The sequence below is a fragment of the Crinia signifera genome, chromosome 4, assembly GCF_055691185.1.
Source record: "Crinia signifera chromosome 4, ASM5569118v1, whole genome shotgun sequence".
Lineage (NCBI taxonomy): Eukaryota > Metazoa > Chordata > Amphibia > Anura > Myobatrachidae > Crinia > Crinia signifera.
The window spans coordinates 162,374,686-162,518,864 of NC_139220.1; the positions used below are offsets into that span (position 1 = coordinate 162,374,686).

At 45.1% G+C, this 144,179-nt stretch overlaps 2 protein-coding genes across 3 annotated transcripts; one reads left to right on the forward strand and one right to left on the reverse strand.

Moving 5' to 3' along the window:
* Positions 1-57,261: 57,261 nt before the first annotated feature.
* On the reverse strand, positions 57,262-86,107 carry CRELD2 (CRELD disulfide isomerase 2). 2 transcript variants are annotated; one of them, XM_083182903.1, is made up of 10 exons: positions 84,968-86,106; positions 81,713-81,795; positions 81,219-81,329; positions 77,299-77,387; positions 72,667-72,843; positions 70,814-70,909; positions 70,345-70,428; positions 69,777-69,872; positions 68,883-69,023; positions 57,262-57,567 (listed from the first exon to the last, which is right to left on the reverse strand). In XM_083182903.1, exons 1-10 carry the CDS (start codon positions 85,109-85,111, stop codon positions 57,500-57,502), a joined length of 1,089 nt encoding a protein of 362 aa, XP_083039029.1. In that variant the 5' UTR covers positions 85,112-86,106; the 3' UTR covers positions 57,262-57,499. The 2 variants fall into 2 exon arrangements, with proteins under 2 accessions (XP_083039029.1, XP_083039030.1); XM_083182904.1 differs by lacking the exon at positions 70,814-70,909 and having other exon boundaries at positions 84,968-86,107.
* On the forward strand, positions 85,360-108,920 carry ALG12 (ALG12 alpha-1,6-mannosyltransferase). Its single transcript, XM_083182902.1, has 9 exons — positions 85,360-85,929; positions 86,018-86,150; positions 88,315-88,488; positions 90,405-90,599; positions 93,635-93,738; positions 104,492-104,715; positions 106,209-106,378; positions 106,477-106,552; positions 108,597-108,920. The coding sequence occupies exons 1-9, from the start codon at positions 85,762-85,764 to the stop codon at positions 108,823-108,825; spliced, it is 1,473 nt and encodes a 490-aa protein (XP_083039028.1). The 5' UTR covers positions 85,360-85,761; the 3' UTR covers positions 108,826-108,920.
* Positions 108,921-144,179: the final 35,259 nt, after the last annotated feature.

The following is a 144,179-nucleotide window of genomic DNA, read 5'->3' on the forward strand; positions in this document are numbered from 1 at the left end:
GGTGGTGTGGCCATCCCCCGTGCAGAAGCATGGCCCATGACAATCGATGTCAAGGGAGAGTGCACCGCACTATCTACACACACACAGAGTTCTTAAAGAATGACCTTTCTTTACCGCCATAGCTAGGCCCTAAGCCGCAGCACCGCCACCACATACAAAAACGTTCAGTACTGTGAACCCAACCAGGAAAACAGAGCCACGCCCTCCAGGCTCAGATGAACACCATCGCTCCTATACAGCTCAGGTCGCTGAAAGCCGATGGCGTCATGGTGAATAACGCCCCCGCCGTTGGCCAGCAGGTACTTCTCAACTGCAGCATTCACTTTCTTTTGCGAACGCTCCAGACGGGGGCAAGATCTAGCGGTCCTCCATACTCTCCTAGAGATCATGGAGGACCAAACCAACCTACAGGTCGGCAAAAACTGGGCGATGATGTGTAAGTCCCGGATAATCACGGAGCGTAGCTCCAGAGCGGATCCCCGCCCTAGGTCATTTCGGATTCAGTATTAAATCCTGGCGGTCGGGATCCCGGCGTTCAAAATCCCGACCCCGGAATCCCGACCGCCGAAATCCCGACAAGGGGGGGATGTGGATCGCCCCCCCCCCCAGCGGGTCCGGTGCCTTGCTACGCTCGGCACACTAATTTATTCTCCCTCTGGGGGACACCCCTGGAGGGAGAAAGTGTCGGGATTTCGGCGGTCGGGATTACGGCATCGGGATTTTGAACATCGGTATCCTGACCGCCGGGATTTCATTTCCACCTAAGTGGAATACAATAACTTCCGGGACCCCAAACCTCCACAAGGCTTGAAGCAGCTGAGCCTGCAGCACACTCCACATCATGCCCCGCACACCTAGCCACCTAACCTCGCTAGCCTGTGGAAACACACACACATCAGAGGCGGGACTCGCCTACGAGGCCCAATATACAAAAGAATGGCCCATCATCCCCCACTGTAAGTTTGCGAGCGCTTATGCATCCAGTCGGCCATGGTGAAAAGTGACAGATAAGGTCGGCCAAATGTACCTACAGAATGCTGCCGAGCGCCATCGACCCACAGACTGAATCTGCAGCTGCCGAGGTAGCAGCCCTAATCCGAAAGGAATGCGACCCAAATTCCCTCGGATCAAGACCTGTGGCCTCCAGCGCCCGCCCCAAAACATGGCAAAACTGATACTTGGTGAGCGGTGACCCATCCTCATGCATCAACCATGCACCAGGTAGATCTAGGCCCACCTGTGCGAAGGCCGTAGCCAATGCCACAGGGCACAACCCGTCCAGCGCACACAGGAGCAACAACAGCCACCGCCCCCTACCAGCCTGGTCCGTCCTGGAGCGCCACAGGTGACATAGCACCAAATCCACTTGGACCACCAGGTCATCCACGGCCAGTGGTGAGGGCATCCGTTTCAACGGCGCCACCAGTTCTCCGATCCTGAAGGCACTGTGATAAGCCATCGCATACGCCGTCCAGAACAAAAGGACCTCATAGGAAAGCCAGCAAATGTCCCTCAGGGCGCCCAGCAGGGCTGGTAGCAATGTCAAATCAATCGGGCACCTGCAGTCTGGGAGCGCCGGCGAGGCCCGCCACCATCTACGCAACGCCTTGGACACCAGAAATGACTGGGGCGGGTCTGCCCTACCCTGCAAGGTGGAAAAGAAAGGCACCCCTGCAAGCGTCCTGCGCACGGAGGCGACAGAATGACCCAAGGAGTACAAACTCCTGACAAAGGCCACCAGGAGGGTGGGACAAGTGTTGGATAAGCCTAAACTTGCCCGTCACCTTCTTGGGGACCACCCCTACTGGTGAAAGCACCATATCCCCGATAGGCGGGGACGGAAAAGGACCAGCCATCCTGCCCAGGCTCACCTCCTTGGAGACCTTTTCCAACACAACCCCGGGCAACTGAAGGTCAGATTTTAAATTACGGGGGGCCACTGCCGATACCTCCCCATGTATGGGGAGGCGAAAATCCCATGCGAAAGCCTGACTCCAAAAACTCTGCCTCCCCCTACTCGGGTACCTGCTCAGCCAATCTGCCTTACTGAGGGGTCCCTCCGACTGCTTGCGCCTGAGGGGAACCTCCCTGCTTTCCTTTTTGGCCTGTGCAGTCATAGTGAAGAAGTTGACGTACTTCTCTTCATTTATCCTGTCCTGAACGCTACGCCTCAAACCCCTAAGGACCGCCGTATACTCGCAGTGCACCACCTCTCCCCTAGGGAACAGTGGGGACCCTGAACTACCGCTGGAGCTGGAATGTCGATGGCATTGTCTATGCCGACGCCGTCTACGAGATCTTCACCACCTCCTCCCGAGATGTCCTAGAGTTGGACCCGCTGGAAGAGGAGGAAGTATGCGCAGCCCTACGCTTGTGCCGCTTACGCTTTGCCAACGACCCACCTAGGGTTACCAACTCATCCCTTTACTCCGGGACACATATTAATTACACAGGTTCTGTGGCAGTTTAAAACCAGGTGAAATGGAGTTTTGAGGTGTGGCAGTTTAAAACCAGGTGAAAGCCAGCCACAGAACCTGTGTAATTAATATGTGTCCCGGATTAAAGGGATGAGTTGGTCACCCTAGACCCACCCGAAGTGCCTTCCACTGGCACGAGGCTCATCTCCGCAGGATCGTCCACAGTCTCCACAGGAGGAGTTCCAGATGCGACGACAGTCAACGAGGTGAGAGGAGCAGGACCACTGGGCGATGCGGAAGCATTGGCCAGCCCGAGGCATGGCTCGGCCGCCACCGCACTTGCCTGGAGCACACCAGGGAACGCCGCCTGGGAAGGGGCTGACGTCCCGGGTGGGGCAGAGGGAGCTTGAATGGAGGCGCTAGCTGGAGAAGCCTCGCTGGGGGCTGACGTGGGGACCTGGCTCATGAATGAAGACAGCAAGGCCATGAACTGCTGTACTCCCTCCCCGCCTACAACTTGAGGGGCCGGAGCGGCTGGCGCTACCTGTGGGTGACCTAACGTAGTAGCCCCCATGGCCCCACCACTAATGCTGCGCTGTGGCACAATCCTAGATCTCCTGAGCCACTGGCACCTGGCCTGGCGCAAAGGGGACATAGCAATTGAGGACTGTGGGCAAATTGGGGTGACCGTGGGCCCAGCAAAACCTGGGTTCCCTCCTGTGGCCTGCAGACCCCTTGGCCCCGCCCTCCTTCCCCGCAAATGACCGCTGGCCACCCTGGAAATGTTAGAGGGGGGCCCCAGTGAGGTGTCCCCCCAGCCCATCACACCTCCCTTGAGGCAGCCTACTGGCCAGAATGGGCCCGCCCTCTGGCCCTGACCACAACGCTATATAATAGGGGGGTGGCCAGCATTGGTGAAACAACAGGATCAGGTCTAGCAGGTCGCAATCCTGGCCTACCTAAGGGGGTCGCGGCACCCTGTTGGCTACCGCCAATCGCCTGGGGGCCTAGCCTGCTCCCACAAGTGAGTGCGCCACAGGCTCTACCCCTGCCCGTGGCTTACAGCATGTCCGCCACGGTCTCCTCTCGCCTGCCGCGCGGTCCTGCCGTGCTCCTCTCATCTGCCGCGCCACCCGTGAGCCATGAGCCATCAAACCACGCCGCCCAGGGGGACCTGCAGCGGGAGCAGCACTAGGCCCGGCAGCCATCCCAGCCGGGAAAGGCACATCCAGCAACCGGGCAGGCGGGCGGGCACGATATTCTGGCTGAGCGAGGCATAAAAGCAAAGACAGAGGGACAACAAGAAAGAGAATGAAGCTAGAGGAGGGGAGAGAGAAGTAGTTTAGAGGAAAGAAGAAGGAATATAGTACACAATATGTAAAATCACCACGTTGCTGCACAGCAGCACTTGCCTGATCAGAGGCTTCGCAGGACAGAGGGAGATCACTCTAGCACGTAATCCTTCCTAACCTGCCTAATCCCTCCCCCCTGCACTGATAGGCCTTATGCCCACCTTCATTAACATAACACCTGACTAGCTACTAAAGTGCAGCCTGCAGGAACCCATCAGTGGTTTATGTTCACCTCATTGCTTAATAAGCATTCTGTTTCTTTGTAACCAGTGCGATCTGTGCATGGTTCTGTCCCAAAAAAATGTCCCCAGATCCCCTGTATTTTGACAACCAGCCCAAACAGCCAACAGGGTAATGCCACAGCCGGGGTTACAATTTTTATGCAAGTTCCCCCGGCCAAAGCATTGATCCCCGTGGCTGGTCAGCCCAGGCAGGGACCCTGGAGGATTGGGGACACCCCCCCCCCAATAAAAGGGTCCTCCCTCCAGAGTTACCCCTGCACAGGCTGAAGTCTGCGGCTGTCCCTGGCGCCCCTGGGCTTTGGGCACCAGGCTGATGTTATTGTAAATGAAACATAAACCTATTGGGTTCTGCTGTGGAACTATGAGTCCCAGCAAGCCTGTGCCGCATACTGGGACTTGGTGAACCACAAGTCCCAGCATGTGGCTGATTAATGGGATTGCTGGGACTCTTAGTTCCACAGCACAACCAAGGCAAAAAAAGACACTGAAAAGAAGAATGTGCCAGCGCTGGCTGAAATAGCATCAATGCTGTGGCCAGCCCCTCCCCTGGGACCAGCCACCAATGAGCTGTTCTGCCATACAGGCTGGTCCCTCCCCTCCTGTAATGCGACCACATCCACTTCTCTCCTCACGGGCAGCTAAGCAGCTTCCATCCTGATCCCTTCCTTCTGCACCCATTACAGGAGCTGGGCTGGGTGAGTGTTTTGGAGGGAAGAAGGGGGTGGGGATATCTGCTATACGTTGTGTGATAAAAAGAAGAAAAATACGTGTCAGTGTAATTTACATGTGTATGGGGGGGTTCCTCTTTGTGTGTGATGCTTTCATCTCCCAGCGCCTTCCTGACCAGTGGCGATAGGGGTGGGGGCCCCCACACCCGCCACCCCACTGCTTCGGTGTCAGGCAGTGGGGTCTGGCAGCGCAGGGTGGGTAGTGTAATACCCAGGGGCATTACTGCAGGCTGGACCCTGATGGACAGGTCCACAGCAAGAGGCGGGACAAGAAGACCTGAGTGGAGGAGCAGAAGAGGACGTGATGCGGGACCCAAAGGGAAAAAGGAGAAGGGCTGCGGAGAGGACTGAGGCGTGCGTGCCCTGGACTGGGAAAGAGAGCGGTACCCCAGCAGCTTGAGACGACGGCAGACGGAGCGGGGACGGGGGGTGCATGTGCCAGGCCACTGCAAGGGAAGAGGGACAGAGAAGCAGCTGCCCAGCGACAGGACTGGGAGAGAGCACGTGCCGGACAGCCTGGGGAAGGGGGAGGGAGATGACACCTCCGTCCGGCGGAGGTGTGTGGGGAGGGGCAGACCTTTTTGTCCAGGGCCCCCACACACCTTAATCCGGCCCTGTCCCCGACCCCACCTCCCGAAGAAGTCACCCACCCGGCATTATGCCGGGTGGGGACTCTAGTGGGAATGGGTTTGCAAGACGGGTTGCACCCAGGTTTAGCTAGGTACAAAATCCTGGGTGCGACCCGGCTTGCAGATAGAAAAGGGGTATCTATATAATAAGTTGAAGAGTCTGTGTGCGTGTGTGTGTGTGTGTGTGTGTGTGCGTGTCCGACGCATTGCGGACACACCATGGCACTCAGAGACACCAAATTCAGCAACAAGATACCTCTGAACCCGGTGGTGTGCACCTCGAAGCCGTTTTTGGGAAATTTCACTTAGAAATTTAAAAAACACCAAGTTGTAATTTTCCTTCATTGATGTTCTGGGGAAAAGATCGATGATCTGGAAAACCGTTTGCGAAGGAACAACTCCACACCTGATTTCATTGCTGCCATTGAGTATGAATGACACATTCTAACATTATGGTGAAGGCTTTAAACAATTAGGAAATAATTGAGGATATACATAGACCACACAACACACACACACACACACATTGTACACGCACACACACACACACACAGTACACCACATACGCACACATAGCACACAACACACACATTTATACGTAGAGCACCTCACACACTTACACATTGGACAGATACACACACACACAACACACCACATGCAGTACAATACAAATCTATACACACACCCAAAAACAGTACAACAAACACACAGAACACACACACTTAAACATTGCCAGGATACGCAAAGCACACATCACAAACTTACACATTCGGCAGATACATACAACACAACACTCACAGTACAACACACACCCACATTCACTACAACACACACCCAAAAACAGTACAATACACAAAACACACACTTAAACTTTGCACAGATACACACAGCACACTACACAGATTTATACATAGCACACCTTACGCACTTACACATAGGGCAGATACACACAATCCACACACATAACATACCTCTAACAGCACAACACACACCCACATTCACCACACACACCCAAAAAACAGTACGACACACACTTAAACATTGCACAGATACACAAAGACACAACACACACATACTGTATATACGTAGCACACCTCACACACTTACGCATTGGACAGATACATACAATACAACACACACAACCACATACACTACAACACACACACAAAAACAGTACAACACACACAAACACACAGAACACATAAAAAATAATTTGCCGTTTATTTAACCGTCTGTACCGGCAAATAAACATTGTACCTAATGTACCGTTTCTACTTTGTTCCCCATATCCGTCTCTCCAGTCCTCCAGCCTGTCACTGCGCTCCCCGTCCAGTTGCACTGAGAAATCTTTGTCCTGGCCAATGCACCCATTGATCAATACAAAGTGGGTACACTGCACTCACCCTGTTAGTCAGTTGGATATCAGGCACTGCTCTGCCTTAAGGGTTTCCCAGACTCTTTTGGTTCATAGATAATGTTTGGTCGATGGGCATGAGCGCTGCATGCATTTGTTTGAATGTTATGAGTGTAAGAAGTTGAAGAATAAGACTGAGATGAAGATTTGTCACGTTATAGTGTACAATTTACTCAATAAATCGTGAAAAAAAATGTGTACATAGAAGTACAGTACAATCAAGAAATGAAAGTAGGATTAAAAAATAAATTCTGATTCAAACTGATAATTTTTTGGATGGCGGTGGGTTGCGAAACAAATCTATAGGTGGAGGGGGTATGAATATTGTGGGCATAATTGGTGTTTGGTACACCTACAGGGGGTCCCCAGTTGATGAGAAATTCTCACTACAGTGTCACCGTAGGGGGATTTCCAATTGGGGTTCAGGTGGTCTTTTAGGGACCCCTTTACAATCCCGTTGGTCTCTTCTCCTGGAGCCTACGGTCTCCCTCAGTGATTGACTATCATTAAGGGAGACTGTAAGCTCAAGGAGAAGAGACCTACAGGATTGTAAAGGGTCCCTAAAAGACCACCTGGACCCAACTGTAGTGAAAATCCCATCAATTGAGGGCCCCCTGTAGGTGTAACAAACACCAATTATGCCCACAATATCCATACCCCCACCTATAGATTTGTTTCACAACCCACCCCATCCAAACCATTATCAGTTTGAATCAGAACTTATTTTTTAATCCTACTTTCATTTCTTGATTGTACTTCTATGTACACTTACATTTTTTTCACGATTTATTGAGTAAATTGTACACTTTGTAACATGGCAATTCTTTTTCTCAGTCTTATTCTTCAACTTCTTAAACTCCAAACCTTATCAATGCATCCATTGATGATTGTGATGGCTGGATCAGTGGATTGGCCCGGCGGGTGTAGGGAAGAATTTGGCCCATTGCACCCATTCCCAGTGGTGCATTACAGTGATGCGGATAGTGTGCGTTGCGTCATGATATCATGTGGCCAGGCCCGTGGACCTGCTCCCACACTCAGGGGCTGCTCCACTGTTTGGTAGAGATGCTCGGTGCATGTGCTTTACAGATCCCCAGACCTCAGAGACTGCTGCAGGCAGGTTCGGTGAGGGGAGTGGCAGTGGCAGGGAGCAGTGAATTTTTAATTAATTATGGCACGGTAAGTAACGCCCACCCCGGACCCCACGCACTCAGCGCCTGTAATTACACACCCTAGAAACTGTACCATTGAAAGTATAGAAATTGAGGTGTGGACATGTCCCTTTCTGATTTTGTACCGATTTCTGACCCTCAGATGTTGGAGGATATGTCATACAGTAGGTGCTAAATCTCAGGAGTGGATATGGAATTCATCAACACATACAAGTTTTCAACTCAGGAGCGTTGTGTTTCAAACAACAACACCACACCTGATTTCATTGCCATCATTGAGTATCAATGCAAACACATTCTAACATTATGGTGGAATCTATAACAAATTACAATCTTAGGTCTTTGTCACAGCATACTGTAAGATGACATTTTTCAGCAATTTTGGAAATAAAGAAACCCCAAGGTTTTCCCGGGCAACGCCGGGCGGGTCAGCTAGTTATTTAATGTGTGTGTGTTTGACTCAAAGCAGTGGCGTAAGTTCATACCAGGTGCCCGGAGGCGACAAAGATGGTAGTGCCCCCCCCCCCCTCACACACAAATACACATACGTAGCATAAGTGACCCCTAGATCTACAGACAGCACCTGCAACCCATAGATAGCATTGGTTTCCCCCCACATACACTACAGATAGTATCGGAGGCTCCCAGATCCTACAGACAGCATCTTTGACCCCATATACCACAGACAGCACCTTTGACCCCCAGATGCCACAGATAATATTGGTTTTGCACACCATAATGCCCCTTAGACGTACACACACACACCGCAATGCCCATTACACGTTTTGACACACACCGCAATAAATATTACACATTTTTGCCACACACCACGATACTCATTAAACACTTTGTCACACACCGTGATGCCCATTACATGTTTGGCTATACACCACGATGCCCATTACACGTTACACCACACACAGTGATGCCCATTACACGTAACACCGCACACCGTGATGCCCATTACATGTTATGCCAGGGCTTGCCAATATTTTTTTTAAATGTAGGCGTCAGGATGAAATTGTAGGAGCCAGACAAATTTAAAATAGGGATAGTGCACACCAAAGGCACGCGCAAATAATTTACACCATAATATAACATATTATACCCATACCATAATGCCCATTACACATTATGCCACACACCGTAATGCCCACTACACATGCCACACAACATAATATCTATCACATATTACACCAAACACCGTAAATGCCCATTGCACGTTATTCCAAACACCGTAATGCCCTTTACACATTATGCCACACACTGTAATGCCCATTATATATAATACTACACACCGTAATGCCTATTACATATAACTGCTGCTTACCTACATGCTCATTGCTACTGGTTTAATTGTTGATGCCAAGGGTTTCAATGTTGCATGCTGCCTGCCAAGGGGGTGCATGCTCTATGCCAGGGGTTGTATTCTCTGCCAAGGGTTACATGCTCTCTGCTAGGGGATACATGCCTCTCTGCCAGGGGGGTACATGCTCTCTGCCAGGGGGTACATGCTCTATGCCAGGGGGTACATGCTCTATGCCAGGGGGTACGTGCTCTATGCCAGGGGATATGTTCTCTCTGCCCGGTGTGTACATGCTCTCTGCCAGGGGGTAAATGCTCTCTGCCCGGTGTGTACATGCCTCTCTGTCAGGGGGTACATGCTCTCTGTCAGGGGGTACATGCTCTCTGCCAGGGGGTACATGCTCTCTGCCTGGTGTGTACATGCCTGTCTGCCAGGGGATACATGCCTCTCTGCCAGGGGTAAATGCTCTCTGCCCGGTGTGTACATGCCTCTCTGTCAGGGGGTACATGCTCTCTGTCAGGGGGTACATGCTCTCTGCCAGGGGGTACATGCTCTCTGCCTGGTGTGTACATGCCTGTCTGCCAGGGGATACATGCCTCTCTGCCAGGGGTAAATGCTCTCTGCCCGGTGTGTACATGCCTCTCTGCCAGGGGGTACATGCTCTCTGTCAGGGGGTACATGCTCTCTGTCAGGGGGTACATGCTCTCTGCCCAGTGGGTACATGCTCTCTGTCAGGGGATACACGCTCTCTGACACATGCTCTCTGACACATGCTCTCTGCCAGGGGGTACATGCTCTCTGCCCAGTGGGTACATGCTCTCTGTCAGGGGATACACGCTCTCTGGCACATGCTCTCTGCCAGGGGGTACATGCTCTCTGCCTGGTGTGTACATGCCTCTCTGCCAGGGGATACATGCCTCTCTGCCAGGGGGTACATGCTCTCTGCCCAGTGGGTACATGCTCTCTGTCAGGGGATACACGCTCTCTGGCACATGCTCTCTGCCAGGGGGTACATGCTCTCTGCCTGGTGTGTACATGCCTCTCTGCCAGGGGATACATGCCTCTCTGCCAGGGGGTACATGCTCTCTGCCCAGTGGGTACATGCTCTCTGTCAGGGGATACACGCTCTCTGGCACATGCTCTCTGCCAGGGGGTACATGCTCTCTGTAAGGGGATACACGCTCTCTGACACATGGTTTCTGACAGGGGGTACGTGCTCTCTTCCCAGTGGGTACATGCTCTCTGTAAGGGGATACACGCTCTCTGACACATGGTTTCTGACAGGGGGTACGTGCTCTCTGGCTGGGGCCTGGGCACTCTGTCCCCCCTTTTCAGTTTTGTACTCACCTAAGTCAGCTGAGCTGCTGCTGGCCTGGCTACCTTGATCGCTGTCCACGGCCTGGCTGGGGCCCACCTATACATAGTCAAACACCTGCAGTCACACACTTATTCAGTCACACTCATGCACACATTTACACAGTATAATAGTTACACACACACACACACATAGAGAGAGAGCGATAAATACATACAGTGCACCTTCCAGTCACACTCACCATGCCGATGAAGGGCCTGCCGTTTAGCCCCGCCCCCTTTTCGGAGAGCTCTGTGGAGCCTGCTGCAGTGCTGGGCTGTTTCATGGAAACTCTTGGGAGGCTGGTGAGGGGGTTGAGCTGAGATCAGCAGCTGCCTCTTTATCAGGCAGACCTGCCAGAGGAACTGAATTACAGTGAAGAAACTAAAAGTAAACTAGCTTCCAGCAGCCCTGAGCTTCCGACAGAGAGGGCTGCTAGGACCTGTATTCGTTTACTTTCAGTTTCATCCCTGCACGTAGCTGCAGCAGTGGGAGCTGTGCTTAAGTTGCCCCAATAGTTGTTGCACTGACTGGCTCCTTCTCTGACAACTGCAGCAGCAGGTACGTTACTGCTCACTGCAGAAGTCACAGGCTCCTGCTGCCGGCTCCTCTGTGCCCCCCCCAGAGGCGTAGCGAGGGCGGTGCCGGCGGAGCACACGCTCCGGGCGCAGGATGATTGCATGGCGCCGGAGCTGTGCTGTGGCACCGCCAGCTCGCTCGCCAGCCAGCCAGCTCCCCCGCCCGCCAGCCAGCTAGCTAGCTTTCCTTCCCTGCCCGCCCACTCGCCCGCTAGGTAGCTTCCCTCCCCGCCCGCTTCCCCACTCCGTCCGGTGACAGAGATATCTCCCGCTGGACCGCTAGCCAATGGGCGCTTGCGGTCCAGCAGCCAATCAACTGATGGCTGCTGGACCGCGAGCGCCTATTGGCTAGTGGTCCAGCGGGAGATATGAATTTTAAGTAGCCGCATATTTCTCCCCGACAAAGCGCAGAGAGACGTGAGCGGGCGGCAGTGTGCGCACTGGCAGGGGGGAGGAGAGGGGAGGGGTGCACACACACACTGTCTCTTTCAGCACAGGCAGGGGGGCGCCTGGCTGTAACTATAGTGTACTCCCACCCTCCACCCACCCTGCTGCACTCACCCTCCTAACCACATAACCCACCCACCCTGCTGCACCCACAAGACCCACCCTACTGCAGCCACCCACCCACCCACCCACCCTGCTGCATCCTACTGCAGCCACCCACCCACCCACCCTGCTGCATCCTACTGCAGCCACCCACCCACCCACCATGCTGCATCCTACTGCAGCCACCCACCCACCCACCCTGCTGCATCCTACTGCAGCCACCCACCCACCCTGCTGCATCCTACTGCAGCCACCCACCCACCCTGCTGCATCCTACTGCAGCCACCCACCCACCCACCCTGCTGCATCCTACTGCAGCCACCCACCCACCCACCCTGCTGCATCCTACTGCAGCCACCCACCCACCCTGCTGCATCCTACTGCAGCCACCCACCCACCCACCATGCTGCATCCTACTGCAGCCACCCACCCACCCACCCTGCTACATCCTACTGCAGCCACCCACCCACCCACCCTGCTACATCCTACTGCAGCCACCCACCCACCCACCCTGCTACATCCTACTGCAGCCACCCACCCACCCTGCTACATCCTACTGCAGCCACCCACCCACCCTGCTACATCCTACTGCAGCCACCCACCCACCCTGCTGCACCCACAAACCCACCCTACTGCAGACACCCACCCACCCTGCTGCATCCTACTGCACTCACCCACCCACCCTGCTGCATCCTACTGCACTCACCCACCCACCCTGCTGCATCCTACTGCACCCGCCCACCCTGCTGCACCCTACTGCCCCCTTGGCATCGAGCATGAAGCCCCTTGGCATCGAGCATGAAGCCCCTTGGCATTGAGCATGAAGCCCCTGGCATTGAGGTAAGTGGCACTTATGTGTCAAATGTGTAATCGGCATTATGGTGTGTTGTATGTAATGGGCATTGCGGAGTGTTTTATAGTATGTAATGGGCATTGCCGAGTGTTATATAGTATGTAATGGGCATTACGGTATGTTATATAGTATGTAATGGGCATTACGGTGTGTTATATAGTATGTAATGGGCATTACGGTGTGTTATATAGTATGTAATGGACATTACGGTGTGTTATATAGTATGTAATGGGCATTACGGTGTGTTATATAGTATGTAATGGGCATTACGGTGTGTTATATAGTATGTAATGGGCATTACGGTGTGTTATATAGTATGTAATGGGCATTACGGTGTGTTATATAGTATGTAATGGGCATTACGGTGTGTTATATAGTATGTAATGGACATTACGGTGTGTTATATAGTATGTAATGGGCATTACGGTGTGTTATATAGTATGTAATGGGCATTACGGTGTGTTATATAGTATGTAATGGGCATTACGGTGTGTTATATAGTATGTAATGGGCATTACGGTGTGTTATATAGTATGTAATGGGCATTACGGTGTGTTATATAGTATGTAATGGGCATTACGGTGTGTTATATAGTATGTAATGGGCATTACAGTGTGTTATATAGTATGTTATGGGGATTACGGTGTTATATAGTATGTCATGGGCATTGCGGTGTGTTATATAGTATGTAATGGGCATCATGTGTGGGCTTATGTGTAATTGGAATTACAGAGTTCACTAAAATGTCCAATGGGCATTACGGTGTGTGGTATAATGTTGGTCCATGCCCACTTTTCACTGTGCAGGAGCCTCACCTACTACAAATTGGGGGGGAGGGCGCGAAACATGCCTTTGCTCCGGGCGCCGTGGCACCTAGCTACACCACTGGCCCCCCCTAGTGGCTAACGCCCGGCGGCCAATGTCTCCATTGCCTCCGGGAGTTACGCCACTGACTCAAAGGAAACATCCATGTGTCAGTGTTTCATACATGTGTGTGTGGGGGGGGGGGGGGGGGGGAGGCTGCAGTTTTCTTCTTTACTGTGTGTTTGTGTTTGTTTAAGTCTGTCTGCATGTCAGTGTGTGTGTGTGTGTGTGTGTGTGTGTGTGTGTGTGTGTGTGTGTGTGTGTGTGTGTGTGTGTGTGTGTGTGTGTGTGTGTGTGTGTGTGTGTGTGTGTGTGGAAAATTACAACAGTGCAGCATACATGTCTGCATGTGTGTGTGTGGGGGGGGCTGTTTTATATTATAAAATATTAAACAATAAATTATATTATAAAATATACAAGTCACCTGACTATTCAATAATATCAAACTATTGCTGCTGGATAAGGGGGTTTGTCTAGAAAGTAAAAGTTTTCCAACTGGATGTATGGTGAAATTTACAGTATATTACCATTCCCATGATGAGCAAAGAACAATTCTCTTGAAGTGCAAGAAAAAGAAAGAATGTCACTTTGGGGTTTATTCTAGTTCATTCTTTCTGACAAAATCCTTCTTAGATGGACAAAACCATGTGCACTGCAGGGGGGGCAGATGTAACATGTGCAGAGAGAATTAGATTTGGGTGAGTTATTTTGTTTCTGTGCAGGGAAAATACCGACTGCTTTATTTTTACACTGCAAAATAGATCTCACTTTGAAGTAAAACCCCACCCAAATCTAATTCTCTCTGCACAAGTTACATCTGCCCCACCCGCAGTGCACATGGAGGTTTATTCTAGTTCATTCTTTCTGACAAAATCCTTCTTAAATGGACAAAACCATGCGCACTGCAGGGGGGCAGATGTAACATGTGCAGATAGAATTAGATTTGGGTGAGTTATTTTATTTCTGTGAAGGGAAAATACTGGCTGCTTTATTTTTACACTGCAATATAGATCTCACTTTGAAGTAAAACCCCACCCAAATCTAATTATATCTGCACAAGTTACATCTGCCCCACCTGCAGTGCACATGGTTTTGTCCATCTAAGAAGGATTTTGTCAGAAAGAATGGACTAGAATAACCCCCTTTGTGATGCACCAGGGAGAAGGAGATTTTTAAAATATAACCTTTAATTATTATATCTTTAAGAACTTTAGCAAAATATTTTAAAAAAGACACAATACAAACATGTAACATAAACATAAAAAAGGAAAAAGATATCCCTCAGTCCGTGGGGTCCAACTTCCTACTATTTCCACAATAAATTTGTGTTTTTCACAATGCTAGTGTTTTTGTGAGTTTTTAATCTGTAAGTCACACTGGTTACTGCAAATAGTACCAGATAGTCGTGAGTGGGTGTATATACTTTTTAGCGGTAATGCTAAATGTGCCCAATAATTTCTAAACAGCCGTCTAGATATAGCATGTGGGTATAGCCGTTTATTTCTGGGCCCACATATCATAGCGTTTAGGGGAATACAGATACTCCCTATTACTGGGGTATAATGCCCGATGATGTTACAGCCCTGGTTAGGGCTAAATTGTATAGATCACTGTCAATGTAGATGGGCAAAACACATGGGCGGTGAGCTGGATATTGAAAGCCCGGTCCGTCAGACGGGACAGCGGGACTCGCAGTCTACTATCTGATGTGCTGCGCCCGCTGGTCGCGTCTGCCTATAATGACGTGACCGGCTTACTGTGTAGCGTGCGGCTAGGGCAGATTAGCCTGTGGGGCTGTCAGCTAGTGTAAAAGCAATCCTGTTGTCCAACGCGTTTCGAGTCTTCAAGAGAGTACATTGTATGTCCAAAAGTTAAAGGGAAATCTGGACACAATCATGTTTGTAATCAGGTATTTCTGATGTATGTCAACTTTACTCTCTCAGCACATGTACCATCTGCCCCACCTGCGACACAGCAAGCTTTTGTCCATCTGCAAAAATTGCAGCCTTGCTAACAGGAATGGATCAGGCCCATAGTCAAAATTAACCGGCCTGCACATTCTTTTTTTTCACGATAGATGCATTGGCATCTAAAGCTGTACACACACGGTGCAATTTGTGATAAGATTTCCACTAATTTTGACAACATACTGTAGTCAAAATCTGTAGCTAATGTATGTACCTTTAGCCTTAATGCATTATACCGAACAGAGCTATACATATGCTGTATCAAAACAGCACCAAGAGGTAGAGAGAAGGTAGTGGACAGCGCTCGGTTTCACTAAATGATACAATGTTCTCAGTTTGATAATATTTTTATTTTATTTTAAACATTTATAATAATATATAAAATATATGAAAAGTAAATAAAAAAATGCAGTCTCAATAGGGGCTCAACGCGTTTCAATGTAGCATACAACTTCTTCAGGAGCTGGTGTAGCATTGTTTTTCTTTGACCTAAAAATATGATGCAGTATGAACTGAATTTCACATTCAAAAGCAACTTGCCACTATCATGAGCTAACCATACCATCCTCAGCCCGGCCTGTTAAGAAGCATATGGATCAAACAACCGTTCCCACTGGATCTCACGACTCCCCAGAGCACTTTTTATCCCATAAGGTAGGGTTATCTTATGATAGCGGCAAGTTGCCTTTGAATGTGAAATCAGTTCATACTGTACCATGAGAGCGTCTCTTTACTGCACTATGTGCTGCACAGGAATGTTCTGGGCTTGTGTGTGCAGGTGCAATGCACATTCAGCACCCATAATAGACATGCCACTGATGTTATTAGAATTGTCAAGATACTGTATGTTCACTACTGTGCATGTGCCATTTGCATCCATATATTGAGCTACATATTACTGTAAATCTATAAACCTATAGTCTCTGTCTATAAATGTACCTAAATGCTAAAGCTACAGCCACAAAATGCTGTATAGGGATAGAATGGAGCCGCTGTGGATGCCTAGTGACAGCAGATTCTCCAGCTAAATCTGCTGTGTGCTAGAATCTGAGTACTCTGTTAATCAGACCAGAGAGCCCAGCTGCAAGCAAGAAGAGACTGGCATCCTGACATGAGGTTTGCGAATATATGCTTAGAAAACTATGTTCTCTCCTACTGGTTATAGAATGCATGCATATTTATTCACTGTTGTTTAACCTTTTACATTTGATACAGACATTCCATTTTTTAGACTCTCTCACCCTACTGTATTAATACTGTATTTGATGCAATATACAGTGTTTAAGGAGACCATTGCTAGGTTCTTCTGCTACTCACCAAGATTTGCTCCAATGTTCCTCAAAGTAAGGGTATATGGATTGTAGAATGGTGACGTCCTCCTGAAAAATACCCATATCATACACTCCCACTCTTTTGGAACTGCTGGGAAACATAATATTGGGTGGCATCACCCAGCTCCCAGAAAATGGAGCCATACCTCATGCATCCTATGTGCACCACCCCTCCCGCCATGCCCCTGACTTGGGCAAGACAAGGTGCAATTATGATGTGTCTATCCAAGAACCCCATAAAATGTTAAGAATCGTCAAAGTTGGCAAGGATGGATGGATATATATATATACACTATATTTGTGTGAAGGCACCCAGCCAGCTGCATACACAGGAGGAGTGCCGGGCCAGACAGTCTTTGTATATATATATATATATATATCTCATACAAACTGGCCCTACTGCTGCCCCCTAAGGATTACTGTGATCTGCGGCACCTTATATGTAAATATTACATGCACTATACTTTCTATGAGGCAGACTGTAGCTTGTCAAATGCTGTTATGCCCACTCCATGCTCTGATCACTCACACTTCTGCAATCAAACATTTGGGGGACCCCTGTAGAATCCTGCACTTGCCCCTGTAAGTATAGAACAGTAGCAAAGCCTCATGTTTGCTGAAAGCTGTCTTGCTGAGTTCTCACATAAGTGATGGTATAAAGAAAACCTCCACCCCTCCAGAATTGAAACAGTTAAGTGAGACATTTATTTGAACATGTTTCCCCTCTCTGCCACTGTGCCTCCCTTGTGTGACTAATATGTAAAAGCTTCAGGATTTTACATTTTAGTGCGTAAAACGATAAAATGTAAGAAAATGCTCTCTTTAGCGATAGACTGTGTGTTACATGTTACACCTAAATAAAAAGTTTCACCAAAGCAGTAATAAATGTATTCTCACTGGATGTTGGGTATTTATGCAGTAATGTAGATACAATAAACATCCTTAACCTCTGCACTTTTAGCTGACTCTGCTTTCCTTTACTATAAAGGCTTTAACAGTTGATTCATCACATTACTTTCAGCCTTAGGATCAAGTCTAATCCTCTTGTGACATCACCCTCAATACTGGCAATGTACAAATTGGGCATTGTGAGTCTTAGAAACTGATTTTAGAAGTCAGAATATCTTCATAATGTAATATATCAAATTATACCCATCCTGAAGCAAATGTGTTGTTATTACTATTACCACTTTTTTGGTGTTATATTTGTAAGATAAATTTCAGATTTGCTAAATATGTTACAAATCTACACATCTAAATCAGGGTTGCCGACCCTCCCGGAATTTGCGGGAGTCTCCCGAAAATCGGGTCCTTCCTCCCGGCCCCCGGAAGGGTGGGCAGCCCTCCCGGAATCAGGGGGACCCCCACTGAGCCCCCCCGATCGCGGCATTTATATGCCGCAATCCGCGGGTCTCAGGGGAGGGGGCGGAGCTAAAACGGCACAATCGTGTCCCCTCCATGGATATCAGTTATTTTGGCTATTTGTCTAAAGGGGGCGGGGCTTAATGACATCACTGTTAAGCCCTGCCCCCAAAACTCGTAACGCAAGATTCCTCTCCGGGCTTCTCCCAGAGAGGATTTTTTGAAAGTCACCCTTTTATCCTACACATTGTAGTGGAAGCTTACTGGATTCAGGGCCGTCGCAACATCAGCGAGGGCCCCAGGGCAAAATAATTCACTGGGCCCTAATTAATGTTGAGATGGCCCTGCACTGCAAGCAGCAGGGAAGTGCATAGGAAGTTCTGGGTGCGGGGGGGGGGGGGGTGGGAGGATATGGGAAACCTGTCGGTTGTGCATGGTCTTCACGATGTCCCGGTTGTCACAATGTTCCCGACCTGGATGAGCCTGATGAGGACGTTGAATTTCATCATGTTGCAGATTGGGACGAACGGGTCGATCACCCCACCCAGCAGCACCCACAGGTGAGGTGAGTTCCCGGGGTATGGACCCTGGCGGGGAGCCGACCCCTCCATCACCCTCAGTGAACCTCCTGCCTTGTGCAGCAGCGGGGAGCAGCAGCCGACAGCTTCTAGCACTTTTTCCAGTGCGGGAAGCGCTGCTGAATTTGAAAAGACTGTCCAGATGCTGATTGGCTGAATTCTCTCCAATCAGCGTCTGCCCAGTGTTTTCATATTCAGCAGCGCTTCCCGCCCTGCCTGCCAGCAAATAGCGATACGGTACAAGCTGTCGGCCGCCACTCCCCGCTACCTAGATCCCTGCCCCCCACTGTCCAGATCCCTGCCCCCCCCCCCCCACCACCACCACCACTGTCCAGATCCCTGCACCCCCACTGTCCGGATCCCTGCACCCCCACTGTCCGGATCCCTGCACCCCCGCTGCCCAGATCCCTGCTCCCCACTGCCTGCCGCCGTGCCGTCTTTCCCATTGGGTTGGGCCCCTAGAATTATTGGGCCCCTGGGCAGCTGCCCATCGTGCCCAATGGGAAAGACGGCCCTGACTGGATTGCTTCAATAAAGTGGTTTGTGAAGAATTCAAAAAAATCATTATAAAAGGTAGTAATAATTAATATAAAAAGTGTCAGCCTCAACCCAAAAGACTTTCAAACTCTTAAATCCTTACAGGAAGATAAAACCATTATATTTAACCCCTTCAGTGGTAAATTCTCAGGATTGCCACTGTTTAGAGCCGGGCAGCGCTGCTGAGTTCAATCGCTGAACTCAGGCAGCTTCAGTGCTGCTCCCTCTCCTACGCCGCGCCTCCTCCTCCTCCCCCTCCCCTCCAGCTTTTCTATTGATGTCTCTTGCGCCGTCTCCTGACACGCGCGTCTCCGGGTGCAGGGCTGTGACGCAGGGCCAGGCAGCGGCTGGCATAGTGTTCAGCGGTGCTTCCCGGCCCAGGGGGACATAGTGGTGGTTTTTTTTTTAGGTAGCACTCCCCCTAAAAAAACTCGCCCAGTGGGGAGTGCTACCTTTAAAAAAAACACCACTGAAGGGGTAAAACCATTATAATTAAATTATACAATTATTTTGGGGTAGGATAGATGGCAAAACTAAAGCTTATTTAAAATACACAGGTGGCATTCTCAGAAAACTTTTAAATTACATTTGTCAAAAAGGCGATATTATACATAGTGCCACATACATTATACAAGTAAGCACATTGTATATAATTATAAGCATGCGTTTTTCATGCGATTTGCGTGCGATGGGATCAGAAGGCAGTACAAAAAGTACGTGCAGCACATACTTTTTGTACTGTGCGATGAGATGCCCTTGGCAGCGCACATCGCATAGTGCACATGCACCGTGTATGGGCACCTTAACCTTACTAGCAGGAAGTTGGAGGTATCTTTCCAGAACCTCACCATTTATATTCAAGAGGGCACAATGAATACAAACACATAGAAAAATAATAGACTGTAATAGTTTTATAAATATGTCTAGTTCCCATAACCGTAATTAGTTTTATGGCATCCATTAAGGCCAATTTATACAAGTCAAAAGAAATTGTATCGACTACGAAACTTGCTTACAACAATTGCATGGTGATGTCTTTTACAATTTTTCACTTTTGGTACTAATTAATTTAGGAACACCAGGAGCGTGGGACACGTTCTTTATATGTTTTGTATTTAATGTGTGTGAGTATATGTGGGATATCATCAGTGGTTAAAGTGGTCCTGGTGAGGTGGTGGAACTACCCCCCCCCCCCTATATGTCACAGCCAGGGTGGGTGCTAGGGTCAGGGCCGGCAACAGAAATCTTGGGGCCCGGTACACTGATATCTCTGGGGCCCCTTAACCACGCCCCCTTGAGCAGAACATTTTTAGTATACCGCTTATTGAATGTGTTTTTTTATTATTACAAAAGACACAATTAATATTCACTAATACTGGAGGGGTGTCTGGGTAAGTACCCTTACAGGAATCCAGGTGGGTGCCTTTATAAAAATTTCTAGGCACTGCACTGCCGCAGCTATGCTTATAGCCCGTCAGAAATTTGGGGCCCCTCACAAGCTTGGGGCCCAGTAGAGGGATTCAGTATTAAATCCCGGCGGTCGGGATCCCGGCGTTCAGAATCCCGACGCCGGAATCCCGACAGCTGGAATGCCGACAAGGGGGGGGGACGTGGATCACCCCCCCTTGCGGGCTCGCTGCGTTTGCCACGCAGCAGGCATGGTGCCTCACTACGCTCGGCACACTAATTTATTCTCGGTGCACAGTGCAGCCTGCAGAGCGCCGAGCCCCTCTGTATCCTAGGCTCAGCGCTCTGCAGGCTGCACTGTGTATTGTGCATGCCTGTCTGGGGGCTGCCAGGTGGGGGAGGCATTGTGCGGGTGCGAGGGGGTGGCGCCATGCTACTGTGGGCAGCTGCCGGGCCCCTCCAGAAGCCGGGGCCCGGGACAGCTGTACCCACAGCAGCCCCCTGTCGGCAGCCCCCTGGTGTGGGCAAAATAATGCCACCGTTAATGCAAATTATGCCCCACAGTGCAAAACAACTCCACATTCAAAAAAATGGGACTGTGCGCACCAAAGGTGCGGCGCAAAAATTTAGGGCATGGCTTTGTGGGACAGGGGATTATGTACACCATAATACTCATTACAGATGTTAGGCCAGATGCACTAAGCTTCAAAAGTGATAAAATGGAGAGTGATAAACAGACAGCCAATCAGCCCCTACATGCCATGTCACAGGCCATGTTTGAAGAATGTCAGATAGGACCTGATTGGTTGGTGGTTTAACACTCTCCATTTTATCACTTTTGAAGCTTAGAGAATCTGGCCCTATGCCACACACTGTAATGCCCATTACACAATATGCCACACACGGTAATGCCGCTTACATATTATGCCACATAAATGCCACTTACCTACATGCTCATTGCTAAGGTTTTCTTGCTCAATGCCAGGGATTACATGCTCAGTGCCAGGGGTTTCATGCACACCTCCCGTGACCAAGCGCCAGAGAAACGTACGTAGGGAACCCCTGGGACACGTGGTGAACCACATGACCGGGCAGTCCAGGCAAGGAGAGATGCTAGCGGTGACACCAGCACGCCAGCACATTTACACAGGAACCCGGCATCTGAAGCCAACTGTGAGGTAACCGCTGGACTTGTCCAGTAGATACATTCATATTTCTATCAGCAACATTGTCTCCTGTCTCCTGCTAGCAAGTGCAGTATCACACACTGTCATAGATTCATGTTTATGCCAAACTGACACCTAGCCGTGGCAGCAGCATAAACAGACACAGTGATTGCTACATTGCCTGCAGCTTCATCTAAGTGTATTATAACACCAATTTACCTGCTATTAAGATCAAGGGCGCTCCTGTTTATAAAGCATCTCAAAGACACTTGTCTGCATCAGATTTTACACTAAATACGTGACCCATGATTATTTCCCACTGTTATTTCTACTGTGACACTGGTATAAATTGGGTTGTATGAGGATCACACTCTGACAAGTTGTCTTTCCTTGCCTGCATATATAAGGCAATACCAGCCTATCAATACTATTATATTTCTAAAGCGCTTACATAATTTATTTAAAGGAACATACACACCATTATTTTTTAGAGTATACCAATAAAAAGTGTAATTTTTAAATACTGCATATCTAGCAAATATTGGTCCTTGATTTAAGGGTGCCCCCACCCAGAGTTCTTTCTCTCTCTCCTCCTCTCTTGGAAAACCATAAAAGTTTCATGCACAGTACCAGCTGTTATATGCACAGTGCCAGTGGTAACATGCACAGTGCCAGGGGTAACATGTTGGGTGCCAGGCATAGCATAGTGCCAGGGGTAACATGCACAGTGCCAGGGGTTAAATGCACGGTGCCAGGGGTTAAATGCATGGTGCCAGGGCTTACATGCACAGTTTGTGCACTGTATGGTAAAGGAGACAGCCAGGCAGAGCGATGGAAACCCAGCTGTCTCTCTTAGGGCAGTATTCAATGAGAAAAGTTCTTCGTGTTTTGTGGAGAATTTGTGCTTTGTTCGCCTTGGACGGAGCATTTTGCTCTCCAAAAGCGAGCAACCCTATTCAATGTGAAATATTCTCCGTCTTTTTAAGTGATTTTCTCCGTCTCTCTCCGTGTAGCAATTCTCCATCTTTTGATGGAGAGCTGGAATGTGAACTTTTAAACGTAAAGGTTTTTTTTTTAATTTTGGTGTCAAAAAATCAGGTTTTTTTTCCTGTGAAGGGGCATGTTATTTTTATTCATGTGCTTATAGCACATGAATATATATTTAATTTTAAAAAAAATATTTTTTTTTTTCATTTTTATTTTTTTACACAGTGCAGCCAGCAGGGGGCCCGAGCGCTCGAGCCGCTCATTAGATATTCATATATTCACTGCACCCGATCGTTAATATGCACGTTCGGGTGCAGTGAATACTGGGTGCCCCGCTGGCTATAGGGGGGGGGCAGCCTGTGCTGCCTGGGTCCAGGGGAGCCCACCACCCCTATACATTCCTCTGGAGCAGCCAGAGTACCCCACATTATTTAGAAGTATAGCTTTTTGTAATGAAAACCTACATGTAGAATTCTGCTGGTTGTCAAAACCCCACCCAAATCTATTTCTCTCCGCATCTAACACCCCCCCCCCGCCGCTGTGGGCCTTATTCTGGTTGAGTCGGATGGCTCCGAATGTTTATGGATGGCTGATGGTTGGTGTTTGCGCATGTGCAGAGGCGTATCTGCGCATGTGCGAATGCCGCGCACATCCGAATACGGCGTGAATTCTGTACAATCCGAACAGGGGGTGGAGAGGGGCGTGAAGGGCTGTTTGGGCTCATTGGGCTCATTACCATATGCGTACGCCCCGCATTTCATGGGCGTTCTCATGAAAATGCTGGGCGTACGTATGGTAATGCCGGTAATGCCGCCATGACGCACGTGTGGGGGGCGGACATATGACATAGCCAGCTGCCCGCCCATATCCCTGTTTTTGCACGGAGAAATGCCCGAGTGGTCTGGAGGACTCGATGCTGCCTGACCACTCGGTCCAGCATTCGATGGTCGGCGACCATCTAATGATGGGGGAGGTTCCCACAGATGGAGGAGGTTTTCACATGGAAAATACACTCGCAGTCCGTTCGGTCGGCGTCTTACAGCCTTCGGACGGTGTGAGCGATCCATACGGAAGGCGGGGCTAAGAACACTCGGTTCCAGTCCGCAAATACGCATCCGTCCGAACCAATCAGAATAAGGCCCATGGTTTGTCCATCTAAGAAGTAACTTGTCAAAAAGAGTGAACCAAAATAACCCCCAATGTGAGAATATAGCAAGGTGTAATTTGTGTGGTTTTAGCATAAATAAATTCTCGGTATTGATGTTGGAACAAGCACTCACATGGAAAATGACATTGGGTCGTAAAAACCACTCAGCAAAAAAGGACATTAACATTCATAAAAGTATACTAATTTACAATCATTAAAACACAGCAAACAATAATAAAATTGAAAGAAATGTAAATTACTATTATTATTGTTATGTTAATATCGCTACAAGGCTAATTCAATGCCTTACAAAGCATGTAAGCAGAAACACAAAAAAGAAGAAAAGAAACAATGCAAAAGACTTAAGGTGTGTACACACGGCAGATCCTGCTGTGAGATGCGAGTCCTGATGCGATCAGATCGCATCGAGACTCGCATCTCACGGCATGCTAGAGGGGCACAATTTACACTATATAGTTCAGATCTGCACTATATAGTCTTGCCTGCCCTCTCTATTTCACTGCTTTGCGCTCACACGGAAGTGCGCATCGGGCTCGCAAGCCCAAAAAAAGCATGCGATTTGGCTTCCGATGTTCCCTATATCGGGAACATCGGAAGCCAAATCTTACCGTGTTTACACACTATTACAGTACAAAACATTGCAGAACATGGAAAACAGCAACCACAGTTTCCCCACTATGGGTAGTGGGGAAAGGATGGATGATAAATTGTTATTTATTGGACAAGGGTGACACAGTTGCTCTTGTCCAGCAGTCCTTAAAGCCTCCTGGGTGCTAAAGCTTCACCTATAGCAGCCACCTTTGCTGGGTGAATAAGGTCCATGAACATGGTTTGGCACAATATTTCAATTTACAAATAGACAAAATGGGAGAAATGTACTAAAAAAAATCGTGGAAAAAAAAATCGTATTTTCATACGAAAAAAAGGTGTACACGTATTTTTGGCATTTACTATATTTTCGTATTCTTAATGATGGGACATTCGTATTTGTATTTACAAATACGAATGAATACACCATCGAAAGAATACGGCAGAAATCACCATTCAAAAGAATGGTGGTTCCTGATTTACTAATTGGCGTGAAACGGCCGCGAATATACGGCAGGAAAATACACTTTATTTTCCTTTCGTATTTGGCAGAAGCCTACACGGATCAGTCAGATCTAAATAGAGAAATAAATAACCAGCACCAGGCTGAAAGAGCCGGGGCCGGTAATAAAAATTCAGGAAACCCGACAAATAGGGGTTCCCCGGTTTTTTTAAAACCATCCAAAGGCTCCAAGTCCAGGGCTGGTTCCCAAAATACGGGGGACAAAATGACTAGGGGTCCCCCGTATTTTAAGAACCAGCCCCAGGCTAAACCAGCCAGCAGGGTAATGTCACAGCCGGGGGACACTTATTAGATAAGGTCCCGCAGCCAAAACATCACCATACTGACCAGTCAGCCTGGCTAGGGGCCCTGGGGGAGTGGGGACCCCCCCCCAATAAAGGCCCCCACCCCCTCCAGGACTTACCTGACCAGGCTGAAGCCTGGTGCTGTCCCCGGTGACCCTGTGCGGTGGTCACCGGGCTGATTGAAGTGTCAAAAAAATAGAATAAAAATATTGGGGTTTATTCTAGTTCATTCTTTCTGACAAAATCCTTCTTAGATGGACAAAACCATGTGCACTGCAGGGGGGCAGATGTAACATGTGCAGAGAGAATTAGATTTGTCCTCCTGTGAAGATCTGTCGTCTTGATATGCCGTAGTCCTGGTCTTCTGGCATCTTCTGGCACCTGCCGGCGATTCCTGCCGCTCCCCGCATCGGACTGAGATCTTTCATCTTCCGCGCCTCTCCACTGAATGATTCTATTGGCCGCTAGGCGGCCAATCAGGAGCCGACTTTCTTGCCTCCTGATCGGAAAAAGGTGTGTGACTCCCCCCCCCCACACACACACACACACACACCCACCCACAACACACACACACACCTTATGGCTCAGGCAAGAAGGCACAGGCAAGAAGGGAATAGCCGAGTCAGTGGCTCTAGCAAGGACCAGGAGGGTTACAGGTCATTGTGAAGTCTTTAGGGCCCTACATACGCAGAGATTTGTGCCAGAGATTCATAACGGGAGATTCAGCATGAGAGATTTCACTCTCTCAGATAATGAGCCACATACAGAGAGATTTGTGTCAGAAATTCATAATGGGAGATTCAACATGAGAGATTTCAAACAGTAGTTGGTGGGACAGTAGGAGCAAAAAAAATATATATCCTTACTCCCGCAGCGTCTTCTGAGTGAAGAAAGCGGGCGCGTTGCGGCGGTCCAGGAGGCAGCATCAGTGGGACTGCAGGTAGGCATCTGCGGGGCTCCTGGGCAGCGTGCGGCGGGCTTGATGGTGGCGTTCTGCGGCGTCTTCAGTCGCTCAGAAGGCCCTGCTCATCTGCCCACGGCCACACATATGGGAGAGGAGCAGGAGCTTTTGAGCCCCAGTGTGTGGGGCCTATAATTCACAGCCTGGAACAGCAGATCTGCAGCCTAACAAAGGATGATTACAAGGAAGGATCCCCATGTCAGTCATGTAACATTTAGCACATACATACAGGTCCGTCTACGTGTCACTATTATCAGGTGCCCACTAACCCACAGGCACACAATCATTTTATGATTTAAGCTTTCGTGGGATTTCATTCAGGCGAAGGTTGTGGGGGTGCTACTGGTAATATGGACAAAGTGATATGCTGCCAATGATACCAGGTGGTGTAATACTCCCAGTGACACGCTGACAATGGTACCAGGCGGTGTAATACTTCCAGTACTGCAGATGTTCCCAATACACTGTGGCGCCCTTCATCACCCCCCCCCCCCCCCCAAAAAAAACAAAAAAACAAAAGGAAAACATCCAAAGCATTAATGCACACCTCCCCATGGAAGTGCCAGCCCTAGCTCTCACCGACAGCAAACACACACACTGACAGCACACACATACTGTATACCCACACACAATGACAGCACTTACACCCACACACGCACACAGTGTACCCCCCCCCCCCCCCAAAAAAAAAAAAAGTTTAAGCATTGGTGGTACAGTGTACACCCCCCCCCCCCCCCCGCAGCAACCATCCGTGGTGGCACAGTGTTAAAAAAAAAAATACTTACCAGCTCTGGAGTCTGTTTGCAGAGGGGGTCCAAAAGCAAGCAGCTTCCTCTCCACCAGCCGGGAGGTCTCCTCTCGGGACATCTAGGCCCACAGTTCTTATCCTGCAGGCGGGGGAGGTGGTTACCGTGCGGGCGGGGATCTGTGTTTGGGGCCCTGGTGGCAGCTGCTCCCGTCCTGTGCAGAGTCCTGAGCTGCGCCGACGGGAGCCGGGACAACTGTGGCGTGGCGTGTGGCATCTGATGTCATGACGCACGACGCAGCGTATCAGTGTGACAGGATCCGAGGCAAGGCTCCTCTGTCCTGCTTGCAGCCGCCGGGATAATGCTATTGTCTATTGTGGCAGCTGGGGGTGGAGGGGGGAAAGAGAGATAACCCCGCCCCCTAAACAAGTGGGCGGGGTCCGAAATCACCAGGGCCAGTCCGAGCCTGAACAAGGATGATATGAGAAGACAGTTTTATCTGAAATATGGTTGACAAGGGACTGGTACACACATCATTAAGGGCAGGGGCTGATTGGGAACTGAAAGTAGCTCTGAGAATTGGCCTCAAGTGGGCGGCACCAAATCAAATGTAGACGGAAGCAACACCATAATAGGAATGATTACTACATTCCTATACCTGTGTGGAAGCCATTCATTTTAATTTGCGTGGCAGCCTGGTGGCCCCCAGACCTTTAAACTGCTGTGGCAAACCACAAACCTCCACATTTCAAATAATATCCCACCTCCCCCCACTAAGACTGAACACACACCCCAAAACTACTATAAAGCAGATAATTCATTAGCATAATCGGCCAAATATCACAGAAATCCCCACCGCACCCCTACTGAAGCACAGAAACACCCCAATCATTGTTATACCCCACATAGCACCCGTCCATTTAACAGATGTCACAAGGGATATAGATGGGTTCCTGCCTTATATGAATATTTACAGCATTGGGCACTCTGCTCTGTGAACTGGCAAATGTGGGAGACAAGCCTCCACCTGGGCCACATCTTAAAAAAGTCACTGGCTGACAGGTGATCCACAGGTGCAATGGCCAATCGGGAATATGTTGCAGTATCAGGAGTTTTTATTTCAAGTGTAAGAAGAATAATTCAGAATAAAACTACAAAATTGATCATTCAGGATTTGGATCTTCAGAAAAGCATAAACTATCTGAAGAAGCAGACAATGGTCCTAGGAAAACAAAAATGACAGAATATAATTATACGTTAAGTGATAGATACTAAGCTTTATCTGTAAAGCACTGCGGAATATGTATGCGCTATATAAGAAACTGATAATAAATAAGTTGGGAGTTCTATTGAAGATGGGATGTTGCCCATAGCAACCAATCAGACTCTACTTATTTATTTAGCACCCTCGAGAAGATAATAAATAGAATCTGATTGGTTGCTATAGGCAATATCCCATTCTTCAATAGAACTCCCATTTTAGTAAATAAACCCATAAGAGTACAGATGGACCTGTTATTGAACATAATGGGAAATAAAATGAGCAATGAATTAATTAGACTACATACAGTATTCAATGCTGCCCAGCCGTGCTTTAAGAGAGGAGGAGGCCCGTGTGCAGCCTTCTCCAGCCAGGTCCCCTCCTCTCTGCCAGGAGGAGTGTCCCGCTGCCCAGTGTAATAGTTTCCCGAGCAATCAGTCTCTACTGCGCATACACAGACCTCCAGTAAAATGGTGTGAGACATTTCTCTGCCGATTCCGTCAGCGCCAATCCCTTCATCATTGGCAGGGCCGGCGCTACCCACTCAGCAGCTCCTGCAAAGCAGGGAGGCGCCATGCTGAAAAGGCGCTGTCTCCCTCCCTGCTCTGCTAAAGCTGCCTCAGCTCTCACTGTCACTGCACGCCGCCCGCAGCGCCTGTCTGACAGCGGGCGGCAGTATGGAGAGGCTGAGCAGCTCCCTGCACCGCACACACACTGTCCTCCTCCTGCGACCTGCCCCCTCTTCCGCACGGACACTTGAGCTGAGGCATGTAGCACTCTCTGTGAATGCCTGGATGACATGTCCGGAATCGCACCCTACCCATTGCTCCCTGCTCCTGTCAGCTGTCAATCAAATGACGAACAGGCAGCAGAGCCGCCTCCCCTTCCTTCCCTCTTCTCGGTGTGCTGTGCCAGTGCCACTGCCAGTCCGCAACACTCCGCCCCCTCTATCTCCTCCCCTCTTCTTCCACCTCCTCCTTCTCTCCCCTCCTTTCCCCCTCAGTCACGAGTGCTGCATATACTTTTTGTACTGCTTTCATATCGCACCGCACACATTGCATGCATGCTGTGTGATGCGATCTAGCCCATAACGTATGCGATTCTTGCAGCATGTATGGGCACCTTTAGTGCCTGCAAGATTTTGCGGACACAGCACTGAGATGGTGTATGCATATATGTACTTGCACCTGAGATTCTCCGTAGGATCACATGTTGCATACACTCCCACAATCGGGCTGCAGCTTGTTGCATTGGCAATGTGAAAGGGCACAAAATGTATGGTTTGCAGGAGGGCGCCGGACACCCTAGCACCGGCCCTGATCATTGGACTCCAAAAGGGTAAGTATTAAAAATATGGGTGCAGTGTGTGTGGTGTGGGCCCCCGTGGAACTCCAGAGCCCGTGTGCACCATGCACATTGCACCCATTATAAATACACCACTGATGCTGCCCTAATAAACATAAAATATTTTTACAAGATTGTATTACAGGTATAGATACAGTGTATCTATAAGAGGTAAATTTCCTCAAATTGTCTAATCTGTATTTTCAGTTTATAATTATACACACAATGATGCAGGACAGGAAGGGCATCTGCTGCTTTATATTTCTTATAACTAGCTTTTAACATTTCAACTGTTCTAATAATCAGTTTTGAAACGGTAAATGCCATCTAAGACAAATGATCAAGGTGACAGTGACATTCTCAGTGCAGGTCATTTCATGCTGGCTGCAGACTGATTTTAGAAATTAAAACACATAAAGCCTATTTGCAGAAAGATAAAACAGCAAACAGAAAAGCACTCTGACCTGTTGTACTACTCTTGGCAAATTCACAGATTTTGTTTCTCTTCAATCTGAAACAGTAATTACTTGTCTGTGGATTTAGCGGAGATATGCTGTGTGTGAGTGACATCTACTGGAGGAATTTAAACTTGCACCTTAGTGAAAACACCTGATTTGCCATATCAAAAATGTGTGAATAGGTGGAATGGCCTACACACGGGAAGATGAACGTTCTGGTGATGCTAACTTGCTCAGCACTGCATAGTGATATGCCACTGAACGATCTGTCTGGTCCAGTGTTTTCCGTGAGAACACTGGCCTTGGCCCTGCCGATTAACTTCATTTATCAAGCATGCTGGATATTAATCGCTGGGGTGATAGTGACACGTGGGGCTATGCATCGCTATCACTATGAAGTAGGTCATAGGGTGGGATTTAATAACCCATCACATTGCCGGCACTCGCATTGTTAATTATCGCATATGCAGTAACATATGCGATTATAGACTCAAAGGCAATGGCCAGCGATGTGCAGCGGGTCCCTCCTCCCTCCCGGCACCCTTACCCAGTTGTGAAGGCTCAGTTTCCTCCTCCCTGCACCCGGAAGCTGTGCAGGGAGGAGGAGGTCACTGGTCCGGACAGCACAGCAGGAGGCTGCCCGGATGGGGTTACGCCATATAGAACTGACGTAACCCCCGCAGCGAAGCCCCAGCGGTGGGGCTTTGCTGCATATGAAAATGCAGTAAGAATCCCAAAAACTGGGTTTTTACAGTATTTTTAGTTTGGAGAATCTCTCCCATAATATGAGAAAGATAAGTGAAGATATTAATTTCCCAGAATTGGTGCAGGATTAATATCTGTGTTTTTTACACAGTGAGGAAGAGTCTGATTTTGGAAATATTTCCGAAATGTCAAGATTATGATATATGTATGAATAGACGGCAGAATCTATTCATGGATATAGCGATTTGGGGCATGTCAAGCACCTACCAGAGTGCTGACCATGCCCCCACAGTAACAAAACATAGGGGTAGAGGCCATGCCTCTTAGCCGCACAAACACCTTAATATTGGGCAGCAGTCTCCGGCGCATGTGGATGTTCCTCTTCTATGTTGGATGTTATGCTACCCCCACTAAAACGCAATTGTCCCAATCCTTACTGTGAAACACACTGCACCCTCTTCCAATAGAGCAGTGGTTCCCAAACTTTTTTGCATCACGGCACACTAGATTATCAGAATATTTGTTAAGGCACCCATAGGTGCAAAGTTCTCTACCGAGAAGTTCAGAAAACAATATTAAATTAAATAAGTTGGGCTTATATGTCATCCTTAGGTCCAGTTATGTGGTGAGGGACAGAATTCACTTCTGTTTATCCACACATTTAAAAACTGGAAGCCACCATCACTGATTTTGCTTATTACATTGACCATAAATAATTTGAATCTGTTCTGGACAACCAAACCGAGGCACCCCTGCAAGTGCTCCGAGGCACCCCAGGGAGCCTAGGCGCACAGTTTGGGAACCACTGCAATAGAGTATAATCTCTCTTTGAAGAAGTCTATTACTCTTTGGTTTCAGGCCTGCATTTATTTTTTCTACTTTTTATGTCCATGTTTTACTGGATGCAGGTACTGTTTACTCTTCGTATTATTACTAGTAAGCCCACTCAAAGCAAAAGCTTTGAAAGGTAATCTGCTACCTTGTGCCTCTGTGTTTGTGCATAAGTGAGAGAAAGAGATGTAGTTTCACTCACTGCCAACAGATGGCAGTGTTTTAGTTACGCACGGACACTAGACATATATATATATATATATATATATATATATATATATATATATATATAAAAAGATGATTATTATTATTATTATTGATTCAATATAATACAGGTGATAATTTCACCAATCATAAATAAACCGGGACAGTTACTGACATACGTGAAACTAAAAAGAAAAAGATGAGGGAAATTTGCGAAAATATATAAAAACATAGAAAAATCAAATGTTGTACAATTAAAGTGCATACAATATGAAAGTACTAATCTATTTACAAAATCAGTGGAATCAATGTGACATTAGAGGCGAGCTGGGAAATGATATATTTTGCTAACTGGGGGGTGAATTTATGAAGCTTGGAGAAGTGTTATCTATCCCCATAAAGAACGTTATGAGCAAGGTGATAATGGTTCAGCCAATCAGCTACAATATGTAAATTGACAGGTAAGAGCTGATTGGCTGAACCATTATCACCTTGCTCATAACATTCTTTATGGGGCTAGATAACACTTCTCCAAGCTTCATAAATTCACCCCTGAGAGAGAAGCTAGTGTGAGCCAGTAGATGAGATCACTGCACTATTTGGGTCTCTCTCCAAGACCCCTGCATACAGTATGCCACCAAGCACCTCACAGGATTATTCAAAGTACTTTGTGTTCTGTCTTATTATACCCAGTTGCTGAATAATTGAATGTGCTTTTAGATTGTATCCAGAACAAAAGAAGTGACTGAATAAATCATTTATACAGCAATGCATCTAAAGGTTCTGGTCAGTTGAGGGTTATTGATAATTTTAAAGACCATGTAACCCAACTAAATAATTGAGTCCAAAAGGGAGAGGCAGAGCCAATAAATGAGATCCTGTATCTGGGGAGCCCGAGTGGCATTTTCTATGTCGCGACAACCGCCCCCCCCCCCCCCCCCCCCTTCCTACTGCACAACATTCACGCATCACGAATTGAGAACATATGTGCACCATCTGGATGTTTTCATCTTGCTCTCTTTGATCTAAAACACTGCTACATAAGACACGCACAAAGAGTTAAGGTTTTGCAACAGTAACAGCTCACCTGAGATTCCTTGTAAAGCAGCTGATTGACCTCTAAAGCTGTACAAAAGATATTAAACCAACAGCGGCAGCCAACATCAGAGCTGGAGTACTGTTCATACAGACTCAGAGGGGACGTAGCAGCTACAGTAGAGATTTGACCCTATAGCGAGTGCCAAATTCAGGCTGAAAAAGGATCTGATTAAATCTAGCTTCTATATATTTACACAGCTTTCGTCTGCAAAGAGGACAATCACATGCATGGAAGGTTCAGTTCTATGTGGTGAGATAAAGGGAAATAGGCCCTTATTCTAGTTCATTCGGTCCCCGGCATGTTTGCACCGGGGACCAATGTTTCTGTCCTGTGCATGCTCATAATCGCTTATGCGCATGGCATCTGTGGAGGCGCCTTTGCTGACTGGCATATTCAGTGTGGCGCTCGCACAGGGGGGACGGGATGGTGGCGGGCGTATCCACGAAAATGCTGGGTGCCCCCAGAAAAAGGCTGGGCTTCCCCATGCGAACACAGGTGAGCACCTGCCCTCCTGGTGCGGGTGGCTGATGTCACAGAACGTCAGCCACCCGCCCAGCTCTCGGACTAGGACGCCGCAAGTCTAAGTCAGCAGAGACTAACTTAGATTTGCGAGCACTAGAGAAATCAGTTGATGTTCAGCAATCATCGAATGATTTGAGGCCTGCACGATACCGTGAATGGATGTTGTGCAAAACATAAATTCCCAGTGCGGCAGGTACAGTATATTCGCTGGGCGGCAGGGAACAGGCATTCGCACGGTGGGCAAGTGGTGTTTAAAGGCTCGCTAAGCTGCAAACTACCGCTGCTTAGTGAGCCAACCAGAATGACCCCCATAATCTCTTATTAGTATGTAGTCATTTCAAGACATATACAGTAGATACCGTCTACATATGTAGTTTAAGGACTTAATTGCTCATTTGTTGCAGTTTTGTCAAGTGATCTTTACATGACTGTATATAAATCCTAGATAAGGAAACTGGTGCTTTAAAATTGTATTTATTGTGATCATTATGAGCACTGAACTTGTCTAATAAGATTTCAGTTTACACCAGCTACCTTTAATTAGTGCAGGCTGCTTACTGCATGGAGCATGGCGGGCGAAACCAACCAATAAAGTACCTTCTGGTTATACAGAATGGAACGCACCAGGGTCCAGTGGTGTCACTGCAGGGTTGTGGGCCACCCCAGGTGTCACCTGCCAAGGGAAGACACCTAAAATGCCAGCTCCTCTTCAGTGACAAGAGCCAGGTGCAGCGCTCAGCCTCTGTTACAGTTTCAATGCATGAAACTTAATGTCATGCATTTATTATATCCTATATTGATTATAGCATAGAAACATAGATTTAGTGAATTTACCGTTTTTTACAAATTGCAAATTTGTCCTAAATCGCCCTATATCGCACTTTATCGCTCCACCCCCAGACCGGGACTTAGGCCCACCCACCAGCCAATCATGGACTGGGACATCCCCCATGCCGGACCATCATTGGCTGGTGGGCGGGCCTAAGTCCCAGATGTAAACAGAACACCGGACCGTGATTACAGTGCTGCTGGGCTCCCGGACAAGCGCTGAAGACGGCTAGTGAGTATGTTTTATCTCCACAGGTACCCCAGTGGATTCTACAGGACAAGGGGACAATCCTTCGTGGTAACATAGGTATGTATGGATGAATGGGCTCCGTGTGTAATAAAGTTGTACTGTATGTGTGTGTGTGTGTGTGTGTGTGTATTTATTTAACTATTTGTGCTACTGTGGGACTACAAGTCCCAGCAGGCCCTTTATTGCCCCACATGCAGGGACTTGTGGTTCTCCAAGTCCCTGCATGTGGTGCAGGCTTGCTGGGACTCATAGTTCCACAGCAGTATACAATAGTTTTTCTATCTTTTTATTTTTGGAAAAGACTGACCTAGGTCAATCTGTTAGAGGGCCTCTATATGAGTATGATGCCTTAAAGAGCAGCCGATTCAGGGGATGGTCAATTCCCCAAATGAAAAATAAGAAACAACAAGACAAGGAGAATCGGCACTCAGAAGAAATACTAATTCAAGTGCTTGCATCAATTTAGTAAATATTTAATGAAATAATTTCATACATATACAAACATATTATATAAAGATAAAAATAACAATAAAAACTAGTCTGAATAGGTTAATACAGTGGACCTGTTGGGAGAGGTTAGTATAGTCACCAATATTGTGTTGATAGGACCTGCACTGATCCAAGGGCTTATGTCCATAGATTGTCTAGAGAACGTCCATGTGGATGTAGCCGTTTGTTGGTATATCCTACTTGATGCCTTGGAGGTTCGCCCGTTGGCAAAAGAGATGTTATAATAGCCAGCCCGGGGTGTCCTTTTAGTTGGAATGGCAATCAGGATTTATAGGCTTCTCACGGTCTCAATGGAGCAGGTATTAGGACAGGATCAGAAGAGGTTGGAGCAGGTGGTCAACAATTTCCTTGGTGAGATTTTAATTGTATCTCTCTCCAAATGGGGTCCAGTCAAACACAGTTTGAGACCTGGTGACTATCTGATTGCATGGCTCTGCAATTTCATAGAGCAGCAATCAGGTTTAAATAACCCCCATGGTCCAGAACCAGTTGTATGTAAGTACCAGTGATTCAGAGTCCTACGCATTGCAAACAAATAGCCACAAATTAGTTGCAAGCATAAATACATTTGTAGGCTGATGCACATTTATCATGCTGAGCAAACCAGACCTGAGAATAAGAGACATCAGGAAAATCAGATCCAAGATCTCACCACTCCCTCTCACTTAACTAAAATTGTACCCCAAATCTGACATCTTGCCTTGAATCTGAATTCAAAACATACCCCAGATCTACTGTAGCAATTACTCCTCCCTCAACAGGGTTACCCCCTTCCTCTGTTACAGTTACTCACATCTCCTCCATTGTGGTCGCCCTCTTTCTCCATATCTCCCAGCATGATAGCAGTTTCCTCTGATTGATGGATAGCTCCAGTCATCCGCCAGTCTGTGTTTGGGTACACTCATGACAGTGATTGGTGGTTGTCCACCCCAAGGGTAATCTTCAATGTTTTGGTGTTGCCTGTTCTTTACCAGATGCAAAATAAAACTATTTTGTTAAACAACAGCCCATTAGTAAAAAATATATAAATAAATTCATGTCACTCAAACTATCTCCAACTTGATCACTCCACTCTGTCTCTCTCTTCCATAATCATTATATTTGCTCACATCCTTAGCTAGGTCTTTTTTGTCTGCTACTTCTCTTGGTACTTGTTTAGTTTCACGGCGGCCAATATATTGGATGCGATATTGGCTGATATATCGGGCAATCTGATGGGATCCGACACGATTTTTGACCTGTTCATAACCCCACTATCCACTACGCATGGAGTCAATTTTATATAGTGTGGCAAGCGAAGCGAGCCACTGAGTCCGAAGCGTGGCGAGCATACGCGGATTACTGCGCTCGCCACACTATATAAAATCAACTCCATGTGTAGTGGATAGTGGGGTTATTAACAGGTAAAAAAATCGCATCGGATCGGCCGATATATCGGATCGGCCGATATATCGGATCTGCAGATTACATTACTTTTCGCAGAAGGATCAGATCATGCAAAAGGCAAGAAATCTGGAAGAAATAAACTTCAATGGAAATAAGATACAAATATATCAAGATCTGTCCTGGCTGACGCTACAGCAGCACAGAGCCCTACGCCCGTTAACTGATGAGCTCCGTAGGCATCAGATTAAATATAAATGGGGCTACCCGTTCCACATACAGATTTTTTATATTCATGCATAGGGATTTGTGAGTGGTTGAGCAACCAAAAGGCCAGGTCTGTTGGTGTTGTAGCTTTTAATATTTGCTGCGCAACCACAAATACATCGCTCCAATATTTTTCTATTTTAGGGCAGCTCCACCAGATGTGTTTCAAGGAGCCCACTTCTCTCAAACATCTCCAGCATGTCGGAGGGGTTGAAGGGTATATTGTATGTAAGAGAAGGGTGTCTATATCATCTCATCAAGATTTTATATTGTGTCTCTCTAATTATAATACATGAAGAGCTGTAGTGTGTTTTTAAACAAATTTATTGCCACTCTCTTTCTGTTAACGTAATACCTAGTTCTTTTTCCCAAGATTTCGCCCAATGGGGAGTCTGGGACTCATATTTCCCTAGTAATAATTTATAAAGGATTAAGATTCTATGGGGTTGAATTTTAACCACTACACACATTTTTTTCAAAATTTGTAAGTTCTCTTTTTGCCTGGGTCATTCTATCCCCTGACATTATATAGTGCCTTGTCTGAAGGTATTTCCAGAAGTCTGCTTGTTCTATTTCCCATTGATCACGAATTGTTTGGAATGGTTTAACTCCTAATGGGTTTACCATCTGGCCTACTCTAAACAGGCCTTTTTGCATCCATTCTGAGAAACCCTTAAGCTGTAATCCTGGTGTAAATGACTGATTTGCTATAAAAGAAGTTAAAGGGCCAAATTTGGAGGATACATTTGCATTGTTTCTAATATTCTCCCATATTGATAATGTTGCATTAATTGTGTGTACCGGGGCAGGTTTATATAATTTGGGAGTCCATGGTAGGATCTCTATTGGGTAAGGTTTGTTATCTCTTTCTCTACTCCACTCTAACACCCTATTTAGATGGATGGCCTGATAATATAGTTTAAACTCTGGAAGCTGTAAGCTTTCTGGACCTAATTAAATATGTTAACTTTAATCTAGGATGTTTTTTCCCCCCATATAAATTGTCTTATTATTGTGTCTAATGATTTAAACCATCCTTCCGAAATCTGTATTGGTAATGTCTGGAATAAATATAGGTATTTAGGCAATGTGTTCATCTTAAGTGCATTTATCCTTCCTATCCAGGAAAGTTGTTTCATATTCCATCTGGAAAGTTCTGCTCTAACTGAGGAAATTAATGGGTTAAAATTAGTGTGGAAAAGGTTATTTAGATCTTTCGTGATTTTTACTCCTAGATAGGTAATATATAGAGGACTCCATATAAATGGGAAGGTTATTTTTAGTTTTGTTATTTCTTCATCTGTTGCTGAGATATTTAATGCTAGTGATTTTGAGAAATTAATTTTAAAATTTGACAGTGTTCCAAATCTTGTAAACTCCTCCATTAAATGTGGGAGTGAAGTGGATGGATGGGTAGTGGAGATACACAAATCATCTGCGAATAATGCCAATTTGTACTCCGAATCTCCTATTCGTATTCCTGGGATCTCTTTATTGGCTCTGATGGCTAGGGCTAGTGCCTCTATGCACAAGATAAACATAAGGGGAGACAAGGGGCACCCCTGCCTTGTCCCATTACGGATTCCGAATGGGTCTGACAGTGTGCCATTTATCTTTACTCTTGCTGACGGTCCCCTGTATAAGGTCAAAATCCTGTGTAGTGCTTTTGGGCCTAGTCCCATATGCTCCAGTGTTGATCTCATGAATGTCCAATTTATTCTGTCGAAAGCTTTTTCAGCATCTGGCGACAGGAGAATCATTGGTGTGTTTTTTAGAGTCGCATGATGGATTAGACTAATAATTTTTGATGTATTATCTCGCGCTACTCGTCCTTGAATAAACCCCACTTGGTCCCCATGTATCAACTGGGGCATTAGACTCTTTAATCTATTTGCAATAAGTTTGGAATATAATTTGAGATCTACATTCAATAGAGAGATCGGCCTATAACTGGAGCATAGGGACGGGTCCTTTCCATTCTTATGTATTACTGTTATATGTGCTTCTAAAGATTGAGGGGAGAAGTGCTTTTCACTTGATATTTCATTAAACGCCTTCAGCAGCATTGGGACTAACAACTCTTTGAAATTTTTATAATAATTGATTGCGTACCCATCAGGTCCTGGGCTTTTCCCGGAAGGGGATGAGGAGATAGCTAATTCGATCTCTTGTAAGGTAAATGGTAATTCCAGATTTTCTCTCTGTTCTATAGACAGAGTTGGATATGATATTTCTGTTAGGAAATTAAGTATATCCTGCTTTTGGGGATTTAAGAGGTTTTCTGATGACTTTTCTGATGACTTTTCTGACAAATTATATAAAGAGTGGTAGTATTTCTGGAACGCTGTTGCTGTCTTATCTGTTTCTACCACTGCTTTTCCTTGTTTATTTTTTTATGGAATGAATATGTCCTATGGATCTCTGTGTCTTTAGAGCTTGTGCTAGTAGTTTGCCTGGTTTATTGCCTCCCCTATAAAACCTATTTTTACATTTAGTTATTAGTGCTTTGTTTTTTTCCTCTAATATTTTATTCAATGACTTCCTGGCTTCCGTTAGTTGAAAGAGCTTGTCCCTTGATAAGGACCTTTTATGAATTGATTCTAAGAGCGCTATTTGTTTTAAAATATTTGTTATTTGGGCCGCTTTTTGTTTTTAATAAGGGAGCCTAGCCGTATGAGAGTACCCCTCAGTACACATTTGTGTGCCTCCCATAGGATTATGGGAGAGATCTCTGGGGTCTCATTATGTGCTAAAAAATCTGTTAGGGCATTCTTTATTTCCGATTTACAGTATTCGTCTGCTAATAAAGATTCATTGATCCTCCAGTTCCATTGTTTGGGAGGGGCTGGTAATATTTTAAGCGTCATGTATGTTGGTGCGTGATCTGACCATGTTATGGATCCGATTTTTGCCGAATCCAGTAAATATAAAGTCCTTATCACTCGGGTGCATGATTCTCCATGAATCTGCCAATTGGTGCATTATTTGACATATCTACGTGCGGGTCGAGTGTCCAGTTTAGGTCTCCCCCAAATATCACCACTTCCTGCAGGTGTGGTGATACAAGCTCAAGTGCCTGTTTAAAAAAAGTATATTGTGAATTATTAGGTGCATATACATTAATTATCGTGAACACCTTTTGAAATATTACACACTTAATTAGAAGCAGTCAACCTGGTATCAGTCTAAGCACTTTAACCTCTGATAGAATAAGTCTTCGTCAGAACAAGATTGCTGTGCCCAAAGTCTTCCCTTCTGGGTTATTACTAAAGAATACATACAGATAGTGGTAGATGCTCAAATTAGTTCAGTAAAACTTTTCAGGTGCATGCAAGGGAGGGGTTAATACTTAGTAAGTAACAAGACATTGGTTCCCCCGGCACACTGAATAGTTTTAGCAACCAATCTTGAACACTACATGATAATAGAATTCAGAGATATTGGTTACATATACCTGCGCAGGTGTATGATATGCCCCCAAGCCGCGTCAAGGCTTCTCTGCTCCGCTCCGCCTCCGCTGGACACTGTAGAGACGCAGAGATCCTTCTTCCTCTGCGTCTCTACTCAGAATGATTTCTGGCCAATCAGAAGCCGACTTTCTCGGCTCCTGATTGGCCAGAAATCATTCTGAATAGAGACGCAGAGGAAGAAGGATCTCTGCGTCTCTCCAGTGTCCAGCGGAGCGGGTCCCAGCAGCCGGGAGCAGCGCGACTTGAAGAGATAATGCCGGGGTGGTCGCCAGAGGAGCAGGTGAGTAGGATTTCCTTCCCCAGGTACTCCTTTGGATTACTACGGATCCTGGACTCTTCAGCCCTGGAGCCCCGGACCAGCCCCGGCACCAAGCCACCGGACCGGACCCTGGGACCTACCTACGGGATCAAGATAGGTAAGTATCAGTGTGTTTGTGTAATGTATGTATTAAACTTTTATTTTTCTAATGTGTCAGTCTGTATTTATTTAACTATTTTTTTGGTACTTGTGTATTATAGCGGCGCCCCCGATGTGCATCGCACAATGTTTTCATCGCGTCGCATCGCATGGCATGCGATGCAATGCAACGCGATTTTTGCCCCCAATGCGATGAAAGATCATATAAGCACCATAAAGGGTGCTTTTAAGCACCCGAATGGGTGCTTACAATGTGAAATGCACCCCCACGCCACCCCCCCCCCCCCCCACTATAAACGTGAACCCTAAGCGTGGCGAGCGTAGCGAGCCCGCGAGGGGCGGCGGTACACGTCCTCCGACCTTTTCATACCCCCACTATCCACGTCGGCGTGGAGTTGAGAATAGAAAGTGTGGCGAGCTCAGCTCGCCACGGAGCCCGAAGCGTGGCGAGCGCAGCGAGCCCCGCGAGGAGACGCGGATACCTTCACAGGTATCGGAGTCCCCTTGCGGGCGTCACAGGTATCCGCGTCCCCTCGCTGCGCTCGCCACACTTTCTATTCTCAACTCCACGCCGACGTGGATAGTGGGGGTATGAAAAGGCCGGAGGACGCGTACCGCCGCCGCTCGCCATGCTTTGGGTTCACGTTTATTGTGGGGGGGGGGGTGGTGTGGGGGTGCATTTCACATTGTAAGCACCCATTAGGGTGCTTATACAATGTTTAATCGCGTTGCATCGCATTGTATGGCATTGTATGCCATGCACAATGTCATACAATTTAAAAATTGTATGACATTGTACAGCATCGCGCGATATCACATCGCATACCATCGTATGCCTTATGGTATGCGATGCGATGGGTGCCGCCAAAATACACAAGTACCATTTTTTTTTAATGTGGAACTACAAGACCCAGAGGGCCATTTAATGCCCCGCAGGCTGGGACTTGTGGTTCTCCAAGTCCCAGCTTGCGGGGGAGGCTTGCTGGGACTCATAGTTCCACAGTTTAAAACAATAGTTTTTTCATCTATTTTTTTACACCAGTATCAGCTCGATGCCCACCGCCCAGGGACATCGAGGACAGCACCAGGCTTCAGCCTGGTCAGGTAAGTCCTGGAGGGGGGGGACCCCTTAATTGGGGGGGTCCCCACTCCCCCAGGACCACTGGCCAGGCTGACCGGTCAGAGGGCTGAATGCTTTGGCCGGGGGAACTTGTATAAAAAGTCTCCCCCCGGCTGTGGCATTACCCTGCTGGCTGGTTTGGCCTGGGGCTGGTTCTTAAAATACGGGGGACCCCTAGTTATTTTGTCCCCCGTATTTTGGGAACCGGCCCCGGACCTTGTACGGTGGTACAATCTTTTTATTGCGACTGGACGGGGGTACATCGGACGTCGCAAGTAAAATTGTACAGGTGTGTACACGCGTGATCGGCTGTTGTTTGTGGACGGTCCAACAGGAGTACGGTCGGCCGAACGGTTGCAAGAAATAGGGATTGTATAGATGTGTACCCAGCTTAAGAGCTGTAGTTGAAATACAAGAGTGCTGTGAGAACAGGAGGGAGGAGGAGGATATAATCACTGATTATTACTTTGCTTCTCATACAACAGGATGAAAGGACTACTAAGTCATTATTTACTACTTTGTAAGATAGTATATGCAGGTTGTTCTCACTTTTAACTGCTATTGGAATAGTTTGTCAGTCTCTGCTTAGTGTACTAATCACATTAGGTTCCTTAGGATCCTTTGAATATTGGAACTTTCTCCTTGAAATCAGATGAACAGGAAGATTTCTATAGGGGAGATATCTGTTGCCTTCTCTGCTTCTCATGCCTCTATTAATGGCTGTCAGTCTGAGTCACCATCCCAGGAGGGTACCACACAGTCTCTAATCTCCTCAGACAGCAGCACTTTTTGAGGTTGATTTAGGTTTTGACTCAGTTGATGATAACAAGGATCAACTTGAGCAAATAGTGCCTTGTTTTTATTAACAGGTGGGAGATAAAGGGCATACACACAGGACAATTTCAGCGATGGCCGGGCTCGATTGAGGGCTATCGTCCAGATATATTGAGGGGCTTTGCCTCTATATGAGGCTTAATCCTTGGAGAGTGATATCATATAGATAGTACGGATGGCGTAATGGTTAGCATTACTGCCTCACAGCGCTGAGGTCATGGGTTCGATTCCCAGCATGGCCCTAACTGTGTGGAGTTTGTATATTCTCCCCATACTTGCGTGGGTTTCCTCAAGGTACTCTGGTTTCCTCCCACAATCCAAAAATATACTGGTAGGTTATTTGGCTCCTAAAAAAAATGAACCCTAGAATGAATGTGTGTGCATGTATATGTGGTAGGGAATATAGATTGTAAGCTCCACTGGGACAGGGACTGATGTGAATGTTCAAATATTCTCTGTAAAGCACTGCAGGATATTTGTGCAATAAATAACAGAAACTGTTAATAAATAAATATAGAGCGATAAAGTAGTATTTGTAGTAAGCCTTGGAGAGATATAGGGCCTTATTCTGGTTGGAGCGTCCGGGCCGTACGCGTACGTCCCGGGGTTTTTTACGATCTGCGCATGTGCAGATACGCTAATGCGCCGGCGCGAACACTCCACAACGCTTACGGCCGGTGTCTCAACGTGCGAAAAAACCTGTACGCGAGCGTACGGGTAATGGGGCGGCATAGGGGCGTGTTGATGGGAGCGGCCGAAATAATGAGGGAAAATGGGCGTACACGGGGGTGTGCACCAGAAATGAGCGGTGCTACTACCGCACGATCGACTAAGGCACCGTTCGTTTCGGACACCAAACAGGCAGCCGCCAACCGCCAGCTAAAACCACCCCTACAGATACCGCATGCCAGCGTGCGCCTGAGTTGGCTAATTAACGCTGATTACTACTCAAACACATACACCTGAATGTAATAAGCAATGCTGCAGTCTATTAACTACAAACCATGATTTCACTGCCTGCAAGCCACACATGCAGCACGCAAACACATTGGAAGCTTATGTTTCTATACTTCTCCACATTTAAAGGTTTGTTTAATTTAAGGTAAGAATCTTTTTATACGCTAAGGTAGGTATTTGCTAAACAGACACATTCACTACGTGCTTTCATAGACTTTACGCAGTAGCACACTCAATCTACACAAGTCGACATGTGTCAACGTGTTCACTCTAATACTAACATAGGTTTTGTATTTAGGATACATAGGATTGATGTAAAAGTAACAGCAATATGGGGACACATAGATAGTGATTAAAATGCCACATTAGAACATAACAAATATACATGTAATGAGGGTTCAAATGTAGTTTTATTAGGTCTTTATTAAGGTAGACAATTGAGTTAATAGAAAACAATAATTGAATAACAAATAGATTAATTAATCAATTGTCAGATTAGTAGTTGAGAGGCAAGATTTGCAGGTCCATATATGTGAAGGGTATGCCAGCGTGCACGGACGTACGCTCACTCTCACGAGCGGTTACATAAGCTGAGTTTTCCATTGAAAACAATAGGGACCCATCCGTGCAAGCTGGCGTACGCTCAGATCTCCGCAAGAAGTCGGTGGGAAGACGGACGAAAGACGTCCGTAAACGGCGCCGTACGCTCAGTTGTACGCCAGTTGTCGGAGTGCAAGGGCTGGGCCGGCCGCGTACGTTGCCGTACGCTCATTTGTACACCACTCCCCTTCTACGTTATTTCTGCCCGTACGTAAGCGGCTGATTTGTGGGTGGACTTAACCCCAACGGCCGCGTACGGCTAGCGTGCGGTAATGGCGAACGTACGCACGTTTGGCCGCTCCGATCAGAATAACCTCCATAAAGTGAACAGAGGTAAAGTACCAGCCAATCAGCTCCTGTTGTTTTTCAAATACAACCTGTACATGGCAGCTAGGAGCCGATTGTGTAATATATTCAAAAATTTTCTCACAGATGTAATATAACCTTAGAACTCTAGGACAGATTGCAGTAGTAATACTCTGTTTGTAGCTTGAGCCACCACAATTTCCAGGATTTCAGTGCACTAAAACCAAGTTCTGGAATAGTCATGGAGATCCTGGAAGTTATGAAAGGAAGCAGCTTCATAATTTAATTATAAACAAAGTCAAAAATATTTACATGTACCATTTCCAAAGAACTTACATCTTATGACGTTCCTCTCAGTCCAGACTCAATGGAGCTTGATATTTAGTAATAAGTTATGTCCAATTTAACATAAGTCTGTTAGGCCTATATTATTACCTCAGGCCTCTATTTGTCCAAAGTAAATTATATTACAAATGGAATAAACAAAAAATATTTGGTTCATGTTTGTTCTCTTTTTATTATTCTTCATTATCTCTAAGATTTAGTAAAGTATGTGCTGCTCATTTCAGTTGGAGTAGCATTAGGTAGGACTTTGTAAATGTATTATAGAAGTCCAGAACTACATTTTTCATGTTCAAGACTCCATTAGGACAAGAACACATATATCCCTAGGGAAAATGTGTAGTTCCTCACAACAGCAACATTTCTTGGAACACATTAAATTGGTTTTGAAAAACATTTAAATAAAAAAGATATTTAGCAACAGTACAAGGTACACTAAATTATACCAATGTTTTTTATGGTCCCACTAGTAGAACACTGTGTTCTCAGTCTAGTGTATACAGAAGAAAAGGTAATATATAGTAGGCATAGCAAGAAACTGTAATGTGAAGTCATGGTTACAGTCCTGTTTTAAAAAGAAAAGAAAAAGTAAATACGTTAATGGTAAAAGCTAATTAGGGTTATGGAGAAATTCAATTAGCCCTGAACATTTTGTTTATTTTTTGTCCAAAAACAAATAGTTACCAAACCTATTTGTTTTCACGTCTGCAATTGCTAAAACGGGGCACTTATTGGGAATTTTCTTTTCAGGACTTTAGGGCTTCCCAACAAAAATATATCCCTGTCGGGGTTGATTGGATAGCCACAGGGGGATAAATTAGCTCACAAATTACCGCAAGCAATTTCATTTTTCCACGTAGTGTTACATGATTACAGCTACTATTGGCTGGGCAGCAGGGATACACCTTTACTGAGAGCAATATTGTGCTGCACTGCTTATAATCAGATGTCTACTTACAGTATGTCCATCTTTGCTGAAGAGAAAAGATAAAACAAATGTAAACATTACTCATATAATACAGAAAAGTAATCTGAAACCACTGCAGTGATGTGCGGTGGTGGCTGTGAACAGAGAAGCACCTTCACTCCAAAATCATTCGATATTCTTACATAGTAAAAAGCACAGTCTGACTGTCTGTCTGAACGGGGTAATCTTGCAAACTGCTGGACGAATTGTTATGCACTTTTCAGTAGATAGCTAGCAGTTTCTCCAGGCTTTTTTTTTTTTATATAACTGTTGTCCTAAACCTAATGTTTGGTGAGCATAAGGAGCATTTTTTAAGCAGGAAAGCAGGGAACAATTCCATGTTGCCGTGCCCTGGACACTGTGTACGTTACAATTTATAGATAGGATTACAAAATAAGTTATTCCTACATTCAGGTTCCTCACAGGTACACTTTTCTAAGCCCTGTAACCTGCTTTGCTATACACCATCTCCATGGCGTTGTCATACACTGCCATGCAATGTAGGTTCCGGCATACCTTATCTCTTCCCTAAAAAAACACTGGGGAAAAGTGCTGCCAAGAGGCTGGCCAGGTCCCGGATAAAATTCAGGGGGCATGGCCTAATCACAGGAGGAGTCAACACACCCCATTAGGGAAAATTTTATTAAAAAGTTTTAGTGCAGCCGTGGAGCAGGGGAGCTATGAAGTCTCTCAGCCAGGGGCAATTCAGGCTCAGCAGCAGCCTCTCTGCAGTGCAGCACACTCCAGCATGTGTTGTGTTGCTGCAGCTGCCTGGGAGGGAGGGAGGGAGGGAGGGAGGGAGGGGGAGTGGGTGCAACAGACTAGGGCCCCAACCATCAGCCTGAAAATGCTGGGGCCACCACCACATGGAAAATGCAAGGGAGAGAGTTCCATAGAGTTGGAGCCACAAAGCTGAAAGCTCTACCCCCCAGAGAGGGGCAGTAAGAAATTCAGAACCTGCTTCAAGTACCTTAGGCCTTGGACATGAAGGGCTTTGAAAGTCATTAAGCCAATAATAAAAGTGATTTACCATCTTACAGGCAGCTAGTGAAGGCATAAGAGAATGGGTGTTATATGGTTGTAATGGGACTGGTTAGTTCAAAACCTGACATCTGCAATTTGGGGCTGATTCACGATCACTTGTTGCAATCTGAATTCAGCCCCAGCTCCAATGGTCAGGGTTTTGCACGTGCATTTGTGCACATGTGAAAACCCTGGCAGTGAATGGCTTACACACTCACCGGGCCATTCTGCTGTGGGAAAAGAGGGGCGAGGCAGACACCGGGCCAGAGCAGAGGAAAGTCCGGTGTTTTATGGGTGTCCCCATGAAAATGCTGGCATTCCCCTGGGTATGCAAGCAGGCTGATGCCTACTCGGGGCAGGTGGTTGACGTAACATGAGGTCAGCACTCTTCCCGTCTACGGCGATCTGCGGAGGAGATAAAAGTCAGTTTAGACAGTTTTATTTCTGAAGGCAGGAGATTTCTCCTGCTTGCAGCCGCATCCCCTCCCATGGGAGCAAAGGGAATCATGCGCCGGGGAAGACGTTCGGCGGGATGGTGTTAAGGTGCTCACTAAGCAGCGAATGGCCGCTGCTTAGCGAGCCACCTAAATTAAGCCCTTTGTACAATCAGCAAGCAGGGCAATACTTTTTCTGGGAGACCAAAGGAAGAGGGCATTGCAGTAGTCTATGAGTGACGATACAAATGCATGTATGACTGTAGCCAGATCTTCTGGGGGAATTAAGGGTTTGTTTCTGGTAAAATTTCTTTGATGAAAGAGTGAGGATTTAATTGTGGCTGATACATGATATTTAAGTGTCAAGCCACTATCCAGGATAACCAGCAATGGACTCTTTGAGCTGGTCCTAGGTCTAAAAATATTGCACGAAAAAGAAAAAATTTTTAAACCGCCACAGCTAGGGGAAATGCATTATATTTGTAATACCCTGCTAAGCAACAGATTACGCCTGGCACTGTGAATTCCCAGCAGCCTTGGGAGCTACTTAAGAGGTCAGGAGAAGGACAGCAGGGCCGTAACTAGGGGGGGGCTGGGGGGTCACGCGCACCGGGCGCTGGAGGTGGGGGGCGCAATACTGTCACTGTCACTGTCCCTGAAGGGGTCCCTAAGGACGCGTTGTGCTGCGCCTGAACCCGGATGCGGGGTACCTGGCTGTCCTGTCTATGTGCCCCGCTCGGCGCTCAGTCACAGCCGCCTGTCACAATAGAGAATCTATTGAGTGACAGGCAGCTGTGACTATGAGCGCCAAGCGTTGCACAGCACCGCGCGGGGACTGGCCGGCTGATGGATGGAGGCGGAGCAGAGGCGGACCACAGTGGACCCAGCGGTGGAGGCGGAGCAGCACTGTGTGTGTGACTGACTGCCTGCCTGGTAGTGCCTCCCCCTCCTGCTGTCGGGATTGACCACCCAGGGGACAGAGGAGGGACCCGGGCTTATATGCAGGCCTGTTCCAATGGCTGTGGTCGCGGGAATAGAGGTGCAGGAAAGCAGCCTCAGGCTCGGCCGGCACCTGGAGAGCGGCATCCAGGGAACGCAGACTCGAGCAGCAGCCTCCAGCCCCTGGTAGGAACGAGACCAGCCTTCTCCCCACTTTCTCCACTTCCACCTGTCACCTCACCCCAGCAACCCAACCCTCTAACCCACCATCACCTCATGCCCTCTCACTACCTCTTGCACCCTGTCAGCTCGCTCCCCATCAGCTCGGCCCCTTTCATTCCCATTGCCTCCAGCCCTCTTGCCCCCCCTATAATCACACTCTGTCAGCTTACCTCCCCCCCTTTGCATGCCCTGAGGATGTAAACCCCTGGCCCTGAGCATGTAAACCCCTGGCCCTGAGCATGTAAACCCCTGGCCCTGAGCATGTAAACCCCTGGCCCTGAGCATGTAAACCCCTGGCCCTGAGCATGTAACCCCTAACCCTGAGCATGTAAACCCTAGCAATGTAGGTAATTGGCACTTATGTGGCATAATATATAACGGGCATTACCGTGTGTGGCATATTGTGTAATGGGCATTACGGTGTGTGCTATAATGTGTACTGGGCATTATGGTGTGTGCTATAATGTGTACTGGGCATTACGGTGTATGCTATAATGTGTACTGGGCATTACGGTGTGTGCTATAATGTGTACTGGGCAATATGGCGTGTGCTATAATGTGTACTGGGCATTACGGTTTGTGGTGTAATGTGCTCTGGGCATTACGGTTTGTTGTGTAATGTGCTCTGGGCATTACGGTGTGTGCTGGAATGTGTACTGGGCATTACGGTGTGCTCTATAATGTGAATTGATACTACTATATGACCACACCACTCCCCCCAAAAACAAAAACATGCCCTAAATTTTTAACGCGCGCCTACGGCGCGCACTGTCCCTGTTTGGTGTCGCCCTTTTGCTGTCTGTAAGCACATAAATGGCTTCTGATTAATGTTTTTCTTTCTGTGCAAAACCAAATGCCAAATGTGTGCCTGCTTCTGAACAAAAAAAAAAAATTATATATATATATATATATATATATATATATATATATATATATATATATATATATATATATATAAAAATATTTTTTTTTTTGGGGGGGGGGCACTAAATGGATGTCTTGCCCCGGGCACCAGAAACCCTAGTTTCGGCCCTGAGGACAGTGATAGTTTGAAGGGTGTGTCAGTTGATGGAGTCATGTATAAGGCCCAGTGTGTATATTCAGAGCAGACGCTGTCTGTGAGGAGCCTGTTCTGAGGTAGTGGCTGAGAGGTGCTGCTAATGTACTACTGGTGGCGGCTACCAGGGAGCCACATCTTACAGACCAGGGGTGCTTGAGGTACTGATGGGGTGGTGCTGAGTATCAAGGCCAGAGCCAGCATCAGTGTGGTGTGGAAAATGGGAGCTGTGCTAAGGCACATTCGGAGAGCTGACAGCTAATGCACTTTTGAAGGAGAGTCTGCAATATGGACAACTGACAGGTGTGTCAGGGCTCACACTTCACACCTGTGGCGTGCGGTGGGGTGAGGCACAGCCTTTCCTGTCATGCTAACATATATGCCAGAGTTTTGAATTTATAAAGTATGTCAAAAATACAAAGAATATATATAAAAAAATCTTATTTTTATTATTCTAATAACTTTTATAGTCAAAACTCTGGAGTAAAAAGTCTATGGCAGGTGAGGCACTGCCTCACCTGGCTACTTGTTCTGTGAATCTGTTATCAAAACTCAGTGAATCTCCAGCAGTGTATACTGCCAGCATGTATCCCATGGCTCATATATTGTGTGCAAATCTGGCTCTGGTACTTGCCAGGGACTCCTCATTCATTTACCTCACTGCACGTCACTGCCCTCACACATACTACAGGAGAGTACCCAACTAAATCCAGTGAGCACAGCTACATTACAGGAGCAGGGAAACAGACATGGAGGTACACTGAGACAAACAATTGTCTCCGCCTGTGAGGGACCTGTATAAGTAATAGTGACTACTAGTGTAATCACAGCTCAGAGAGAGAGATAGACTGCAGGGAGACCATAGCACTCTATCATTCCTAGGAGAGCCAGCATGGCTATACAGTATATAACATTAACTGAGGTGCTCGGGAAAAATTAACTATTTAAAGTTCAATAAGCTACCCATTTAACAGCAACTACACAAGGGAATATAGACAGTCAGTGTGCTTGGAATGCTAGGAGTAAACAGTCACCATTCATAGGACATGAATCTCAGAAAGCATTCTCGAGTAAACTGGATACTAATTCTAGAAAACATTACAATAGTAATTGGAAGTACACCAACGTATATGGCCATGCGCATAGTCTAAGGGGTATATTTAATGCCATTTAGATGAGCTATGATGGCGAGCAGTGCCTATTATTTGCTGTCATAGCCAGCCCTCAGTATTCGACCCACCACCTATTCCTAAAAAAGCGAGGTGGAAACAGCGAGTGCAGCTGTCAAAATGGCGAGGCTCACAGCTGTATGCAGTGGGCTCACTGCATTTGCAGTGAACCTCGCCATTAGGGTGAATCCTCGCCGTCCTCTGATGGCAATGATTTCCCCAGAACATAGAATATGGCGAGTGGCTGGCGAGGGGGTTAGATGGCTAGGATGGCTTCGTTTCAGCGATCTTCGCCAAAAACAAGCCATCCTCGCCACACAAACCCCCTCGCCGGCCGCATTAGTTATACCCCTGTGAAGTTTTGTATGGGTTATTTAGCTAAAATAACTTTAAAGCTTCAAAGTAAATTGTTTCTCTATACAAAAGAGTGAATGCCTAGACTACTAATGAAGGTTTAAGGGTCACCCACAAGGTTGGAACTTATTACCTAGTAACAAAGTTTAGATTGCAGCAAATATAAAGTTTTGGTACTTTTACATATTTATATCATGCATATGTTGTGTTATTACCGTGGTTTTGTGCTTAAAAACCTGGAAACAGTAGAAAAATTCCTGATAAATAAATATAATTTTTATATTTGTGATATTTACGGAGTTGAGTTTGAGGAACCACCTGTCTCTCTGCTGTGAGCATGACATACCAGTCAGTTCTCCAAAACATACGTACCCTACGAGGAGGGGGTTGCTATATATTGGTCCCTCAGACCGTACCAATATCTTTCCCAACTAGACTAAAAACGGCATATGTATAACAACTATGCAACTGTAACACCCTCCCCCCCCACACACACACACACTCTGAGTGCAGAGTTGATTGCAATTCAATTGTAAAAAATAGAATTTATATTGTTTTATATATTTACAACTACTGGTCCTACCTGTAAAAGGTAGTTGAATTCTGTTAGAAAAGACCTATTTGGTTCTACCAACTCATCTTAAATGTATTTTTGCATTTCCCCAATTTTAATCTAACCCATTGCTTTGATCTTTGCCGGTTATCGATGACCTTGAATTGACTACTCTTCGTATATAACACTGTATTTATCAGCTGGGCCTGGCTCTCCCCGGGCTACTGCAGATCTCATAGCTGGTTGTCTACCTCATACTGCAGAATTATATTAATATTACATATATCCAAAAGACAAAAGTATTTTTCAATGAAATGCAGATAAAGGGATACATTTTCCCAAGCCTCTAATACCCTGGCAACTCTGTAGTTGCTGTAGCTTTTGCTCTACACACTGTTCTAATCATTCAAAAAAATAGTTATGATTTGATATGCAGTATTAACAATTGTCATCATTTTGCTGCAATTTGGAAATGTAACATCTACAAAGAAATGTCTTCAGTTGAACACAATGTCTCGTTTGATATTTTGTTTTTGATAATAAAACAAAATTGCAGTAGTATATAATTTGGTACCCATAAATGATGCTATTCATTTACCTCATGAAATACACCAAAGAGACAGGCAGCACATATTTTTCTATAGCCATTAAACATCTGCTACTATATCCAAGCCAATAATATTATGTACATGCTGCTTGGTCAACTCAGCTTTAATAACAGTTTCAAACAACACAAAACCTTCTCGTTTCTTGTTTTAAATACACAGAAGTGTTTTTAAGTAATAAACTAGAAATAACTTTTTCACCCATCAAAATGATCTTATATCAATTGTATGTATTTATAACCCCCAAGCTATACAATATTACAGTACGTCAAGATCTAGTCAGGCGATAGTGATGTGCGGGACAACACAATGCCCGGGGGATTTATACACATAGCTATCCGTGCTTAATTTCTAAGCGATCTAGACAGATAGCCCTGAAATCGCTCTGTGTGTAGGGGCCTTTACAAATAGGTTTGGTCCAGAGCAGAGATGTATGCATCTCTTCATCAGGCCCTCCAATGTAGTCTGTGTTTAACATGTTGTTATCCAAATGGGTGTGTGTGTGTGTGTGTGTGTGTGTGTATATATAACATGTTACTGTTCAAGGGCCAGATAGTGATAAAGTGGAGAGTGATAAACAACCAAACAATCATCTCCTGCCTGACATTTTTCAAACACAGAGCCAGATGCATCAAGCTTCAAAAAATGATAAAATGGAGAGTGATAAACAGCCAGCCAATCAGTTCCTACCTGTCATGTCACAGGCTGGGTTGGAAAAATGACAGGTAGGAGCTGATTGGCTGGTTATTTATCACTCTCCACTTTTTCACCTTTTTAAAGCTTGATACATCTGGCCCACAGTCTGTGACGTGGCCCACCATTTTATCACTTTTCAGGCTTGGTGCATCTGGCCCTAGTCCTCCACTCATAAATTATAGCAATTCCAGTAAATCTTTCCATTACTTGAAATATTAGTAAAGGTTGTACAGTACATACTCTGAAGCTGTTAAGTAATGAAGTGCTTATGCACTAAACATGTAGTATACAAGGAGTTACGCTCATTAGGGGACATTTACTTTGTTTCGATCCTTTTTCTTTTTTTTTTTAAATGAGTGTTTTATATATTGTGTTTCACATTTTAATATAACATAGAAGTGCTGAGCAAGCAGAACAAATGATACAAATCCCAGCTCTTTGATCTGCTTCAGCATAAAAAACACACAGAATGAACAATTTAAATATATTGTAAATTTTCAAGACTGATCGCAGTTAAACGTAAAGTGAGAGCATTAGCTTGGTACGTCTGACAATTAACTTCTGTGTTGTTACCATAAAAGTTACATCCATGAAAAAAAACATTATTGTCCAAGATCAGTGCTTCACTGAACCATCTAAAGTTATTTTACTCAAGAAAACACATCACCTTTGTCTAGATTTTGCTTGGATTACATTTCTTTTATGGCACATAGCAGAGATTTAGATAATTTACACCAAATTATTGTGATCTGCAGGCATCTCTGCTCTGAATAATGTATTATCTAATGCCAAATTGAATAGAAAGATCTAATGTCAAATCTAATGGAACTTCGAATCTAAAGGTGTGTACACCCGCATGGATTTACTTTCGATTCAATTTGCTCATGGTTTCCCCAATTCCACCCCCTTTCCATTTGGTCTTTGATTTCACGTTCGATCTGCACTTTTGTTTCACTTTTGATGTGCATTCAAGGCACAATGTACACATTCGATTTACTGGATCGAATTCGATATTTCCTTGCCTGCACAGTCTATTTTTCTTTTTTATATAGAGAAATCGGGAGCGTACATCGAATCGAATGCAAATCGAAGCATCTTAATAACTGTTCGATTTTGATTTGGCTTCTATAAGCAAAATCGTATCGAAAACCTGTCAAAATCTAAGCGTGTTTACACCCCTTTTGACAAGTTTTCGATTTGATTTTGCTTTCCAAAAGAAAAAGTAAAAAATCGAAAAGTTTTTAAGATGCTTTTGAGCCACATTCGATTCGATGCGCGTTCCTGTTTTCACTATATTGAAAACAAACAGAGAGACTGGGCAGGCAAGAAAATATTGAATTCGATCCAGTAAACCGAATGCTTACACTTTTCCTTGAATGCAGATCCAAATCGATATCTAATGCAAAGTGCAGATTGAAAGTGAAATTGAATAGAAATCAAAGATCAAATCGAAAGGGAGCGGAATTGGGGAAGTCGAAAACAAATCGATGCGTGTGTACACCCCTTAAAAGCAAATTGAAGCATGTAAACACCGGGCTAGGACAAGCAGTGTTGTCCCTCCCTAGAAGTGTGCCCTCATCCAGTTGCAGAGATCAACAGGTGTGAGAGAAAGGCTGCCCAGTGGTGTGACCAGACTGTTCGCTGGGTGCATGCACCCAAGGCTGCGGCCTGGGGTGCGGCAGCGGATAGTCGTGTCCACTGGAATGCCCAGCGAGTAGATATCATTACTACTACATGCATCTAATTTAATCGTCTTTTATATGATCAATTATGTAGAGGAAATATAAATTAATTGGTATCGAATATGTATTAGAAGCAATAAACAAATAAGTACTTCCATGTTATTTGTACTATAAATATCAGATGCATGCAGGTAGGAATCACACTGCCCTGGAAGAGCGTCAAAATAAAAATGCATTGGTGGCACTAAATTTTACCTGCATCCACATATACTTTAAACCACCATGTCTGGACCTCGGTGTTGTGCCAGAAACGAGTGAGTTCGGCAGAGACTCCCACTCATACTCACTCCACATTCAAAGCAAAGACAGATACACGCTGTCATATTTATGTTTTTCTCATGTATAATTTATTTGATGGCCTTATGATTGGAGAAACCCTTTCCAGATAAGCTGTGTTCCCATTTTGCTTCACATTTGTGTGACACTTCATTCCATCACACCAGAAGGCTGCGTCTTTCTTACAGTATATACAGTATTACCTAGATGTGACTTATACATATTATATTTGAGCACTAGTACATTTAGCTTCGCAGCATCAATGCAGCACATTTAATTTTTCATCATGGAATGTAATGCTCTTGCATATATTTTTAAACAATAGGTTTTTTTTTTTTTAATTACTGCATGGACTTTCATCTGTTGCACAGTAAGATACTACTTTTAAACTACAGTTACATTTTTGCCATAATCAGCGACAATCCTAGCTATTTGGTGCCACCATGTGTTACCTTCTAGTTATTGTTTTTCTGGCATGAACATTGAAACAAAATTACGATTGAGCTATTAAGAGCTTAACATGGTTTATTTCAGGGTTTCGCATTGGACTACTGTGGGTCAGCTGGGTAAGCAAATACGCAATCATGACCCTTCCTACACAACTGCTTTGCTCCTGGATTTTTCACTTAAGTTATATAATTGCAGTCACACATGTTGAGGTTATTAACCAGGGATAGGTGTGTGTGTGTGTGTGTGTGTCAACAAGGGACTAAAGGAGGCTGTTCTAGTTGACTCGCAAGGCTGCGAATTTTGCAAGCCTTGCAAATCCACCAGCCTCCGCTCAAATGCCCCCCGATCCTTGCACGCCGCGATCAATGTTCCCTCTAATTTTACGAAGGCTATGTGCGGCTAAAGATTTTGGCTGTGCAACTTTGGAATGAAATTTACATTTTTGTGCGTCACATATATAACTGGAAAATGATGTTCAGCATTTGTGTTAACTTTACTTCAAAATTATATTAAACATTCAAAATACAGTACACAATGTAGTTAATGGGTGAAACACACATTAATTGAGTCCACAACTGCAAAAAGGGACCACTGCTGCTTTGTGCGCTCAGTTGTAATGTCTGTGCGCACCCTCGTCAAGGTGTGTGCGCGCGCACGTGCGCACAGCTTAGAGGGAACACTGGCCGCGATCCCCCGCAGGCATGCAAATGGTTGTTTTGCATAAACATCCATTCGCAGCCTTGGGTGCGGGTGGTAGAAATCATTTGATGGTCGCCGATCAATGAGTGATTTCTCCAGTGCTTGCAGATCTGAGACACCTCTGTGGTGTCTCTGATCTGCGGGCGCTTTGTACGGACAGCTGACATCCACTGACAGTAGCTGCCCGCCCCTACACCATCAGGGAATTAGCATGAAAACACTGGGCGTCCCCCGGCCCTCCACCCCACGTTCCCAGCCACACTGTTGTGTGCGAGCGCCCAATCGCTCTAACATTGCGGCTGCACATGTACATTCATGACTATGCGCAGTCGCTAAAAATCGCTCCCCTGAACGGGGACTGATTAAACTAGAATAGGGCCCTAGATACGGAGAAACAGGGTATCCGTTGGATAGAGGATTTAATAGTTGTAATTACTAGCTAACATTTTAAAGGTTTATATGACAGATCTTCTCAGTATTGATATGTATTCTCTGTTAATTATTACACCACCCAATTGGTTTATGTACAGTACATACATATACAGTACTTAGCTTTGTATTCCTTTGCAATCACAATCGTACAATATCACTGACCAACAGGCAGCGATGATAGCCAATCTGTCGGGGGATCAGGGATATTTATCATGTGAAAAAAGTCCTGATCCATGATCCCCACCAGGATTGGTTAATCAGAGTTTTTAAACATGTTTAATATCACTGACCCCCCATTGAGAATGCCAGGTGATCTGGGAAATGTCCCAATACACTGCTGTATATGGACACTATTCCCTGCTAAAATCTAGTGTCCCCGTGTGTTGCCCCTGCTATAATGAGCTATCTGCTATACCCCAGTGTCTACCTGTGTATTAGTTTGCATACTCCTAGTGATTGTACCAGTTTGACTTATAATAATCCTGCTAAACTCAAAGTTCTACAGTTAACGAATGACTTGCCTTACACTGCCCTGTGTAGTTCAATAAAGCATGAGATTCACTTATCTCTGTGGTGCTTGCATTTGATACATTCACACAGGAAATTCCCAGTGAACTACGATATAATTTCTGTAAATGTATATTGAAGCAACAGAGATCCATTAGAAACTAGAAATAAAACCTACAACAGCAGTTAACTCCCCTGACTTCATATTACACCATTCTAGAAGAAACATAATTGATTAATGTTTTCTTTTGGTTATTCATTTTAAACACACATTGATCTATTATTACAAATTACTATTTGCAGATATACAGAACATTGAATAAAATCAAAGAAAGTTACTAAGAGGAACAAATACAACCATACATTTTCATATAATGAACGTTTATTAGAAAGTATTATATTAAAATATAAGACAAATCTGGTTTATATCCAAGATAAATGTGTGCAGTGTTTTGGGCAAATCCAATCTGAATACCAGATAAAAGGGATTGTACAGCAGGTTGCTAAACCTGTATTTCCTATAACAAAGTGTCCACAGTATCTTGAGCGTAGCGGCTGGAATTCAATAACTTAAAATACTTTAATTAATGAACTAATGTAGATCAGAGGTCCTCATGAACATCCATAGAATCTTGTACTGTACTGGCTGTAATGTTATTTTCTTCATCATCTGAAAATATAAAATACAGTAACATAATGGAATATTAATAACCGCTTTCCTTCATCTCATTTGTTTTCAAGAGGTTGTTTATTATCTTTACAATCATAGAATAGTTAGGTTTAGTTCATCTAAATAAGAAAAGTATGTTGCTACAATAGATTAAAGAATGGAATTAACCCTGCACAATTAAGATTGGAAAGGGGGGGGGGGGGGAGAGAAAAAGAAAGAAATTCAAATAATTCAAAAAAATAAAAATAAATAACACTGTTTTTGGAATAATTCGGATAATGGATATCCGGATACCGGATAATAAACCTGTATTAGAAGCACGGTTAACATTCAAAAATATTAGCAAACAAAGATTAAGGCAATGTATGGTTTAAGAAAAGATGGTGGCAAATAGCATGCAGCACTGTGGGCGGTATTCAATGAGCCTGATTCGCCATGTTTTTATGCCGAATTTGTGCTGTTTGGCGAATTTTTGACAAAAACGGTGAATCACCCTATTCAATGAGCAGATGGCGAATACATTTCAAGGTTTTTTTCGCCATGATTCACCGAGTAGCAATCGCTATCTTTTTATGGTGAAGTGGAATGTGAACTTTTAAAATAAAGTGTTTTGTTTTTTACATTTGGTGTCAAAAAATCAGGAATTTTATTCTGAGGAGGGGCATGCTATTTTTATTCATGTGCTGTAAGCACATGAATATATATTTAATTAACCCCTTCCCGACATTGCCTTTTTTGTTAATTTTTTTTTTTTCCTCCTTGCATTCAAATAAGCGTAACTTTTTTAATTTTCCGGCTATATAGACACATGAGGGCTTTTTTTTTGCGGGACAAGTTGTACTTTGTAATGGTACCATTTACTATACCGTATAATATTCTGGGGAATCAGGAAATAATTCAATGTGGGGTAAAAAAAAAAAACGCCATTCCACAATTTTGCGCTGGTTACGCTTTTTTTGGAGTTCATAGTTCGTTTAAAATGATGGGTTATCTTTATTCTATGGGTCGTTACGATTCTGGTGATACCAAACTTACATAGTTTTCGTTATGTTTTACCACTAAAAAAAAAAATAGCAACTTTTACGGTTTTTCTAATTTGCGTCGCCATGTTCTGCGGCTTATAACTTTTTTATTTTTCCACCTACGGACCTGGGTGAGGGCTCATTTTTTGCGGGCTGAAGTGTACTTTTTAATTAATACCATTATGGGATATGGGCGACTTTCTGATCTCTTTTAGTTATTTTTTTTTGGGTAGGCGATGCGACCAAAAAACGTAGTTTTGGCGTTTGGAATTATTTTCCGTTTACGCCTTTAACCGTGCGGGATAACTAATGTTATATTTTAATAGATCGGACTTTTAGGAACGCGGCGATACCAAATATGTTTATTTTTTTATTTTTTATTTTTTTTTATTTGTGAAATGGGGAAAGGGGGGTGATTTGAACTTTTAATATTTTTTTTTTTTTTTTTTTTAAACTTTTTTTTTTTTTTTTTTTTTTACTTTTACTACAAGGCCCCCTAGTGTACTTGACCACTAGGGGGCGCGATCGCCTGTACTAGGTTCAGCCATAGAGCTCTATGGCTGAACATAGTGATTTTCAGCACTTCCTATTACATCCTGCCTCAGGCAGGATGTAATAGGAATGCTGACACGGCCAGCACAGGGGTCTACATTAGACCCCTGGCTACCATGGCAACCGATCGGCACCCTCCGATCTCGCCGCGGGGGGCCGCGATCGGCGCCGGAGGGGGGCGCCCCCCCTCCGATCAGCTATTTAAGCACTGCGGGCGCTTTGCCCGCGGTGCTTAAAGGGTTAAACGGCCACGATCGGCGAACTCGCCGCTCGTGGCCGTGAGAGCAGGTGCCTGGCTGTAATATACAGCCATTACCTGCTCTCTTTCAAGCCAGCTCACTCCGTGAGCTGGCTTGATTCCCCCGCAACCGACACATGACGTATATATACGTCATGTGTCGGGAAGGGGTTAAAAAAAAATATATATATATTTTTTTACACAGCAGCCAGCAGGGGGCGCCGGAGCCGAGCCGCTCATTAGATATTCATATATTCACTGCACCCGATCGTTATCGGGTGTAGTGAATATACCCGGTCCCCTGCTGGCACCCCCGGGGGGCAGCCTGTGCTGCCTGGCACCCGGGGAGCCCACCTCCCCCCCACATACGCTCTGGGGCAGGCAGAGAGACTTCCATCTCCCTGCCTGCCGCCGTCCTCAGGCTCCCAGCGGCATCGCCACAGGAGCACAAATTCGCCAGTCAGGGGCAGTGAGCCCCTGACTCGTTGAATACCGGAGCCGTCGAGGCTCCGGAACGTGGCGGGCAGTGGCGAATGTGCAGCGAATCCTAAACAGGATTCGCTGCACGTCGCTGGTATTCACATTGAATACCGCTATGTATGTATGTATGTATGTATGTATGTATGTATGTATGTATGTATGTATGTGGTTGGACAAAATGACATATGACTACCTAACTGTCACACACCCAGTGTGTCCTATTATTTACACCCTCCCCAAGATACATAAATGCGCCTCTCACCCTCCTGGTAGACCTATCATATCAGCACGCAATTCATTACTACAACCCCTGGCTATATTTGTGGACTCATTTCTTCAACCCATAGTACAGTCAGCTGATAGCTACCTCCGAGATACCACCGACCTCCTGGCAAAATTACATGCAATACCTGGCGACCTTGAGAATGTTATACTGGCCACCATGGACGTGGGGTCATTATACACCGTAATTCCTCATGAAGAAGGCCTGGGAGCACTCCGACGGGCATTAAATATATATCAACATCCAACACGGCCACCGACTGAATTTCTACTGGACCTTAGTGAAAAAGTACTAAAGTACAACCATTTCATGTATGGTGAGACCTACTACGTCCAAGGCTCTGGGACCGCCATGGGTTCCAACCTGGCACCCTCATATGCCAACATTTATATGAGTGAATATGAAGGCACCTACATATACCCTATCTACGGTGAACACCTGCGTTTTTATAAACGTTTCATTGATGACATTTTCATTATTTGGCATGGCACCACAGAAAGCTTCACTAACATGGTGGACACGCTTAATAACCTTGATCACCCTGTTAAATTCACTCATGAGGCCAGCAGATCCTCGGTCAACTTTCTTGATATCTCCATCAGCATAAACGAAGGACATATTAATACCACACTTTTCCGAAAACCTACGGATAGAAACACTCTTCTTCTTGCCTCTAGCCAACACCCCCCAGCCTTAAAAAACAACTTACCTATCTCCCAATTTTTGCGCGTCATGCGTAACAACTCAGAAGAGACACTCATGGAGGAACAACTCGATGAGATGGCTGATCGATTCCGTGAGAGGGGCTATGCTACCAACACCATCAACGGCTGTCTCAAGAAGGCACGGAAGAAATTTGCTAGTAATCAGAAAAAGACTGATGATAAGACTGGGAGGATGGTATACACTACCACCTTTGATAATATGTCTACTAAAATCAACAAGTCCATACGTCAACATTGGCCCATCATTAACTCGGATCCTCAGCTACACCTGACCAAAACTGCACCACCCATGATGGCCTACAGAAGAGCACCTAACCTAAAACAACTCCTAAGGAGACCCACCAAACAACCCGACCGCACACCAAACACCACCTGGCTCATGGAAAGAAAACCTGGATGCTTCAAATGCAGTGGTTGTGCAACGTGTAGAAGTATGATCACCGGACCCACTTTCCCACATCCCCACACTGGACGACAACTGAAAATAAAATTTAAACTCCATTGCAATATGGATCATCTGATCTACATATTGATGTGCCCCTGCGGACTTTACTATGTGGGCATGACCACTAAACGATTTAGAGAAAGAATGGCGAACCATAGACTTTCTATTCGCCAAGCCACCGAATCTGGGACAGCAGACCTTCCCGTACCGAGGCATTTCATTAAGATGAAGCATACCGTACCTGACCTCAGATGCAAGCTCATCGACTGGATACCACCACCAGCCAGAGGAGGAGACCGAGCCCTACTACTACGTAAAGCTGAAAGCAGATGGATCTACACTTTGGACACAATAGCACCCAGAGGGATGAATGAGAACAATCCACTCTCTATATTTCTGCAATGACACCATCTACGTAGCATCGGAGTGATTAGACACTCCTTTCTCCCCTTTATATGATTCAGTACTCCGGAAGTCCTATCTTTTTGGTTTTTTCATGTTTTTTTTCAGAATCATTTTCTCCCCTTTTTTTCCCATTTTTTCTCTTTTTTTTTCTTTTTTTCTTGATTACACAGATTGTCACGACCATATCACAGTACTTGGCCTCCCCTTAGATGTAGATACACTCATACACACTATAGGCACGGTTGTTCCATACAACCCTATATATAACCCCTTAATTTACAAGAGTGGACCATGGTGCCCCACCCCCATTCTTATAGTCATTACCTTGCTATGTGGATTTTATTTTCCCATTTATGCACTTACTTTGCTATGCCCATACATGTGCATCTAAATTTCTATCACAATAGGGCCAACCCCCAGTATATCATCACACATAGATAATAGATGGCGCATGCCTGATATGATAGCCCCACTATCTGGAGATGGACATGGAGCCCCTCCCCATATAATATGATTGATCTATCGATGCATAATTTGTCCTGGACTGCGCATACGTCACAGTGACACATCGCCATGTTTAACTTTGAACTCTTTTTCTTTCACAGATATGTGTCTGCATAGATTTAGTTTTGTTTCCCCGTATAATATCTGTAACACTGGTCTCATACTCTGCTTTTGACCTTATACATCTTATGATCCCCCTTATGCCTGTTGTTTGGGTCCTGCTTGCAGTGCTGTGCAACATTAGGTTCTCCGCCGTCCATTTGACAGCTCCAACCATAATATTGATGCATGTGACCCGCACCAGCCAATCAGCGGCTGAGGCGGAGCGTCACTGGCGATCTATGCCTTTAGTTTATTCTCAGCGTCAGCCCCATTTGTAAATCTGAGCCACCAGCCAGGTGAGCGGACCGGCTTGGCACCTTAGCAGAGCACTGACCACCAACTGATCGCAGTTATCAGCGATCAGCGCCGCATACATCGCGGCCGCGCACTTCCGGTTTACCCGGAAGTGACGTTTTGCGTTCCAGCAGCTGGAGCGCAATTAGGTGGTGGGAGGTTACACTCCCCATATAAGCAGGACCCGGAACAACGCTCACTTGTCCCTGTTTTCGCATCTACTGCTGCTGCTGATATTCTGACTGTACCTTGCTGCCTTGAGAATGGTCCTAAGGGACCGAAACGTCGGTAAGCCTGTACTTTATTAAAACTATCGGGACTTTGAACCTTATCAACACTTTGCTTAAGTCTGGTGAGTGCTGTTTTTCCCAATTTGGGAAGTTCTCTGTATGCATATAGCTTGGTCCTTTTGAACTCAGCTACATAGACGGCACCCCAGCGGTTACCTCCTTGAGGGTGAGAGTGCAGGTCTTCTTGTGTATATGTGTATATATATATATATATATATATATATATATATATATATATATATATATATATATATATATATATATATATATATATATATATATATATATATATATATATATATATATATATATATATATATAAAATCCTGGTGTGATCCGGCACTCCCCTCTGTTGTGATAATTGCCCAGGTGCCTCCAAAAGTATAGGTAGAGGAGGAATAATAAGCAGCACTCAAAGGGTCTTGTCTCACGTAATAACTTGTATTTAAATAGTATCAATCAAGTTTACATCAATATCATGGACTGGTGCCCCGACGTTTCAATGCCGCCACTGGCATTTTCTTCAAGGGCCCATGATCTGTCACATATACAGTACAATACAGATTGTTTAAATGCAAAGAAATTTATACATACCTGTCCGCGTGCTGGGCGGGAGCCAGAGCCAGCGTGGTGGACTCGCGCACGTTTCCGTGTGTCCGTCCGTCCCGCGCTGATGACGTCACCCGGCATTCAGCTCCGTTTCCCTGGAGACGCATCTCTGCATGAAAGCGTCTCTCCGGGTACTAGGAGACTATTGCCGGCTCGCGTCTTACCGGCTCCCTGCCCAGCACAGAGCTGAACACATTTAAATAAGACAAAAAGCACTTACATACTTGCTACAAAAATATTATAAACCAGAAAATATATATATATATATATATATATATATATATACACTTAACATCGGCACTCACCTTTCCTAGTTTTGGGGTGCCCTATGGCTTGTGACCACATTGTTTAAACAGACATTGGATGGGCTCTGCACACACTAAATTAACTGATAATAAATAGTGGAGATTTGGTTCATGAATTGATCAATGCATTTAAGCCTGCAGCCCCCGTCAAGGGACCCCACTGTTCTGCAGGTCCTACCACTATCGCTGAAAATGGCTGCAATACACATAGCTATCACATCAATGTTTGATACCAGGCATGCTGTCAGGTCTGAAGCTCACAGCAGACTTTGCTTTTATAGGTGAGCAGCTACCAACACACCTGTCACTAATCATCTAGGGAAATGGCTAACATAAGCTATGGAATCTTAGTTAAAAACAGGGTGCATGAGAGAATGTGACCACAATAAGACTAATTAAAAAATTAATCTAATAAACAATATATACACTTAACATCGGCACTCACCTTTCCTAGTTTTGGGGTGCCCTATGGCTTGTGACCACATTGTTTAAACAGACATTGGATGGGCTCTGCACACACTAAATTAACTGATAATAAATAGTGGAGATTTGGTTCATGAATTGATCAATGCATTTAAGCCTGCAGCCCCCGTCAAGGGACCCCACTGTTCTGCAGGTCCTACCACTATCGCTGAAAATGGCTGCAATACACATAGCTATCACATCAATGTTTGATACCAGGCATGCTGTCAGGTCTGAAGCTCACAGCAGACTTTGCTTTTATAGGTGAGCAGCTACCAACACACCTGTCACTAATCATCTAGGGAAATGGCTAACATAAGCTATGGAATCTTAGTTAAAAACAGGGTGCATGAGAGAATGTGACCACAATAAGACTAATTAAAAAATTAATCTAATAAACAATATATACACTTAACATCGGCACTCACCTTTCCTAGTTTTGGGGTGCCCTATGGCTTGTGACCACATTGTTTAAACAGACATTGGATGGGCTCTGCACACACTAAATTAACTGATAATAAATAGTGGAGATTTGGTTCATGAATTGATCAATGCATTTAAGCCTGCAGCCCCCGTCAAGGGACCCCACTGTTCTGCAGGTCCTACCACTATCGCTGAAAATGGCTGCAATACACATAGCTATCACATCAATGTTTGATACCAGGCATGCTGTCAGGTCTGAAGCTCACAGCAGACTTTGCTTTTATAGGTGAGCAGCTACCAACACACCTGTCACTAATCATCTAGGGAAATGGCTAACATAAGCTATGGAATCTTAGTTAAAAACAGGGTGCATGAGAGAATGTGACCACAATAAGACTAATTAAAAAATTAATCTAATAAACAATATATACACTTAACATCGGCACTCACCTTTCCTAGTTTTGGGGTGCCCTATGGCTTGTGACCACATTGTTTAAACAGACATTGGATGGGCTCTGCACACACTAAATTAACTGATAATAAATAGTGGAGATTTGGTGGTCACAAGCCATAGGGCACCCCAAAACTAGGAAAGGTGAGTGCCGATGTTAAGTGTATATATTGTTTATTAGATTAATTTTTTAATTAGTCTTATTGTGGTCACATTCTCTCATGCACCCTGTTTTTAACTAAGATTCCATAGCTTATGTTAGCCATTTCCCTAGATGATTAGTGACAGGTGTGTTGGTAGCTGCTCACCTATAAAAGCAAAGTCTGCTGTGAGCTTCAGACCTGACAGCATGCCTGGTATCAAACATTGATGTGATAGCTATGTGTATTGCAGCCATTTTCAGCGATAGTGGTAGGACCTGCAGAACAGTGGGGTCCCTTGACGGGGGCTGCAGGCTTAAATGCATTGATCAATTCATGAACCAAATCTCCACTATTTATTATCAGTTAATTTAGTGTGTGCAGAGCCCATCCAATGTCTGTTTAAACAATGTGGTCACAAGCCATAGGGCACCCCAAAACTAGGAAAGGTGAGTGCCGATGTTAAGTGTATATATTGTTTATTAGATTAATTTTTTAATTAGTCTTATTGTGGTCACATTCTCTCATGCACCCTGTTTTTAACTAAGATTCCATAGCTTATGTTAGCCATTTCCCTAGATGATTAGTGACAGGTGTGTTGGTAGCTGCTCACCTATAAAAGCAAAGTCTGCTGTGAGCTTCAGACCTGACAGCATGCCTGGTATCAAACATTGATGTGATAGCTATGTGTATTGCAGCCATTTTCAGCGATAGTGGTAGGACCTGCAGAACAGTGGGGTCCCTTGACGGGGGCTGCAGGCTTAAATGCATTGATCAATTCATGAACCAAATCTCCACTATTTATTATCAGTTAATTTAGTGTGTGCAGAGCCCATCCAATGTCTGTTTAAACAATGTGGTCACAAGCCATAGGGCACCCCAAAACTAGGAAAGGTGAGTGCCGATGTTAAGTGTATATATTGTTTATTAGATTAATTTTTTAATTAGTCTTATTGTGGTCACATTCTCTCATGCACCCTGTTTTTAACTAAGATTCCATAGCTTATGTTAGCCATTTCCCTAGATGATTAGTGACAGGTGTGTTGGTAGCTGCTCACCTATAAAAGCAAAGTCTGCTGTGAGCTTCAGACCTGACAGCATGCCTGGTATCAAACATTGATGTGATAGCTATGTGTATTGCAGCCATTTTCAGCGATAGTGGTAGGACCTGCAGAACAGTGGGGTCCCTTGACGGGGGCTGCAGGCTTAAATGCATTGATCAATTCATGAACCAAATCTCCACTATTTATTATCAGTTAATTTAGTGTGTGCAGAGCCCATCCAATGTCTGTTTAAACAATGTGGTCACAAGCCATAGGGCACCCCAAAACTAGGAAAGGTGAGTGCCGATGTTAAGTGTATATATTGTTTATTAGATTAATTTTTTAATTAGTCTTATTGTGGTCACATTCTCTCATGCACCCTGTTTTTAACTAAGATTCCATAGCTTATGTTAGCCATTTCCCTAGATGATTAGTGACAGGTGTGTTGGTAGCTGCTCACCTATAAAAGCAAAGTCTGCTGTGAGCTTCAGACCTGACAGCATGCCTGGTATCAAACATTGATGTGATAGCTATGTGTATTGCAGCCATTTTCAGCGATAGTGGTAGGACCTGCAGAACAGTGGGGTCCCTTGACGGGGGCTGCAGGCTTAAATGCATTGATCAATTCATGAACCAAATCTCCACTATTTATTATCAGTTAATTTAGTGTGTGCAGAGCCCATCCAATGTCTGTTTAAACAATGTGGTCACAAGCCATAGGGCACCCCAAAACTAGGAAAGGTGAGTGCCGATGTTAAGTGTATATATTGTTTATTAGATTAATTTTTTAATTAGTCTTATTGTGGTCACATTCTCTCATGCACCCTGTTTTTAACTAAGATTCCATAGCTTATGTTAGCCATTTCCCTAGATGATTAGTGACAGGTGTGTTGGTAGCTGCTCACCTATAAAAGCAAAGTCTGCTGTGAGCTTCAGACCTGACAGCATGCCTGGTATCAAACATTGATGTGATAGCTATGTGTATTGCAGCCATTTTCAGCGATAGTGGTAGGACCTGCAGAACAGTGGGGTCCCTTGACGGGGGCTGCAGGCTTAAATGCATTGATCAATTCATGAACCAAATCTCCACTATTTATTATCAGTTAATTTAGTGTGTGCAGAGCCCATCCAATGTCTGTTTAAACAATGTGGTCACAAGCCATAGGGCACCCCAAAACTAGGAAAGGTGAGTGCCGATGTTAAGTGTATATATTGTTTATTAGATTAATTTTTTAATTAGTCTTATTGTGGTCACATTCTCTCATGCACCCTGTTTTTAACTAAGATTCCATAGCTTATGTTAGCCATTTCCCTAGATGATTAGTGACAGGTGTGTTGGTAGCTGCTCACCTATAAAAGCAAAGTCTGCTGTGAGCTTCAGACCTGACAGCATGCCTGGTATCAAACATTGATGTGATAGCTATGTGTATTGCAGCCATTTTCAGCGATAGTGGTAGGACCTGCAGAACAGTGGGGTCCCTTGACGGGGGCTGCAGGCTTAAATGCATTGATCAATTCATGAACCAAATCTCCACTATTTATTATCAGTTAATTTAGTGTGTGCAGAGCCCATCCAATGTCTGTTTAAACAATGTGGTCACAAGCCATAGGGCACCCCAAAACTAGGAAAGGTGAGTGCCGATGTTAAGTGTATATATTGTTTATTAGATTAATTTTTTAATTAGTCTTATTGTGGTCACATTCTCTCATGCACCCTGTTTTTAACTAAGATTCCATAGCTTATGTTAGCCATTTCCCTAGATGATTAGTGACAGGTGTGTTGGTAGCTGCTCACCTATAAAAGCAAAGTCTGCTGTGAGCTTCAGACCTGACAGCATGCCTGGTATCAAACATTGATGTGATAGCTATGTGTATTGCAGCCATTTTCAGCGATAGTGGTAGGACCTGCAGAACAGTGGGGTCCCTTGACGGGGGCTGCAGGCTTAAATGCATTGATCAATTCATGAACCAAATCTCCACTATTTATTATCAGTTAATTTAGTGTGTGCAGAGCCCATCCAATGTCTGTATATATATATATATATATATATATATATATATATATATATATATATATATATATATATATATATATATATATATATATATATATATATATATATATATATATATAGTCTTTACATATTTAGCAATTATTTAGAAGTGCTAAAATGCATCAAAAGCTCAATCGGCACAGTATAGGTCTGATCCAGAATTTACAGAAGTATCGGTCCTTATACTGTATGTGTAGTTTTCAAAAGACTCAGGAACCTTTCTGAAAACTGTTAAAGAACTGTAACTCACAGGAACCAGACACTTCAGTGGATGTTATAGCATGCAGCACCTACTCATTAATGCAAATAAAATTTGTGTGGTTGGGGGAAAATAGAAGGAGTGCCTACATTCCTTCTGTCCTTTGGTCATTGTAAAAAGGATTTGACAATTACCACCATCATTATCTCAAGAACGAACAGAGACACAATTAAAAAGTTTCTGTAAATCAATGTTCACTCTTGTTACCAAATGGATTAGTAAATATTACCTGTTTTTAAAATCGCTACACATTTTCCATCCTGCCCTTCAAATCCTTCAGCACAAACACATTTATAGCTACCAGGTGTGTTCAGACAATCCTCATTTTCAGATGTACACACATTCTCCGAAATATCGCACTCATTAATGTCTGAAAAGGAAAAGTATATTTAAAATAAAGTACACAAAAAAAACTGCATAAGGTAATCATTGTAATATGTAAAATCAATACAGAAAAATACACAGTCAAATATAATAAAATGTTTTATTTTCTACTAACAGCAAAGTAATAAGTGTGTACTAACCCTATGAGATAGTGAAGGTACAACATATGTCTTTCCTTTCTAAAGCCAGATATAGAAATATTGAAAATGTTCCTGATACACAAGGTACTATTTTCTAGGGATCACAGGTAATCAACAGACATCTGGTACTAGGGGTCTGATTCACCTGCAAGTGGAATCGCCCCTCATTCAAATATGGGCTCTGGTGCAATCATGAAACCCAGGTTGGGGGGTGGGAAGGGGGGGGGGTGGAGCTTCTCTCATCCACGGACTGCACAATTGGTGGGTGCAAGACCCTTTTATTATCACTGCTCAACCGCACCCCATCACTCTGGAGACAAGTGAGGCTTTTGCTATGACAGGAGGTACCAGATGGCCAGTCCAGCTCTCGGTGGATGCACGGCTAAGCAAACACTCAAAAATAAAATGATGTTCAGCTTTCTTGAGTGGTAATTATTTGATTTAGCCAGTCCAGTTTTCTCAAACAAACCCAGTCTTACCGTAAATGCTTTAGTGGCTTCCTTACCATAAATGCTTTATTGGCTTCCCTTCCCTGACAAGCTTTTATAAAATAGGTTGTTACTGAGGTTGGTAAAAATACACATAGCAATGAAACTTACCTGTACACTTGTCATCTTGTAAGACATACCCAGCAGTGCAGTCTGTACATTTATCTGGACCATCACCAGAGCATCCGGAGCAGCTGTCATCACATTCTATCAATAAACAGATGAAGTTCACATCATTGTATATACTTCTTATTACACAAAGCTACCATTAAACATAATACAATAAAAACTATTCAGTATTACCAATAATATCTACATAATTGGTTTAATGGAGAGATGCCATTCTTATTACAGTCTTCCCACATCAGTGTGACCAGAACCTTACAATACAACACTGCTCAGTTGGAGGAGTCTATGACCCATATTCTGCTTCTAATATTAGAACCTATACAGATGTGTCCTCAGTAACAAAGGGCATGAGTAGCTGACTCCTATAAGTACAGAATACTAATTTCCAGAAATACTTTGTTCTGCTGAAAATCCTCAAAATGGCCAGATTATTGAAGTGATTGTGGAATCACCTACGGCCAATCTGTTAGTTGAAGCATCAACACAATAAAGTTAAGTTCAGCATAGAAAAGATAAGGGCATTAAGAAAATAAATGTATGAAATGCTCACTTTCACATGAAAAAGATCCTTCTGTATTTGAGCAATACTGGTCCTCTTTACATGGAGATTTTTCAGCTGCACATTCATCATGGTCTATATGGAAGACAAAATATTTGAAAAGTAGACGATTTCAAATAACAAAATGAAAGCTTATGTACAATGAAAGATTAGTATAAGGCAGTTATCACAAAGAGTTTATCCCTAGGTGACACGCATTCATGGAGCTTCTGACTTGTATGCAGCTTGCAGTCAAATCATAGACTAGGGTTCCAGAGTATAATGAACAGCCCCTGGCTACTTGCTTAGGTAAACACTGCATTCCCTAGAACATATTACATTATATATGTACAGTATTTTGTGCTTTCGTGATAATTGTGTAGTATTCTAATATCAGAACGATCCCGCCTAAATCCTTACAGCTGTATTGGTGAAGGTTAACTATTCTATCTGAAAGAAAATGGCACAAAGTCATACTAACCTACGCAGCTTCCATCCTCTTCCACCCATCCATCCTTACATGCTTTACAGTCCTTATTAGATGGTCCAGTGCATGTTTTGCAGGCTGTATGGCAAACTAGATATAAAAGTTATATTAGATTATATGTGTAATATATTAATATATATCTTAACACTAAAGCACTTTTTTTTTTTTTTTTATACACAAAAAAAGTAGAAGCCTTTCATAACCAGGGCAAAGCAGTATACCATAGAAATATAACAGAGCATGTGTTTTCACTTCAGAATTGTGGATGTACTGTAAGCCCAATGCCTTGCTGGCAAGTGAACTGGTCACATTTATGAGAACAATGCATAGAACCCAGTGTACTAGGTAGGAGTACACTATCTTTCCATGCTCATTCCACTATAAATACAGTAGGTTTACATATGAGTAAACAAACCATTCTCCCTCGTACAACAAGCATTAGGTTTAACTACTTCAAGTAAGTTCTAATTAATTAATCTATGGAGATGTACTTATCTAAGGAGATATACACATGGACAATTAAAAATGCAGATTATTTTTCCTGAACCTTGTTTAGAGACACATTTTTGTAAAAGAAAAACTATTGTCCTGTCACATAACAGAGCTTCTCCTGTTAAAATGTACTTTCTATATTGCAGAGAAACGACCTAACACACTTACGGGCATATTCAATTTGTCCCGTTTTTATTGGGCTGACCAAAAAAAAAAAAAAAAACGGGATGTTTTCGATCTGCAGGAAAGTTTTCGGATGTTATGTCCTTTTGAAAATTCAGTTAAAATTTTTGTGTATCAAACGAAAACTGAATAAAAACTGGACAAAATTTTAGCCGGGATTTAATAGATGCTTTTTAAACATGCACCTGAAACAAAAGTTATCTTGTTCGCTCTAAGCATAAGTAATCACTATTCAAAATTACATTGCATTTACAATGCGCTCCCAATGAGCCAACTAGTGTACTTGCTTTTCATTGTGTTGTAATAGTTAGCATTACTTCCTCAAGGCACTGTGGTCATGGGTTTGATTCCCACCATGGTCTCAACTGTGTGGAGTTTGCATATTCTCCCTGTGCTTGTGTGGGTTTCCTCTGAGTACTCCGGTTTCCTCCCATACTCCAAAAATATGCCAGTATATTGGTGGCTTCCAACAAAATGAACCCTAGAATTAACGTGTGTATGTGTTATATGTGTTAGGGAACATAGATTGTAAGCGCCACTGGGGCAGGGACTGATGTAAATGTTCAACTTGTCTCTGTAAAGCGCTGTGGACTATGTGTGCGCTATATAAATAAGAATGTTAATAATAATTTATAATAACATTTAAAAAAAATAAATTAAAAAAAAGTCAAAATAATGCACCACAGCACAATGCAAGTTAAACTTACATAAAAATGCAAATATATTTATATAATGATTTATTTTTACAACTGTGTACATTGCTAACTAAGTTAAACACAACATTTTAGTCAACATTGGGTATGTATTTTATTTCAGAAACTAGAATAACTCAGATTGCCATATGTTGTTTACATTAAGGACCTGATTTAGGTCCATGCGCTCCCATGTGAATTCGCACAGGAGCGCAATGTTTCCTAACATTTCTGAGCATGTGCGCGAGGGGCCACAAAACAGCCATTCGCAGACATGCAGGCAAATTCACCCTGCAAAGGGGGGGCGGGGTCTGTATGAGCGGCGGGAGAGCTAAAAAATAAATAAAAAAAGAAAGACAAGAACTTTGCACCGCTGTGTGTCAATCAGTATAACCTCCTTAGTATAAATCTTTAGCTACAGTATAACTGAAATGCAACATTATTATATTGTATGTTCAGATAGTGTGAATAAAAAATTACCAGTACAAACCGCATGGGTGTCATTTTTTTCAGAACTGTAGTATCCATCCGCACATTCAAGACAAAATGGTCCGTTATATCCTGCATTGCAGCTGCAAGATCCATCTCCGCCTCTGGTGCCGTCACCACTACAAAAACCATTCCCGTGACATGGTCGTTCTGATCCACCTATACATGCTAGAATAAACAATGGGGCATATGTACTAAGCTTTGAAAGTAGATGTAAACTACAAGCTAAGTAGTTTCCATCAATTTTGAAACACATCCTGTAACGGCAGCTTGTAGCCGATTGGCTGGTACTTTATATACATTTTCTCTCTAATCTAGTACATGTCCCTCAAAGAGTTTAAAATCATTGTATAATAAATTAAAATGCCTTTTAGGGGCTACATACTGTAATAAATGCACTGCTTGCTGCAGGTTAATGAACTCTAAAAATTCAATAAAAAAAAGTATCAATTTACTAAAGACTGCAACAATTATGGATCCGATGTGCTTTGTAAGCCTATACCAACATATAATTTGAAATATGTGTAGTAGTATGCACTCTACAAAATTAGTATATAATTTAAGTAATAGGTACAGTATATCTAAATGCCAAACATTAAACAAAGGCAGGCAACAATTATAAAGAAATTATGATAATTCCATTTCTACTAAATACTTCATGGCAGCCCTCACATAATTGGTTTAGTCCCTTTCTCCGCTCTGATACAGGCAATTTCTCTTAGGATCCGCCCATCTCTCCTACATAACCTCATTCCTCCCCACACCGCTCAGTCTTTTGAATGTCTCTGCCCTGGATCCTAAGAGGAAAATTATGGGCTGCCATGAAGTATTTAGAAGAAATCGAATTATCGTAAGTCTAGTCCGTTTTTTTCTTCTTCTTTTTACTTCATGGCAGCCCTCATATAATGGGTTATATCAAAGTTGACACAGGGAGGGCAATATTAGACCTTAAGTTATGGCCTGGCTCAACACGCGGCCACCAAAGGAATTCTTTGACACATCCAGCGCATAATGCATGGTCAATGTATGAACCAAGAACCAAGTTGCTGCTGCACATATGTCTCTCACAGACACGGGGCCTTTTTAGCCCACGAAACAGACATTGCTCTGGCCGAGTATCACTCTTGGAGCTTAATCACTCTTGGAGCTTCACGTCCAACTTTTTTTTATAAGTAAAAGGTAATTGTTTCTTAAACCCATCTTGCAATGGTTTGTTTAGTAGGAGAACAGCCTTTCCTTACTCCTGCTGGGATAATAATCAAATTCTTTGCTTTTCTAAAAGAACAGACTCTGTCCAAATAGATAAATGTAGCCCGGACCACATCCAGTGTTTAGAGACTTTCTTCGGTCTTATTCCTAGGCTTAGAAAAAAAAAAAAAAAAGAATGGCAGAATAATATCCTGATTAATGTGGAATAATGATACTACTTTGGGCAAAAATGATGGATTTGTTCACAAGACAATCCTATCTGGAAAAATCTTTAAATATGGTTCTACTGCCCATAAGGCCTGCAGCTCTCCAATTCAACTAGCAGAAGTTATTGCAGTAAGAAACATTACTTTCCATGTAAGAAACTTTAGCTTATACCTTTCCATTGGCTCAAATGGTGGTAGCATGAGACCATTGAGTACTAAATTGAGATCCCATTGAGGGACAAATTACTTTATTTGAGGCCTAAGTCTTCTGATGGCCTGACAAAACAGTTTCCAGTCTAAAAGGACACTTAATGCAACTATACAGACTTTAAGGGTAGACACAGCTAACCCTTTTTCAAAACCTTCCAACAAAAACTCGAGGTATGCTAGCACTGAAGACATCATATTTGCCCTTAGACTAATTGATAAACGTTTTCCATACACTAATATATAACCAAAGAAACCTTTTTCCTTGCTTGCATAAGGAGGTCAAATCACTGAAGAAGACAAGCCTTTATTTCTCAGGATCTCCCGCTCAATTTCTACACTATTAAAGACAGATTGTGAGGATTCTGATACTGCAGTGGCCCTTGACATAAGAGACGTGGAACTATAGGTAGCCTTAGTGGTACCCCGATTGCAAATGCTCAATCATTGTTGGAAACCATGACCTTCTCGGCCAAAGAGGTAACATCGCAATGACTGGTCTTCCAAAATCTTGATCAGTACCTTGGGAATTCGAGAAAAAAGGAGGAAAAAACATAAGCCACCCTGAAACTCCACTTCTGGGAAAAAGCAGTTACACACGCGATTACTTCGTTATAACGGGAGAAGAAAAGTTTTCGCTTGTGACACCATCAATGGAGAACTTCTTAGAGCAAACTGACTCTCCTCCCCCACCAGGACAGGAATGGAATTCTTATCCAGTGGCTCAACTGTGTTCCTCACTTGGCATACTTGAGGGAATCCCACTGAAGTTCCATTATTCTCCATCTTGCCTGAGGGATGAATCCAATGGTCGAAACCATCATACCCATTAATTTTAGAGCCACCAGTTTAACATTCTCCTTGGTAAAAACCCTTGGAGACAACGTCAGACCAAAAGGGTAGGCAAGTGAATTGATAGTGCATTCCGTTCAGACAAAATCTTAGACATTTTCTGTCTGTTTCCTTTATAGGGATAAGAAAGTAGGCATCATGCAAGTCTATTGAGAATAGACTTCCATCCAAAACTTCTCTTCCTTATTCTCTTGTTCAAGCTTCTTAGGTCCAGAATGGTCTGGAACCCTCCTGAAGCTTTTGGCACAATGAATATACAAGAAAAAAAACCCTTCTTTTCCTCTGATTTTGGCAGTCTTGATTCCACAAAGTGGTCTATCCTTGTGTGCTGAGGAAATCTGAATGATATCCCCCTGAATTTATTTTCAAGACCCACTTGTCCTGAACATTTTTTTATCCATAGTTCCACAAACCTTTAGATTCTTTTTGCGACTTTCGTCCATGTCAAATACTGAAGACAGTCATTGTCTTTCACTTCCACTTTGATTAGATTGCAAAAGGAAGATCTGGAAGTATTAGGAAAAACCTTTCCTTGTAGGGGCGACTAGGTCTATATGACCGAGCCTGCTTGAACTGCTGCCTGAAGGAATTCACCATGTATCCACCACGACAATATTGTGGTAATCTCAATGATTTTCCTCCTGACATCCTATGGATTAAGGAATCTAATTTACTTCCATATAAAAACAATCCTTCATAAGGTAACATGGCCAGTCTCCCTTTAGAATGGGAGGTAACATGGCCAGTCTCTCCGGCTGCTGTTGATAAAGAGGAATCTCGCAAGAACTACCGACCTCTCATGAGAATTCCCCTGTACTTGACTCCTGGCAAAGCCACCGGGTGGGTGGGTGGGCGGGCCACTCAGACAGGCTACGGGCCGGCATACAGCCCCCAGGCCTGAGGTTCTGCTTTACAACTTTATGAACTGGGAAGGACCTACCCTTTTTGGACCTATCCTCAAAGAGAGAATACTGGTCCATTTTAGTTGGAGCCTTAGAATTCATAGATGTTTTTCAATAAAATCTCTACGATATCCATATTAAACATCCTGCTGTCCTCAACCACTTATCCTGACTCGGCACTAGATAGAACTGTAACTTCATCATCTGATACATAATAAGACAATTCCCCATAATCCAAGACTTTTCTAAGACCTTGACCGCTTATTACCCAGAAAAAAATCCTCTTTGAAACAAATAATTTTTTCATCAACTTCATAAGTTGTGCAAACGGAGACGATGTACCAGAAGCTGCACTAGAATCCTTAACACAGTCCGCACACATGGACTCTTCCACAGTTCCCGAAAACGCTTTATCACAAGCTGGACACATTTTAGAAATATTCTTCTTCTTACATGTCCTTTTCTTAGAGCCTGAAGATACACTAGGAGAAGAATAGAAACTCTCACTAAAAGAACTAACTATTGAATAAAAAAATAAATAAAACCAGTCCTCTGTGAGTACTTACCTCAGTGTTGTGAGCACTGGTATTTGGGGCAAAGAATCTCCATGTCTACACCATCCACAAGCTGCTTAGGCAGCATTGTGGCATTTTATGCAGGATGCCAGCACCCGACTTCCAGCGCAAGCGTGCATGTCAGGACGCTTAGACGCTGAAGTCAGAAGTGCTCACAGGAACATAATTTTGCCAAATGGAACACACAAGTGGCTCCAGCGCCTGGCGCCATCCATGCACGCTCGTCCAGCAGCGTGCCCACTCTCCCAGCATGCTGCGCTCACCGCTAGGCAAATTGAATGTGGCACCAGCCGGGAATCCACTGCTTTACAGCTTAGGAAGGCGCTCCAGGTGTCCAGCCACCAGCATAGGACACAAATAAGAGATACGGCATGCCTCCCCTCTCTCTCACCCAAAGGACAGTAGCACAACTGGCCCACTGTTAATAGAACAAAAATAAAATAACATACACCTTACTAGAAAGGAGACAGGGAAAAAAGACAGGGGTGTGGGGAGAAGCATGCTTATGTAGGAGAAGTGGGCAGATCCTAAGAGAAATTGCCTGTCTATCAAAGCAGAGAAAGGGACTTAACCAATTACTTGATGGCTACCATGAAGTAAGAAGAAAAAAATCTTAGTATTTTAGATTTATTTTGCATGCATTTCACAAAATGTTTAGTCCCTGTCATTTACTTAAGCAGTCAGGTCCATATGATCCAGGAGGGCAGCAAACTTCAATAGTTTCAATGCAAAACCATTTCAATAAATCAGGATACTTCTTCCTGTTAAATATGAAAACCAATATTTTAGCTTCTCAGAACTGGAACATCTCTAGCAGAAGCAATGGACTTCCTTATTTTACACTGCAGTTTTGGTACTTGTTTCCTAGCACGGCGCCATGCAATCTGGTTGCAAAAATCGGGTCAATCGCATTGCATGCAACCAAATTGCATGTGATGCGATTGACCTGACCGACCCGGTTTTTTACATTGGAACCAATGTTAAATGGTCCCTGAGACCCGATTTTACATTGGCCCCAATGTTAAATGCCCCCCAGACCCCATTTTTCATTGTATGCCCCCCATTGTTACCGCCACGATCATTGTGAACCCGATTGGTGGCGAGCGCAGCGAGCCCGCGCGGGGCGGCGGTACGCATCCTCCGACCTTTTCATACCCCCACTATCCACGTCGGTGTGGAGTTGATTATATACAGTGTGGCGAGGGGACGCGCTTCACTTCACAGGTTTTACGCATCCCCTTGCGGAGCTCGCTGCGCTCGCCACACTTTGGGCTCAGTGGCTCGCTGCGCTCGCCACACTATATAAAATCTACTCCACGCCGACGTGGATAGTGGGGGTATGAAAAGGTCTGCGGACGCTTACCGCTGCGCTCGCCACGCTTCAGGGTGGTGTTCATCGTGGGGTGGCGTTAACAATGGGGGGGGGGGGCATTTGACATACAAATTACCCATCAGGGTGGGTATACAATCAAAAATTGGGTATGGGGGGCCATTTAACATTGGTTCCTATGTAAAATCGGGTCCATCGCATTGGTCGCATTTTATGCCATACAATGGACCCGATTTACATAGGAATTTAACATAACATACAATGCTTACAATGTAAAATTGGGTCGGTCGCATTGCATGCCATTATAATGGCATGCGATGGACCTGATTTTACATTTCTCGGGAAACCTCAAAAAAAGCCCGAAATCTGGTCGGTCGGGTCCCATCGCATACCTTAAGTTAAGGTATGCGATGGGACCTGTTGAGCGCCGTGATAGGAAACAAGTTCCGCAGTTTTAAATAATTGCCTTTACTACTATATAAAATGTAGCATATGAGATATCCATAATGAGCTCCTACAAAGAGCTGTAGAAAATATCTAATAGTCTTAAACCAAACATACAACCAACTACAAATATGGAAGCGATCTTCAGAACTGTTAAATAATTAAGTCAACATCATCAATCAGGGTTGCCTACCTCGGAATGGCTGGGAGGCTCCCGAAAATCGCGTTCCCCTCCTGGCCCTCCAGAAAGGTGTGCAACCCTCCCGCATTCTGGGGGACCCCCGCATTTAAATACTGCAATCCGCATGTCTCTGAGGAGGGGGAGGGGCTAAAATGTCATAATTGCGTCATTTTAGCCCTGCCCCCTCTATGGAAGTCTGCGAATTGGGTTATTTGCCATCCTGGGGGCAGGGCTTGATGACGACATACGCAAGCCCCGCCCTTCAAAGTGCTGCTGAAAGTCTCCTCTCTGGGCTTCTCCCAGAGAGTAGAAAAGTAGGCAACCCTGATTTAAATGAATATATAAAAAATATATAACGTGAGGAAATCTATAACTATGCTAAGCAAAATCCATCTTTAAAATAATAATTTAATATATTATTGATAAATCCATACTATAAAACACAACACATTATGTAACAATTTTTTTTTTTTTTTTAAAGGCTTTCAAATACATACACTGAAGTACATGCAGAGCAAACATTGTTTCAAATAATCAAAGAGTAACTAATCCCACATTGAAACATTAATATGCATCAAAGCTAAATAATATGCATGAAGTAACTAGTTCAAAAGGCTGTTTCACTAGTTTGTCATGTTCTGAATTATTATATGGAGTGATTAATAAATAAATACTAAAATACCATATGGGTAGACAGGAGATATAATATACTGGGAAACCCTTTAATGCGAGGATTAAATAATTCTAATAATAATCTGTCACCAGAATTCCAGCAGTCAGAACACATATAGCAGAATCTTGATGGATCCAGATACGTAGTGAGTATGTAGTGGGTTAGGGTTAGGCAGTAGGAGGGGGAACATTTAGGGTTAGTGATACAGTGCTACAGAGATTGTTAGTGATAATAAACGCCTTTCATGTATATATTTCGACATGATTAGGATAAATCTAATTCTCTCATTTGCAACTGGATAGCTCAAAAACAACACTTTATGCCACTTAAGAGACCACAATTGTTTTCTCGTGTCCAGTGTAAATTGTTGGGCAATACTCAGTGGTTTGTCCCACAGGGCACCCAAAACTTATTGTGTATGCCCATGTGTCACAGAACTAAACCTGTGCAAACTATTTGAGCATGCTTCATTTAGGTACTGAAAAGTCAAACTTTTGAGCAGAGTTCTGCTCTCCACCTAAGGACCTTCCTAGCCAAACAAATTTGTACCCTCCTTTGACTGAAAATACATGTGTTTATTAACATGGTCTCTAAATATGAACCTAAAATATTTTGGTACTTATATGTTAGTTGGGCGCCAATTAGCATACGTACGGTTACTTAGGGAAATCGCATCGCATGGGCTATTTTAAGAGGCATGCGATGCGATTTTCCTATGTAATTTACTCACTGCTCTTTTAGCCCCAGGGGGGATCACATCGCAACTCCCGCAAAATCAAATGCAATGCGATTTTATAGGGTGTACAATGTCATGACATTAGGTATACAATAATAGCATTGTATGACATATGAGGTTTTAGGCACCCCCCCCCCACTATCCACGCCACCCCGAAGTGTGGCAAGTGTCCTCTGACCTTTTCATACCCCCACTATCCACGTCAGCGTGGAGTTGATTTTATATAGTGTGGCAAGCGCAGCGAGCCACCGAGCCCGAAGCATGGCGAGTGAAGTGTGCCCCTCGAGGGGACGCAGATTACTTTACATGTATTTCGCGTCCGCTCGCCATGCTTCGGGCTCGATGGCTCGCCACATTATATAAAGTCAACTCCACACCGACGTGGATAGTGGGGGTATGAAAAAGTCGGAGGACGCGTTCCGCCGCCGCTCGCCACACTTCGGGGTGGGGGGGAGGGGTGTCCAAAACATCATTGTATGTCATACAAAGCTATTATTGTATACATAATGTCATGGCATTGTACACCCCCAGGGCTAAGAGAGCAGTGAATAAATTACATAGGAAAATCGCATCGCATGGCCCTTAAAATGTCCCATGCGATGCGATTTCCCTACGCAGAATAGCCCACTAAGCAAATAGCTTAGTGGGCGCCCAACTAACATATAAGTACCAATATTTTATTTCTTTAGAATATAGTGAAGAGTCCTCTGCAAATTCACACAGCAGCGATCAGGTCTGAATTAGGCCCATTATTATAGCCGTCCATCATGCTAAGAAAAACAACTAACTAGTTACGTAGTGGTTGTCCTGTGTACAATGTTATGTAGATAATGTTTGGTGAAAATTGACTTATTGAGATATGGGTGGATGGAAGTACAGAAGTCTCTATTGTTCATGTGTGTGAGTGAGGATACATAAATATTGTCTAAGCTGGGTACACACTATATGTACCCAGCACCAGAGCACTGTTAGAGGCTATGCTGCATTGCATATACAGGGCCAATGGAGGATGCCACTGGAGACAAATAGGAGAGCGCATTGTCAGCGACATATCGGATGCACACTGGATGATATGACCATATAGTGGTCTAATCAATTGAAACAGACAACTTATCTACTGTTTCATCCACTGTATGGCTACAAATGTTTGCCATGTTTCTGCAATCATCAAAAACACATAGGTTCGTGAACTTTGGGCCTAAAAAACTGAAATGCTTTAAAAACTTACATTTTAAACCACCATTTCTCAATTTGTTCTTCATGTTCTTCTACCATAAGATTGCACTCAAAATTACTGCTATCACACAGATTTTCAATAATCTCCACCAGACGTATTTCACTGTAAGAAATGAATAAACAGGCATCAACATAAATACTAACATTAAGAAAAGAAAAAACATTAAATAAACTACAAATCACTTTGTAACAAAGTATGTAGCTGCTGATGATGCGTAATACATGCGCAATGCACAGAGAAAATGTGTAGAATAAATTTGTAAAGGTTTTTTGCATTGTACATAAAACGTGACTGGAAAACCAATATATAAATATACACAGTAATGAATCTTGGTTCTAGTTATGACGTGTTAAGAAAATCTCTCTCCAGGAAATTTTCTTAAGCAATGAATGTTTATTTAATAACTTAGCTAACTATACATTTACTATTAAAGCTAATTTCTTGGAATGCATTTTATTTTGTAATTTATTAAGATACTTCAGTACCTAGTTTCATATTTGGATAATGTTTTCTCTTCCCAAGCAGTATTTCCTCCTCCAAAATTTTTTCTTGATGTATCTTCTAAGCCCTGCAAAAGCAAAATAAATAAATAAATCAAACAATAAAAAAATAAGTACAAATAGTAAAAGAAGTAAAAAGGTGATTTACATGTGGGCATGGACCTTGGTCCTTATTCTGGTTCACTTGCAAGGGCAAATTCCTTCTCAAATGGACAAAACCATGTGCACTGCAGGGGGGCAGATATAACTTGTGCAGACAGAATTAGGTTTGGGTGAGTTATTTTGTTTCTGTGCAGGGAAAATACTGACTGCTTTATATTTAGTGCACTATAGATCTCACTCAGAAGTAAAATCCCACCTAAATCTAATTCTCTCTGCAAGTTACATCTGTCTCACCTGCAGTGCACATGGTTTTGTCCATTTGAGAAGGAATTTGCCTTTGTGAGTGAACCAGAATAATCCCCCTTATTACGATCTAGAGGACAAATAGGCACACAGTGCAAATAGAAATGTTTCATGGGTGAAACGTTTGCACTTCCAGAAATTACTTTTAGTGAATGCATATCAATAAACTTCAGACCAGCTCTTTAGCCATTTGCATGTGCCCTTTCACATGCAAATAACCTGGGTCAATCCCGGGTTGTTACCAGGCCTGCGTGGGGTGTGAAAGGACCATGTCAAATATCTCGGATCCAGCAACCCGACCCAGGATAAACGCAGTGTCCCGGGTTGGACATGGGTTGCTGGGCAGTGTGAACGGGTAACCCAGGTCAAGTGACCCGGGTACCGTTCACTTCTATGGATGAGACAGCAGCATCACCTAAGTGTTGTCTCCTCCCCCGCCACAACTCCACCCCACCCTCTGATCAGCGACCAGACAATAGGCCAGGTCGCTGTAAGCACCAAACAAAGCAAATGCCAGGTCGCTCATAGGACGGACCCGTGTCCACATCCCAGATGCGACCTGGTATTTGCAATGTTAAAAGGGTATAAGTAAGAAATGATGGCCTGAATGGAATCTCCTTAAGGAAAAACCCCAACAAAATATATCACAGCAAGTTTATCAATAAATCTCCACTGAGGGAAGGGTTTAAACAGAGCATCTCCTATTGCTTAGGATGGTATGGCTGCATTTATACCATCTAGGGGGCAAGTGGTTGATAGCTACAAATTATAAGGGGAGATTTATCAAATAAAAAAAACTGTGGCAAGGCATGATGGGACTTATAGATATAGCAGCTGGAGGGCCATAGTTTTGGACATACCTTGTTAAGCGTGTATCCAGCTGCGCAAAACAATTAGCTTCTCACTAAGGCCCTTATTCTGATCGGTGCGGCCGGAGCCGATTATGCGGCCAGGACCGTGCGTGCGAAACCCCGCCTTCCATACGGATCGCCAACTCCGTCCGTATGCGGTAAGAAGCTGTCCGAACGGACCGCACGTGTATTTTTCACGGAATACGCCTCCTCCATCTAAGGGAACCTCCCCCATCATTCGATGGTCGCAGACCATCGAATGCAGGACCGTGTGCTCCACCAGCACCCGCAACCTCAGACCACACGGACATTTTTCCGTGCAAAAGCAGGGATCTGGGCGGGCAGCTGACATCCGGCGATGTCATATGTCCGCCCCCTACACGTGCGTCACGGCCGCATTACCATACGTACGCCCAGCGTTTTCATGGGAACTCCCATGAAACGCGGGGCGTATGCATATGGTAATGAGCCCAAATAGCCCTTCACGCCCCTCTCCACCCCCTGTTCGGAGTGTTCACATATCATGCGGGATTTGGCCGTACGCCCCGCTCGCACATGCGCAGAGACGCCTCTGCACATGCGCAGACACAAAACATCGGCGGGCCGAACGCACGCGGATATATCCGCACCGATCAGAATAAGGGCCTAAGTTTTCAAGCACAGCCAATAAAATGACAGCTATGGTAGAAGCTGATTTATTAGAATAGACTGCTCCACTTTATCTCTGTACAAGATTTGATAAATCTTACCCATATATTGTAGCTATGAACTGCTGACCCACAAATGGCATAAATGAATGGTTCCTTGCTAAACCAGTAAGGAGACTTTGATTAAACCCTTCCCTCAGTGCATATCTATTAATAAAGCTACTGTGCCATTCAGTAACAATTAGTAATACATTTCCACAAAATTGTATTTATTGTATACAAGTGACATTTGATCATCCAGCTTAGGGGTGGTCTCCTAGGGAAAATCTTGCAATCCCTGTATTGGTCTGATAAGTTATATTATTATTATTATCAGTTTCTTATATAGCGCACACATATTCCGCAGCACTTCACAGATAATATTTGAACAGTCCCAACAGTCCCTGCCCCAGTGGAGCTTACAATCTATATTCCCTACCACATGTAAACGCACACACAGACATTCTAGGGTTACATTTTTGTTAGTAGCCAAATAACCTACCAGTATATTGTTGGAATGTGAGATGAAACCAGAGTATTCTGAGGAAACCCACGCAAGCACAGGGAGAATATACAAACTCCGCAGAGTTAGGGCCATGGTGGGAATCTAACCCATGTGTTGTGAGGCAGCAATGCTAACCATTACACCATCCATAGTGCCCCCAAATAGGACGATGAACTCCAACAAATTACATTTGCCTTGAGTGCTTTAATAAAAATCTGATGTTTGGGACATAGGGAGTCAAAGCTTAACTAAAGCTATGAAGCTTTTAAAAGCTAGTTTAATAGTAGAACAAACCAATGTTTTACAGAACTATAGATAAGATACTACGAATTGCCGATATACACATTTTAGCAAATGATTAATAATAGAATTATAGTGTAATATGTGCTGAGGAAAAATAAGAAAGTGTAATCAAGTTACACTATTACTGTTTATTTGGATTGTAAATTGCGATAGAACAATGCAAAGACGATAAATATATGCTAACTTAACAAAAGAAACACTGGGGAGGTCATATCTAATGCAATAACTACTAATAATAAAACCCAAAGAACTATTCTCTCCAAATAATAGACGAACGAAGAAGAAGGATTTCAAGATTTCAGAATGATGTCAATATGTTATACCATAGAGAAAGGCATACTTGGCTCATGCAGATGCATCTGCATGAGCCAAGTATGCCTTTCTCTAACAATGGTATAACAGGTGAATGTAACTTGAAGCAACGGGAGAGGCAACAGTAGCACCAACGATTTCCCAGCAGAGGATACTGGGGTCTCTTATATGGGATTACCTTGTGGAACCTATCCACCAACTGCCGGCAGGTATCACAGGAGTTCTTTGCAGCTGCAGCTGGAGAGGAGGCGCAGAGCACGATGAGCAGCCATGTGGCCAGGTAAAGGGACACAGCAGTAGCAGCCTCGGCTCTGACAGCCATGATTGGAGGCTAGTACAGCAGTGACACCGGTGCACTCTACACACTAACCCACACACAGTCACGGCGCCGCCGGCCCCTACACTACTACAGCGGCAGCATCACATTCATTCCTACTAGCAGCAGCTACTCAGATTGTCTTCCGCGTTCTCTCTGATTGGATGCGCGAAACACTCGTTCAAGATATGGACCAATCCGCGGTCGCCACGCTCGGACCAATCGTCTCTCCACGCGTTACGTACTGTCACTGACGGGGCAACTGCCGTGTGTATGAGGCAGGCGGTGGTTACCTCAACGGGGAGTGTGAGACATAGAGGGGAGGGGGGCTGCTGTCAGCTGCTGTGGCGCTACAAGTCCCAGTATGTCTAGCCAATAGCAGTCGGTACGATGCACAGCCCTCAGTGCTGACGCCGAATAAGCGTCAGTGGCCTAACCGAGCCGGAGCGCTTGCCCACCAGGGGGCAGCAGAGCATAGCACGTTCTCAGAGCGCTGTATAATTAATATACAGTTCTGTGTAGTGACACTTGTGACAGTCAGAACACTCCGACCTGGGGGAGGCAGACGGCAATCGCTCCCGCACGTGTGATTATCGCTCGTGTCTGTCTCCGCTGGTCTCGCTAGGGGGCGTGCTTCGCTGTCAACGGGCTCCATCATGGCCGTCGCCGGTGGCGGTGGGAGACTTCGCTCCTGCTTGCTGCTGCTCTTTCTCTCCGCGACCGCCTTGCTGCATCTTACCGCCTGCCCGTACTCCAAGGTGGAGGAGAGCTTCAACCTGCAGGCGGCTCACGATCTCCTGTACCACGGGATGGACTTAGAGAAAGTAATAACTGCCGCTCCAGCTGAGTGCTCAGCGCCGAGTCCTGCTGCTGCCGGCAGTGTGTGATGCCTGTGTGTCTGTCCCCTTACAGTATGATCACCACGAGTTCCCCGGGGTGGTGCCCAGGACCTTTCTCGGCCCCATCTTCCTGAGTTCTCTCGCTGCCCCGGCTGTGTGCGTCCTGTCCCTTCTGGGGGTGTCCAAGTTCTACTCCCAGCTGGTCGGTATGTATGATGAAATCGTGCATCAGTCATAGGGGCATACACACGTAGATATCTGTGCCAAGCAATTTTGCTGGTGTCTTGATCTCCCATATAACGCGAGCAGATGTAAACTATGCACACAGGAGGATAGACGCATGCATGTATGGGGGTCCGGTATGATATGCTGGCGGTCGAAATACCGACACTGGAATCCCGACCGCCGCAATGCCGACAAGGGGGAGCCTTGGATCCCCCCCCTTGCAGGCCCAGTGCCTCGCTACGCTCAGCACACTATTTTATTTTCCCTCTATGGGTGTCGTGGACGCCCAAAGAGGGACAAAGTGATGGGATTCCGGCATTGGTATTACGACCGCCAGCGTATTGACTTGACCGCATACCAGGTGCACAGAGAACTAGAAGTAGTGTTGCATATCTGATTTGTACTGCCAAAACACAGTAGGTATTGGGCGCTAATGGAAATAATAATAAAGAATAAATGGCAAATATACTAATGATCTTAATAAGAAAAATACATATGTAAAATATAAATATTTATACACTACACTGGCGCATCTAAAAACCTGCAGCAATTGTGACCAAACAGCGGCATAGTTAAGGTCCATACACTGGGCTATTATGCCCAGCATGTATGGACAGCGATGACAGCTGTCATTGCTGGGGGGGAAAGCCGCTCAGTGCATACACGGGGAGCGGCTTTCCCCCTACCCGGCACTCTCAGCGGGGTGGGGGGGGGGGCAGCAGACGGCTGGCTTTGCAGAGCTATGCAAAGCCATCCACACAGCCGCTCATCTGCTGGTAATACAAGCAGATGAATGGCTTTCTCGGCGATGATGCGGTGCCTATATATGGTACAATTACTGGGTTCGATGTGATGCGCGCTCCCGTGCACATAACATCACACAGGACATAAAGTATGTGCTGCCCACACTTTTTGAACTAGATCACATCGCATCTAGCTCAAAACGCACGGTGCTTTAGCACATCCCATGCGTTTTGAACTAGATGCAAACTAGTTCAAACCGCACAGTGACACTCACACTGTGTATGGGCGGCATTACAGGATAGTGGAGATGTGAGCTAAGGTCTGAGATGCCCCCACTTAAGGCCCCCATACATTAGTCCGACTTGTCCTAAGGACAAGTCGGACCTGATTTCCCCCTGCAGCTCCCCGGGAGGGGGGACACACGATTAGGCACTGATGTGCCAATTTTTGCAAATGATACATTGCATGCAATGTATCATTTGCAACTCCCGGGGAGCTACAAGGTGGAGGGAGCAGGGGGGCAAGGGACATCCAGGTGGCGGGTGGAGGACGCTGCGAGGTGGCTGGGGGGCGCTGCTAGTAGCCCAGAGGCAGCGAACGCTGCGGGGGACACAGGCGGCAGTAACGTAGAGGCAGGCAGGGGGAGCCGGGAGCTGTCAGCGCTGGAGAAAAAAAAAGCCCATACAATGAATAGGCGGCCTGTGATTGGCTGAGCGCTCTCTCAGCCAATTGCTGACTGGCTGAGAGAGCGCTCAGCCAATCACAGTCTGCCCATTCATTGTATGGGCTTTTTTTTTTCTCCAGCGCTGACAGCTCCCCCTGCCTGCCTATACATTACTGCCGCCTGTGTCCCCTGCAGCGTCCGCTTCCTCTGCGCTACTAGAAGCGTCCCCCGCCCCTGCTCCCTCCACCAGACGGAGCATTGACAGCTCCGGCTCCCCCTGCCCATCTCCCTCGCCAGCATCCGCCGCCTGTGTCCCCTACCCGGCTGCACATAAGATATAGCAAATCTTATGTGCAGCTGGTCCGACCTCCCGACTCTGACCCGATGCGCACGGGACCGCGCATTGGGTCGGACCGGGTGTCTATACCTGCGATTTGGCCGGATTTCACTGCCCGATCCATCTGAATCGGGTAAAATCGGGACCAAATCGCATAGTGTATGGGGGCCTTTAGCTGCTTACTGTCTTGCAGTATTTTAAGATGCTTCTGGTTTGATTTTGAACCCCTGCAGTACAGCGTGCACTGCATGGATGTGGGGATGTCCCACACTTTTGACTGCCACGTTTGTTGGGTCGCTGTCCATGGAGTGTTCGCACTGTGACACAAGAAGCTCTGCAGCAGAATGTAATGTAGTGGAAGATACAAATAACCATCCCTTTTTTTTTTTTTTTTTTATAGTACGAGGAGCTTTGGGGTTCACTGTCATTTATGCACTATGGCAGTTGCGGAAGGAAATACAGAAACAGTTTGGAACCACCGTATCAACATATTTCTGCCTAATAACTACAACTCAGTTTCATTTGATGTTTTACTGTACTCGAACCCTCCCTAATATTTTTGCTTTACCAATTGGTATGTAAAATGCTTCCTCTTATTTATTTGTTATTTTTACAGAAAATACTTGCTGCTAAAAATATTTTATTTGTAGGATCATTTTTGAATGCCCAGATAGGGCAGCTTATAGCCAATTCTGTATCCATAAGGAGTTCTTCAGAGCAGGGGGTTTGCCCTGCACAAATTTGTTAAAGTGGGTACAAGCATACGCGTAATACCCCTTTCAGACAGCACTTTCAAACCCGGGTCAAGCAACCCAACAGTTCAAACCTGGTCATGACCAGGGCTGAACTGCTCTGACCCGGTTTTCAGTGCAGTGTGAACGGGTCCCATGTTTACCGTTCACACTATGTTAGTTTCAAGCGCTGTCTCCTCCACTGCCCTACGATGACGCGGCACAGCCCGATCTCATGTGTGATATTAGTAACCCGGCCGTGCGGGGAGCTTATAAACTGCTACTTCTGGGACAGACCCATATTTTAATCACCGGTGCAACCCGGCATTTGCGGTCTAAAAGGGGTATTAGTTGGTGCTTCAATTACTTGACATATCGGAAATTGAAACTTTTATTCTGTAATGTGCATTCTTGGACAAGTCAGTTTTGCTCATGTTAAGCAGTTAAAGAGTAATACAATACATATTTTTACAGATCATTGATTTGTTTTGAGATTGTTTTTATTTAGATGTTTGTAAAATGCATATGGAACACATACTTACAGGTTCCTTTGAAACTAATTTTTATAGACTCACTGATATTTAGGGGGCAATTTGCTAAGATGGGAGATCTATTTCACATGGGATGTTGCTATGGGCAACCAATCAGATACTATCTATTGTCTTCTAAAATGTGCTAAATAAATAAGTAGATTCGAATTCATTGCCCATAGCAACATCCCATGTGAATATGGGTGGTAGACTGCGTTCACCCTATTGGGTGTTCAGGTGCTCATGGATTTGGATGCATTTGCGCGCTCTTGTGTTCGGGTGCTCATGGATTCGGGCATGTTTGGGCACGTTTGCATGCTCGGTAGAGATTGGGTGCAGTTGGGTATTTGAGAGTTTGGGCGCTCCAAAGCATTTTGCTATGTTCATATGCTCGAGAGAGAGTTTGACCACTCTGGTATTTGGGCGCACTTGGGTGTTTGGGCACATTCGGATGCACAGCTGTTCAGGCATGCTCGGCTGTTCGGATATTCGGACACGCTTTGGTGTGTCCGAGTGTTTGGACTTTCATGTGATCGGGAAAAGCAACGGCGTGCGGTTGACAGGGTGAGCAACATTTGGGGTAGTGACATGCACGGAAATCTTCTGAGGGAGCCCGCAGCACAGCTCAGCCCAGAAAATTTCCAGTATACCATGAAGGGGATAACCTTTGGTACTTGTGTATTATAGCGGCGCCCATCGCATAGCATAAGGCATGCGATGGTATGCGATGCGACGCGACGCGATATTGTGCAATGTCATACAATTTTAAAATTGTATGGCATACAATGCCATACAATGCGATGCGATTAAAAATTGTATAAGCACCCTAATGGGTGCTTACAATGTTAAATGCACCCTCACGCCACCCCCCCCCCCCTATAAACGTGAACCCGGAGTGTGGCGAGCCCTCGAGGGGCGGCGGTACACGTCCTCCGACCTTTTCATACCCCCACTATCCACGTCGGCGTGGAGTTGAGAATAGAAAGTGTGTTGAGCGCAGCGAGGCGAGCGGAAGCGGATACCTTCACAGGTATCGGCGTCCCCTCACGGGCTTCACAGGTATCCGCTTCCCCTCGCGGGAAGGAGAACAAGTGCCGCCTCCTTCTTCCAATCAGAACACCCAGCAGGGTGTGAATTTTACAGGGTGCTGTGGAATATATATATATATATATATATATATATGTGAATTTTGTTATTTCAAAACGTACTGTTTTCTTTTTTTGTATTAGTATTGCTGGCCATCACATACTGGATGAGACAAAAGCCTGGTCCATTTATTTGGCTGTCGGCATTGGCCATCATTGTTTTCCGGTCCGAGTTGTGTATACTTTTGGGACTCATGCTCTTGCTGAGTCTAATGAAGAGGAACATATCTGTTTATATAACACTCTCGCATGCTATCCTGGCTGGTATTGTATGGTTAAGTAAGTTTTTGTTTGTTTATTTTTTATCCTCAACCTATTTATTACAAGGTATAAGTTTATGATATAACTATTTCCAAAATACCCCCCCCTCCCTCCAGTGCATCTTCTGTTGTACTATTAAAAGATTTATTTGTTTAGAATCCTTACCTGTATAATTTGAATAGATTATTCAGTTTTTACTGATTTGTGTGAGTGTGCAAATTAATGAGTGATACAATAATGCAATTTGGCCTGATGGATCGGGCCAAGTAATGAGGCCAAATCGCATGTGTTTGACATCCGCTCTAACTGGATGCACCGGCCTGTGCTCATGGAGACGGAGGTCAGACGTATTGCACATAAGATAAATATTGTGTGCAGCTGTCAACTGGGTGCCTACGTACTGTAGATACAGTAGAGCAGTCGCATATTCTCTTACACAAGAGTGTGCGACTTTGCTCTACTGTACCTCTGTAGGCAGTCCATGGTTTTTATTCCTGAGGAAAATGTATCAACACAAATTGACAAACAGTCATCACAAACGATTAAATTGCCCCCTTGATTTTTTTTCTAAATTAACTGTTATTTGACTGCACGATCACACTCTTGAGATAAATGCTATGTAAATATGTGGTCATATCAAAACATGCATACGGAATACAAATACTGTCAGACATCCAGTGCTGGAAATCTGACACCGCTGGTGCCAGTATCCCAACTGCCACCATCTTGAACAGAAGTTAGCTGAGACTCATTAGGGTTAGGCTGGGGGGGGGGGGGGGGCGGGGTTGGGTTGGTTGGTTTAGGCAGTATAGGGGAGGATAGGGCTTGGTATCAGTAGGTTAGGATTAGGCACTAAGGGGCGACTGAGGTTAGATTGCAGGGAGGGTGCGGGTGGGGAAGGGTTAGAACACTTACCAGGAGTAGGGTTTCTGCACATTGTAATACCCCTGTCTGTCTTCTGACCATCAGCATCCCAAGCCCTTGGATGACAATACTTTTCCACTTAAAGCATATACTGAGGAGTTAACAGTAATTAAAAGCTAGTCACCTTCTGACACCAGTGGTCAAAGCTTTTACTTCTGATTTCAGTTAATGCAAGGATTATTGCTTGTCTGATCACATCACATAAAATTGGAAGATCAGCAGCCCCATCCTGGTCAGCATAGGGCTGAATTCCCTAGTAAACTTGGGACTTCCAACCAAACAGTTGGCACTGAAACTCTTCCCAACCTTTCTAGTCAGCCGAGTTTAAGGTAATACTAAGATAACCTAGGTTGAACTCGATGGACGCAAGTCTTTATTTTCAGCCTTATCTACTTATCTACTATGTAACTATAAATCGTAAAGAAAAAACTTCCAGCAAGCCCTGGGAGCCATTAGCTATTTTCGCATGCTAGAACTTGTTAAACTACAAATGTCTGCATGCCCATGCCTGCTTACAGAAAATTAATTCTGAGTTAGGAGTGAGGACCAGCTAGCTTCTCATAGAAAAGTACTGGTCAGTTAACACGCTGACAAATTATTTAATCCATATTTAGCCATGCCCTTTTTTGCTACCTCTATCGCACTCTTTGCTTTTGCAACTTTGTTTAAAAAATAAAAACCCACGCAGTACAACAGCTGTGACAAACACGGTTGTGGTCAAACATAGTGACTTACTCCTGATTGGTTAAGGCCCCCATACACTAGGGCGACTTGTCCTTAGGACAAGTCGCCCCCGACTTCCCCCTGAGCTTCCCCGGCTGCTCCCCGGGAGAGCTTGATTAGATTGGCACTTGATGTGCCATTTTTTTACATGTGATAAATCGTCTCGATTTATCACATGTAAAAAACCCGGGGAGCAGGGGGGGGGGGGGGGGCGGGCTACAGAGCAGGGCTGCTGGTGGGAGCAGGGGGGCTGGGGACGCTGCGGGGGACACAGAGCCGGGAGCTGTCAGTGCTAGAAAAAAAAAGCCTATACAATGAATGGGCAGCCTGTGATTGGCTGAGCGCTCTCTCAGCCAATTGCTGACTGGCTGAGAGAGCGCTCAGCCAATCACAGGCCGCCCATTCATTGTATGGGCTTTTTTTTTTTATTCCGTACTGACAGCTCCCGGCTCCCCCTGCCCGGCTCTATGCCGCCTGTGTCCCCAGCCCCCCCTGCTCCCTCCACCGCCGCGCTGCCCTACTAGGTCCCAAGTCGGGTGGTCGGACGTGCAGCAGGTCCGACCACCCGACGCAGATCCGATGCGCACGGGACCGCGCATCGGATCTGAGGGGACATCAAAACTAGCCGATTTTGGTCCGATTTCGGCCAGATCCGACTGATCTGGCTGAAATCTGACCAAAATCGGCTAGTGTATGGGGGCCTTAAGTTTTAGAAATTTGCCCTAGATGTCTACTTGTATGTAGACAACAGGGTGGTTATTTATAATTTCCTTGTATCCAAAGAAGTTAATTGTAACTCAGGAAACATGTTTTTAAGTTTGTAGCTCTGTTTTGCAAAAGGTGACATACAAATTAGTTTTCACTCTAGGATCTTTTTAGGGCAGGGCACTTGTTTCAATTGTTAGGGCACATTTTATATTAGAAATTTATATTAGAAACAAAAAGTCTATAAAAAAAATTGCACACTGCATTAGGATTACGCCCATTAAACATGGTCATACTCTGCTATGCCCATTACATATTGTGTCGTAATGACAATTACCACATTATGGCACACACTGTATTGCCACTTACACATTATACCACACACACCATAATGCCCATTACACATAATGGCATACACCATAATACCCATTACACATGATGGCACATACCAAAAGTTCTCAGCGGCATGTCAGCGCTGTGGGGGGTAGCGTAGGGGCGTACAGTGCCACATACAAAAAAGGGCAGGGTGCATTTTGAGATTTTAAAAACAGGCAAAATAGAAGCTTAGAGGGAACACTAAACCTTCCAGGTTCTTTTTTAAGAATAATAAACAAATTTCAAAGTAAAATTTATACAATTGTATTATGAGTTTCAGCTTAGTTTATCATTTTCATATTTCTCTTGTTCCTCTGTTCCTTTAGGTTTAACCATGGCTGTAGACTCCTTTTTCTGGAAACGTCTGCTTTGGCCTGAAGGAGAGGTTTTGTGGTTTAACACTATTTTGAATAAAAGTGCAAACTGGGGAGTATCCTTTTATGTAACAAGGAAAATTTTATATTTATATATATATATATATATATATATATTTGCAAAAAAACAGTAGGAACCATACAAAAGGATCAAAATAGTCATGCATCATTAGACACTATGGTATCTTCAGAAAGACTCATGGAATCAGCCATAGCAACCAGAAGTTGCCTCTGGTTACATACATGTGTATTAGGCGGTCAGATGAGGTCAGCTTAATTTTTAGTACCTAATTCATTGGTACAGCATCTAACAAGTTAGGTGTACACTAGGAATTTATGCAAGGAGAGCTTGGCTAAAACCTGCAGTGTATTAAGTTGTGAATTTGACTGATAATAATAATCAAGGATATCAGTAGTGATTGGGTGTGCCAGAAATACCAAAATGGGTATGGCAGCAGTAATATCCAGAAGCAGAGATGTTTTATTGGATATGACACAAAAATTGGTCACCATTCCAACTTAACAGGAGAATCTAAGTCTGGTCAGCAGCAGATAATAGAAATATAGCAATATAACCAGCACTGAGTGTGTTAACTTCCAGTTTTAAAGACTCAGAGAGAGATTTTCTGTGGTCAGGAAGTGAGCTGACATCAGGGGCAGTTGAAATGGTTTAAGCATGACAGAAATAGAAGACTGAACAAACCACATTTGCTGGGGCTGAAATGGCTGGAGCGCTGGTGTCAAACTTAATGTTGCTGGTTTATATTATGAAAGTACACCAGTAATCTTATTAGGGGACTGTGTTCTAACACTGAACAACAAATGCTTAATCTGGAAAAAGTTAGGGTAATCTCTCCCATTTGATAAAGCAGAAAAAAAGGAGAAAAATATAGCATCAAAAGCAGGCAATTTTCCACAAGTACAGTATCACTTTCATTACATCAGCAATTCAAAAAGTTAAACCACTTTTAATTAGGAAGACCGAGCAAGCAAAGTATATCTTCTATCTCTAGACAATCCTTTTAAGGGTATTGGTACTGTCGTGTGGCTCACTTCACTCGGCATGCTTCGGGCCAGGTGACTCACACTTGCTGCTGCGCTCAGAACACTTTAGTGTTCCCAATCACTTGGATGTAGATGTATCAAAAAGTCAGATATTACACCAGTGACATCTCATCAAAGATCAATGCATTTTAGATATTGTAAGAAATGGACACCAGATATATATTTATTAGTAACAAAAAATTAAATGTCTTTCTTTACCCCAAGACTATTCTTTAAATAAATGTACATATCAGCAATACTCTGGAGTATATCCCATTCCCTCTCTTCTCTCATCTCTTAAGAATTTCCATAAAAGTATTTGCAAGGCTTCCATTGTGGCCATGACATCCGTGGTAGACAGTATCTTGTCAGATACTTCAGAAGGATCCATGGCACCTACCACTTCATGCAGGTTAATTGCTTTAAGGTTACTTTTCACCCAAATGTACAGCAGCAGTGTTTAATTGCATGGACGTTGAACCGGAAGGGTGTATCAACACACTAATACTGTTGACGCATACATCTTGTTTGAATATTACAGAGTTGGGAAGATATTTATTACATTGAGTACATTTTAAATTGGAAGTCTCTGAGATGGATGGAACTAAACATATTGTTCCTGGTGTAGTGATTTCAGCAAATGGGTTTATTTATTACCATCTTTTCACCTGCAGTCGGTCGATGGAAAATAAATGTTTTATAGATCCAGTGCGTGCTGTCACTGAATACCTATACGATGGCAAGTTTTGGGGCAATGGACCGTGACAAAAACTTGCAAGGCAGCAGGATGGACAGCTACCTATACCATCACCATTCTATTCCCCTCTACTGAATGTCTGTCTAGAAACCCTTTTTCCTCTACCTCCCCATGGCAGCTGACCTATGGGTTTCCTCCTCATTAGGTAGATCTGGAAAGGGAAAAAAAAGACACGACACTGCCCCTATATAAGGCCCGCCCCTACAAGGCTCTGTGTCTTTTTTTTCTTTCCAGTTAGAGGAGGCTTACCCTGTGAAGAGCTGCAGCCTTCCCCACTGCCTAGTGCAGCTAGGGGTTTAGGCATAGATGGTAAGGGTCTCCCGCTGCCGAGTGTAGTGGGGATACCCAGTCTGGCGGGCCCCTCTGCCGAGTGCAGTATTGGGCGCATGCAAACACCGAATGGTGTAGTCTTCCCCCGAGATTACCTGGCATCCCGCGCTGGGAAGCAGTCCGGCATTCAGGAAGTGCTGAAACGAGCGGTGTGAGCGGGCGCAGCGTCTGACTTCACCACGCTAGCGTGGGTGAAGGACGTGCACACTACGACTGAGACAGGCGTCTGACGCCATCAGCACGGGAGCCGGGCAGCACGGAGGCAGAGCGTACGGAGGGGGAGACTAACAGGGGGACCGGATAAAAGCAGCAGCTCTGCGCAGAGCAGACGCTGCAGAGGTCCAGGTGCCAGAGAGAACTGGGTAAGACTCCACAGGCAGCAGCGCTGCTGGAGTAACTTCTGTTTGTTACCCTGTACATGACTCTGATGGTTATTTCCTCTGCTAGTCAGGAAAACTGTAGCAGGATGGAGGAAGATAGGAAGCAGCAGGCAAAGTCAGGGTAAGCCTAAAGGAAATCTTAAGGAGTAATATGGTAATTGCAGCATGGTAGTGGATAATTATATGCTTGTTACAGGTCAGAGACAAGTAAAGACAAAACACAAAAAACTACATACAGCAAAATGCTCCATGTGTGATGCACCACTTCCAGATAAATGGAAAGGGTCGACATGTGAGAAGTGTAAAGGATCCCCTATTATGGAAGCGGCACAAATGGCAGACTTAGTAGCCATGCTAAGAACATCGCTGGCAGACACTTTTGTTACAAAAGAAGATCTGACAAAGATGTCTCAGAAAAGGCCCAGGGAGACGTTATCAGAGGACTCTGATCCAGGAGAGGGCCCTGCCATTGACATAGCTGAGGAGATAGAGGAGGGTGAAGTAACCCAAGATAAAGCGGAGCTGGACTTCAACCCAGATCTGCTTAACAATCTCCTCATACTAATTAATAAATCGCTTCACATTGAGGACCCTCAGGAAAAGGGGAAGTTACAGGACCTTTTATTTAAGGACAAAAAGAAAAAACCAAAGACCTTCCCTTTATCCAAGACGTTATTGGAAATAGTAGAGGAAGAATGGTCAAACACTGATAAAAAGGTAGCGGTACCACTGAGGGTGAATAAGATGTACCCCTTTGATGCGGAACAGGTCAAAACGTGGGAAGTGGCCCCGAAGGTAGACTCAGCCATCGCCAGGCTGTCTAGGAAAACCACCCAGCCTTTAGAAGATGCCAATGTGTTTAAGGATGCGATGGAGCGCAAAATAGAAATTAGCCTACGTAAACAGCACGTCACATCAGGGGCATCTATCAAAGCCTCATCAGCAATAGCGGTGACGTCAAGAGTATTAAGGTCATGGTGTCAGGACCTAGAATCTGACCTCTTAGACGGGGTTAAAAGGTCGGAGCTGCTTAAAGTAATTCAAAATATGCAAGTAGCAGTAGAGTTCATATGCGATGCATCACTTGATACAGTTCGATTGGCAGCAAGGGCAAATGCAAGTTCCACTGTGGCCAGAAGGGCACTATGGTTAAAACCATAGACAGCAGACACCCAATCAAAGAATAAGCTGGTATCGCTGCCATTCCAAGGGGAGTACTTATTTGAAAAAAAGCTGGATGATATCATCTCTAAAACTTCAGGAGGGAAGTCTGTGTGGCATCCACAAGACAGAGGGGCTAAAAAAACATTTAACAAAACCCAGAGATTTCAATCGCAAGACTTCAAAGAAGCAAGGACATATAGACCTAGGGAGAGGTTATAGGAGACCCTGGTTTGGTGGAAGAAGTTCCTTTCGTGGCCCAAGAGGCAGAGACGGGAGATTCGGTTTCCGTCAAACACAATGACGCCAAGGAGAGGGTCGGAGGCAGACTGATGAAGTTCTACTCAGTCTGGGCTCGATCCACAAACGACAGATGGGTGAGAGAAGTCCCATCCTCGGGGTACAAAATAGAGTTTATAAAGACTCTGGGAGAATGGCTGGAAGACTCACCTATTCCGAAGGACAAGGAAGAAAGACTTGCCCTGAAAGAAAGTTTACAAAATATGATAATGCAGGGAGTGGTAGCAACAGTTCCCAAAGAACAAGAAAAATTAGGTTGGCAGTCAAGGTTCTTTGTAGTCAGGAAGGCTTCGGGAGGGTTCAGGACCATCCTGGACCTGAGGAGGCTGAATATGTACGTCAGGACAAAGAAATTCAGGATGGAATCCCTACGGTCAATAATACCAGATATAAAAAGAAATGCATTCCTCACTACTATAGATCTAAAAGATGCTTACCTGCACATACCGATTTACATAGAACACCAAAGGTTTTTAAGATTCTGCCTGTTAGGGGTGACCTACCAATTCACGGCGCTGCCGTTCGGCCTTTCCACTTCGCCGAGAACATATATGAAGGTATTGATAGTGCTCATCGCGAACCTCAAAGAGGAAGGCATAGCAGTCTGGGCGTACCTAGACGATTTGTTAGTGATGGCACAATCGGCAGAACAGGCGCAAAAACATACAAGAAGAGTGATCGAGTACCTCCAGGAGCACGGCTGGATCATAAATGCAAAAAAGAGCCAGTTGCAGCCAGCAACAACAGTGAAATATCTGGGGGTTGTTATAGACTCGGTATCAATGAAAGTAGCCCTGACTCAAGAGAGGAGAGCCAGGCTGAGACAGGAAATAATGTATCTTCTGGCGAGGAAGGTGGTTCGATCAGCGGACTGCCTAAGAATACTAGGACTCATGTCAGCAGCTACAGATACAATAAACTGGGCGAGATTCCATACAAGGGGTCTTCAAAATTGTTTTCTGTCCCAATGGGATGGAGACGGATAAAATACCGGGCAGAAAATTCATCTCTCAAGGAAGGCAAGACAGGATCTTCTCTGGTGGATGAACGAAGGAAGGTTAAGCCAGGGGAAGTCGTTTGCCGCAGGAAAACAAGTAGTTATTACAACAGATGCCAGTCAACTAGGCTGGGGAGCGGTGTGCCAAGGGTCTGCGGCACAAGGAAAGTGGACAAGAGAGGGCAGCATGCTACACTCAAACATCACGGAGATGAATGCGGTGAAGGAAGCGTGCCTCTGCTTCCAGTCTCAACTATATCAAAAGAACGTAATCATCAGGTCAGACAATCAAGTAGTGGGGGCGTACCTCAACAAGCAGGGATGCACGAAGAGCAGAAACATGATGATGGCAGCGACTCAAGTGCTGAACTGGGCAGAGAAATGGATAAAGAGCCTCACAGCAGTATTCATAGCAGGGCAAAGGAATCAGTTAGTGGACGAGTTAAGCAGGGTACCGCTGAAGCCAGGAGAGTGGGAGCTGTCCCAAGAAGTGTTCCTGGAGATAGAGGAGAAATGGGGATGCCCAGAGGTCGATCTGATGGTAACCAGGAACAACAGGAAGGTCCCAAGGTTCATATCAAGGCATTGGGAGAAGGAGGCCTGGCAAATGGATGCCCTGACGGCGCAGTGGGGGCAAGGCCTAATGTATGCTTTCCCACCATTCCCTGTCATCTCCAGGCTACTAGACAAGATACAAAGAGAGAGGGCAACAGTGATAGTAATTGTGCCTTCATGGTCAAGAAGGGCTTGGTTCCAGAAGTTGGTCAGCATGGCAGTGGCAGATCCTTGGAGACTGCCGAATCGGGAAGACCTATTAAGGCAAGGAAGATATGTGCAGCCACAGCCCAACAACTGGAACCTAGCTGCATGGCTGCTGAAACCAGAACTTTGGTAAACGGGGTTTTCTACCAAGGTGGTAAAAACACTACTAAAGGCCAGAAAGAAATCGACTTCGGGGACCTACTATAGGATATGGAGAGCTTATGTGCAGTATTGTAGGTCAGGAAATAAGGACCCTAAGGGGATACCTACGGTACTGGAGTTCTTGCAGGCCGGGTTGGACAAAAAACTGTCAGTCAGCTCCCTGAAGGTACAGATATCTGCTCTAGGAGCAATACTGGACAAAAAAATTGCAGAAGATAAATATGTACAGAGATTCGTTCAAGCGGCTAAAAGAATAAGACCAACTTTTCGCAACCCTACGACACCCTGGGATCTGAATCTGTACTAAATGCATTAACAGAAAGCCCATTTAAACCATTAGAGGAGATACCGATCAAGTGGTTAACGGCCAAAGTCTCTTTCCTGGTGGCCATTACATCTACTAGGAGAGTGTCAAAGCTGCAAGCACTATGGGCGGAGGAACCGTTTCTAAACTTCTATGAGAATAAAGTAGTGTTAAGAACAAACCCACACTTCCTGCCCAAGGTAGTATCTACCTTTCACATCAACCAGGAAATCGTGTTACCTTCATTCTGCGCAAACCCAGCCAATGAGAAAGAGGAAAAATTTCATAAACTTGATGTTAAAAGAGCGTTAAGAATTTATCTCCAAAGAGTAGGAGACTGGAGAAAAACAAAAAGACTCTTTGTAGTTACAGAGGGCAAAAACAAGGGCATGGGAGCATCTAAAGCGACCATTGCTAGATGGATAAAACAGTGTATAGCTGAAGCATACAAGGTGAATAAAAGAGAGATTCCCCACTCAACCAGGGCAGTAGGCTCATCCTGGGCAAGGAAAGGAGCAGCATCTCTGGAAGACTTGTGTAAAGCGGCATGCTGGGCTTCAGCGCATACTTTCTCTAAACACTATAGTTTAGACATTGAATCCTCCAGTGACGCTAAACTGGGTAGGAAAATACTAAGTGCAGTAATATAAAAAAAAAAAAGAAGAGGAGCCGTATGGAGCCTGGCTAATATATAGGTGACTACAAAACCTGTATCCTTTGTTAAAGAAATATATATATTTTATAGCATAGAAGAAGGATAGTAAAGCGCTCACCTATTGTATAGGTAGTATAGGAGATGCAGAGTCAGGAGGTAAAGAAAAGTAATTTATTGTAATACAATATATCTCTACAATGAGTAGGTGTGAAAATGCAATAAAAATACAATTAAATATAAATGGGGTGTAGGTGCCTCGGGCACAAATGTTCACTCAGGTAGAGTGGGTGGTGATAAGTCAATAGCAATGACAATGAGCCCGGGTAGGGAATGAGGGTGTCAACAGACCCCCTTTTACCATAAACCTCCTGCAGTTTATGTCTCAAAGTTAAATGGTATGCTGGAAGGTGTGATGGGCCCCTTGGGGAATGAGGGAATCAGCGGACCCCTTTAAACCATAAACCTCCTGGGTTTATGTCCCATGCACTGAGGATGGTGTATGCAGGCCTCCGTGGGATGGAGGTGCAGCAAGAGTTAATGTGAATGGGTGAGGGGGTGTGATGGCAGTGAGCGGCGTCCCACTCACTTGCCACTTACCCAGTCAGCCGGCGTAAGGGTTGCGGGACGGAGCTGTTGGTGCTGCTCCGTGTATATAGTTCCTCGTTGTTGTGGGTTCCAGCACGGGGATGCTGGATCAGCAGATGGTGCGGCTGTGGATGGACGTGCTGTCCGCCACTGTCCTTCTGTCCGGCTTCACGGACTGTGCGGCTCGCGCGTCACTTCCGGGTAGCGGTGATTGGCTGTACGCCGCTGTTGCCGGAATGACGTGGCCTGGTGTCCGTGCGCTCAACTCGGAGGGGAGGAGACTTAGCCGTTTGCTGTGTGGATGTGGATGTTGCTATGCCAACGCGTTTCGGCCTCTAGGGCCTTTGTCATGGATGCATTGAATCATTCAGGCAGTCTATTTATGTGCACTGGGCGGGTCTTAATGACATCTGACTGGTGTGGCCGTCCAGTGATAGGTCCATATTGGCATGCCTCTGATGTTGCTCATCTGTTAGCAATCAGTGTGACGTCTGATGCTATAGTCTCTGTGTGCACTAATTACAGTGTGCAGATAATGGAGTCATTTATGTGGTAGTACGATGGGACAGATGATGGGGACAGGTAACAATGAGACTGAGATTATTGGTGTAATGGGCTACTAATGGAAAGTGAAGTATATCGAAAAAAAGAAAATTATATGGATTTTAAAGATTAGAAATAATAATAATAAACATATGGGATCAGAAAGAATGAAAGTGGACAAAACTATAGTAGGTGGATGAATATTAATACTAAGTAATAATATTAATGAAAATTAATAAATGCATAAATAAATCAATGAATATTATAATGAAATTTTATGTACATGGTAGTAATAGAGGAAGTAATAGAGGTAAAGATATCCAAAAGTTAGATTGGATAGGAGTATGAGAGAATAGGTGGAAGTAGAACAGGGGAATGGGATGAATGCTGTTGGAGATGTCAACAGTGTGATGAGGTAGGATAGGGTTGTACTGGATTAGAATGCCTTGTGATGAGTTATGTATGTTATTATAATTAAGGGACAGTATCTTTTTGTGTCATCTGCAGTTACCCTAGATGACTGTTATGGAAGTCAATATTTAAGCCCCTAGGTGCCATTGTTTTGAGAGTGAAAATCCAGAAGAGCTCTCTCCTGTTGAGGGTTTGTGTGTGGTCCCCCCTCTCCAGTTTCTTTTTGGTGCCTCAATGGCCATGAAAAATAGGTCTTGGGGATTGCTGTTGTGTTGTTGTTTGTAGTGTAGTGACACACTATGGTTTTCGTACCCTATCCGTATGTTTCTTACGTGTTCATATAGCCTCTTTTTTAGCGGTCGTGTTGTCCTCCCTACATACTCAAGACCGCAGGGGCATCTCAAGATGTATATAAGGCCTGCGTGTTCACATGATGTGAAGTGTTTTAGGTTGAAGGTTTGTCCCGTAGTGGTGGATGTCCAGGTTTGTATGCTTTTGGTGGTTTTTGTCGTCATATTGGTACATCCTGTGCATCTTCCACAGTAGTGGAAGCCTGTGCTAGAGTTTATTGTAGTTTGAACTAGGGTTTGAACTAGGGTCAAGCCCAAAACCCTAGTTCAAACTACAATCCACGTCCATCCACAGCCGCACCATCTGCTGATCCAGCATCCCCGTGCTGGAACCCACAAGAACGAGGAACTATATACACGGAGCAGCACCAACAGCTCCGTCCCGCAACCCTTACGCCGGCTGACTGGGTAAGTGGCAAGTGAGTGGGACGCCGCTCACTGCCATCACACCCCCTCACCCATTCACATTAACTCTTGCTGCACCTCCATCCCACGGAGGCCTGCATACACCATCCTCAGTGCATGGGACATAAACCCAGGAGGTTTATGGTTTAAAGGGGTCTGCTGATTCCTTCATTCCCCAAGGGGCCCATCACACCTCCCAGCATACCATTTAACTTTGAGACATAAACTGCAGGAGGTTTATGGTAAAAGGGGGTCTGTTGACACCCTCATTCCCTACCCGGGCTCATTGTCATTGCTAATGACTTATCACCACCCACTCTACCTGAGTGAACATTTGTGCCCGAGGCACCTACACCCCATTTATATTTAATTGTATTTTTATTGCATTTTCACACCTACTCATTGTAGAGATATATTGTATTACAATAAATTACTTTTCTTTACCTCCTGACTCTGCATCTCCTATACTACCTATACAATAGGTGAGCGCTTTACTATCCTTCTTCTATACTGCACTTGTACGAGCCTAGACCACTCGAGTATAGCAGCTCCCGCACACATAGTGATTCTAGCGCCATACCCCAAAACCCCCCTTTTTATATATTTTATAGCATTATAAGTTGTGCCCACCCAAAAAGTTATACTGCTATGGTATTACCCATAGGTCAGCTGCCATGGGGAGGTAGAGGAAAGTACGGATTCTTACCGGTTAATACGCTTTCCTCTACTCCACCATGGCAGCATTTTTCCCTCCCTTGGGATATATGAAGTAATATATGTGTTATGTTTAAAAAAATAAAATAATTTGCTTTATAATTGGAAGACACAGAGCCTTGTAGGGGCGGGCCTTATATAGGGGCAGTGTCGTGTCTTTTTTTTTTTTCCTTTCCAGATATACCTAATGAGGAGGAAACCTATAGGTCAGCTGCCATGGTGGAGTAGAGGAAAGCGTATTAACCGGTAAGAATCCGTACTTTTCCATAAAGCTACTTTAATATACCAGAGCAGTTATGAACGCACAACCCTGATGTTTTTTTTTATTTTGTAATTTTATACTTGTCAATATTTTAATAATTTTATGAGCTTCATTAGCTTAGATATTTTATTATTCCAATAAACTTTATCTCCATTAATTCTATTTATAGATAAAAAAAATCATGGGGATATTCCTTTTCAAACAAAAATGTTTTTCTTTTCTGTCTAACTTTTTTTTTAAGAGTATTTCCATTCTAATAGAGCACCAATATGTTAGACTTTTTAGATCTAGGAGTTCAAATGTGAATGCATTATTACTCAGGGATGGTTTTAATTTTACAGTATTTTTGATATTTCCTTCTTAAAAATGGTCTTCTAAATAGTAAGCAGTTAATAGCATGCCCATAATCAAGCCAATCTATTTTAACAATGGCATTATGTATGGCATAATGTATGTAAGTATGTAAGACTATATTCTATTTGGTGATCTTTTACACTGCAAATCTTATTGCTAGATAGGTTTGTCCTTTTGATATTCAGATGCTGCTGCAGTATTCTTGTAGAATTTAAATGGCTTTATGTTGTTGTCCTAGAAATAATATGATGCCAAAAGTCAATATATTATTCTATTTTTAATGATTGATTCTTTGTTTAGTCATCCTTCTTTTTTCCTTAATGGATTTCTAAGACATCACCATTTCTTTGGTATTTCTATTCCGTGTTGCCTCGAGCATTGGCGTTCAGCCTTTTCTTTCTACCGTTTGGCCTCTCTGACAGGAGGATGTGCCTCTTGATTGCACCAGCTGTGGGTTTTATATTTTTGTACTCTTTCCTTCCTCATAAAGAACTACGCTTTATCATTTACACATTTCCGCTGTTAAACATTGTGGCTTCAAAAGGATGCGCATATATGTAAGTATCAAGGAAGCCTGCCCAATGTAAACTTTCACTATTCTGCATAACATTTTTAGTAAAATGCACTCCAGAGTTTGTTACATATGAATTATGTTTGCATGTGCAGTCTCATTCATGTAATAAACTTGGAAGTATATTCTTTCTATTTAGTCTTTGGGCAGAATTCAATGAGGCAAATTCGCCATGTTTCACGGCGAATTTGTGCTATTTTCGCGTTGGAAGGTGATTTTTTGTGTCAGAAAGTAAATCACCCTATTCAACGTGCACTTTTCGCCGCCTGCGAACAGTGAATGACAGACAATTCACCGTCTGATAGTCTCTGCAATTCGCTGTGGTTTTTCATTGGGTTTTTCAATGTGATTTGTCGTGAGTGTATTCAATGGCGAATTGCTTTCTAAGTGATTTTCGACATGTGTCACCGTGTAGCAATTGCCATCTTTTTATGGTGAAGGGGAATGTGAACTTTTAAAAGAATTTTTTTTTTGTTTTTTTTTAATTTGGTGTAAAAAAAATCAGGAATTTTATTATGTGAAGGGGCATGCTATTTTTATTCATGTGCTTACAGCACATGAATATATATTTTATATATATATATATAATATATATATATATAGTTAGTGTGTACGGCTGGCACTTCTCTTTTAAAACTTTTCAGAGCCAGGTGCCTTCAGCAGGGGTACAGCATACAGATGTCCCAGATATACACAAGGGGTAGCAGCGGCACTCAGGACTTATCTTAATGAATAGAAGACTCGTAGCCAATAGCGGTGACGTTTCAGCCCTTACGGGCTTTTATCAAAGTTTTATCATGTAAGCTGTTTTGATAAAAGCCCGTAAGGGCTGAAACGTCACCGCTATTGGCTATTATCAATTATCAGAGTCTTTTATTCATTAAGATAAAGTCCTGAGTGCCGCTGCTACCCCTTGTGTATATGTGTGTGTATGTATATGTATGTATATGTGTGTGTATATATATATATATATATATATATATATATATATATATATATATATTGTGTTTTGTTTTTTTTACACATAACAGCCAGCAGGGGACCGAGAGCCGCTCATTACATATTCTTATATTCACTGCTTGCGATCATTACATATGAACGATCAAGAGCAGTGCTAGCGGCTCCCTACCCGGTCCCCTGCTAGCTCTCCCCCCCCCCCCCCCCCGACATACATTCTGGGGCAGGCAAGGAGACTTCCATCTCTCTGCTTGCCATTGTCCCCCGGCGTGGGTTAAGAATCAAGGCAGGGACAGGGAGCCCCTGCGGCATTGAATAGTGTGACAGCGAGGGCTGGCAGTGAAGGCTCCAGCCCTCCGGAACACAGCGACAGTGCAGCGAATCCTAAACAGGATTCGCTGCACATGCCGATAAATGTAATTGAATACTGCCCTTTGATTAAGTAATGTAATTAAGGAATGTCTAATAATCCATTTTTTAATGTATAATATGATTGTGTTCATTTTATTTCTACTGTTGCAGAGTTCATAACTATCAGAAGTCGTGGATGTTCAGATTTGGCACTTTCTGTGTAATAGCCCATCTGCTGGCAAATGTGGGCTACTCTGTAACTTCGTTGTATGTTTCCCATTTCAATTATCCTGGAGGTGCTGCAATGGACTCTTTGCATAAATTGGTGGACCCTTCCAGAGGTTTGTGGGTTTTTTCTGATTTAACTATACCACTATTTTGCTGCTTTATTTCGTGAAATGTATCCAAATGTCTTTACCTCCTTTTTTTTTTTTTTCAGATGTGTCTGTTCATATAGATGTGGCAGCTGCTCAAACTGGAGTTTCACGTTTTTTACAATTAAACTCTCATTGGAGGTAATTTCTTCCTTTGTCTGGAGAGTATTTATGTAGTTTGGACACCATTCCTGAACTCTAACAATTATGCTTGGCATTGGCCCCCTACCCATTCAGCTTTGTAGAATATCACTAACCAGAGGAAGGAGAACTTGGTGGGAATGTTAGTGTATATGCCAATATACTAGTTTTGTTACTGGGAATAATTGAATACTGAACTAGTTGACCACATTGATCGAAATCAAGCAAAAAAATAAAATAAAAAGGCGCTGTATTGCACTCAATTAAAAAAAAATTCTCAATCCTGAAAGTTGACTGCGTACCAAAAGTGTTAGAATTCATTATGTCCACTGAATTTAGTGCACAAATAAATTCGTAAGGGCTGTAATTTCTAACCCATAGTGAAAAGTCTGCACAATATCTTTCTAGAGGAAAGAAATCACAAATTTGACACATTCCTCATCAATCTGACCCCACCACTTCTCAAAATTCTGCAACCTTATCTATATCACACACCGGATTCAGTATTGAATCCCGGCGGTCGGGATCCCGACGCCGGAATCCCGACAGCCGAAATGCCGACAAGGGGGGGACGTGGTTTTATCTGTCCAATCTATCTGTTGAGAACAAATCTCTAGTAATGCATGGGAGCATATTAAAAATCAACCGGTACTTGTTTCCTAGCACGGCGCCCACGATTTTCATCTTATTCCATAGTATCGCATGCGAACCGATCGCATGCGATGCGATCAGACCCCATTTTTAATTGTACAGGCACCCTGATGGGTGATTTATTATGTTAAATGCACCCCCATTGTTAACGCCAACCCGAAGCATGGCGAGTGGCGGCGGTACGCGTCCTCCGACCTTTTCATACCCCCACTATCCACGTCGGCCTGGAGTTGATTTTATATAGTGTGGCAAGTGCACCGAGCCCGAAGCGTGGTGAGCGGACGCGGAGTACTTCACATGTGTTCCGCGTCCCCTCGTGGGGCTCGCCTCGCTGCGCTCGCCACACTATATAATATCAACTCCCCGCCGACATGGATAGTGGGGGTATGAAAAGGTCGGAGGACGCGTACTGCCACGCTTCGGGTTGGCGTTCATAGTGGGGGTGGCGTTAACAATGGTGGTGCATTTAACCTAGTAATTATCCATATGGGTGCCTGTACAATTAAAAATAGCATGCCATTACAATGGCGATGCGACGCGATATTAAAATTGTACAGTGTGGGTCTTAGGACCGGAAAATCTGGTCCCATCGCATACCTTAATTAGTGGTATGCGATGGCATAAGATGGGCGCCGTGCTAGGAAACAAGTACCAATCAACCATTTGCTTCCCAATTCTGGAGAGCGAGACAAAACATTTTTGGGGATAAATTTGTTAAATCAAATGGATTTAACCAATTTGAATGTACATTGTCTGTTTTCTACTGTTTGGGAGCAAATAATAGATTGTCTACCTTCCCTTTTTGTGTTCCCACCACACAGATTGGACAAAAAAATCTTTTGGTGGGTACTCGGCTAAGGCTGTTGAAGCTTGTGGAAGAATTTGTACCCACCCAACAATGGTTGAAAAGTGCTGGTTAAATCTATGAATTTATTCTAGATAACTGGTAAAAGTGTGTCGTCATGTTATAGTCAGCATAGAGTATCTCTGTACATATATAAGTCATGTGAAATTTCGGGGTTAAGCTGGAAGTGTATCCCTGCACAATGTTGCAGTCAGATACCGCCTTCCCAATGTGAGGAGCTGGCGATGTACAGGTTGTGGGGGTGCAATGCTATTTGGAGAGTCTGCCACTTCAGAGGGAAAGGTTTTTGCTAGCCCTGCACATAAAATGATTGTTTAACTCTGGTAAAGCAGACTGCCAATAGCTACCAGCCTAGCTGGTGAATGCATGGCCAAGTAAAAAAATTTTTTTGTAAAAAGTATTTTCATTGTTTCATTAATTTGCTTAAGATGGTCAATTAAATAGTCATGTGTCTGCCCATCTTAAGGACTATAATGAAGGAAGTTGAGAATGTGGATTCATTTTTCATTTGTGTTTTTTTGCCTTCAGGTACGACAAAAGAGAAGACCTTACCCCAGAAGATAATGCTATGAGCTTCTATACACACATCATTATGGAATTTGAAACTGCTCGTGTGTCACACTACAAGAATACTCATACAATACTGAGTCACATATCTAGTTTTGATGGGTTTGGTTTTAATATTACTACTTTCCCCCCAGTCTACATAAAATTAGTTACCAAATTAATTATCTTCGAAAGATCTAGCTTTGGGTAAACTATTTGTAAGGCTTTTTTTATGCTCTCATTTTTTTTAACAAATCACATGTAAATTTAATAATGTCTATAAATGTAAATGTCTCAAAATAAAATATTTTAAAAGAAATGGGTGTAGTCTGTATAATCCTTACAGCATAAACCAGTGGTAGCCAACCCTAGCCCTCAAGAGCTACCAACAGTTCACATTTTCCAGACAACCTAGCTGCTGCACTCATTAATCACTGACACATTTTAAAAGATACACAGATGGAGCTAATTAGCTCACTTGTGATTCTGTGAGGAGACCTGCAAAACATGCACTGTTGGTAGCTCTCGAGGACTAGGGTTGGCTACCCCAGGCATAAACGAACAGCAAAAAGCCCTGGCATAGCACTACTGAAATGTTATTAATGAATGGTTGCAGTACATAGAATCAAATGCTTTGAAGATGCAAAACAAGTTAATATCACATTCTGTGTGTACTGTATATGATATATTGGCACACTTGGCCAAAGGTATTCTAAAGCACAGACTGGTAGTCTAGATTTGAACTTCCCGTTGAGTTTGGATCTCTAAAAGGCAAAGCATTTTTTTCAAAAATCACAGATCTAATTTTTCAGATCGCATGCAGGGAAAATTGTTTTGCCTCTTTTTGGTATCCTAAAGTCTGTATCTAAAGTAGAAACTATCCACGATTAAATAAGAAATGTAGTTATCCAGTAAAACTTTTCCTTAAATTAGTAGATCCATAATTTCAGCTGCTTCATACTACATTGATGGAGAAATCAATCAAGTGGCAAAGTGGCAAAACTTTTATTTTGGGATGAAATGGAATTCTATCTCATTAAGAGAGATTTGATAACATCTCTGATCTTCATGCATAGTCTCAATGCAGTTAGATCAGTTACTCAATGGTGTACAGTTTTCCCTTCTCAACATCTTGATAAAATGTTCTTTAGTATCAATGAATAATAAATGCAAATGTATACTCCAACAAGGTGAATGTAATATATAGATGTTTACGGGATGCAGTTACAAACCCGGCGTTCAAAATTCCAACGCAGGAATCCTGACGGTGAAATCCCGACACTTTCTCCCTCTATGGGTGTCCACGACACCCATAGAGGGAGAATAAATTAGTGTGCTGAGTGTAGCGAGGCACCGGGCCCGCTGCGTGATGATCCACGTCCCCCCCTTGTCAGGATTCCGGCATCTGGATTTTGAACCCCAGGATTTAGTACCAATCCCATGTGTACACCACATAAAAAAAATATATATATATATTCATTAGAGAAGCGCTCAAACAAGTGAATGATATATCCATTTATTGAGAGCAACAATAAATACATTATAAAACACACACAATGGTGGAAGTCATAACACTTGTTTCTATGCCTGGATGTTGTAACAAATGTCGTGCACAGTTCGGAGTCCAAATAATTTTATGAGGTAGTCTCTAAAGGAGTATATTTACCACAGGGGTTACCACGAGGGTATGAGAATTTGGAGGTATTGAAGCTCCTCAAACCAATTGGATAGTAAGAGTCCAGTAGCTGTTAGCAGGCAGTTCTCCAATTTTAAAGAGAATTTTCTCAGCATAGTTTTAATGTCCCTTCTTGAGATAACTGTCCCCAAAGTGTTCCAGGCTGGTTCAAGCGGAGATCTTTCAAAGGACAATGTTGGTCACGCCCTTACGTGTTTCAGCTTTTTCATAGGTTACTGTTAGTGTAGACACTGGCAATATATACCCCTCTAAGAGGAAGTAGATTGATCATTCGCAAATCAACAATTAGCTTATTAAAATTAATGAGAGGCTAGTAGGATATTGAATAGAGATGGGACTCCCTTCAATATAAATTAAACCAGTAATTCTAGACATACAGTAAATCATACTTGCCTACTTTTTGAAACTGCTTTCAGGGAGATTCCATACCTCCCAACTTGTGCATGGTTAAAATTGTAACCCGCAGCGCCAGAGGCGCGGCCGACCCAGAATGGGGGGTGAGGCTACAAAAAGTGGGTGTGGTATCCAGTAAAGTGGGCGTGGCCCAATGTAGAAAGACCCATTTTCATCATTTTGGGGGCATGCCTCCTCCCTGCACTGAAGAGATGCCATGCACACAGCATCTCTTCAGCGATTACCGGTGATCTCTGCCCCCCTTAGGTACAGCGGGACAGTCTGCAATTAGCGAGACTGTCCAACTGTAATTGGGAGGTATGAAATTCTAGAGAGTTTGCGTGGCCCGCAGATGAGGGACCGTGTCTTGCACAAAGGGGTCGTGGGCCAGCTTACACTAGCCAAAAAACAAGGGTCACCTGTACAAACACACACACACAAAAAAATCCCAGGCACTCCTGCTCTTCCCGCAGCCTCTCCTGTGGGCTCCCAGCTGTCAGCCTCCGCACCAGCTGCTCTCCATCTCTCACCGCCCTGGATGTCTCCAAGGTGCAGCTCCCACCATGCATAGGTCAGGGCAAGAGGGGAGGATCCTTTGCTACTGCCACTCCCACTGGAGAGAGAAAGCTGTGATGTAAGGTCTCCCCAGTGGCTGGCCGCCAGCAGGCTTTGCTGGCCTGGGTGGCTTTCATGCTAACCACTGCCAGGGGTGCTTGGCAGGCCTATTAGGCCTGATCATGCCCCCATGGCGGACAGAGGATTGTGCGGTCTGGATTTTTAGATGGGAATTGAGTATTCAGGGGTATTGGGAGGGCTTTGTGGGGAATCCGGGGACTGTCACCTAAATGGGAGCATCCTGCAAACTACTACCAGCCTACCCACACACAGGGGTCACTACCAGCCTACCCACAAACAGGGGTCACTACCAGCCTACACACAAACAGGGGTCACTACCAGCCTACACACACACACAGGGGTCACTACCAGCCTACACACACACACAGGGGTCACTACCAGCCTACACACACACACAGGGGTCACTACCAGCCTACACACACACAGGGGTCACTACCAGTATACACACACACAGGGGTCAACACCAGCCTACACACACACACAAGGTTCACTACCAACCTACACACACACACACACACAAGGTTAACTTCCAGCCTACACACACACACACACACACACAAGGCTCACTACTAGCCTACACACACACACACACAAGGCTCACTACCAGCCTACACAAACACAGGGGTCACTACCGCCTACACAAACACAGGGGTCACTACCAGCCTACACAACACCACACACAGGGGTCACTACCAGCCTACACAAACAAAGGGGTCACTACCAGCCTACACAAACACACACACAGGGGTCACTACCAGCCTATACAAACACACACACAGGGGTCACTACCAGCCTATACAAACACACACACAGGGGTCACTACCAGCCTATACAAACACACACACAGGGATCACTACCAGCCTATACAAACACACACACAGGAGTCACTACCAGGCCCTGCATATACACACACAGGGGTCACTACCGTCCCCCACACACACACACACACACACAAACCGGGATCCTACCAACACATGAACAAATGCTCAGTGCCAGCCTAAAATTCATAGGGATCACTGCGAGTAAACACACACACACACACACACACACACACAGAGACAGAACAGTGTTAGGCTATACACACACAGTGCATTCACACACAATGACATGGGTCAGTACCTGACTACACAAACACACACACACTGCCAGCTGTAATAGATACAACCATAGGTCACCTAAATACACACATTACAGTCAGTGCCAAGCTAAGTAAACACAAACAGATCACATTACATAGCTGCCTACACACAGTTCCATCCAGTATGGAGCTTCTGTGGCAGAACAACATGCACTAACCTGGGACGGAGCACTAGTCCTGCTCCTCCCCCAGCCTCTCCTCCGAGCTCTCAGCTGGCCTGGTCAGCCAGTCTCCACACAGCTGCTTTCTGTGATGGTCCCCATCTCTCCCCCTCCTCTGTCTCTCCAGCGTGCAGCTCCTAGTTGAGGCGGTGAGGGGATGAGGTCAGAGGGGCGGGCGTCACTGCTGCTCGTAGTCTGAGTCTCCCTGCTTGCTGATTCTGCTAAAAGGGCAGGCTCTCTCACGTGCGGCTCTCACACTGATGTTGCGACTTGCACGCGTAGTACAGGTTGAGTATCCCCTATCCGAAATGCTCGTGACCACGAGTATTTCGGATAGGGGAATTTTACGGTTTTTGGAATACATTTTTTTTTTTAGCATCCTTACCTGTCCCCTGATGGTGTCCGGTGGTCCTTCGGCCTCCACGCAGTCCCCGGGCGTCCACAGCAGGCCTCCGGCATCTTCTCCAGGCTCTCCAGCGGTCCCAGGAATGCATTGCGCGAGTGTGCGCGCGCACCGGTGACGTCACCGGCGCGCGCGCACACACTCGCGCAATGCATTCCTGGGACCGCTGGAGAGCCTGGAGAAGATGCCAGAGGCCTGCTGTGGACGCTTGGGTACTTGGTAAGTATGAAAAGAGGGTTAGGGGGGGTAAAAAAAAAAAAAAAAATCCGAATTATTCCAAAAACCACGGTTTTTGGAATAATTCGGATACGGGATGCACAGATACGGGATACTCAACCTGTAGTTCCAAGTCCCGCCCACATCGCGCCGGACTAGCGCATGCATTAAAATTCCGGGGGATTGGGGGGGCTTTGCGGGGGACCGGGAAAATGGTGGCCAAAGCGGGAGCCTCCCGCAAAATGCGTGAGAGTCGGCAAGTATGCAGTAAATAACAATAAATACCATAATCAGCTATTTCTGGTATCTGGGAAGTTCCCTGGTTACATGACGTCTGCTCCATGACCAGCACAGACTTCTGGCTTATGTATATCCTGGATATGATAAGACTATCATCTTATATCTCATATACTATATACACACTTCCAGTGATTAGAGTAAATCCCCCAATCATATGACTTCCCGTCTGTGACCCGTACAGACTTCTGCAATACGTTTGATCCAATATAGGGATAACACAGAATATGTGCCCCATCACTGATGTTAGGGAGATGATCTGATCATGTGATTTCCGTTCTGTCACCCGCACTTACTTCCGGATTGTGTTTCATCTGAATTAACCTTATTTCTGCTTAAGCTATATACCTCCTTGTAAGCTATATATATATATATATATATATATATATATATATATATATATATATATATATAATCCAAATTCCCCTTTTGGGGGGAAACAGGAGCACTCGCCAAATAGGTAAAGAATTTTTCAATTTATTCAAAAAAAGAGACAAAAAATAACATGAGTCCAAAGTGTTACCTCCTCCGACGTTTCGACCCTGGATAGGATCTTTTTCAAGGAGAGTTTGAAGCAAATCACTGTCATCAAAAATAGACAAATAAGGGCCACCAGTTAAGAGGTTAATCAGCTGCCGCTGTCAGACACCTACTGACAAGCCGCCCCGTCCCGGGTTTATATACCCATTCTGAGCGCCAAAAGACAAATTGAGGGAGCCTCCCCGTAAGCGCAGCGGCCAGCAATCACCGCCGTCGCGTGCATCAGACAGGGGCTTCCGGTCCGTGGAACGCAAGCGGCCTGCCGGCTTCCGCCTGGTGAACCGCAAGCTGTTTCCACGGGCACAGATCTTCCCGTCTGTGTTGCGTACAGCGGAATAGCCGTCGGCAGCGGGTAATCCGGCTCTTAAACATCATATGAAGCCACATACTATACCCATTGGAACATGATGCGAAATTAGCTGTAATTATGAGCGTGCCTACGATATCCACCTGTGGGACCAGGAGTAGAAGATAAATACCCGTGCAATCCCTATATGTGTTAATGCTGCTATTATATACACCGTGGGACAGAGCAGAAGATATACGTGTATAAACAGGCTATATAAAGGAGAGCTGGGTGATGGGTATAGGATGGGATATGAGTTCAGAGGGTTAAATATTATGAAAATAATGGCGTGGGTAAGACCGGGACTGAGGTTATACACAATCAATCAATACACTGCTTTATGATCAGAAAAAAAGGGGAAAAAAAGGGGGGGGGGGGGAAAGAAAGAACATGGAAGATATACCGCAGATACTGGTACCAATCTGTATTTGTTTTTTTGGAAGGAGGGGGTTTGTCACAAGCTTTAAATGGTGGTGATGAATCAAAATAACATCAAATAGACCAACATAAGGCTAATCAAGGTATGAAATAGCCCGTGTTATGGGTTGGTGGTGCTCCCAAATACGTTCAGCAGGATAAGCTGTACAAAGAGTTTTATGTCCAAGAGGGACACAGAAAGGCAGAACCATAAAGGTTTTTTGGGGCACGCTTTAGTAAATAATTCTATGAATGAAATAGTTGTAATATTAAAATATAACTTTTATTACACTGGTTAAGATAAAGGCGTCAAAAAACAATTAATTCGTCACTTAGGAAATAACAACGATATCAACGTACATGTGAAATCACAAGTATGATGTATGTAAATATCTGGCGAAAATGATTGGTTATCCGGGGACCAACCCCAAAAAATCAAAAAATCAAAAAATCATACCCTAGTCAATTATATTACATATAACGATTGACTTATCATGTATAGGGTGAGTATGGATACGTCGTCTTAAATTATAAAGTGCAGAAGATGCTGAAAAAAAGAACAATAGAAAAGGGAAAATGACCTCATGAAAACCAGATGCGGCTTTGACCAATTAACTATACAGCACCGAATATTCCCTACTGGTCCCCCAGTAGGTACTAATCCGGCCTTTCACTGCTTAGCTGCTGAGATCGGACGGGATCAGGCGGCACAGCGAGGTATGATCGTATCCGTAATCGGTTTTGAGGCAGGTGGCTGACACATAGGACTATAGAGCACTTCTGCTTTCCAGAGGGTCAAAATAGTCGCCTCCCTGTTGACATAGGTGACATTGCAGGGGGGGACTGGTGGCCCAGATGAATGAGAGAGTGATAGATATAAGAGATTGAAGTTCAAGTGGTTAATGCGATACACCGACCCTTCTGCTATCCTACCATCATGATGTACATAGGATGGAGGTTGAGAGTGATAATCTGTGTATGCTTCCCACAGAGAGAGAGTCACTGAAGAAAAATAAAGTGAATGTACCCCCGTACTGGTGTCTCATTTGTGTCAGTATTGCAGGTGACTGACCAACTGTATAGACAAGGGGTTAAGGTATTGCTTTGAAATAGACAAAGGAAACAAAATTCAATAGGAATCAATGTGACCCTGTCATCTCCCTGGTAGTAATTACCAAACAATGGTGTAAAGCGTTATTCATATGTTTTAAATAACTTAGAATTTCAATAAAAATATATGTAGCAGATAAGCAAACAAATAGGCACACAAGGTATCAAACATATGTATCAGATGTACTGGGAACCCAGCTGACACTTTGTGGAAGAAGCTCTAGGATAATTTAAATAGCGTAACTTCCTAAAGGCTAGTAAAAGCACAAATTGATACAGAATATAAGTTTACTGTGAGTGACAATACTCAGTCGGATCTGTAGGTACAGCAAGGCTGCTGTACACACGCTGGGTTTAAATACAGAGATACCTGTTAGCGCTATCCGAGCGCTGATGTGCAGCTGTGAGTGATCGGCAAGTGTTGGAGGTGAGGCTGACGGAAGTCAATCAGATGCGCCGGCACCGGTGTTAGGACGGATGCAGGGACAAGAGGCTTAGTCCGGGCAGTGAGCTAGAAGTACAGCCGGCATACGGAGAGGATCAACATGGTGAGCCGGCACTGGTGTCCGTAGGGCGCAGGTCAGGAGACCGCTCCGTGCAGTCAGCTGTTGGTTACCGGTAGCTTGCGTGGTTGGATGACGTCAGGGGGGTTGGTCCCGGGTGGACACGTGTTTCGCACTTAGGCTTGTTCACGGGTGACGCGTAGGTGTGGGATTCACCTGGGCGTTAAATACCGGGGGTGACCAATGGGAAGGAAGTGGGAAAGTGGGCGGGGTTCAGTGCATATGCGGGAATTAGAGACAGTTACTGGGGCTGAGAATGACGGGCCCAGTTGGAGGATTACAATGGCACTAGAAGCTGGTTGGTGATTGAAAAAAGGTATATAAATGATGAAGATTAATAAAAATTAATAAAAATTAAATATAGATTAAATGTCGAATATAAATATTGGTATATAACAAAGGTCCTTATTGGATGATTGGGCACAGTTTTTTAGCTGGTAGGAAATCCATCAGAAGAGGATGAGGTGAGAGACATATCAGAGCTGAACTGGCCTGACCAAATCTGGTCCATTAATGAAAATTAACTGCAGGAAAGAGCTATTAATAGTTTAAGATAATGGTCCCAAGGCAATTGAGGTTGGAGCTAACAGTCGCTATGGGGAAAGGATGGGGATAGTCTGGGAGTATTATTACGGAGTAATGAGAGGAATTTGATGAAAAATAATAAAATAATAAAATAATAAAATAGTAATATTAAATAAATAAATGAATATATGATAAAGATGAATACATTGTATATGTAATTAGTGATATTGATAGTCCCAAGGAAATGGGTGTTTGAGCTAACATTGTAAAAAGGGATAAACAACATGGTCTAAGGGGTGATTGGAAGGTGACAAAGTGGGGTAGACATGTGTCACTTAAACTGGGTGTGGATAAGTTGACAGACAAAATGCAGAAGATGATGATAGGTAAAAGGTGGAGGAAAAATGTCCTTATGAAGACCAGATGCAGCCGTAACCAATTAACTATACAGCACCGAATATTCCCTACTGGTCCCCCAGTAGGTACTGATCCGGCCTTTCACTGCTTAGCTGCTGAGATCGGACGGGATCAGGCGGCACAGCGAAGTATGATCGTATTCGTAACAGGTACTGGAGCAGGTGGCTGACATGTAGGACTGCATGGCACTTCTGCTTTCCTGAGGGTCAAGCACATCCTATCCCTGTTGTCATAAGTGACATTGCAGGGGGGACTGGTGGCCCTAAAGGATGAGAGAGTGACAGAAATGAAAGATAGAGATAAAAGTGGTTTGTGCGATACACAGATCCTTCTGCTATCCTACCATCATGCTATACATAGGATGGAGGTTGAGAGTGATAATCTGTGTCTGCTCCCCACAGAGAGATAGTCTCAAGACAAGAATAATCGAAACTAGATGTGTGCTGTGTAGGTGTCACACATCGGTAAATAAATGGAAGCTTTCCCACAATTTAGTAGGGTGTTAAAGTGTTACTTGGAATAACACCCTGATGGTGGTTGTAACAACAATGTGTATAGGGATAGTACAGCATATAGAATAACATAACGACCCAAAAAGGTAGCTCAGAGGAGGGTGTATACCCTGTATAAATCCTGTAATAAATGTGATGATCTGACAAGGAGAATGTAATAGTAAAAATTAAACATTACAAATTGATGGTTATAAAATTGGGAAGTGAGACATAGTTGGAGCTTGAGTAAGAATGGCTGGACAATTAATGAAGAAAACTGGAAGTAATAATTATATAGACATTAGGAAAGTTCGTTAGGTGGGAACAATATATAGATGCCGTGAGGGTCCATCCCTACGCATTGCAGGAGAGCTACAGAAAAGCACTGTATTTTATTTCTTCATTCAGGCCTCTGGGTGACATGGAGTCTAGATGAAATATCCACCAGCTCTCTCGCTGTAAGAGAGTCTGGTTGATATCTCCACCCCTTCTACCAAGATGGATTTGTTCCAGACCGAAGAATCTCAGGACAGATGTGTCACAGTTGTGATGTTGCATATAATGCCTAGCAACAGAGGTCAATTGCTTCATTCTTGCTTTGTCCCTCGGGGCGTTCCTAATTGATCCCATGTGTTCCAATATTCGTAGCTTTAAAGGGCGGGAAGTCATCCCAATGTACTTCTTTTCACACGGACAGACGAGACAGTAGATCATGTTTTGATTTTTGCAATTAAAGAAACCCTGAATTTTGACTGGTTCATTAAATTTATTGATGAGGTTGGTTACGTTGGTAGTATGTGTACAGGCTTTACAACTACCGCACGGATGGGTGCCCATGGTTTGTGGTATCTTAGGTTGGTTGCGCACGAAGTGACTCCGTACCAGGTTATCCTTTAAATTTGGTGCTCTCCGCCAACTGAGATCCACTTTTGGTTTAAGTTTAGTAGCAAGGTCGGTGTCTGTAAGGAGGATATGCCAGTGTTCTTATCTGCTACATATATTTTTATTGAAATTCTAAGTTATTTAAAACATATGAATAACGCTTTACACCATTGTTTGGTAATTACTACCAGGGAGATGACAGGGTCACATTGATTCCTATTGAATTTTGTTTCCTTTGTCTATTTCAAAGCAATACCTTAACCCCTTGTCTATACAGTTGGTCAGTCACCTGCAATACTGACACAAATGAGACACCAGTACGGGGGTACATTCACTTTATTTTTCTTCAGTGACTCTCTCTCTGTGGGAAGCATACACAGATTATCACTCTCAACCTCCATCCTATGTACATCATGATGGTAGGATAGCAGAAGGGTCGGTGTATCGCATTAACCACTTGAACTTCAATCTCTTATATCTATCACTCTCTCATTCATCTGGGCCACCAGTCCCCCCCTGCAATGTCACCTATGTCAACAGGGAGGCGACTATTTTGACCCTCTGGAAAGCAGAAGTGCTCTATAGTCCTATGTGTCAGCCACCTGCCTCAAAACCGATTACGGATACGATCATACCTCGCTGTGCCGCCTGATCCCGTCCGATCTCAGCAGCTAAGCAGTGAAAGGCCGGATTAGTACCTACTGGGGGACCAGTAGGGAATATTCGGTGCTGTATAGTTAATTGGTCAAAGCCGCATCTGGTTTTCATGAGGTCATTTTCCCTTTTCTATTGTTCTTTTTTTCAGCATCTTCTGCACTTTATAATTTAAGACGACGTATCCATACTCACCCTATACATGATAAGTCAATCGTTATATGTAATATAATTGACTAGGGTATGATTTTTTGATTTTTTGATTTTTTGGGGTTGGTCCCCGGATAACCAATCATTTTCGCCAGATATTTACATACATCATACTTGTGATTTCACATGTACGTTGATATCGTTGTTATTTCCTAAGTGACGAATTAATTGTTTTTTGACGCCTTTATCTTAACCAGTGTAATAAAAGTTATATTTTAATATTACAACTATTTCATTCATAGAATTATTTACTAAAGCGTGCCCCAAAAAACCTTTATGGTTCTGCCTTTCTGTGTCCCTCTTGGACATAAAACTCTTTGTACACCAATCTGTATTTACATGATTAAACATATATAGAAAAATATAGAAAAAATACAAAAAATCCAAAAAGTGTGTATCCATGCCCAAAGAGGCGGGTATACCCGCAAAGTTGATGAAAAAATGCTGCTGCAGAGTAATAAATGTCCAAAGTCACGAAAAAACGATGATGAGAAGAAAGTTCTTGTGTCATCATCCGATCAGAATCGTCCAAGTAATCCAATTGTTATTGTCTGGTTGAGGTCATCTTAGGAATACAGAGAGTGGATTGTTCTCATTCATCCCTCTGGGGGAGATCGTGTCCAACGTGTGGATCCATTTGCTCTCACATTTACGTAGTTGTAGCCCCCTGTCACCACCACGCGGGGATGGGGGGATCCAATCTATGAGTCGACATCTCAGTGTTGAAGTTTGGTGCCCAGCCTGCAAGAAGTGGCGTGGGACAGGTTGTTCTGCCTTCTTTGTCTCGATTGCCGTCCTAAGGGAGTGGCGATGGTTCGCCATTCTTTCTGTGAATTTCCTCGAAGTCATGCCAACATAGGTGAGGCCACATGGGCATTGCAGGGTATATATGACGTGGTCGAGTTTGCAATGCAGTCTGTATTTTATCTTGATGGGTTTTCCTGTATGTGGGTGTGGAAAGGTGGGACCCGTCATCATGCTGTTGCAGGTCGTACAGCCAGTGCATTTATAGCATCCAGGTTTTCTGCTATGCAGCCAGGTTACCCCTGGGTCCTCATTGGGGTTCGCCAGTGGTCGCATAAGGATGTTCTTCAGATTCGGGCCCCTACGGTATGCCATCATGGGTGGGCCAAACTGTTGTAGCTTGAGTGCACTGTCAGAGGCTATGATGGGCCAGTGGTGTCTTATACTCTTCTAGATCTGATGGGACGTATGATCGTAGGTGTTAACGAAGATCATCCGGTCTTTCTTCGGTTTAACAAGAATTTTTGGACTGACGTCCCCCTGGTTACCTTTCCTCATGTTGGTTCTTGCCTTGTGAAGGCAGCGATTGATTACGTCCGTGACATATCCTCATTGGCGGAATCTTTCGGCCATATTGTCAAGCTGAGTTTCCAATTTGGTAGGATCAGTGTTATTCCGGATAACTCTCATAGATTGGGAGACGGGGAGGTTTTCCTTGAGTGTGGGTGGATGTTGACTGGAGTTGAGAAGCAACGTGTTGCGATCCGTCTCCTTGCTGAAAAGGCAAGTATGTAGTTTTCCATCGACATTGGTGATATTGATGTCCAAAAAATTGATGGACAGAGCATCAATCTGATGCGTGAACCTCACTGGGTGCCCCATTTGGTTTAGGTGATTTGTCATTGACTCAAACTCGGCCCGGGTGCCATTCCACAGAATAAAAATGTCATCGATATATCGTTTGTATAACAGAAGATGCTGATGATACGTAGGGTAGATGTATGTCGTTTCATAGTCCGTCATGTAGAGGCATGCATATGAAGGGGCCAAATTAGACCCCATTGCAGTACCGGCTATCTGCACATAGTACGCGTTGTGGTACATGAAGTGATTACATGTCAGCACTAGCTCCGCGAGTTCCACGAGGAAAGAAGTAGGAGGAGATAATGTCAATCGTTTGTCGAGGGCATCAGCCAATACCCTTAGACCATCCCTGTGGGGAATCACCGTATACAGGGAGTGGACGTCCATTGTGGCAAAAAGGAAGGATGTTTCCCTGACATCCATCATCAAAAGCTGGTTCATGAAATCTGAAGTGTCCCGCACATAACTGTCACCACCAGTTACCAATGGCTGAAGATATTTATCCACGTATATGGCCAGAGGCTGAAGGAGCGATTTGCGGGCCGAAATAATAGGCCTGCCTGGTGGGCGAGTGCTGGACTTGTGAACCTTCGGGAGGGTATATAAGATGGGACAGACCGGGTGATCAACAGTGAGAAAGTCAAAAGTATCCTTGTCAATCCACCCCGCAGACAGTGCCCCTGTCAGGACTGAGTCAACCCTCCTTTTGAATGAGGGTATGGGGTTGGGGGAGACAAGTGAGTAAGTGTTGGTATCACTTAATTGGTTCATAATCTCGGAGTGATAGTCGGACCAATTCTGGACTACTTCGGCACCACCCTTGTCGGCCGGCCGTATCACCACGTTTTTATTTTTGGACAATGTTTTCAGGGCAGACCTTTCGGCTCGTGATAGGTTATCGAATTTCTTGGTGGTATCGACCTCTCGTAGGTCCTTGTCAACAAGGCGCGTGAAGGTCCTGAGGCTGGGGTTAGAGGAGGCTGGGTCAAATGTGGAGGGTCTCTTGAGACTAGGGGTGGTGGCAAGGTTTTCAGAGTTGCCAAAGTGTTCGCGTAAGCGAACCTTCCTGCTAAATTTGTAAAGGTCTACAGAAGCATCAAAGGGGTCATGATGCATTGCTGGGACGAATGAGAGGCCCCGTGAGAGGAGTTGGACCATTGCAGGTTCCAGTGGGGTGTCTGAGAGGTTAAATACTAGGTTCTCCCCCGGCCCCTCCCCTTGCGTCCGGTGGCTCCCTTTTCTTGGATGAGGCCTGCGCCCCTTCCTTTTGGTTGGCGAGCCGTGCGTCTGGGACCAGCCCCTAAAAAATCTTCGGAGTTGGATTGGGAGTCTGGTATCTCGTTGTCAGAGGCAGACGTGGAGGAACCTGTGCCAGGACGGGGTGGCCTATTGAATTGGCGCCTGTTTCTGGTGAACCTCTGGGGTCTCCCAGAGCCTGGTTCACCCAGTAACCAGCGGTATACCGTATGGTTCTGGTAGTCGTTTGTCACGGTTACAAGTTTATTACGTTTGAAGGACACCAGTTCCCTTTTGTATGCCTCGATCTGGGTTCGGAGCTGTTCGATCAGGTTCGTGGACTTGTCTGTTTTGATCGTGGCTAAGTGAGCCCGGACAAAGTCCTCAATCTCCTGTTTAACCTTTGTTAATTCAGTACCCACCTCCTCCACCACCAATAGCATCAGGTCCAAGGAGCACTTGTTGAGGACGCCACACCAACGGCTGCAAAAAGCCGGGTTGTAGCGTCCTATAGTGGGTATATTGGGAATGCGAAAACCCCTAGGGATATGTTTCTTACGGTGATACTCGGAGAGAAAATGACCGTGAAGAGTGAGGTCAGTTTCCCGTTTCCGCAGCCTGTACAGTCGGTGATACAGGTCTAGAGGGGATTCGGTTGGGAGAATGTCAAAGTCTGCTTGGTCGAATAAGACCTTGTCGGCGTCGTCATCCGTCAGGGATACTATGCCAAGCTCTGCCTGAGTCAGCAGATTGTCATCAAGGAAGCCTAGGTTGCCCGTGGCCATGTCAGGAGAGAAACAGACAAGTAAATAACTGTCATAGGTAGCAGTGTGTCGTAAAGAGTTGTGTTGGCTTAAGCCAGAGAGTGAACAAAAACAGCAGTTTGTGCCAATCAACAAAGTGGGTGTCAGGTAAAGGGAGTGAAAAAACTGCGTCCTTCAATCCCAAATTTACAAATGTATCGGTACCTGCACTCGCACACACCAGGAGACAAATTGAAGGGGTCCCCTTTTTTTCTGATCATAAAGCAGTGTATTGATTGATTGTGTATAACCTCAGTCCCGGTCTTACCCACGCCATTATTTTCATAATATTTAACCCTCTGAACTCATATCCCATCCTATACCCATCACCCAGCTCTCCTTTATATAGCCTGTTTATACACGTATATCTTCTGCTCTGTCCCACGGTGTATATAATAGCAGCATTAACACATATAGGGATTGCACGGGTATTTATCTTCTACTCCTGGTCCCACAGGTGGATATCGTAGGCACGCTCATAATTACAGCTAATTTCGCATCATGTTCCAATGGGTATAGTATGTGGCTTCATATGATGTTTAAGAGCCGGATTACCCGCTGCCGACGGCTATTCCGCTGTACGCAACACAGACGGGAAGATCTGTGCCCGTGGAAACAGCTTGCGGTTCACCAGGCGGAAGCCGGCAGGCCGCTTGCGTTCCACGGACCGGAAGCCCCTGTCTGATGCACGCGACGGCGGTGATTGCTAGCCGCTGCGCTTACGGGGAGGCTCCCTCAATTTGTCTTTTGGCGCTCAGAATGGGTATATAAACCCGGGACGGGGCGGCTTGTCAGTAGGTGTCTGACAGCGGCAGCTGATTAACCTCTTAACTGGTGGCCCTTATTTGTCTATTTTTGATGACAGTGATTTGCTTCAAACTCTCCTTGAAAAAGATCCTATCCAGGGTCGAAACGTCGGAGGAGGTAACACTTTGGACTCATGTTATTTTTTGTCTCTTTTTTTGAATAAATTGAAAAATTCTTTACCTATTTGGCGAGTGCTCCTGTTTCCCCCCAAAAGGGGAATTTGGATTGTGTTTGGCACACTACGGTGTGACCTTGGGGCACCCCTTCAATTTGTCTCCTGGTGTGTGCGAGTGCAGGTACCGATACATTTGTAAATTTGGGATTGAAGGACGCAGTTTTTTCACTCCCTTTACCTGACACCCACTTTGTTGATTGGCACAAACTGCTGTTTTTGTTCACTCTCTGGCTTAAGCCAACACAACTCTTTATGACACACTGCTACCTATGACAGTTATTTACTTGTCTGTTTCTCTCCTGACATGGCCACGGGCAACCTAGGCTTCCTTGATGACAATCTGCTGACTCAGGCAGAGCTTGGCATAGTATCCCTGACGGATGACGACGCCGACAAGGTCTTATTCGACCAAGCAGACTTTGACATTCTCCCAACCGAATCCCCTCTAGACCTGTATCACCGACTGTACAGGCTGCGGAAACGGGAAACTGACCTCACTCTTCACGGTCATTTTCTCTCCGAGTATCACCGTAAGAAACATATCCCTAGGGGTTTTCGCATTCCCAATATACCCACTATAGGACGCTACAACCCGGCTTTTTGCAGCCGTTGGTGTGGCGTCCTCAACAAGTGCTCCTTGGACCTGATGCTATTGGTGGTGGAGGAGGTGGGTACTGAATTAACAAAGGTTAAACAGGAGATTAAGGACTTTGTCCGGGCTCACTTAGCCACGATCAAAACAGACAAGTCCACGAACCTGATCGAACAGCTCCGAACCCAGATCGAGGCATACAAAAGGGAACTGGTGTCCTTCAAACGTAATAAACTTGTAACCGTGACAAACGACTACCAGAACCATACGGTATACCGCTGGTTACTGGGTGAACCAGGCTCTGGGAGACCCCAGAGGTTCACCAGAAACAGGCGCCAATTCAATAGGCCACCCCGTCCTGGCACAGGTTCCTCCACGTCTGCCTCTGACAACGAGATACCAGACTCCCAATCCAACTCCGAAGATTTTTTAGGGGCTGGTCCCAGACGCACGGCTCGCCAACCAAAAGGAAGGGGCGCAGGCCTCATCCAAGAAAAGGGAGCCACCGGACGCAAGGGGAGGGGCCGGGGGAGAACCTAGTATTTAACCTCTCAGACACCCCACTGGAACCTGCAATGGTCCAACTCCTCTCACGGGGCCTCTCATTCGTCCCAGCAATGCATCATGACCCCTTTGATGCTTCTGTAGACCTTTACAAATTTAGCAGGAAGGTTCGCTTACGCGAACACTTTGGCAACTCTGAAAACCTTGCCACCACCCCTAGTCTCAAGAGACCCTCCACATTTGACCCAGCCTCCTCTAACCCCAGCCTCAGGACCTTCACGCGCCTTGTTGACAAGGACCTACGAGAGGTCGATACCACCAAGAAATTCGATAACCTATCACGAGCCGATAGGTCTGCCCTGAGAACATTGTCCAAAAATAAAAACGTGGTGATACGGCCGGCCGACAAGGGCGGTGCCGTAGTAGTCCAGAATTGGTCCGACTATCACTCCGAGATTATGAACCAATTAAGTGATACCAACACTTACTCACTTGTCTCCCCAACCCCATACCCTCATTCAAAAGGAGGGTTGACTCAGTCCTGACAGGGGCACTGTCTGCGGGGTGGATTGACAAGGATACTTTTGACTTTCTCACTGTTGATCACCCGGTCTGTCCCATCTTATATACCCTCCCGAAGGTTCACAAGTCCAGCACTCGCCCACCAGGCAGGCCTATTATTTCGGCCCGCAAATCGCTCCTTCAGCCTCTGGCCATATACGTGGATAAATATCTTCAGCCATTGGTAACTGGTGGTGACAGTTATGTGCGGGACACTTCAGATTTCATGAACCAGCTTTTGATGATGGATGTCAGGGAAACATCCTTCCTTTTTGCCACAATGGACGTCCACTCCCTGTATACGGTGATTCCCCACAGGGATGGTCTAAGGGTATTGGCTGATGCCCTCGACAAACGATTGACATTATCTCCTCCTACTTCTTTCCTCGTGGAACTCGCGGAGCTAGTGCTGACATGTAATCACTTCATGTACCACAACGCGTACTATGTGCAGATAGCCGGTACTGCAATGGGGTCTAATTTGGCCCCTTCATATGCATGCCTCTACATGACGGACTATGAAACGACATACATCTACCCTACGTATCATCAGCATCTTCTGTTATACAAACGATATATCGATGACGTTTTTATTCTGTGGAATGGCACCCGGGCCGAGTTTGAGTCAATGACAAATCACCTAAACCAAATGGGGCACCCAGTGAGGTTCACGCATCAGATTGATGCTCTGTCCATCAATTTTTTGGACATCAATATCACCAATGTCGATGGAAAACTACATACTTGCCTTTTCAGCAAGGAGACGGATCGCAACACGTTGCTTCTCAACTCCAGTCAACATCCACCCACACTCAAGGAAAACCTCCCCGTCTCCCAATTTATGAGAGTTATCCGGAATAACACTGATCCTACCAAATTGGAAACTCAGCTTGACAATATGGCCGAAAGATTCCGCCAACGAGGATATGTCACGGACGTAATCAATCGCTGCCTTCACAAGGCAAGAACCAACATGAGGAAAGGTAACCAGGGGGACGTCAGTCCAAAAATTCTTGTTAAACCGAAGAAAGACCGGATGATCTTCGTTAACACCTACGATCATACGTCCCATCAGATCCAGAAGAGTATAAGACACCACTGGCCCATCATAGCCTCTGACAGTGCACTCAAGCTACAACAGTTTGGCCCACCCATGATGGCATACCGTAGGGGCCCGAATCTGAAGAACATCCTTATGCGACCACTGGCGAACCCCAATGAGGACCCAGGGGTAACCTGGCTGCATAGCAGAAAACCTGGATGCTATAAATGCACTGGCTGTACGACCTGCAACAGCATGATGACGGGTCCCACCTTTCCACACCCACATACAGGAAAACCCATCAAGATAAAATACAGACTGCATTGCAAACTCGACCACGTCATATATACCCTGCAATGCCCATGTGGCCTCACCTATGTTGGCATGACTTCGAGGAAATTCACAGAAAGAATGGCGAACCATCGCCACTCCCTCAGGACGGCAATCGAGACAAAGAAGGCAGAACAACCTGTCCCACGCCACTTCTTGCAGGCTGGGCACCAAACTTCAACACTGAGATGTCGACTCATAGATTGGATCCCCCCATCCCCGCATGGTGGTGACAGGGGGCTACAACTACGTAAATGTGAGAGCAAATGGATCCACACGTTGGACACGATCTCCCCCAGAGGGATGAATGAGAACAATCCACTCTCTGTATTCCTAAGATGACCTCAACCAGACAATAACAATTGGATTACTTGGACGATTCTGATCGGATGATGACACAAGAACTTTCTTCTCATCATCGTTTTTTCGTGACTTTGGACATTTATTACTCTGCAGCAGCATTTTTTCATCAACTTTGCGGGTATACCCGCCTCTTTGGGCATGGATACACACTTTTTGGATTTTTTGTATTTTTTCTATATTTTTCTATATATGTTTAATCATGTAAATACAGATTGGTACCAGTATCTGCGGTATATCTTCCATGTTCTTTCTTTTTCCCCCCCCCCCTTTTTTTCCCCTTTTTTCCCCTTTTTTTCTGATCATAAAGCAGTGTATTGATTGATTGTGTATAACCTCAGTCCCGGTCTTACCCACGCCATTATTTTCATAATATTTAACCCTCTGAACTCATATCCCATCCTATACCCATCACCCAGCTCTCCTTTATATAGCCTGTTTATACACGTATATCTTCTGCTCTGTCCCACGGTGTATATAATAGCAGCATTAACACATATAGGGATTGCACGGGTATTTATCTTCTACTCCTGGTCCCACAGGTGGATATCGTAGGCACGCTCATAATTACAGCTAATTTCGCATCATGTTCCAATGGGTATAGTATGTGGCTTCATATGATGTTTAAGAGCCGGATTACCCGCTGCCGACGGCTATTCCGCTGTACGCAACACAGACGGGAAGATCTGTGCCCGTGGAAACAGCTTGCGGTTCACCAGGCGGAAGCCGGCAGGCCGCTTGCGTTCCACGGACCGGAAGCCCCTGGCTGATGCACGCGACGGCGGTGATTGCTAGCCGCTGCGCTTACGGGGAGGCTCCCTCAATTTGTCTTTTGGCGCTCAGAATGGGTATATAAACCCGGGACGGGGCGGCTTGTCAGTAGGTGTCTGACAGCGGCAGCTGATTAACCTCTTAACTGGTGGCCCTTATTTGTCTATTTTTGATGACAGTGATTTGCTTCAAACTCTCCTTGAAAAAGATCCTATCCAGGGTCGAAACGTCGGAGGAGGTAACACTTTGGACTCATGTTATTTTTTGTCTCTTTTTTTGAATAAATTGAAAAATTCTTTACCTATTTGGCGAGTGCTCCTGTTTCCCCCCAAAAGGGGAATTTGGATTGTGTTTGGCACACTACGGTGTGACCTTGGGGCACCCCTTCAATTTGTCTCCTGGTGTGTGCGAGTGCAGGTACCGATACATTTGTATATATATATATATATATATATATATATATATATATATGGAATGAAGAAATGGGCACTCACCAAGGACTTAATCAGCAACATCAATTTATTGTAGGTACATCCGACGTAACGTAACGTTTCGGTCTAGTACAGACCATCATCAGGAATATGTACAGCAGGTAAGGTCAAGCTCATGTTCAGCACAGGCAACCTGGTATCCATCCTCCAGAGAGGTATCCATTCTCTGGAGGATGGATACCAGGTTGCCTGTGCTGAACATGAGCTTGACCTTACCTGCTGTACATATTCCTGATGATGGTCTGTACTAGACCGAAACGTTACGTCGGATGTACCTACAATAAATTGATGTTGCTGATTAAGTCCTTGGTGAGTGCCCATTTCTTCATTCCATATACCTTTTGATGTTCGATCATCTGTTGGAGCACCCCCCCTTTGAAGATTTAAGCGATTGAGTGCGGATTCTGTCTTTTTATATATATATATATATATATATATATATATATATAGTACAAACGGGAGTCCAGGCACTCTCTGACAGAACACAGCGACTCCTGGTGCCTTTCTGTCCCCACGGCAGGGGAAAGATATATCCAGGATAAGTAGACGGCACTCTGGAGGTTTTTAAATAGAAACTGCACGGCGGCAGATCAAACAGTCAATAAGACAAAAGTCGGTCTGTGTGTCAACGTTTCGGGAAGTGAAACCCTTTATCAAGACATAACAAGTGAAAAAATACATACTCACATTTATAGGGGAGTGTGGGGGCAGGAGCACCTCGTGCAGCCATCACCTGCACGGCACCCGGCGAGTAGTGGATGACGTCATCCCAACCCCGCAGACGGGGAATGGGGGTCACCGGGGGGCGTGGTGAAAAAAATCATGACTGGTGTCCATGGAAACCACGGACGCTGTGTACGGTGTCTCCAACCAAGAGGGGAGCACCGTCGCGTGAAATGAGGGGAGGAACGGAACGAGTCGCAGGAACGCTGTGGTGCTGACAGATGACAGCTGCCTTCGGCGCTGTGGAAACAAAAACAAGAGCAACATAAATACATACGTATGCAAAAGTACAGGCGGCTAGAGCAATCACCACATCGTGACGGGACTGAGTGCTATACAGCGCGTGCGGGTGATGAGCAGTGCAAGGCTGGGGGGCGGGTGTCTATCACGGAGTGTGTGTGTGCAGACTAGAGTGTGAAAACAATAAAGAAAAACGTGCGGCATGCTGAAAACTAAAAAAGTGCTCAAAGATAAGTGCTCATGAAGTGCGTGAGAAGGGAGGACCCTGACCACGGTGCTGAAAGAGCAGCAACGCGATGCAGCCGACCTCCACCCTGCGTGTGCTGGAGTGTGAGCTGAATGTGGTAATGTGAACAGCGCAACCATACAGGTGCACTGAGAGGTGGGACTGAGAACAGGACCACTGTGCGGTCCCTGTTGTGAACGTGATGCTGAGTGTGTGTAGGACAAGTGGAATGCCTACTACCTAGTGAGAAAAGCCTCAACCTATGCCCAAAAGCCCGGAGAAAAAGAAATGAAAAGAAAAAGAAACAATGAAAAATGCATAATAAAAGCAATATGTAGCAAACACTGTGCTGAATGGCGCTGGGATGAGAGCAATGAGCTAAGGGGAATGAGCCCACACTATAAGTGGGACTAAAGTCCAGCAGGGAGGGCAGTCCATCAGGGGCTAGCACAAAAGGCTATGTAGACTGTCTGGGTTTACAGAAAACAGGACAAGGGAAGGAGTTCATTGAGTCCACAGGGTTGTACAGTGTTTAGTCTGTGGATCCATCTCGCTTCACATCTCAGGAGGGCTCTGCCCCTGTCCCCTCCGCGAATGTTCTCAGGAATGTGGTCGATCATCTTATATTTCAGGCTGGGAAGACTGTGTTGGAAGGTTCGCCAGTGTCGGGCCACTGGTTGGTCGGAGCCCTTAGGGCCAAGAGCAGCTCTGATACTGGATTTGTGGAGGGCCATCCTCTCTTTAAATTGTCTAATGGTTTTACCCACATACATGGAGCCACAGGGGCATTTGATATAATATACCACGTAGCGACTTGAGCAGGTTAGAGGGTGTTTGATAGGGATCTTTTTCCCTGTATGCGGGTGGAAGAAGTGGTCCCCAATCTCCAGACCACTGCAGGTTACACATTTAAGGCAGCGGAAATTACCGTTCTTCCTTTTAAGAAAGGTCGGTTGGTTGTCTGTTTTCAGCTGAGAGATGTCATTGTGCACCACCAGATCTTTTATGTTCCTGCTGCGCTTGTAAGCAGGCATGAGTGTGCTGTTTTTCAGGGCCGGTGCCTCTGGGTTGCAAGCGATGAGGGGCCAGATCCTTCTGGCAGCCTTAACCAGTTCAGTGCTGGATGTGGAGAAGCATTGTGTCCATACAATACGATTTTCAAGAGTGGGGGTAGTCTTGGGGATGAGCAGCAAATCCCTGTTCATTTTTAGGACTTTGTCCCTGGTGCGTCTGAGAAGTTTGATGGGGTAACCTCTGGCCGCGTACTTCATGGCCATGTCTTTAATTTCTGCAGCTGCATCGCTGGTTCTGGAGCAGATCCTTCGGGCTCTGAGGAACTGCGAATAGGGCAGTGACCATTTGGTGGCTGAGGGATGAAAACTGCTTCCTAGAAGCGCTGTATTCCTGTCTGTTATTTTGTGGTATACAGTGGTGATGAGTTGTGGGTCATCCGATTGCTCAATGTGGACATCCAGGAAATCAATGCTGCTGAAGCTGCAATTGTAGGTGAATTTAATGTCACTGTCTGCTGTATTAATGCGGTCCATCATGGAAATAAAGCTAGTTTCTGTATCATCCCACAGCAGGATGATGTCATCAATGTACCGGTAATAGAATTTGATGCTAGCTGTATCGGCAGGATTGGTGAAGAATAGATCATTTTCCGTCTCAAACATGAAGATGTTTGCCAGGCTGGGGGCCACACAAGACCCCATTGCCACCCCCGAGTGCTGCAGATAGAATTTATTGTCGAAAATGAAATAATTGTTGATCAGGGCCAAATCAAGCAGGGCTGTAAAGAAGGTGCAGTCAGGGCCAGAGTAGATGCCACTGTTCTGCACCGCACGTCTCACAGCTTCCAAACCCCTGGCATGGGGGATACTAGTGTACAAAGACACTACATCAATGGTACACAATAAGAGTTTTCTGTTGTTGACAGAAGAAAAGTCCCGCAGGTGTAGCAGCAGGGCAGTGGTGTCTTTGAGGTATGTCCTTTGGTTTTGCACAATGGGCTGAAGAAACATATCCAGGAATTGGGCCACCGTGTAATACAGAGAGTCGCGTGCAGCGATGATGGGTCTGCCAGGAGGGTTGACCAGATCCTTGTGGATTTTGGGCAGTGAATAAAGGATGGGAGTCTTCGGAAAGTCAGTGGTTAAGGCAGATCTTATAGAATCAGGGATGAGGTTAGATAGAACTGCATCATTGAGGAAGCTGTCCAAATCTTTTTTAAACGTGCTGGTGGGATCTCCAGGGAGCTTGCGATACGTTCTCTCATCAGCCAGTTGTCTGTGTAGATCATCCTTGTAGGCTTTCAAATCCTGTACCACTATGGCACCCCCTTTGTCCGCGGATCTGATGATCACATCAGTGCGGGTACTGAGGGATTTCAGTGCAAGTTTTTCCTCCATGCTCAGATTGGAAGGTATGGTGGATTTGTTGGAATGTACTGAGGCAATTTGTTGGTCCATGTGCTGTAGAAAGCTTTTGATGCCCAAATTGACAGATGCAGGGTCAAAGGTGCTGGGTTTGTGCAAGGAAGGCAAAGTCGTCTGGGGAGAGGGTTGGCAGCCAAAATGTTCCTTCAGGCGGAGTCTGCGTCCCAATTTATACATGTCCACTCTATCCTCAAACAGGTCAGGGGAGTGTGTCGGGACAAATGAGAGACCTTTGTTAAGGACTGCAATTTCAGAGTCAGTTAAGGAGCATTTGGAGAGGTTGAATACTATATTCTCTTGCCCACCTTCCTTTTTGTTTTGCCTGAAGCATTGGCCTCCTCTGCGGGTTGGTCTTCTATTGGGGGTGGTCCTCTTGCTCTGGTGGAGACTCCCGAAGGAGGTTTTCGGCCCTTGTTGCCCCTGTATTTTTTTGACGTTTCTGCGTCGCTAGATGAGGGCTCACTGGAGCGGTCCGTGTCGAACTTCGGTTTGTATTGGCGTCTGAATCTGGGGCGCCGATCTTGTTGTTGATTGCCACCATATGCCCAGCTGTAGACCTTGTACTCCGCATAGTCCCTGTTGACCGTTTCTATTTTGGCCTTTTTGAAGGTGTAAAGTTCTTGTCGGTATTTGTCAATGGTGGAGGTGAGGTTCTTCAGCCAATCTTGGGATTTGTCCGATCTAATGGTTGGAAGGTGTGTAGCCTCGAAAGTTGAGATTTTGTCTTTAACGATCTCCAGTTCTCTCCTGGATTCCTCGATCACGAGAAGGATGAGGTCCAGGGAACATTTGTTAAGGACCGCAGTCCATCTGCGGCAGAACTCGGGGTTGTGTCTCCCAATGGTTGGGATGTTCTTTACCCTGAAACCGCGGGGAATTTTTTTCTCTCTGAAATACTCCGAGAGAGTAACCCCATGTAAGTAAAAGTCAATCTCTCGTTTTTTCAGGCGAGTGAGAAGGGTGATGAGATTTTCAATGGAGGTGGAGTCCTCCTTTTCAGCAAAGCGGTCTGAGAACAGAATGGATTCAGCATCAGAGTCTGTGAGAATCAGGGTGTCACCTGGGGTGAGAGTAATGTCCTTGAGGCCCGGGGGGTTGGCACCTGTTGCCATGGTGCTGTGTCGTCCGTTCCAGTGAAGTGTGAGGGGGCACCAGTGAAGTGTACAGGTGGTGATGTCTTAGGTGCAGAGGTCCAAGCTGCGATTGAAGAAAGGAGGTGCACTCGGTCGCTGTCCACTGTGTGACCAGTGGGCAGGAAAGTATAGTACAAACGGGAGTCCAGGCACTCTCTGACAGAACACAGCGACTCCTGGTGCCTTTCTGTCCCCACGGCAGGGGAAAGATATATCCAGGATAAGTAGACGGCACTCTGGAGGTTTTTAAATAGAAACTGCACGGCGGCAGATCAAACAGTCAATAAGACAAAAGTCGGTCTGTGTGTCAACGTTTCGGGAAGTGAAACCCTTTATCAAGACATAACAAGTGAAAAAATACATACTTGTTATGTCTTGATAAAGGGTTTCACTTCCCGAAACGTTGACACACAGACCGACTTTTGTCTTATTGACTGTTTGATCTGCCGCCGTGCAGTTTCTATTTAAAAACCTCCAGAGTGCCGTCTACTTATCCTGGATATATCTTTCCCCTGCCGTGGGGACAGAAAGGCACCAGGAGTCGCTGTGTTCTGTCAGAGAGTGCCTGGACTCCCGTTTGTACTATACTTTCCTGCCCACTGGTCACACAGTGGACAGCGACCGAGTGCACCTCCTTTCTTCAATCGCAGCTTGGACCTCTGCACCTAAGACATCACCACCTGTACACTTCACTGGTGCCCCCTCACACTTCACTGGAACGGACGACACAGCACCATGGCAACAGGTGCCAACCCCCCGGGCCTCAAGGACATTACTCTCACCCCAGGTGACACCCTGATTCTCACAGACTCTGATGCTGAATCCATTCTGTTCTCAGACCGCTTTGCTGAAAAGGAGGACTCCACCTCCATTGAAAATCTCATCACCCTTCTCACTCGCCTGAAAAAACGAGAGATTGACTTTTACTTACATGGGGTTACTCTCTCGGAGTATTTCAGAGAGAAAAAAATTCCCCGCGGTTTCAGGGTAAAGAACATCCCAACCATTGGGAGACACAACCCCGAGTTCTGCCGCAGATGGACTGCGGTCCTTAACAAATGTTCCCTGGACCTCATCCTTCTCGTGATCGAGGAATCCAGGAGAGAACTGGAGATCGTTAAAGACAAAATCTCAACTTTCGAGGCTACACACCTTCCAACCATTAGATCGGACAAATCCCAAGATTGGCTGAAGAACCTCACCTCCACCATTGACAAATACCGACAAGAACTTTACACCTTCAAAAAGGCCAAAATAGAAACGGTCAACAGGGACTATGCGGAGTACAAGGTCTACAGCTGGGCATATGGTGGCAATCAACAACAAGATCGGCGCCCCAGATTCAGACGCCAATACAAACCGAAGTTCGACACGGACCGCTCCAGTGAGCCCTCATCTAGCGACGCAGAAACGTCAAAAAACTACAGGGGCAACAAGGGCCGAAAACCTCCTTCGGGAGTCTCCACCAGAGCAAGAGGACCACCCCCAATAGAAGACCAACCCGCAGAGGAGGCCAATGCTTCAGGCAAAACAAAAAGGAAGGTGGGCAAGAGAATATAGTATTCAACCTCTCCAAATGCTCCTTAACTGACTCTGAAATTGCAGTCCTTAACAAAGGTCTCTCATTTGTCCCGACACACTCCCCTGACCTGTTTGAGGATAGAGTGGACATGTATAAATTGGGACGCAGACTCCGCCTGAAGGAACATTTTGGCTGCCAACCCTCTCCCCAGACGACTTTGCCTTCCTTGCACAAACCCAGCACCTTTGACCCTGCATCTGTCAATTTGGGCATCAAAAGCTTTCTACAGCACATGGACCAACAAATTGCCTCAGTACATTCCAACAAATCCACCATACCTTCCAATCTGAGCATGGAGGAAAAACTTGCACTGAAATCCCTCAGTACCCGCACTGATGTGATCATCAGATCCGCGGACAAAGGGGGTGCCATAGTGGTACAGGATTTGAAAGCCTACAAGGATGATCTACACAGACAACTGGCTGATGAGAGAACGTATCGCAAGCTCCCTGGAGATCCCACCAGCACGTTTAAAAAAGATTTGGACAGCTTCCTCAATGATGCAGTTCTATCTAACCTCATCCCTGATTCTATAAGATCTGCCTTAACCACTGACTTTCCGAAGACTCCCATCCTTTATTCACTGCCCAAAATCCACAAGGATCTGGTCAACCCTCCTGGCAGACCCATCATCGCTGCACGCGACTCTCTGTATTACACGGTGGCCCAATTCCTGGATATGTTTCTTCAGCCCATTGTGCAAAACCAAAGGACATACCTCAAAGACACCACTGCCCTGCTGCTACACCTGCGGGACTTTTCTTCTGTCAACAACAGAAAACTCTTATTGTGTACCATTGATGTAGTGTCTTTGTACACTAGTATCCCCCATGCCAGGGGTTTGGAAGCTGTGAGACGTGCGGTGCAGAACAGTGGCATCTACTCTGGCCCTGACTGCACCTTCTTTACAGCCCTGCTTGATTTGGCCCTGATCAACAATTATTTCATTTTCGACAATAAATTCTATCTGCAGCACTCGGGGGTGGCAATGGGGTCTTGTGTGGCCCCCAGCCTGGCAAACATCTTCATGTTTGAGACGGAAAATGATCTATTCTTCACCAATCCTGCCGATACAGCTAGCATCAAATTCTATTACCGGTACATTGATGACATCATCCTGCTGTGGGATGATACAGAAACTAGCTTTATTTCCATGATGGACCGCATTAATACAGCAGACAGTGACATTAAATTCACCTACAATTGCAGCTTCAGCAGCATTGATTTCCTGGATGTCCACATTGAGCAATCGGATGACCCACAACTCATCACCACTGTATACCACAAAATAACAGACAGGAATACAGCGCTTCTAGGAAGCAGTTTTCATCCCTCAGCCACCAAATGGTCACTGCCCTATTCGCAGTTCCTCAGAGCCCGAAGGATCTGCTCCAGAACCAGCGATGCAGCTGCAGAAATTAAAGACATGGCCATGAAGTACGCGGCCAGAGGTTATCCCATCAAACTTCTCAGACGCACCAGGGACAAAGTCCTAAAAATGAACAGGGATTTGCTGCTCATCCCCAAGACTACCCCCACTCTTGAAAATCGTATTGTATGGACACAATGCTTCTCCACATCCAGCACTGAACTGGTTAAGGCTGCCAGAAGGATCTGGCCCCTCATCGCTTGCAACCCAGAGGCACCGGCCCTGAAAAACAGCACACTCATGCCTGCTTACAAGCGCAGCAGGAACATAAAAGATCTGGTGGTGCACAATGACATCTCTCAGCTGAAAACAGACAACCAACCGACCTTTCTTAAAAGGAAGAACGGTAATTTCCGCTGCCTTAAATGTGTAACCTGCAGTGGTCTGGAGATTGGGGACCACTTCTTCCACCCGCATACAGGGAAAAAGATCCCTATCAAACACCCTCTAACCTGCTCAAGTCGCTACGTGGTATATTATATCAAATGCCCCTGTGGCTCCATGTATGTGGGTAAAACCATTAGACAATTTAAAGAGAGGATGGCCCTCCACAAATCCAGTATCAGAGCTGCTCTTGGCCCTAAGGGCTCCGACCAACCAGTGGCCCGACACTGGCGAACCTTCCAACACAGTCTTCCCAGCCTGAAATATAAGATGATCGACCACATTCCTGAGAACATTCGCGGAGGGGACAGGGGCAGAGCCCTCCTGAGATGTGAAGCGAGATGGATCCACAGACTGAACACTGTACAACCCTGTGGACTCAATGAACTCCTTCCCTTGTCCTGTTTTCTGTAAACCCAGACAGTCTACATAGCCTTTTGTGCTAGCCCCTGATGGACTGCCCTCCCTGCTGGACTTTAGTCCCACTTATAGTGTGGGCTCATTCCCCTTAGCTCATTGCTCTCATCCCAGCGCCATTCAGCACAGTGTTTGCTACATATTGCTTTTATTATGCATTTTTCATTGTTTCTTTTTCTTTTCATTTCTTTTTCTCCGGGCTTTTGGGCATAGGTTGAGGCTTTTCTCACTAGGTAGTAGGCATTCCACTTGTCCTACACACACTCAGCATCACGTTCACAACAGGGACCGCACAGTGGTCCTGTTCTCAGTCCCACCTCTCAGTGCACCTGTATGGTTGCGCTGTTCACATTACCACATTCAGCTCACACTCCAGCACACGCAGGGTGGAGGTCGGCTGCATCGCGTTGCTGCTCTTTCAGCACCGTGGTCAGGGTCCTCCCTTCTCACGCACTTCATGAGCACTTATCTTTGAGCACTTTTTTAGTTTTCAGCATGCCGCACGTTTTTCTTTATTGTTTTCACACTCTAGTCTGCACACACACACTCCGTGATAGACACCCGCCCCCCAGCCTTGCACTGCTCATCACCCGCACGCGCTGTATAGCACTCAGTCCCGTCACGATGTGGTGATTGCTCTAGCCGCCTGTACTTTTGCATACGTATGTATTCAGTGAGTATGTATTTTTTCACTTGTTATGTCTTGATAAAGGGTTTCACTTCCCGAAACGTTGACACACAGACCGACTTTTGTCTTATTGACTGTTTGATCTGCCGCCGTGCAGTTTCTATTTAAAAACCTCCAGAGTGCCGTCTACTTATCCTGGATATATCTTTCCCCTGCCGTGGGGACAGAAAGGCACCAGGAGTCGCTGTGTTCTGTCAGAGAGTGCCTGGACTCCCGTTTGTACTATACTTTCCTGCCCACTGGTCACACAGTGGACAGCGACCGAGTGCACCTCCTTTCTTCAATCGCAGCTTGGACCTCTGCACCTAAGACATCACCACCTGTACACTTCACTGGTGCCCCCTCACACTTCACTGGAACGGACGACACAGCACCATGGCAACAGGTGCCAACCCCCCGGGCCTCAAGGACATTACTCTCACCCCAGGTGACACCCTGATTCTCACAGACTCTGATGCTGAATCCATTCTGTTCTCAGACCGCTTTGCTGAAAAGGAGGACTCCACCTCCATTGAAAATCTCATCACCCTTCTCACTCGCCTGAAAAAACGAGAGATTGACTTTTACTTACATGGGGTTACTCTCTCGGAGTATTTCAGAGAGAAAAAAATTCCCCGCGGTTTCAGGGTAAAGAACATCCCAACCATTGGGAGACACAACCCCGAGTTCTGCCGCAGATGGACTGCGGTCCTTAACAAATGTTCCCTGGACCTCATCCTTCTCGTGATCGAGGAATCCAGGAGAGAACTGGAGATCGTTAAAGACAAAATCTCAACTTTCGAGGCTACACACCTTCCAACCATTAGATCGGACAAATCCCAAGATTGGCTGAAGAACCTCACCTCCACCATTGACAAATACCGACAAGAACTTTACACCTTCAAAAAGGCCAAAATAGAAACGGTCAACAGGGACTATGCGGAGTACAAGGTCTACAGCTGGGCATATGGTGGCAATCAACAACAAGATCGGCGCCCCAGATTCAGACGCCAATACAAACCGAAGTTCGACACGGACCGCTCCAGTGAGCCCTCATCTAGCGACGCAGAAACGTCAAAAAACTACAGGGGCAACAAGGGCCGAAAACCTCCTTCGGGAGTCTCCACCAGAGCAAGAGGACCACCCCCAATAGAAGACCAACCCGCAGAGGAGGCCAATGCTTCAGGCAAAACAAAAAGGAAGGTGGGCAAGAGAATATAGTATTCAACCTCTCCAAATGCTCCTTAACTGACTCTGAAATTGCAGTCCTTAACAAAGGTCTCTCATTTGTCCCGACACACTCCCCTGACCTGTTTGAGGATAGAGTGGACATGTATAAATTGGGACGCAGACTCCGCCTGAAGGAACATTTTGGCTGCCAACCCTCTCCCCAGACGACTTTGCCTTCCTTGCACAAACCCAGCACCTTTGACCCTGCATCTGTCAATTTGGGCATCAAAAGCTTTCTACAGCACATGGACCAACAAATTGCCTCAGTACATTCCAACAAATCCACCATACCTTCCAATCTGAGCATGGAGGAAAAACTTGCACTGAAATCCCTCAGTACCCGCACTGATGTGATCATCAGATCCGCGGACAAAGGGGGTGCCATAGTGGTACAGGATTTGAAAGCCTACAAGGATGATCTACACAGACAACTGGCTGATGAGAGAACGTATCGCAAGCTCCCTGGAGATCCCACCAGCACGTTTAAAAAAGATTTGGACAGCTTCCTCAATGATGCAGTTCTATCTAACCTCATCCCTGATTCTATAAGATCTGCCTTAACCACTGACTTTCCGAAGACTCCCATCCTTTATTCACTGCCCAAAATCCACAAGGATCTGGTCAACCCTCCTGGCAGACCCATCATCGCTGCACGCGACTCTCTGTATTACACGGTGGCCCAATTCCTGGATATGTTTCTTCAGCCCATTGTGCAAAACCAAAGGACATACCTCAAAGACACCACTGCCCTGCTGCTACACCTGCGGGACTTTTCTTCTGTCAACAACAGAAAACTCTTATTGTGTACCATTGATGTAGTGTCTTTGTACACTAGTATCCCCCATGCCAGGGGTTTGGAAGCTGTGAGACGTGCGGTGCAGAACAGTGGCATCTACTCTGGCCCTGACTGCACCTTCTTTACAGCCCTGCTTGATTTGGCCCTGATCAACAATTATTTCATTTTCGACAATAAATTCTATCTGCAGCACTCGGGGGTGGCAATGGGGTCTTGTGTGGCCCCCAGCCTGGCAAACATCTTCATGTTTGAGACGGAAAATGATCTATTCTTCACCAATCCTGCCGATACAGCTAGCATCAAATTCTATTACCGGTACATTGATGACATCATCCTGCTGTGGGATGATACAGAAACTAGCTTTATTTCCATGATGGACCGCATTAATACAGCAGACAGTGACATTAAATTCACCTACAATTGCAGCTTCAGCAGCATTGATTTCCTGGATGTCCACATTGAGCAATCGGATGACCCACAACTCATCACCACTGTATACCACAAAATAACAGACAGGAATACAGCGCTTCTAGGAAGCAGTTTTCATCCCTCAGCCACCAAATGGTCACTGCCCTATTCGCAGTTCCTCAGAGCCCGAAGGATCTGCTCCAGAACCAGCGATGCAGCTGCAGAAATTAAAGACATGGCCATGAAGTACGCGGCCAGAGGTTACCCCATCAAACTTCTCAGACGCACCAGGGACAAAGTCCTAAAAATGAACAGGGATTTGCTGCTCATCCCCAAGACTACCCCCACTCTTGAAAATCGTATTGTATGGACACAATGCTTCTCCACATCCAGCACTGAACTGGTTAAGGCTGCCAGAAGGATCTGGCCCCTCATCGCTTGCAACCCAGAGGCACCGGCCCTGAAAAACAGCACACTCATGCCTGCTTACAAGCGCAGCAGGAACATAAAAGATCTGGTGGTGCACAATGACATCTCTCAGCTGAAAACAGACAACCAACCGACCTTTCTTAAAAGGAAGAACGGTAATTTCCGCTGCCTTAAATGTGTAACCTGCAGTGGTCTGGAGATTGGGGACCACTTCTTCCACCCGCATACAGGGAAAAAGATCCCTATCAAACACCCTCTAACCTGCTCAAGTCGCTACGTGGTATATTATATCAAATGCCCCTGTGGCTCCATGTATGTGGGTAAAACCATTAGACAATTTAAAGAGAGGATGGCCCTCCACAAATCCAGTATCAGAGCTGCTCTTGGCCCTAAGGGCTCCGACCAACCAGTGGCCCGACACTGGCGAACCTTCCAACACAGTCTTCCCAGCCTGAAATATAAGATGATCGACCACATTCCTGAGAACATTCGCGGAGGGGACAGGGGCAGAGCCCTCCTGAGATGTGAAGCGAGATGGATCCACAGACTGAACACTGTACAACCCTGTGGACTCAATGAACTCCTTCCCTTGTCCTGTTTTCTGTAAACCCAGACAGTCTACATAGCCTTTTGTGCTAGCCCCTGATGGACTGCCCTCCCTGCTGGACTTTAGTCCCACTTATAGTGTGGGCTCATTCCCCTTAGCTCATTGCTCTCATCCCAGCGCCATTCAGCACAGTGTTTGCTACATATTGCTTTTATTATGCATTTTTCATTGTTTCTTTTTCTTTTCATTTCTTTTTCTCCGGGCTTTTGGGCATAGGCTGAGGCTTTTCTCACTAGGTAGTAGGCATTCCACTTGTCCTACACACACTCAGCATCACGTTCACAACAGGGACCGCACAGTGGTCCTGTTCTCAGTCCCACCTCTCAGTGCACCTGTATGGTTGCGCTGTTCACATTACCACATTCAGCTCACACTCCAGCACACGCAGGGTGGAGGTCGGCTGCATCGCGTTGCTGCTCTTTCAGCACCGTGGTCAGGGTCCTCCCTTCTCACGCACTTCATGAGCACTTATCTTTGAGCACTTTTTTAGTTTTCAGCATGCCGCACGTTTTTCTTTATTGTTTTCACACTCTAGTCTGCACACACACACTCCGTGATAGACACCCGCCCCCCAGCCTTGCACTGCTCATCACCCGCACGCGCTGTATAGCACTCAGTCCCGTCACGATGTGGTGATTGCTCTAGCCGCCTGTACTTTTGCATACGTATGTATTCAGTGAGTATGTATTTTTTCACTTGTTATGTCTTGATAAAGGGTTTCACTTCCCGAAACGTTGACACACAGACCGACTTTTGTCTTATTGACTGTTTGATCTGCCGCCGTGCAGTTTCTATTTAAAAACCTCCAGAGTGCCGTCTACTTATCCTGGATATATCTTTCCCCTGCCGTGGGGACAGAAAGGCACCAGGAGTCGCTGTGTTCTGTCAGAGAGTGCCTGGACTCCCGTTTGTACTATACTTTCCTGCCCACTGGTCACACAGTGGACAGCGACCGAGTGCACCTCCTTTCTTCAATCGCAGCTTGGACCTCTGCACCTAAGACATCACCACCTGTACACTTCACTGGTGCCCCCTCACACTTCACTGGAACGGACGACACAGCACCATGGCAACAGGTGCCAACCCCCCGGGCCTCAAGGACATTACTCTCACCCCAGGTGACACCCTGATTCTCACAGACTCTGATGCTGAATCCATTCTGTTCTCAGACCGCTTTGCTGAAAAGGAGGACTCCACCTCCATTGAAAATCTCATCACCCTTCTCACTCGCCTGAAAAAACGAGAGATTGACTTTTACTTACATGGGGTTACTCTCTCGGAGTATTTCAGAGAGAAAAAAATTCCCCGCGGTTTCAGGGTAAAGAACATCCCAACCATTGGGAGACACAACCCCGAGTTCTGCCGCAGATGGACTGCGGTCCTTAACAAATGTTCCCTGGACCTCATCCTTCTCGTGATCGAGGAATCCAGGAGAGAACTGGAGATCGTTAAAGACAAAATCTCAACTTTCGAGGCTACACACCTTCCAACCATTAGATCGGACAAATCCCAAGATTGGCTGAAGAACCTCACCTCCACCATTGACAAATACCGACAAGAACTTTACACCTTCAAAAAGGCCAAAATAGAAACGGTCAACAGGGACTATGCGGAGTACAAGGTCTACAGCTGGGCATATGGTGGCAATCAACAACAAGATCGGCGCCCCAGATTCAGACGCCAATACAAACCGAAGTTCGACACGGACCGCTCCAGTGAGCCCTCATCTAGCGACGCAGAAACGTCAAAAAACTACAGGGGCAACAAGGGCCGAAAACCTCCTTCGGGAGTCTCCACCAGAGCAAGAGGACCACCCCCAATAGAAGACCAACCCGCAGAGGAGGCCAATGCTTCAGGCAAAACAAAAAGGAAGGTGGGCAAGAGAATATAGTATTCAACCTCTCCAAATGCTCCTTAACTGACTCTGAAATTGCAGTCTTAACAAAGGTCTCTCATTTGTCCCGACACACTCCCCTGACCTGTTTGAGGATAGAGTGGACATGTATAAATTGGGACGCAGACTCCGCCTGAAGGAACATTTTGGCTGCCAACCCTCTCCCCAGACGACTTTGCCTTCCTTGCACAAACCCAGCACCTTTGACCCTGCATCTGTCAATTTGGGCATCAAAAGCTTTCTACAGCACATGGACCAACAAATTGCCTCAGTACATTCCAACAAATCCACCATACCTTCCAATCTGAGCATGGAGGAAAAACTTGCACTGAAATCCCTCAGTACCCGCACTGATGTGATCATCAGATCCGCGGACAAAGGGGGTGCCATAGTGGTACAGGATTTGAAAGCCTACAAGGATGATCTACACAGACAACTGGCTGATGAGAGAACGTATCGCAAGCTCCCTGGAGATCCCACCAGCACGTTTAAAAAAGATTTGGACAGCTTCCTCAATGATGCAGTTCTATCTAACCTCATCCCTGATTCTATAAGATCTGCCTTAACCACTGACTTTCCGAAGACTC

Excerpts from the sequence above, each read along its gene's own strand:
- CRELD2 (XM_083182903.1), bottom strand. The coding sequence starts at position 85,111 with ATGGCTGTCAGAGCCGAGGCTGCTACTGCTGTGTCCCTTTACCTGGCC. Across the intron at positions 81,330-81,712 it reads TTATCCAAATATGAAACTAG|TGAAATACGTCTGGTGGAGA; the intron begins GTACTGAAGTAT and ends CATTTCTTACAG. Across the intron at positions 70,429-70,813 it reads AGAGGATGGAAGCTGCGTAG|ACCATGATGAATGTGCAGCT; the intron begins GTTAGTATGACT and ends TCTTCCATATAG.
- ALG12 (XM_083182902.1), top strand. The coding sequence starts at position 85,762 with ATGGCCGTCGCCGGTGGCGGTGGGAGACTTCGCTCCTGCTTGCTGCTG. Across the intron at positions 88,489-90,404 it reads TATTTTTGCTTTACCAATTG|TATTGCTGGCCATCACATAC; the intron begins GTATGTAAAATG and ends TTTTTGTATTAG. Across the intron at positions 106,553-108,596 it reads CAATTAAACTCTCATTGGAG|GTACGACAAAAGAGAAGACC; the intron begins GTAATTTCTTCC and ends TTTTGCCTTCAG.